This window comes from Leuciscus leuciscus (assembly GCF_965113295.1).
Source record: "Leuciscus leuciscus genome assembly, chromosome: 9".
In the NCBI taxonomy this organism is placed as follows: domain Eukaryota; kingdom Metazoa; phylum Chordata; class Actinopteri; order Cypriniformes; family Leuciscidae; genus Leuciscus; species Leuciscus leuciscus.
Window position 1 is genome coordinate 18950644 of NC_138733.1, and position 108465 is coordinate 19059108.

Genomic DNA, 108465 nt, shown 5'->3' on the forward strand with positions numbered 1-108465 from the left:
TTGAGAGACTACATGAAATAGTTTTACTGTTACAAAATTCATTGGTTGCACTGCAGAACAATGTCAAATAATTAACTATCAAAGGAAAAAATGGTGTTTACAAAATTGTGAAAAACAAAATAAGTGGTGAATTAAATGTACCAAAATGCATTTGAAATGTATTTATGCTAAGTATACTACATATATATGTATATATGTATCTACTTAATATAAATACCCTGCAATTGTATACTAAACTGATATACTTAAAGTCTGCTAAATTGGAACAAATAATTTTTATCTGGAAATAGTGCTGAAGTTCAACTAAAGATATACTTAATATTTGATTGTGCTAAAGTGGAACTATTGCAAGTATACTTTAGTTACACTTTAAATATCTTGTTTTTTAAAGACTGATGTTATACCGAGATCATACTATCCTAATAGTGATATTAAAACACAATTTAGGCTTAATATTAAGAAATGTGCATTATGCAATAAAGTACTCAAAATAAAGTTGAATTATATTTATATCAGTAAGTCTCAAGTGATATGTTAGTAAATATGTTAGTGGGTTTGTAGTTTATTTTGTATGAAGTAAATGTATTTTAAATACATTTTGGTAGTTTTTTTCACTAGTTACAGGACTTTTCACTAATTAATGTTAAAATGTTATAGCACAGTATTGGGAACTTATTTCTATATTTGTATCTACTATTTAAATATAGTATACTATTAAATCTATTTGCATTCATACTGGAAAGTGGCACTTATGTGTCTGAATACTTTTTTGAGGACATTTTGTTTAAGTTTATTTCTTGCCGCAAATTCTAATATTATTGCAAAGACTCAATCTGTCTGTTACATGTGAAAGTTTATGTTAAATTTGACAGGACAATTATCATGTCATGTTTTGCCCATTCAGGTTCAGCAGCTTCCAGAACAAAATATAAATGCAGGCGCTATATCTTGATGACATGGAAGATATTGTCATTCTGTACAAAATCTACTTAAAGTACCTCTGTTATTTTTATGGCTCTGATACAACATTATTCATTTATTGATTTATCCCTAAATAACCTAGATAAAAGGAGTATAACGTCAAAGCTTAGAAGTGCAGGCCACTCTTTACAATTCAAAAGTAGTAAAACATATACAGTGGGATCCAAATGCTTCTATTTTCTTTGTATCTACTTAAGGACTGTTATTTTATTACAAATTATATAATCAGTCTAATGATTTGTGAGGTTTTTGAATATTAAACATTTCATAATGTCACACAATGTTCCTTGTTTTACTTGTTGTTTTTATCCGAAAACTGTTAATTATCAGTTGTAAATTAAAAGTTAACTTTCAGATCTTCATTGAGAACTTTAAGACCCCATTAAATGATGCCCTTTCCTTCTTTTTCCTTTCTCCTCATCACTTTGTCTTTTCTGTGGATTGGCAAACACTGTTAATAAGCATTAGAGTTGCACACACTTTCATACTTAATTACTTAATAAGAGTATTTACGTACAATTGAATTTACCCTCTTTCAGTTCCTGTTGGGAATTTTAAAATATTAAAGGTGCAAACACTAATGGTACTTTCAATTGAGAGCATTTTTCTGTTTGTTTTGAGCTGTTCATTTGTCACCAGCATGACTTCCTTGTTATAGATGTTTATACTCGGATGGAGAGAAACACAAAAAACAAAACATCTCAACATTGAAAAACACAGATGTTTCTCTTCAAATTTCTCATTTAGCCACTACAGTTATATCCTGCTAAATCACCGTGAAAAGCACACAACCATTCTGTCGCTCTGTTTTACCTGAAAGTGTTACAAACTGTTGAACGGAGCTGAACGCTGCTGTGTGTTCGTCGGAGACGGTGATGTCACACTCCCTCATTTAAAGTGAAATGTGGCAGTGTGATTTCATGCATCAAGAAGGAATCTGAATGTGTTTTCTGTGCTTGGCTATAAATAGCAGATTACGGCTGTTTCCAGATCCAGAAATAGGTTCTCTGGAATTGGATTCCAAGCCTAGCAGCACTTTCTTTTTTAACAAGCAAATATGCAGGAGATGCATCACCATGTTGAATTAAGAGTGCCACTTTTAAACAGACTTGGAGCCCTGCCACGTATACAAGATGAATTCATCACTTTACAGTACAACTCCAGATCAGACTTCGTTTTTTCTAGATAACAGAAATGACTATTATTTCCATGCAGATCAGGAAAAATTTGCGATTGACAAAACATTTAAAACCTATAGTTCTTGAGTCTTAGTTATTTTGTACTTGGTCTTTCACTCACAGTTGCAGTTGCTTTTAAAAATGTATTGCAATAATGCCCATTTTATTTTAAATGAATGTTTAAATGATATTCAGTATAATTTAATCAAAAGAACCTTTTTTTCTATTTTGGTGTTGATAAATGGGTATACTTGGTTCTCACTGATTGAATAAAACACTGATATTCAAAATGTTCATGAAATAGCATAGAGAGAGAGAGAGAGACGAATACCAACATTGTATATCTAGCCAATGTGTAAATTATATTTCATAATTGCAAGAATTTAACTCACTTCTCTGTAATTAGGCTATTCAGTGATGTTATCTGTGTTATCATATATCTGTTATTATCACATAACACATATCTGATGTTATGTGGTATTATCTAATAGTTCTGAAACTGTTTATTTGTGAAACTGCATTTCTTGAATATTTCCTTGAACATATTTGTGCCATAACAGACTTTCAAAAAAAATTAAAATCTTTCAAAAGAAAAAATATAGTCCTTGATTTGAATTTTCTGCATCATAAAGCCGTTTTCCTGCTGTTTGTTTCTCTTTAATTATAGATCATATGATCCACAAGGGCAAACAAATGATTTGTTGGGTTTAATTAGTCTGAAATACTTTTTTCTTTCTTTTTTTTTCTTTCAAGTGGGAAGATAATTTTGCAATCGTTTAACTGCTGGGCTAATTTAGTGTTTATTTCAATTTAATTTACTTAAAATTCTTTTTGAAAAGGTTTAATTTAGCCAAAGTCGCATGCAAACAAGGTATTTTTCTTTTCGGGAAATGGATGCTGCCCTCACCTGGGACTGTTCAAGGGCAATAGAGATCTGCCCGAGCCGACTGTATATTCATCCCCACACACACAGAGAGAGAGAGAGAGAGAGAGGGAGAGAGGGGCGATATAGTGGAGCTGTGTGTGGTTCGCGCTGTGCGGCTTTGATCTGTGCATTTCCCTTGTCCTTTGTCAAAAGCAGCCTGAGAGGCAGAGATGTGTGTGTGCTGCAGTACGAGGCTCCATTGAAGTGTTTAGAGTGCACAACTTTCTTCCTCTTTTCTTCCTTCCCTACCGTCCTTTCTCGTATTATAAGAGTCTTTATTATGTGGGCAGAAAGTGAGGGGAAAACGGGAGGGTGTGTGAAAGGGGGAGGGGGCTCTCCTGTTTATTAATATAGGAGGAAACTAAGTTCCCACACACGGAACAATGCGTTAGCCAAGCGAGGCGGCATTGTCGGAGAGTCAGAAACTACACCATGCTGGAAGTCAAAGTCTGGGACTAAACCGAAAAGTGATCGGCATGTGTTTTACAAAACACTCGGCGCGGAATATGTGTGTTTATCTGCGCGTGCGTGCGCGCGCTATTCATCGTATGCAATAGAAAACCTTGTTCTAAACACCATGAGCCACGATGGTGAATGACTCCAAAATACAAGTCCTAATACGGCAGATATACTGATGGAAAGACTAACGCAAAGTCAGAGGAAATTGCAGATGGTATCGGCCAAGTTCAAATGCACTTTCACCCCCCGTCCCTTCTCTTCCCTTCCTGCCATTCTTCTCGCGGCACAAACGGCCGTCAGCTAGGTATGCGTTCATTCATTGTGTGCGGCAGGGGGTCCCTCACTTCAAACCGGCCCGTCTAAAAGAGGGCTGCGAAGTCCCACGGAGTCCCCTGAGCCGTGAGCGGAGCAGACAGGCGTGACTGGACCGGCAGACATCAAAGTGGCTGGAGCCCTGCCCCTCCATCCTGCCCACACCGTGCCCCGCTGCCCTCTCCTCCCGCCGGGACAGCCTTCATTAGGACACCCTTACATGGGTCAGTGACATAGAAGAGGGGAAAAGCCAAGCTCTGTATTCATGCTGGTTTAATGTTTTTGAAAAGCTTTTTATGCCATTTTCAGTTAAATTTTTAACTGTTTTTATTAATTATTCTTTATTAAAAGAACCATTATAGTTACATTTACCTGACAGCTGATATAGCAACAATATATTGACATTAGCATCTTACTAAAGGAAGGAAGGTAGAAAGGAAAAAGTAAATACATACTTCAAGGAATACATTATATTCTGTTATCTGCAGTAATCATGCAGTAAAGTTATTTTCTTTTAAGTAAATATGTTTTGATTGGTGCCCATTTCTGGTTGAAAAATGTCCAAAATCTGCTGCCAAGAATTAATTTTTCTCAAATATATTTTCCTCAAATATATTAATGTAGATTTTTGTGCAGCTTCATCCAGTAATCATCAGCGGCCATTATATATGTATAATGATGGTGATATAAATATTATTAATTATTATTAATTTATAAATATCAAGACATTTACAACCTCAACCATCTTTAAGTTCCTTAAAAGTTCAAATTTTCTGATATTTTAAGCGACTTATTGACCTTGATATACAGTCAGGGGTACTCTTTATGACGTCATTTCCTGATTATACTTAAGGTTTTTTTACGTTTTTTTTTTTTTTCATGAATTGCTTTTTTTTTTTATAGATGTAGAATCTGACTGGTTATGTATGTACTTTTGTTCGCAAAAAAACTAAAAAAACATGAAATGAAAATGCATGGATGATAGAAGTGTAAACCTTAATTACATGGAGCTTTCTAAAAACTTTCCAAATACCACTGTTCCAGCAGGTCGTTGTCTGACATGCGGCCTCTTTGGCCTGATCGAGAGAGTTGTGGAAAGTCCCAGGGTTCACCGGGGGAATGCCATCAGGTGAATAGGCTTGGAAACATCCCCATGGATGAGAGCGTAGTGGGTGGTTCTCCCCCGAGAGGGACGGGAGCGGAGAGCCCCTGCTCTCATTCAGTCCTCTCCGGGTTTGCACACAGCTTCTCAAGTGGCCCATGAAAGCCCATTACCTCCTTGTGGGAGGGCTTAATTGAAGCTGAAATGCATAGAGACAATGGTGCGTAGAAACCTGAGTGAACGTAAGTATAAGCGCAGCACTTCCCCATGGCATTAATGGTGGCATAAATGACAATAACTGCTTTGTAACGCAGTGATATGGCCCTATATATCTGTCATGAGCTGGGCCTGCCTCATTAGAGAGGCCGTACACAAAGAAACCAATCAGTCAGGAGGTACACGGATGACTGCCGTTGTTTGCATCATTAGCCGTCCTACCGATGCCATGCAATACGTTCTAGCGCCTAAGCCACCGGTCATATCATGAAAGAGCTACCGAAGAAGAGCTCAGAAGAAAAAAACTTTGCAGTCGCTGAGAGGCGAAAGATTATTAGTTTATTCACTGTGCAGGTGCTGATATTACACTGCATAGAGGGAGGTGCGATAAAAGGAAACGCCTGAGGACGGCCACCATGCGTCCATAGATGAAGCTTAAAGTGCTCATTCTTTTCGTTTTAAAGCAGTTCTACTTCAAGCTGAGGTGTGTAATTTTTTCGATAGCAAAATACACTCTCGGCTTAATATGCATTGGCGCTCACAAGGTTGATTTCCTTGAAAAGCATGAACTTTGCACTAAAAGCTTTCTTTGTTCCCAACCAATGGGGCGGGACCACCAGTTTGGCCGGCTAATAACAATTGTTTTAGGAAACCTGTTCGAAAACAATCCTTTTTAAAATTCAATGCATTCTTTTGTGAAATACAAGAGAACACTGTACAAAATTAAGTTGTAAATAAGAAGAAAATACAATTTCAGTCTAATTTAGTTTCATTGCCATTTCTTAGTAATTATTTGTGAAATGTAATGAAATGAGTGAAAATAGTTTCTACCCCATTTTTTTCGGTAAAGATATTATTTAGCCAAATGTCTCTGTGCGTTTTGTCCATTCATTGACTTTCATTGTACAAAAAAAGTTAAAACATATTTCAAAAGAACAACTGAACGCAACTGTCTCTGACTCAGGGCATTTGGGCATGATCAGTCGTAAGTATCAAATTACATTCATAATCGGCCTTACAGTCGTTAAGTGTGTCCTCGGCTTTACTGAAGACAAACAATGATTTTCTCAGAGAGACGAACACTAAGCAGCGCTTATGAACCCATAAGAGATTTCTGCCTGTTTGTTAAATGAGGACCGCTGAACAGATATTGTCAGTAACTAAATAACGATTAGATTACAAATTACATACAACATTTTTAAAGTGTACCTTTAAGCCAAAAGACAATGAATAAATAATATATAAATGTATACAATTTATAAATAAAAAAAGGGCAAGCTGGAAGAGGTTTATAATGTAATACAGAAATTAGCTAAATAAACTGTGGGCATGCATATATACATTGATCCAGTTGAACAGAACTGCAACAGTCTTTTGCCGACAGTTTAGTGTGTAATATCACTGCATTACCCAGCTCCCCCTACATCACAGCCTGTTGCCGTGGAGATAAGAACTGTGCCACAGCTGTATGAGCGTCTGAACCAGTTACTGCAGACACAAACACTATGCAATCACACGCACGCCTCAGTGCAGCATTCTGCTTTCACAGGACACTTTCTGGACTTTTATGCAAATTTGTCACCCTTTAATTTTTTTTACTCACGGCATACAGACGTTTTTAATAGAAATGTATATGAAAGAGCGCAATTTATCACAATAGAAAGCAGTGTACTGATTGCTGGTGCTCTGTGTGTAAATCAGTTATGAATCTGGAACAGAGTCAGCCATGGTAACATTCAGTAACTTTCTCCATATGCGTCTTGTTCCATATTATCAAAGCCTCCCATGCTTTCCCATCCCCCCTCTCCTAATCTTCTCCACTCATCGGCCCCCCATTTTCATTATTTTTCCTTCCCAAACTTCCTACTTTGCACACCAGAACTGTTTTCCTTGTATTATATCAGTTCATCTTTGCTATACTCCCTGAACATTCTTATGGGCCAGTTCTATGTTTTCCTGACATTCTTCACATTCATCTTTGAGTTGCCATGGGATAATAAATCTACTGAAAGCCCCCCTCCAGGTCAAATACCCCTCTGTGCACAACATGGACGTACCTTTGCAAAAATGCCAAATTAAATAATACAAATATTGTTTTCTAATGTGTGTTACATTTCTCTGAATTTTTAAAGTTCAAGATGCAAATTTATTAAATGAGTAAATGTGGTAGTAAAAGATAATCAATAAAAACAGCCGGTCACACTTTAGTTTAGGGTCCAATCTTCACTATTAACTAAATATTAACTATGACTTTTGCCTCAATAAACTCCTTATTACTGCTTATTAATAGTTAGTAAGGTAGTTGTTAAGTTTAGGTATTGGGAAGGATTAAGGGATGTAGAATATGGTCATGCAGAATAATGCATTAATATGTGCTTTATAAGTACTAATAAACAGCCAATATCCTAGTAATATGCATGATTATAAGCAAGTTAATATTGAGAATTGGAGCCTAAACTAAAGTGTTACCAAATAGCCACTATTATTGAGTTTTTTTGCAATTTTTATGGGTTTTTTGTACGTTTATGTGCAATATCCACATACAATGACATTCAAAAAGTATACAGTCAAGGCCAAAAGTTTTGGCAGTGACATAAATTTCCATTTAGCAAAGTTTGCTACTTCAGTTGTTCTGGTGTTGATGCACAGTTGTTTCTAAATTACTGTGCAGAGTGATCAGATGTATTTTATATAATCACAAAAAGCTTAATTGGTCCAAAAACAAAATAACTTTATCACAAAAACCCAAATTTCACAGTTTTTTGGCCCTGACACAAAAGGACCGGCTAACATAATTTCACTAATCATACCATCAGTACATGGGAAAGTATTATTAGTCAGGTAAAACTGCTCTATCATTTTAATTTGATAATAAGAGCAGACTGCTATAAATGGAGGGAAGAAGTGCTTCCAATCATGTGTTCTTGTGTTAGAAATGGTTTCCTCCAAAGAAAGATGTGCAGCTTTGCAAAAAAAAAAATGGCCTCACATTTATGGAAATTGCTGAAAAGAATATTGCACCTGAAAGAACCATTTACCGGATCATCAAGGACTCCAAGGAGAGGTTCAACTGCAGTGAAGAACGTTTGATGAAGGACGTCCCAGAGTGTTCATCAAGCGGCAGGACCGTCTGTCCCTGTTTGGGACATCTGGACAATCGATTGATTGACAATCGATTGACAAAAGATAACGCTAACATGAGTCCAGTGTCGTGTCAACATGAAGCATCCTGAGACCATCCATGTGTGGGGTTGCTTTTCCTCCAAGGGTGCTCAAAAACACTGCCATGAATGAAGAATGGTATTAATCTGTCCTGCAAGAGCAACTTCTCCCAATGATCAGGAGCAATTTGATGATGATCAGTGCATTTTCCAGCATGACGGAGCACAATGTCACAAGTGGTTCAGAGATCATTGCATTAAAATCTTTGGATCCATGGACAGACAACTCCCCAGATCTTAATCTCATAGAGAACCTGAGGTCAATCCTCAAAAGACAAGTGGTCTACAGATTGTGATCAACTCTGAGCACTAATAAGGCAAGAATGGATCACCATCAGTCAGGATTTGGCCCAGAAGCAGATATCCAGCATGCATGAGTGAATTGCAGAGGTTATAAAGAAGTGTCAACACTGACTCTTTGCATATATTGAATGTTTTTACCAATTAAAGCCTTTAAAACTTATGAAATGCTCATCATTGTTTTCCAGTATAATCTTGAAAAAGGATAATTTGTAAAATAATCTACAAATACTGAAGCAGCTAACTTTGCGAAACACAAAATTGATGTCACTACTTTTGGCCTTGACTATCCACTTCATTTTTTTTCAGGTAAGACCGAGTGTGGCCAATTGTAATTTTAATGTGTCTGGCTTTCGGTGTCACTCGCTTCCAGTTAATTTTAGCTGTACAAAACAATTTTTAATGTATTTTCTTAATTATAAACAAGCTGGTTTGTAGCGAAAACAGTTTTACAGTTTACTGCACTTTGATACATTTTTCTCGTTATTTCCTATATAGGGTATTTTCATAGTGTGGTTTTGTATGTAGTTTGATATTATCTGAATGTTTTGATATTAATATTTATTTCCCATATGGCAATATTTTATACTGTGAACAAAACATATGATATCCGAACAAAACCAGATGTCAGTTGGCTTTCACTGAAAACACAAGCTTATGTTACTTAAGGTTATCTATAAGACCATGTCAACAGGAAGGTTGTTTAGACATTTTTGTTGCTTAGATTCGAAGCTTCAGACAAACAAGGAACCCTTAAGTTAATCATTAATCTTAGTGAGATCTCAGCAAGCATTGTTTCTGTGTTAGTGATCGCGCACTTGTTCTGCTCAATAAACGCAAGAGGAACACCTGTAACCATGAAAAAATAAGAGTTTCTCACCAGAGTGAGCCTCATCTAGGATGTGTGATTTTACTGTGCGCAGTGAGGCAGTAAAATCTGAAGGCAATTACCATGGAGAGCGCACACTCCTGAACTAGCCAGCCTATACAGGCACGCTGTGTCCCCTAATGAGGTGTGACCAGACTCATGAGTTGCCATGGAAACTCCCACCAAGCCACTGCAACGCCATCAAATCTTCTATATGATAACTCCCCCATCGCCTCTCTGTGGTAATGGCTAAACGCCTGGAGGAAAAGTTACCGGTTGACAGTTTAGCTGTGAAGTCAAATCATATAATATGATGGCTGAAATCCGACTTCATTTTCAATAATGGCACATTTAAAAGAGTGGAAGTCAAACGCATTTAATATATACAAACATGAATGCAAACTAAACATCATCAGTCTAATACAACAATAAGTGAAGAAAACTGTAACAGCTCATTTGGTTTGGCATGAGGCTGAGGGTTTCAGATTCTTGGCAGTTTTGAAGATATTTACTGCTACGTGTCTCCAAATTGCCAGGATAAACTGAGATAAATAAATAGCTTCGTTTTTTGGGCAAGAATATCAGGAACAAATCTCTGATCTTCAGGGCTAGATATAATTTTGTAATTTGGAGTGTTTTACAACTTGCATAAGTTTTTTCTATGCTGACCTCCTCTTTCACCCTTTTTAAGTGTAATTTTCTAGATTACTAATGTGTTAAATTAAAGTCACTCTAGCACTTACTCTAATTCCTACATTTAAGTAAAGCTGTCAAGTCTATGCTGTCATGCATTTAATTGCATAAAAATGATGTGTTAAAGAAAAATTTAGCATAAAAGAAAAGAAAGAATTTTGCTACCAAATGTTCCAACTTTCCTGCAAAAATGGATTGCAGGAAAATTACAGCTCAATGATATAGATATAAAACTTCTAAAGGTATTTTATTTAGGATTCTATACTTTTTACTTAAATTATCTTATTATGATGGCTTTTCTCAGCAAATATTGATATATATATATATCACAAATATGTGATTGTGATTAATTTGATTATTTACTGAAGAATAATCAAAAGACCTTCAGGTCGAAATTATGCATTTTTAATAAATTTCATAAATTAAATTTAGTGACAACCCGATCTCTCGGCAATTCGTACAAATTATACGAGGTGGCTAATTCGTACGAATTCATACGACCTCACAATTTTTGCTAAATCGTACATATTTTACGAGTTGCCCAATTCATATGAATTCGTACGAATGACCTACCCCTGACCCCGCCCCTAAACCTAACCGTCACTGGGGTCTAGACAAATGTACGAATCAGTCACATTTTACTCACTCGTACGAATTTGTACGAATTGGTCGTGAGATAGCGTTGTCAGTGAAGTGCTTTATTTGATTGCGCACCTGCCTTAAGTTCATATTGTGCACATATTACTTTTAATTTGATTATTTAATCATGTAATTATTCTGATGATTTATTTTAAAAGTATTTAAAAAATCCATGGAATAGGCTCCCTTTTCCACATAAACTAAAACAAAATTGGAATTATGTTCTGACAAACACGTCATTACTGAACTGCAAACGACACTTTTGGAACTCTTGAATGAGGCAGAACTCAGAAAGGGAAAATATGTGGGAGGTATTTCATTCAGATTCATTCGCTGGTCATTCAGTTTACTGCATCGGCCTTTGAGAGCAAAACAAAATGTCAGAGTGGCGAGTGACAGGCTGCTACGCAGGTTGCAGGTCCTGAACGGCTTCGTTCTCGAAGCAGCGTCTGCGTGCCCAGCGCTGTCCGGTCACCGCTCAATCGTTTTTGTCCACTAGTGGCACATTCCTTCCTCTTGGCCAGTCTTGTGTTTATTTCCAAGGAGCAGTCTTTTTCCCAGGTCCCTCTTGGCCTCTGAGCGAAGGCTTTTGGCAGAGATCCACGTTGCACAAAAGGCCCGGGCATTCCAGCTGTCTGTCTCTAATCCCTAGTGTCAGCTCATGTTAATGTTGCAGCGTGAAATCTGAAGGCGCAAAGCGGCGTGGAATATTAAAAAACCATCGTCAGAATTCCTCTGGAAAGGCAACTAGTCTGTTGGTGGCATTAGCGAGGGCTGGTGCATTGCCAGTCTTGAAGATGAGGGTTTTTTGAGGCATTGGAAGTGCTTGCTGTAGGTGTTTGAGGTGACGAAGGACAGGAAATAGATGAACACTGTCCTTGGAGACTTGTTCCGGTTCAAGAAGAAAAGGGAAGAAAGTAACTGACGCAGGACTAAAGCAGCATTTCCGTTTTTTTTCTCTCTGCCCCATCAGCCTGGAAAAACAGACAATAGACAAATGACACGGCTCTGCGGACGGCTGATTATCTCACATCCCTTCGCCTCATATCTCCCTCCCCACCCCATTGCTCTCTGAATCCTCCATAACACCTTCTAGAGCGAATCATCCTGCGTGCTGCTCCAATCACAGTGCAGTGTGCTTTATTTACAAACAACTTATTACAAATACATTATTACAAAAGTTAATATAATAATAATAATGTAATGCAATCATTTCTTACAGTTTCTTACAATTTATATTATAGTTTTTATCCAATCTGGCTGCAACCGTGACAAGAATCAGGGCAATTATTGTGGTTACAATTGTGCATGGTAGTCCCGTCCACAGTGAAATCTCATTGGTCTACAATCCCATTCCTCGTAACTGCATATTAAACATCAAAAAGCTTCTGATTGGCTGCATGTCACACAGAATTTGTGCCTTTAGAGTTGACAGACAAATTACTTGTTGCTGGAAACTAAAAACTTTGTGTTAGGACAGTGTTCTACTGTCTAATAATAATATAATAAAACAAAACCAAAATATATGATAAAACTCTACAAACTACAACACTATTATTAGTATTATTAATAATAATCTAAAAGTTACAAGATTACAATAATAATATGATTTGTAATTTATTTATTTATAGTTGTTTTTCTATGCTGAAAAATCCCGTCCCTCTTGTCTCACAGCAGATTGATCACTGGAGTGCAACTAACTTGACATTTTGTGTTTGTCGGCTGTGTTTTGATAGCAGAGCTGTGTGGAGGATGATAAAAGCGGGCTTCTCCGGGTGGTCAGGTGGAGTGGAGCACAGGGGCGTAATGAGGATGACATGCAGGAACAGGGCAGAGAGAGAGAGAGAGAGGTGGAAGAGATGCAGCTGAGCTGCCGCTGACTGCTTTCTGATGACTTGTCAGCTTAGGAAGGACAGGCTGTGTGGTTGGGTGGGTCTCATTATCACATCAGTGTTATCTTTCTCTGTTTTCATGCAGCAGGCAGATCACACCCCTGTGAGAGGATCAGACCTGACACACACTCACAGAGGCTAGTGTGCTGATACATGTATATTTTCTCTTTATTCATTTCCTACGAAATGCTCTTCCTTCCTTGTTAATTTCCTCATTCCTCGTTTATAAGAAGAGTGAGGTAAGATGTGTCACTGTAATAGCACACTGCATAATTTTGTTAAAAGATAAGCAGTTTTTTTCTGTTTTGCAAGTGAATTTTCTGCATAGCGTAATTTGTTGTATCAACAATTTAAATGTTGGTCAACTGTGATGTCAGTTATTTGGCTGAAAATTAGTCACGAAGTAATAAATGAAGCATTTTTCCTAAAAACTGTGGGGTAAGTGTGTCAGATGCTTTGGGGTAAGATGTGCCAGTGCCTCAACTAAAAGTAATAGTAAGCTTTGCTTCAAAATGTATACACTCGTAACAGTTTACTATTATTACAACAAACAACTTCTGAAAAATGTTTCAGTACATTCACATATTTTGAATATTAAACTTTGTACTTGCTAATTTAGGAAAAATAATGGCCTGCAAAAATAAAAAAAATAAAAAAACTTAAAAAAGGATTAATAAATAGTATTAATTTGATAAGATAGTTAGTATCTTATCGTATCGTATTAGTATTTTTTTTTTAAAGCGATGTTTCTATTTTTAATGCGAAATATTAAAAAATACCCCTTGACATGAGCAAGCTATATCATTAGACTTTCTTTTTTTATTTTTTTATTTTTATTCGTATTTCTACGGTCTTGTTTTATAAATGCTTTCTTCTAATTTCAGTTCATAACAGACATCCTGAAATGCATTTGTTTTATCTTGAAATACCTTGCCTAGACTTGCCTTACACACTGTAAAAAAAAAGTTGCTGCCATACATTTTTTAAGTACCATCAACTTGGATATTTAAGTCATTTCAACTTAAATCACATTAAAGCAGCGCTATGCAGTTTTGGCAATTTCTTCGCTGTTTTCTCGCTTTTTGCTCACGGGTTTCTCTATAGAGCTCCCCCTACAGCTTCGGAATAACACTGTCGTCAAAACTCGTTGGCGACTCGCCCCCCTCCCATCTTCTCTCTCCTGTCAAGTGCATTTGTTTTTCAAAGAAGCCGGCGAACGCACAAAGCCATGTCCACTGAGGTATGTATGATACATAGAAGGTTAGCATATAAATGTGTATATAGTGTATGTGTGCAGTGGCGTAAAGCAATTTGTTACATCGCGAGACCTGATATCACGTGATACTTCCTGACGCTGAGCCGGCCCAAAGTTGCAAGGGTGTTTTTTCTGCTCAAAGGCGCTATGGGGTGCAAGAAGGCCACCATTCAACCCGAAAACAGTCATATAACCATTCCAATGACTCCGAAGCTGTTCAGTTAAGGTAAAAAAAACCCTGCATAGTTCACCTTTAAACTGACTTAAAAATTTGTTGAATCTTGTATAACTTAATAAATATGAATAACAAGTAAAAAATTGCTTGACTTATTTTGATGAGTTAAAGCAACGTAAAAACATATGTTGTCATAACTTACTGATCATATTTTTTTTTTACAATGCCGTAAGTACTGTAATGCATGGCACAATTTACCCCACTCTCCCCTGTGATTTGACCTAGACATGGTCAAACTGTAAGAGTGTCATCATGTATGTTTCAAACACAATCCTTTCAGTCGTTCTTGTCTCATGATGGTGAAGACAGTCAAATGAACAAAAGTCAGCTTTTCCTTTGGAAGGGGTTTCAGAAATGGGATGTGTGCCAACTTTGAGACTTGGAGGTGCATTCACAGCAGGTAAACATACGCGGACAGATGTCCGTTGGAGCGAGACTTCCCAGCAGTCTCAGACAGGCGGGGCAGGGGGCGTCTCTGATCGGTCTGCTCCGCGCACGGCTTTATCATGTTTCCCTCCGGCTCCAGGTCTTTGTGTGGGATGTTAAGAGCCTAAGTCTAGAATGCCAAACTGTGTTCTTTACAGTCAGCTATCTGTCTCTCTCATCTCTGGCCTAGATGAGAGGACCATTACTACCTGTTCGAAAACAAGAAGAAAAGAGGGGGGGGGGGGGGGGAGCGAGGCAGAGCGCAAGGACAAAGCTGGGAGCGGAGCAGCAGAACACAGTGTCTGTTGTATATGGGTGCAGGCTTGGCACAAACAGTGGCTTTTCTGTAAAACTATCCCACTCCTCCCAGGCCTCTGACTGGGCTCTCAATACTGCCTTTGTCCTTTCACATCACCAGTGACATTGAGAAGCCAAATCTAGCAACACCTGGCCCCTCGCAGCCTCTCTAGCGCACGCAGTCCAACACGCAGCCCGGTTTCACGTCGAAAAAGACGTTTATTTTGTTAACCAGTTGAAATATTGTAATGGGATCGAGCTCTGAAAAGTTATTTCTTTCCCCTCTGAAAATCTTGTTTTCCTTATGCTAACTTTGCTATCTCATCTTAAAGGCAGGATATGCTGCATAATTGATGAGCGACTTTCTTTAAATCTATTTAAATATAAGATTCCAGTATTTCTAGGGAGTCCCAGTCCAAATCAAATATTCGTTGCCATCATAAGGTTGGCCGCTGAGGCACTTTCCAGGTCGGCTGAAAGTACATTTGCATATTGAATGTCTTGTGTCCTTCACGCTATGTCATATGTCATATGATTTATTTTTTTTTTAAGTCGCAGAAGAGCAAGGACGAACAAAATTTAATTAGGCCTACATTTTTATCAGAGTGCCGCTTTTCACTACAGATATTGTAAAACGTTTGATCAGAGTGCCAAGAATGGGTACAACACCAAGGCCAAGAACTTGAATTATTTTCCAAGGTTGCTTAGAAGAAATAATAATAATAATAAAAATCTACTTTTTGTACAGCGACGAAAGGCTCAAGGCGATACAGATACCTTCATTTAGAAGAGTTGTTTTTACAACAAAAAAAAACCCCGGAGGAAATTCAATGGAATGTGGTGCAATGCCAGATGTTCAGCATTCCTGAAACCGTTGCATCAGTCTCATGTAACATATTTAGGGAATGCCTGTACTTTTGATCATAATTGATGGCATACTGGAACAACTGGAACACAGCCTGAATATTTCTTGGAATAAAACTGTGTTTTCCCTGATTAACAAGGTAATTTGGTCCTGTAGCTTATAATAAATTGGAACGGCTGTAGTGCGAATGCAAAGAACTTTTGTAGGAAAATAAAATGATTCAAAAAACACTTGAACAATTACTTCAAAAGAGTTTTTTCCCCCCTCGTCTGGTTAGAACGGCTGCAGGAAGAAAGGGGGAGAGTTAACCGCAGTTTTTTCTGTGCAATCCGATCTGTTGAACACGGAGGGGAGGAAAGATAAAAGGAAACAGAAGCGCTGTTAGAGTCTGTCTACAGGAAGAGCCTGATTAGAGGTGAGTCTGCAGCAGTCACATTGGCTGAGGAAACAGCCAATCACGAGGGCAGAAGCCGCTCTGCCTGTGGCCAACCATCTCCCTGCGTGTCACTTCACTCAGAAACACAATGTGTCTGCTATCAACTGTATTCTTAATCACAGTACGAATTTACTTCATGTGATTCATGTCACATGTGTTTTTTTCTACATTTCAGGTCACGTACTCTCAGTGCATGTATTATTAATGGATTTAATAGCTCACTGGTGTTTCTTGCAATATGCATGCTCATGAACATTAATAAAGCAAACACACGTGTTTGGGAGTGTTCTTCATTGAACTGTGAAGGAATTAATGACACAAGAGTCCCTGTATATCACAGAGTTTTGACAGGACTCGCAGGCATTATAATTACGTAGTTATGAGTGTTTCTTCACTTACATCTCCCAAGGGCTTTTTTTTCTTGCTTAAAGATCACATTAAAATAGTTTTGGAAACTTTTTACTATGCCGTCATTGCTTATTTTTGTTGCCTTTTATGTATAAAATATAAAAATACATCATAAAAGTATTAATTATTACCTTTTAATTTGATTAAAATTATACTATTTTATAATTATATATAGGCTATTTTAAGTATGATCATCTAAAACAGTGAAATGATCATGAATATGAAATACAAATTATTCATTTAAATTATGAGTAATTGTGAAAATAATAATACAGTCACTCAGTTTTGTAAAATTGTAATTACATTTAAAGCAGTAACTAAATAAAATTTTAAATAATCTTAAAACTATTGTAACATTTATTTGAAAATTAAATATATATATAATTATGAAAATACAGTCAATCAGTTATAGCATAATTTCCATCCCAACAAACAATTTCTCTCCTCCAAACACTAGAACATTTAGAATACATAAAATGTTAACTATGAAATTAATCTTTGCGGAAGCTTTTATTCAAAACAGTCTTTAAAATTGTAAGTTCCACCACTGAAATGTGATGGAAATTACACTGTGATGGAAACTAGGAACTGCAGAAAGTGCTTCAAGAGAGTTTGTTTTCATAAAAGTGCCCATAGTTTGAAGAAACGATCTTACAGTTTAATGGTTTCTGAAAATAGCAAACGTCTGCGTGAACAGTTAAACAACATGTCACATGGAAAATACTTTTCTGGTCTGGGAGGATATTTTTGTCAATCCTTTCTTAGAGTTACATAATCCCTCTTTCACTTATTGTGTATAATGTTGTTCAATGGCCCACTCTGCTTTGCCAAGAGGCCATCGAAAAGTGTTCCCTTCCAGCTTTGCCATGTCAAAGTGGGAGCTTTGCTTAGGGCCACAGTACACCCATTCATGTGGCAACCGAAAGTCTAGCCAGCAGACTGTGTCGGCCTGTATCACAATGCCGGAGTGAGCACACATGTCAGCTATCAGTCTCCTCTCTCTCAGGCTCAGAGTTGGCAGTGCTGAGCGAAAGGGTCAATTTGCTGCATTAATGCCATCGGAAGCTGGCGCACACTCATATGGCACAGATTCCAGCCCCACTCGCTCCCGAACACTGTGCGGGCTCAATCCCCCCCCCCCCCCCCCCCCACCCAGACGTGGCCTGCTCACTGCTTCAGTAAGTCGCTGGAATTAGGGGATCAGGGGAGGCAATTTGGTGTTTTCCTAAAACTCGGAAGTTGGCAGCAAGAGCTGATAAAGGGAGTGCCGGAGATATTAGCGAGAAGCAGAGGCCTCAGACGCAGGTGTTGTTGGAATAGATACACGCTCCTGCTCACCTTACAGATGACAGCCAAGGACACTGGTGGAAATGGACGGTTATATAAACATTATGACTGCGATTTTATCCACAGCTCATTCGGAATCGCATGACCCCCTCTGGACACCAGCACAAGGCTGCAGTTTGATCTGTGGGTCAGTGGCATTGTGATGTTTTTCTCTGATCTATTATTATGTTTATTTTGTTTAAAACATTAAAAATGTCATTCTTACATATGTGAGATGAATACACTATTATGTGTATTAATTGCAAAAAAATTTTTTTTTTTTTTTTTTTTTTTGATTTAAAAAACTGTCAAGGTGATCCAATATCATAATGAAGACTAAAGCCTCACTAAAAAAATAAAAAATAATTCAGGGCAGAAAAAACTTATTGCATAGTTTGGCATAAATATTTACAATATTTGGAAAAAAAGGTCCACAAGTACATGCAAACATGCCAGACAAAAACAACAACAGGAAACAAGTGTCATACAGATGACCCCATCAGACCCTCATAATCATCAAGGTCAATAAGTCTTCTCAAATATCAGATAATGTGACATTTTTAAGACAAAGCAATGTGTCATCTGGTGCGACTCTCTGAAAATGTATGAATTAATAATTCACAATATTTGTAAAAAATAAAGTACTTTGAAGAAACATTTTTGAAAACAATCATGACCAATAATCAATTACTTGTTGGTTAGACCACAATTTTAGAGTCATTAAAATTGAAAAATGGAATAAACTGTATGAACCCAGCATGAACACAAAAAGTACATTTCATGTTCTTCATGGCACATAAACAACATTTTTGAATGATTTATTTTTCTTTTTTCTGTATCATGGATGACCCCCTGTACCAGCCCTGGGCTGACCCTGTTGAAAAGACCCCTTTAAACCATTTGGTTTAGCTGGTGAACCAGCACAACCATCAATAAAATGGTTAAATGGCTTGCTGGTTAAGCTAGTTACCAGCATACCTCCACCTGATGATACTGCTTTCTCACAGCAGATAATATTTATAAATCACTCTTGCACTGCACACTATTCCCACTATCATATTCATAAAAACTGAGATGTTTCCAATGACTCTCGCCTTTATTTGTTCTCCTTCACCTGCTCAATGCAAAAGCCTTTGTGTTGCAAAGAATCAGAAAATTGCAACGGAAATGCTACGCTGACCACAGAACAATAGCAGACCACACCATGAGGGTTACAACAAATGTGTCTTTTATGAAGTGAGGGTGTCATTTGCTACAGTAGGGTGGGGGAGACGGAGCTCAGGCAGTGAGGAAATGACAATATCTACACTGTCCCGGCAGCGGCAGCAGGGCCGAACCAGGCGCCGCCACGGCTGAGCACCAAAGGAGCGACTCATAGGAAACATCCATCAACACATTCGCTGAGAAGGGGAAATAATCATGTTTCCTATGTGTTCCTCATAACAATTTGTCGAAAGATGGAGGAAGTTAGGCTACATCCACAATCATCCGGATATATTTGTTTCGGTAGACTCTATGTCCACACCAGCATTTTCTACTTTTTCCAAAAATTGCTTGTTCACACCGAAACATCTGAAAATGCTTAAGTCATCTTACTGCTCTTGTGTAAAATCTGATAAAGCTCACTGAGAGTGATGCAGTTATGACATCAGAACCCGGAAGTCTATTTCTCCGCTGGTTACTTCAAGATTTTCCTATGCAGTTTTATAATGGGGGTTTTCCATTTATGAGTAAAATAAAGCCTGTGATAAACATAACTTGACGATACTTTGACGTTTTGTTCTACAGCGTACACTGCACACACTCACACCCTTAAACTGTCCAATCAAGTGAACATAACTGTAAAAAATTCACGTTTACACTATGGGCGTGTGTAATAAAACCCCATAGAAAAATCTTTAAGGAACCAGCAGCTAAATAGACTTCTGGGTTCTGGCGTCTTTCCTGCACCACTCTATTCTTTTGGTATTTTATTAGCAAAATATCCCACCACTTACTTAAAATGTCATCATGTTTTGACGCAGGGCAGCAATTACAAGTAAATATTCTGTCAACTTAGCAGAAATGTAATAAGAAGATTGAAACATTTGTCTTTTAGCAAACACTATGAAAATGAATAACCAAACAATGGAGGTACAACCATAGATATATGGGTACCATATGCGCCATCGTTTTCAAATACCTATTTTCACAGTTACAATGCGAAAGCAGCATTTTCAAATGTCTCCACTTGGGGTAGCGTCTTCAAAAAGCTCAGTTTTCGTTGGACAAAAATGCAGTCTCAGTGCGGACAAAAGGCCAAAACGTAGAGAAAAAGTCTGCAAAAAGGTCCCGCGTGTCCTCAAACACTTTGATCCACATCACAAATATGTCTGTATGCATCAATGTGTCGCACATTCTGGAAGAGAAATACAATGTGCCAAAAACAGACAGTAGGCCTAAGTGTTGATTTTTGTTCAACATAATGTGCTATAAGAGGCTGAAAGTGGCTGGGGGTATTTTTGGCACCACATTACATCCTCATACTGCGTGTTAAAGAGGTGCTAACTATACCTCCATTTGCCAGAAGTCCTCTGTAAATATTTACAATTAATAATAAAAAAAGAAGATGAAGAAATCTGCAGCCAGCCCAATAAACACAAGATGCCTAATACATGGGAAAAGCTTACAGAAGATTAATGTGCTTTTGAAAAAGTGTAAATAGCAAAGAGACGGCTGTTTGTTTGAGAAGTCATGCCAACGGTCCAGAAAAGAGGATGGAGCTGGTATCAGGAGAACAGGCTCTTGTTTGTCTTTCTCACGCTCGTCTGCGAGCTAGCAATGTCCCGAATGTCTGGACTCATTTGGCTGAACCTAAAAGGGACAAATAATGCTTGAAACGAAGCACTCGCCAGTGTTATTTCTGGAAAGTAGCAGGTACGGCACACAGGCATAATGGTGTCCGCGGTACCTCTCTGCACTTCAGACGGGATGTCGGGATGTCGGGATGCCACGGTCTGAACCCGCAGCTGGGCTGGAGGTGGTAAGCCAGCTCAACTGTGCCCAATGTTTGTGGAGATTTGGCCGGTGCTGATGGAGACTAGGTGACACCTCTCCCAAGCTAAACATAGCAACCTGAGCGGGGCCACGTGTAACAGGAGACAGAGCAGCCCTGTGTGCGCTTCAAAGCTTCGCCATATGTCGGAGAGGCCCGAAGAGGGAGAATTTACAATTTGTACGTCAACTAACCTGTTCATCGACAGTAGATGAATCAAAACTGATTTTGCCCCAGCGTCTGTTCCGATACAGCTGCTTTCCATGTTGCTTAGCTTTGTCCTGGGAAGCATTCACTAAATCGACAGGGAAGATGGGATTGAAAAGAGAAGGAGAATTAAAGGGGGGGTTGCAGTAACTACATTGTTTGGGAGTGTTAAGTTCTTTTTATTTTGTGATGTAGTTGTCCGTAAGCTCACAGTTTGCACTACTAAGGAGTCCTGTTGCTAGGAGAGGAACAGCACCGTTCACTTCCATTGGCTGCGAGGAGCTGCGCGATTGTCCAATAAAAATCACTACTAGACTTGGACCGTGTTGGCTATCCAGGCACAATTATGTGTAAAAATAAGACTTTAGGGCAGATTTGAACAGGGAAAACCATGTTTTGTTTTGTTTTTTTCATTCACTGGTCAATTTTGAGATTTTGGTTTATTTTGCTTCCCAAGTCTTCTTTCAGACAAGTGGAAAGAAAACATCCAAAATACACATTTGACTGTTTATTTGATTACATTGATTTACATATCTTTAAAAAAAAACTCCACCTCATTAGCACTTACACCAACTTTACAGTTTTATTTCTATCCATTTTCTGAAGGTTTTTACTGAAGGGTTTGTTCATTTATCATTTGCCTCGTTTATAATGTTTTCCTAAAGATATGTTTTTTTAATGGTGGTATTTTCTGATTTATGAAGCGATAAAAAAAGAGATATCCAAACTTCCCTCTGTAAAAGCATTTAACTCGGATTTAATCAGATGAAGCCACATTTATTTAAACATAACGTTTCAGAAAACTCTTATAGATGGTCAAAATTGTATATGAAATGGGGAAGGAAATCTGGTGATATAAAATGTCGGATGTTTCAAAGCAAACCCTTGGAAAAGCGTTTTCTCCATCTCTTATACTCCCAAACCCAATGCCAAATCCTTTCAGACTTGCACTTAATGCCCCTTATTTGGTGTTGTGACAGCAGAGCTCCCAATCACAAGAATTTATATGAAAGGGTCAAGGAAGTTATATCGCTCTTGAGCCGAGAACAACCGCCTCCAGCACTAGGCACAGAGGGAAGTCATGGCCCGTGAGACGAAGGGCCAAATTCCTGTCAGAAACACTAAAAGTAATTTATATTTAGATTTGAAAATGTAAAAGAAAAAAACCTTCTTCCAGAACCACTTAAACTGACATAACACAGAAGGTCTCCTACAAATTAGCCCTATACAACTTACTTGTAACTTCTTGTGCCAGACCTGCCCTTGACCTTCTTCTGCCACCTGGCTGGTGACCTTTCACCTCTAGGAGCATGCGGTTCAAGAGGCTCCTGGTGTTTTATGGAAGGACTGGATGCTGAGCACACAAACACAGGACACATACAGGCACACAGGGACCATCAGACCTGTGGAAAGAGCTCTGGTAAAAGACCAACCATCAGTAAATCTGAACAGGTGCTTCAATTCTGCAATATCATTTCTGCATTTCTTTTTTCCAATTTTGAACATTAAAATAAAATATTTTATATAAAAGTACATTCAAATGTTTTATGAAAAATAATTGAAATAGTGTGCAAAAATGATGAACTTTGAGTAATAACTGCTGTCAATAATGAGCATTTTAAAATGTGTAATAATTTTATTATTCTATCATATCATTTTTTTTTTTTTTTTTTTTACAAAATTTGATAAAACCACAAACAGCTGGTCTGGTAATAAACTTATAACTTAAGAAAAATTAAATGTCATAACAATTATTATTATTATTTTATGTTGGTAGAGGTATAACAGATAAACAACAGTAAATAATATAATAATCATTATTATTCATTTTTAAATTCTCTTTACATTAAAAGATGTGACCCTGGATCACAAAACCAGTCATAAGTTGCACAGGTATATTTGTGGCAATAGCCAAAAATATGTTGTATGGGTCAAAATTATAGATTTTTCTTTTTATGTCAAAAATCATTAGGATATTAAGTAAAGATCATGTTCCTTGAAGATATTTTGTAAATTTCCTACCGTAAATATATAAAACATTTATTTTTGTGAGTGAATGCAGCACAATCGTGAACATAAATGGACAACTTTAAAGGTGATTTTCCCAATGTTTCTCTTTTGTTGCACCCTCAGATTCCAGATTTTCAAATAGTTGTCCTATCCTAACAAACCATACATCAATAGAAAGCTTATTTATTCTGCTTTCAGATGATGTATAAATCTCAATTTCAAAAAATTGACCCATGTGACTGGTTTTGTGGTCCAGGGTCACATATCATTAAAATGGTTTGCAACTTTTTACAACATTTAAGCCCCCAAAAAAAGTAAATAATAATTTATTAATTCAATAAATTCAATTAAACTCCATTAAAAATAAATCATACAATATTCAAGATTTAGTGCAAAGGTTACATCTCTCAAATCCTAAAAATATCTTACATCTGTCATAAATAGATACTTTTTTGTTGTTAATTTTTTTAGTTGTGGCATTGTTTAGTCTCAGATCAAAAACATATTAAACAGTATCTCTAATGAAATGATGAAAGCTGAAGTCTTGAAACACGATCTGCACTCTAAGAGTCGAAAAGTGACCAAACAAGCAAAGGAAAAAAGGAAAACAGCGTTTTGTGCCGGTGCACCCACTGCTGGTGTTTCCTTTTAAATGTAATGTCTAGACATCTTTATGATCCTTCTGCCCTGATTTTTGTTCATAATCATATAGTTATTTTTAAAAGCATTTATATAATTATTTCTGAAAACAAAAACAATGCACAGTAAAATCATTTAACATTTTAAAGGGATAGTTCATCCTCATGTCGTTCCAAACCCGTAAGATTGCAGTTCATCTTCATAACACAAACGAAGATATTTTTAATGAAATCTGAGAGCTTTCTGTCCCTCCATTGACAGCTACGCAACTACCAATTTCAAGGCCCAGAAAGGTAGTAAAGACATCATAAAAATAATCCATGTGATTCCAGTGGTTTAACCTCAATTTTATGAAGCGACGCGAGTGCTTTGTTTGCGCAAAAAAACTATACCTTACAGGGTTGGAATGGCATGAGGGTGAGTAATTAATGACAGAATTTTCATTTTTGGGTGAACTATCCCTTTAAGTGTCAACATTTAAGCAGAAACAGAAAACAAGACAGAGTCATTTCCACTTTTTCAGAGGATCTATTTTTAGACGTGGACCTTTCTGTCTGACCTTTTCTCTAAAGACACAGATCCATTACCACATTGACCTCATGTAATTGTTTGTCCCACTGCAGCTTTGGCATTGTAAAACTTAACGGTCCTTATCTGTACACACTAGACAGCTCACATCAATTACCTTCCCGTTACAAACATCAAAGAAGCCACTACATTACGCTGACAGTGTAGCATCAGTGGAAATCTGCTCAAAAATCGTCAGCTTAGAAACATTTCAAGAGTTTGAGCTTTCTAATAAAAGAGATCACAGAAAGCAAACAGCTTGTCAAGCTAATAAACCTTAAAAAAAATTTAAGAAATATTAAATGTCAAATCAGGATTTAAGAAATGTCTTCTGTTTACTGTTGGTAAAGGTATTATACAGGTAAATATTAATAATACTACATTTAAATATTATTATACATTTTTAAACTCTGGATGCATTTAATAACAGCTGAAACTTAAGATAAAAAATGTTAGTCATTTGCAAATTTGGTTGAAATATAGAAAAATATGCATATCTTTGCAAATGTTCATAGATGAAGATGTTATGCTTTCTCTCTTTTTTTCATGTTGTCTCTGTTTGATTGTCTATGAATAATTCTGTATTTTGTGATTTGAATAAACAGAATAGAACAGATTGGTTCACACAAAGCACCAAAGTTCATACTCCTATGGAAACAGTTAACTATATGTCTTCTTTTGGTATACCAGTAGATGTTCTCACCAAACAGAAGGAATAACAGTATAGTAAGTACGTACAGCACATATTAGAGTGAAGGTGAAAAAGTAAACTGAGACATGAGAGACATCTGCTGGTGGATAAGGGAAGCTGCAGCATTATTATTTAGACTTTTTTTCAGGCCCAATTTGATAACATTTCATGTCATTTGCTTTTTTTATTGTTACACTGTCATTGTCACATGCTAAACTCATTCTAGAACCCAAATCAGCTGTCTGAATGCCTGAAGGGCTGTATTTAAAACAATAAATAAATAAATAAATAAATACACAGCCTTATTTAGCATTTTGTTTTAAAATAAATCTTAATTTTGAACCAAAAAAAAAAAAAGAACTCAAAAACATTTAATGCAAAAAAAGATAGAAATATTTCTATATTATCTAATTACTGAATTAGACAGAACATAATTGTAGTAGGTTATGTATACTGGTTTAAGCTATATAGCTACACAACGCTGGCAAAAATGGCCCTCATGATCCACAATCAGAGTCACTATTTTAGCGCATGCATGTTTAATTACTCAGAGATGAATTGTTCTGACAAATACAGGTTAAAGAGAGCAGCTCATTGAGCAAACGAAACGCTCTCTGAAGCGTTCAGCTGTGAAACCGCGAGCTTGCGCGCTCACCGTGACGTCACGAACGCAACATCTGTGCTGGAGGAGTTTGATGTGAGGATAAATAAAGGGTGACAAGTTCAAATAAACAGAGACAGGAACATGCCTTGCATAAAGACATCCCACCTCTATAAACATGTCTAATTGTGGTTCAAATAAAGCCCACACATCAATAAACACCGGGCAAAAGGGCCAGAGGGAAATGAAGCAAACTGTTTTCTTTAGGTTTACTTATTTACAGAAATGACTTTTATTTCATATAATGTGTCACCAAGAATAAATAAGTTGATTTGAGTCGATTTTTCGGGAGATTCCTAATTATTCCTTAATTACAGCGTTTACTTATTCACACATGCACGTTAAAGTCGGCATTAAAAGGCAATAATCTTTTCTTGATATTTTTCCATTGGTAATTAATTGGATGGTTGGATCGTTGTGGTTTGCTATTGAGAGGTGCAGGTGTGATGTATTTTTGTAGGCCAACCCGGAAGTTAGTATCACCCTGGTTCCCTCGACAAAAACCCAATAGGATTTTTCCATTGGATTTAGGATTTTTGCAGAAATAAAGTCTGTGACTAACAAAAGCTTATGATTCTTACACGTTTTGTTCATCATAATAATCTTCACAAACGAACACAACCACAAATTTTGAAGCGTAAACCAGCAGAAGTCTAAGCTAAACGGCTATAAACGAACCAAACACCAGTCGCATGACTTCAACGTCACCATCCTAAGCTTTTCGACAACAATTTCAGTCTTTGTATGTATGCATACAAAGACTGAAATTGTTGTCGAAAAGCTTAGGATGGTGACGTTGAAGTCATGCGACTGGTGTTTGGTTCGTTTATGCAAATGCAAATACAAAAAATGTATATATATATATGTATGTATACATTTTATAAACCTAAACATATATATACATTGTATATATATGTTTAGGTTTATAAAATGTATACATACATATATATATACACACACATTATATATACATTTTCCCTGAGTTCGAATCATATTAGTTTGCAAAAGCGTGATTATAAACACATTGAGTTACACAAAGCAAGAGAAGTCAGATTTAACATTTTCCACATTTATTTCAGCATAAGTGGTTCATAAAACATCTCATACTGTACCACTTAAAATATGCTTATCTTTAAAACCCTCAGTAGGCAGGCAAGATTAAATATTTAAACATGGCGGTGTCCAAAGTCACTGCTATGTAAAAATGTTTAGATCTTATTGACCAAAAAACAAACAAATGGGTTTCAAACTGGGCATGAAAAATATCGCCACAAATGGTTGCGAGTAAAGAATACAAACAAGACAAAATAAAAATGGTGGCTCAGGATTCACACAAGTGCTGCACTGGAACTTTTAAAACATTATACAGTGGGAATTCACAATATGTCGATACACACATTTCCTATCGCACTATTCCTGTCTTTATACAATTTAAAATTTTCTGTGAGCGTGTACATGTGTGATCACATTGACATACTGCTACATACTTTACTCAGTGTGTTGTAATAAGGCAATGTGGTACTGAAAGAAACACAGTTTTACTAAAAACAGCCGCATCTACCAACTGAACAGTTTTGTTTAATGCCAATTAACAATGGGAGAGAGTATCATTAATAATGACCACAAGCATTTAATGTAAACTGGCCATAAACCTCATTTAAAATCCTTGAACACAAATAAGCAGGGGGTAGACCGTAACCATTTTCCTTTTTTCTGGTCACCTCAATACAAGATACAAAAAAAAAGAAAAAAAAAAAAAGAAGAAAAAAATACATTCATAAACAAGTCTTTAAGCAACACCCACAATTCAGTTAAAATGAAACATGGATTTAACACATGTACCTCTTCACAACTGTTCGGGAAGGCAAGACGTCTGCGCTACCCTCTGCTTTTCTTAAGCTTGGCACAAGAGACTAAGATGAAGCCTTCTGGTTCGCTCAGACAAGAGCTGCACAGGCTTCACTGCAATATGGAACTACTGTACAGCACAATAGTCTCCGAATTAAACACACTGCGCTGCCTGTGGCAGTGTGACTGATATCGCTGGTACATCTACATTAACCCAGTTCCCTGAGAACACTAAAGGACTAAAACCATGGCAGCACACAGGATATGCAATAATATTCTTTGCTAGATAAAATGCGTAGGATAGATCAAAGGAAAAAAGCAGACAGTGAACATAAGCGATTTTTATGGACTGAGCATATGACAATGTGAACTACACTAATAACCTATATTGTCTTCATTTTGGTCATTCTTTTCTGAAAATAGCTGATAAAACAACCAAAATAGGTAACAATTTTCACATTTTCAAAAAGCAGGGAGAATTTTAAACCTATTGCTGAGAAAGGAAATTAACAATGGATACAAAGTGTAAACAAGGTACCATGGACAAATGCAGGCCTACTGACAAAGTGACACAAATCGAGCATACGGTATGCAACAAAAAAAATCGGATCCTGTGCAATTTACTGTCAAGAGCCTACGTACCGCCTTCCCTTTTTATCAGCATTCATTGGTCCATTTTCATCTGTATACATATGAGGTTTGCTTTCTAGTTTTTTCTTGTGTGAATTTTTGCACTGATGTACCCATATCTAGATACTTGTTTTGGCTTAAAGCAAATGTAATGCTCGTGTGAGAGTTTGTACAATAAGGGTCTTTTCCCTGTTTAGTAAGTCTGCTGATCAGCTGACAAACTCCTTCACAGTTTGCTTCAGTAAATGCCTACAAAGTCCAATACCCACATATATTATATATAAAAAATAAGTTATTGCGCATCCGAAAAAAGTGCATCTTATATTTAAAAATATCTCTTTCGCTCCATGCTTTCTTTTCTTCCTCGGGGTCCAGAAACATAAATCCAGCGTTTTTCTAAGTGACGGGGAGAAGTCAAGAGGAAGGGAGCTCTGCAGCTTGAAGGTGTGCCGGATGGGCACGTAAGAAAACATGATGAGGATGAGGAAGTGGAGTGGGAAGTGAAGGAGGAGGAGAGAAAGAGTTGTCCAGCTATGCAATCACCATGGGAACGTCATCTGAAAAGCCACTGATCATAGGAGCGTCTTCATCATCGTCACCTTCAGAAATAGAGGGAACAAAGAAACATTAGCAGCTCATTTTCATAGTGTGGAAAAGTTTGTGCGCTTAATAAAGTGAGCAGAAGTGAACATAATTCATGTGACCTGAACTTAAACTGAATTGAAATCAAGTAAATGCTATGGAACTAAACTGAATTGAAGTGATCAGAACTCTTATTGAATTCAGCTAAGTTTTAGCATGTAAAACTTTGTGCTTAATAAAGTGAGCTGAAGTGAAATAAACATTAGTCATGTGACCTGAACCTAATTAAAAGGGACCAGAACTGAATTGATTTGAAAAAAGTTTATGCAACTGAACTAAACTAATTTGAAGTGAACAGAACTGAACTGATTTCAGTTGAACAAAGTGCTTAAGTGAACTAAATGGAAATTAAATTACATATAAGTGATCTCAAATAAAGTAAACTGAATTGAAACGACAGAATTTAACTGAACTGAAGTGAAATTAAAACTAATTTAAATGAAATTAACTCAAGTAAACCAAACTGAAATAAACTCAATTCAAGTAAACTGAATTAAAATTAAGTGAACTAAAATGAGGGCAACTGAGCTAAACTGAATTATAGTGAACTGAACAAAAATGAAGAGACTAAAAGTCAACTGAGCTAAACACAAGTGTACTAAACTAAACACAACTGAACTGCAGTGAACTGAACTGCAGTGAACTGAACTAAAATAAAGTCAACCGATTTAAACACAAGTGAACTTAAGTGGAACTGAACTGAAATGGAACGAAGTGAACTTGAAGTTAACTGAGCTAAACTGAACTGAAACAAAATGGTCAACTGATCTAAACACAAGAAAACAGAAAAACAACTGAGCTAAACTGAATTAAAATGGAGTGTAGTGACAGGGTGTCTACAGATATAAACAAGTTAAATTTAAGACTTTTTTTAAGACCTTTTTAATGCCACTTTGAATGAAATTTAAGACCAAACCTGTGATGGAAATACACATTATATTACATGCGTATATGTAATATTTAACCTAAGTAATTTAAATAATTTAATATTCACTCAGGGCCTGAATTTCATTTTGGAAAACGGGGGGGGGGGGGGGGGGGAAATCCCCCCTTAGGTGATTCTTATGGGGGGGAATTTTTAATTTGAGGGGGGAGTTTAGACTTTTTTTTTTTATTACATGTATCTCACCTAAATGTATGCTCACTCATTGCATTTTTACAATGGGGTAATTTTGGTCTTAAGAATTTACACAACACATGGAAGCTTGATTTCAATCTTTGAATTAAATTGAAAAAAGTAGCAAAAATAAATACAATAGAATAAAGATACCAATAAATAAATAAAGTGTTTGCTTAGGTCTACCACTAGTATTCAGAAAAACTACAGAGACTGAATAAAGTAATCAAATGTAAAATAACACTGGGTAGTATTTTAGTCCGGACTAAATTAAATACATAGGCTATTAATCCTGATTCCTTAAAATGAAAGCTATGGTTTGTTGTTTTGACAACCAAATTAATGACAGACACATATGGCTGCTGTCCCTTTAAGAGCGAGTGCACGGATTCTGTGTTCATTATACGGTCACGTGCGATTTATGCAGACATAGCCGACTGTGTTTAGAGGATACTCACCAAGACCGAAATTGACATCATTTTCGCATGTTTTTGACTGTTAAAGCGATAAAATCCACGAAAAATAACTTTTGTCACCCGCGAGCTGTTTGTGAGGCGGCGAAAAAAAAACCATCTCTCAGACGCAAGTAACGTTACTGAATAGTTTCAAATCGCGTGAATGTTTAAACTGGTAAAACTTTAAAAGACGTGCAAATGGTAAACTTTAGTTACTCATGATGCAATGCTGGCCCGATTATGCAAGTGACAATTCCGTCTATCCCGACTCCCGAAACGCGAGAGTGTACTACTATCGCCCCCTGCAGCGCTTAACGAGCTGATAAGACGCAGCACCGCTGAATCACTCACGCTGTTTGTGAAATTGCGTCTCGCAGACAGTTTTAAAATGACTGATTTGATTTTATAATCTGTGTGGATTAATTTACCAATACAACCTACATGCTAAAGTGAATCAATGTTTGCAGGAATTTCCCACATTATAAGTGGGAGAGCTGCGGGAATGATTAAAATGATGTGCAATCCCGCGCCGAAATTCGAGCCCTGTCACTACTTGTTTATTGAACTAAAATCAATGTAACATTTGCAATCGTGAGAATATTCAGCAAAATAGCTCCCGTCATGTTATGTTACTTAACTATATCACATGTTATAAATAAAAAAAAACTCAACATTTAGAATTTTTACCTCAGTATGTTTCTTCTGGGAGTTTTTTTTATGTTTGCCGTTATGCTCATTTGTTTTGATTTCTTCCTATAAAATCTATCACAGAGACAAGCAGCGCGAGCCTCAACAGCGTTACCAGAAAAGGCCTACATCATCATCAATAGCTGTTTATGTAATAAAATCTGAATCATTCTCGCGATTCGATGCTTCACTGGTTATTTGACGGACATTAGGTCCGTCAGACTGGAGAAATTTTAGCGGTAACGTGACCAGAAATATTTAAGACCTATCGAATCTGAATTTAAGACATTTTAAGACTTTTTAAGGACCCGCGGCCACCCTGAGTGAACTGAAGTGAACTGCATTGAAGCTAACTGAACTAAACGGAAGAGAAGTTAACTACAGTAAATTACACTTCTCTGAAGTACACTGAAGCAAAATACAGACTTCATGAAAGGTAGGACTCAAGCTGGTCTTACCCAGCTCATCTCCTGAGGAGAAAATGGCAGAGCCCAGGCGAGAGTTGTAGTGGCTGTTAGCGAAGGCGGTGAAGTTGTGCTGTAGCCGACGGTGTCTGAGATAAAGCACCACCAGGCCTCCACACACACCCACCAACAGCAGGAACAACACTGGAACAACCACCACCGCCATGTCTTCAGATTTACCCGACTGAGATTTGGCATCATTCGGCCCTGAACAATGACAAATGTGTGTCAGGATCAACGTCTGGCCAAACAAATAGCCACAGATATATAGGCAAAAATGTTTAGTGTGTAAAAGCTCATGCCTGCTACTTTGCCCAGTTCGTCATATAACAGCACAGCCGCCTCTCCACACAGCTGGTTGTTGAGCAGGCAGCGCGCCCGCACTGAGAACGTGTAGTTATGGCCCACCAACAAGCTGTTGATCCTGAAGAACGTCTCCGTTGTGTTACCCAGACACATAGTGGAGTTGGTGACACTGTCATGCACATACACCTCATAGCCCTGAAGAGTTCAAGAGATCATTAGCGAAACCAACAAAAACAAGGAAATAGAAAAAGCCAAATAGGAAAGATGTTTTCTTTGGGATAATGTGCACCAATAAATCATGCACAATAAAACCAGAAATGTTAATTGAGTATATAGTCAATGTGGATTTTATGTGGACTTTAGAGGTGGTCTCTAACCCTGCTTTCATTGAAGGTTCGGTCCTTCACAGCCAGGCTCTTCCAGAAGAGGAACACATGATCCTGTTCTTCTAAGATTTTGAGGGCCTCAGGTGCAGGCAGAGAAACTGTGTGGAACGGATAAATATAGGTTTAGAGCAAAACAACAACAACAACAACAACAACAAAAAACACCATGAAATAACACATTTTTTACTTATAGCATAAATACACTGCCATTTAAAAGTTTGTGGTCAGTAATTAATTTTTTTTTTTTTTTTAAAGAAATTCATACTTTTATTTAGCAAGTATGCATTAAACTGATCAAAAGTGACAGTAAATACATTTATAATGTTACAAAAGATTTATATTTCAAATAAATACTGTTCTTATTAACTTTCTAATCACAAAAGAATAAATATATTAAGCAGCACAACTGTTTTCAACATTGATAATAAGAAATGTTTCTTGAGCAGCCAATCAGCATATTAGAATGATTTCTGAAGGTTCATGTGACACTGAAGACTGGAGTAATAATGCTGAAAATGCAGCTGTCATCACAGAAATAAATTACAATTTAAAATATATTTAAACAGAAAACAGCAAATTCTAATAATATTTCACAATATTACTGTTTTTACTGTATTTTGATCAAATAAATGCAGCCATGGTGAGCAGAAAAGGCATCTGTCAAAAACAAGAAAAAAATTACCGACCTTAAACTTCTGAATGTTTGTGTAGTGATGGGAATGGAGGATTTGTTTTTAAAAAAGTTAATGAAAATGTGTGCCCTTAATATTTTTATAATGAAGAAATTGTGTTATAAACGCAGGCTCTGCTACATCGTGGGCTGAAGAGGTTGCAGGCACTTCACTGTGTGCCACATTATATGATTGCCTCTCATACCGTAAATTACATAATAAAGTGTAAGTACTATACAACTAATAATAACATATTAAACACATTTAGTGTTTAACTTTTTTCAGTGGTGTCTGCAGCTGTAATATGAGCGTTCCGACTGACCTAGGAAAGGTCCTGACCTTTTTTTTGTCTTTCTGTGAATTGGCCAAATGCGTTTGCATTTGTTTTTGCTAAAAAACTCCCCCTCTGTGTGTACCGACAGATGAAATCCTTCAGGCACCCGTGACCTTTTAGATGATACAATGTTTGGCAAGAAAAGAGATGACTCTACCCGTGTTGAGTGTGTAGCTGGCCTCTTTGCTCATGTTGAGCAGCCTGATGGTGATGCTGTAGCGTCCTCCAGGCTCCAGACCCTTCAGCGTGTACTCCACCGTGTTGTTCTGAGTGTTCACCTTATAGTCCTGCTCCGTTTTACGAACCGTATCTCTCACGTGCACTGCATACGTCTGACATGTACACAAAGATGCTTGAAACACCCCCATCCGACATAACTAAATCATGGAAACATTTAAATTGACTTTGTTTTCATACCAAAGGACTGCTGGGAGAATCGAATGGCGGCTGCCACTTCAGAGTGGCCTGCGTCTTATCCACTCGCACTTTGTGCAGGTTTCGAGGTGGAAGTCGCTCGTTGGGGATCATCTTCACTACAGCAAAGTCTGATGGAGGACCCATGTATGGAGAGATCACCCTCACCTGAACAACACACACAGTCACTTCATCTGGACATCATGGTGCCAAAACGGATCTTCAAAGTGAGGGTGGATACTAACCAGGAAGAGGTATTGCTCGTCGCTGTCAACGATCACAGTCAGACTGGTGGAGGTGGTATTCACCCTGTGAGGTCTGCGGTACAGATCCAGGAAGGAGGTGGCGTAGAACACTCCATACACCTGCGAAATCAGGAGATGGTGTCTCACTAGCCTCTTTTCAGGTCACATTAGCGAAATTTTTGCAAAAAAGGTCCATTATCTATTGCCAATAATGAAGCAATGTATGAAGCAAAAGCGCACACAGAAGCCACTTTCAAACCAAGCAGCTTTCTATTAGTCAACGCTGCGAATTTGCGTGACTAAACCCTACGCAAAATCTGCTTGAGGAAATCTTTCTTCCTCAAGTGATAATTTAAATCTTAGTACATACTAGTTAGACACTTAGTGTGACCAATGAGTGCTTTACTTGATCTCATATCTTACAGTATTTATAGTTTTCTTTTCTTTTCATACTTTTAAATACACAAAGTAGAGCTGCACGATTAATCGTTGAAAGACGATCTCGATTCAAACCACGCAATCTTATTCCTAAATGACAATGATTCGACTATGTCCATTAAACCTTGGAGAACACAGAAGAGACTTTTCAACCACATAACACAGTAACATTATTTCTGTTACAATAATTCAATTGATCACATTAGTACTGGGATAAAAGTTTATAGTTCGGATAATAAACACTGATGTCTCAATATAGAGTAAATCACCTTTTGAACGTAACTTGACACTTTACAAAGATTGTATTAACTACATTACACCACTAGGTGGCGATAAGTGAATGTTACAAATGTATTTGTCATTGGATCGTTCATTCATTCAAGAAATTTGTTCAAAATCGCTGATTCATCCAGTAATGAAACAAGTGAAGTCTTTATGATTGAATCATTCATTCAAACTGAATTTTTTTTTTTATTCAAATTGATTAAAAAATTTTAATAGACTGCAACAATTAATATTTTGTCAGAACCTCTAGTAATTTACGTTATTTTGTTTGTCTATTCAGAATCGTGGGAAAATCGTGATCTTTATTTTAAACAAAAAATCGACTCTCAATTTATCCAGAATCGTGCAGCTCTAACACAGAGCTTGTATGAATTTGGAGCTAATCCGTGTAAAAGTCTTATTTTTTAATTAAAAGTGAGCAACTCAATAGTCAGAGTTCATATGACCACCTTGAACATGAGCGAAATCTACAGTGAACTTTTTCACCCTAACGCGAAACTCCCGAACGCACAAATTCCTATTGAAATTAGTGGATTTCGGCCTTTAAAGGGATAGTTCACTTTGAAATTAAATTTTGGTATGTTTTAGCTTACCTCAAGGGCATCCAAGATGTAGGTGTCTTTTTTTCCCGCAGTAGTTTCAATTTTGATATTTTTAAGTCAAAACGTTCTTGTCTGTCAGTCATATAATGCAGGTCTATGGTCACCACCTCAAAGAGTATGCACAGAGAAGTCCAAATTAAACAATTCCCCATCGTAAGTACACATTGATGGCCTAAGACACGAAACGAGCGGTTTGTGTGAGAAAACGAACAGTATTTATATCGTTTTTACCTCTTATACACAGAGGTATCATAGATATAGATATATACACTAGATGTCACCTTAAAGACATTCGTTCCAATGAACTGCCGTAGACAAGGCGACATCTAGTGTATATATCTATGCACCAGTCTGCGCACACGTCACACACCAGGATGCGCGCGCGCCCTCAGATCACTTGGACAGATCACTGTGTTCAAGAGGTAAAAACGATATAAATACTGTTCGTTTTCTCACACAAACCGCTCGTTTCGTGTCTTAGGCCATCAATGTGTACTTACGATGGGGAATTGTTTAATTTGGACTTCTCTGTGCATACTCTTTGAGGTGGTGACCATAGACCTGCATTATATGACTGACAGACAAGAACGGTTTGACTTAAAAATATCAAAATTGAAACTACTGCGGAAAAAAAGACACCTACATCTTGGATGCCCTTGAGGTAAGCTAAAACATACCAAAATTTAAATTCAAAGTGAACTATCCCTTTAAGTTTCACCTATAAATGTGACCGCACACTTGTATGAGTGTTTATTAAGTGTTTATGAGTTAGTCTCACCTCAGCTTGAGGGCCGGTCCAGTTGCAATCTACAGCGGTCTGGTTGAGCGCTCTGGCCTTCAGTGACGGCCCGGGAGGTCTTGTGCCTTTGGTCTGCTGGCGGGACAGAGCAGTAGGACTGTCTCCATCATCCGTGTGAGCCCACACCGCCACCTCATACTCTATCCCTGCTGTCAGGTTAGTGGCTATACAGAAAAGAGCACACACATTGTATCTTCTTCCAGAAACACTGACAGGATGTTTGATGACTGTGAAGTGTTTTACCTTTCAATGTTCCTGAGACAGTGTAATTCCAGCTCTCCTTCACATGTTCATCAAATACCCACGAAATAACGACAATGTAGTGCTTCACGTAACAGAGAGAGAAAGAGAGAGATCAATATTATATTTACATTCGAAGGAGGTCATAACATAAATCCTGCACAGAGAAAAAAACAAAACAATCTAACCAACCTGGACCTTATAATCATTGGTGATTGACAAAGTCATCGAATCTTCTGTGACGCTGGTGATCGCGACATTAGGAGGAGAGAGAGCTGAAAGACACATTAAAGAGTCATGAAACACTACAGCATTTTTTTGTCAAAACATTAAGATAGATACAACTAGATATTTTTGCAATATATAAAACATTTGAGGGTAATATTTCCAGTAAAATATCTGTATCGAAATACATAGTCACCAGTCTACTCTGACAAGATCATTGAGATATAGTGATATAATGTGAAAAGATTTTGGAGGATAAGTCTTTGATCATACCACCAATCCTTATTAACAGATATGCTACCATTTAAAGGTTTGGTTCAGTATGTTTTTTTTTCTCCTATTCAGCAAGGATGCATCAAATTGATCAGTAATCACTGAAAGTGACAGTAAAGACATTCATAATGACTCAAAGATTTCTATTTAAAATTAATTATGTTCTTTCAATTCATTCTATTCAATCATTCTAAAAATCCTTATCAACATTGATAATAATAAGAAATGTTTCTTGAGCAGCAAATCAGCATATTAGAATGATTTCTAAAGGATCATGTGACACTGAAGACTGAAGTAATGATGCTAAAAAGTCAGTGTTAATCTGAAAATATCATGTTAAAATCCTTTATTTTTAATTAAATGTTAGTATCTGTTATTTGGAATGCCTCAATCATTTATGAGACTGTATGGTCTTATCCTTTGAGAAAGCCCTTTCTCATTATTATTCATGATATCACATGACATTTCCAGTGATATTAAATTACAGATACATATTGACCTGTTTATATTTATGCTGAAATGGGAGTTTACATGACACTCAATCTGTTCCAACCATCCTAGTCTCGCAGCGGATTTATCCTTTGCATTTCCAGTTATATTAGCATATTTTCCGAACTGATAATGCAACATTAAACCTATGAAAATGACTTTAAAAAGCACATGGCTTAATAGTGCCATCACTTTACAGTGTCGCAATGACCGTCTTTTGTCAGTGCCTCACCCGTCAAAGTTTAATGAGTGCGTAGATGACATGAATCTACATTGAAACAGATGGGCGCTCATATCTCCCGATAAGTGAAGTTCGGGTTGGTTTTGTCCTCAAAATGATGAGCACGCACATAACTTTTATTGGGAGTATTTTAACTTAAGTGCTTCAAGCCATGGTCGTTTTCTCATGTCAGTCTTTGGCATAAAATGCAAGGCATATGGCGCCGTATAGGGACATTCTTTTCAGATTTGAAAATAACTACTTTCCAAGAACTACTTCAGTCTATTGCTGATGTTGTGGCAGTCAACAACAGCACAGCTTGCAACCCTGCACTCATTTTAATTTCGAGTAATGTTCAAAAAGTTTCACTTGAATTAATTCTGTTTTTTTACCCCGTTTTAACAACAAGTTAACTTCCTATGGAGACTGGAACAGGACAGCATACAAACAGTTAGAACAAGAAGTTAGAATCCATCATGTGCTCATCTTTTGCTCAGGAAAAAGGTGGATGAGATAAAACATGTCCAGCAGGGGGAGTCAGCACTCTTCTGTGAAGATTGCTTTTATATAGTTTCCTTACCTTTTTGAGGAACAATGGATTTAATTTCTGTCCAGTTTCCTACGCCTCTGCTTGTGACGGCAGCCACCTGAGAAACAACAGATGAACACAGGTTAGACGAAGCGATCTAGATGATCTTGTATCATCAACAGAAGTTCACATAAAAATACTTTATGCAAGATTTAACTCGAGTGTCTCACCCTAAATCTGTAGAGCGAGCTGGGCTGCAGGTTCTTCACTTCTGCACTGGTGCTGGTGCTACGCTGGGAAAACCACTCAGCGCTGTCCTTTTCACTGTACTCCACCTGCACAACACACACAGCCAGTTAGATGCAAGTAGGTGTTGATAAATGCTACAAAGAACTGAAGACATCTTCCTCACAATATACTCCCTGACGAGTCCATGTGTTTTATCAGGAGGGTTCCAGGAACACCGTACTGTCCCGTCCTCAGCATTGTCACAGCTCAGCTGCAGACCCTGAGGAGGGTCCGGCACTGCCATACAAACACAGACGTCAGACACGATGAAGCAACGGAAGACAAAACATATCCCTTCCATGTAAATCTGAGTTGTTCTATGAGTGATTTTAGTGACTGTGCTGCTATTGTAGACTTACATCCTTCTGGTGTGCGTAGTGTGAGAATTTCATTGGTCCTGTGCTGTTTGCTGAGACACTGAGTCTGAACCTTCACCTGGTAGGTGGTGTCCGGCATCAACACGGTCAAAATGGCACTGCCCTTATTGCTGTTCGTGTCCATAGACGTCCACTGCTGGACACCGACCTGCCTAGAAAATAAAATAAATACAACCTTTGTTATTGACCCATGTGGACCCTAGGTCTGTTCTAGCACGGCACACACGCACGTCCGTGTTTCGCATATTTGATGTCTACGTTTGTTGATTGATTTTAATGTAACTTAAAGTTAAAAGTGATTTTAACTTTAATATACTTAAAGTGTGCAAATAGCACTAAGAGAATACAAGTATTGGATCAGGACTCTGTGTCTGCAGATATTCAATATTAAGTGACTCGGATCGGGGGCACAAAAAACTTAATTGGGACATCACAAAACAAAACAAAACAAAACAAAACAAAACAAAACAAAACAAAACAAAACAAAACAAATAAAGGTTAAGTAGTCTGTGATATTTGGTTCACAGTTGAAATGGTCCACCACCTGCAAAAGCTTAATAACCACAGGTGTAGATAAAAGCTAAATTTACCTGAAGTAGATGATAAAAGAGCAGGATGTTGTAGGCATATTTTTGGGTCTTGACCAGGTGAGCATCACAGCACCGGAGAAGTTGGCGCTCCACTGTAGATTCTGAATCTTGTACACCAACATATCCACTGAGAAGGGTAAATCAGCATGAAGAGTCAGGCTGTCTTACTGTCGTACAATGCAGTCAGCAGATACAACATGAACGTCTCTCAGTGTCTTACCAGTGCAGTTATTCTCGTCACTTTTGTCAGAACAGTCTATGAAGCCATCACACCTCTCACTGTTCAGCACGCAGGCCTCGCCATCCGCACAGAGAGTACCGTTCACACAGAGCAACGGACCATGAGTGGCTGAAATATAACGGAGAGTTAAGAAAGAAAAGGTTGCAGGTAGAAGACATTTTGGTTGAGGCTAAGCAGTGTAACAGTGTTTGTGTTATTTCAGATTTAAAGACTTTATTTTTATTCCAAAATGAGCAAAACGGTAGTAAAGAGTGAGTAGGTGTGTCAAAATGTTACGACACTTACGGCAGTTGGTCTCATCAGATCCATCCTGGCAGTGAGGGTGTCCGTCACAGCGCTTCCAATCAGCGATACAGGTCGCAGGCTTCAGGCACAGGAACTGGTCTTTAGAGCAGCGGCCCGATGGAGGAACAGTTGCCACTGGAGTCACAGAGCCTTTGACTAAGCAATAGACAGAAACAAGACACCAATATAATAAGCCATGAAAAGAGGCAAGGGTTAAACTTATTTTACATTTAAATGTCTCCCTGTGTGAACTTTTTTTCCCCATTCAATAAATCTCATTCTCTGCACTGAATAAGTATTAAAATACTAGCTTTTCTAATACTTATTCACTTGAGATCTGGTATTAAGAATTATTTTATTTAAAATTGAGAACTTTGAGAGCACCAAATTAATAAAAAACCATCCTGTTTTCTATCATGTGCCGTGCAATTATTATATTAATATTCACTTATTTATTAATATGTTTCTAGGGACAGTATTATTGAGTGACAACACTTAATATAGTATTATATATATATATAGTTTATAAGTGAACTGTATAAGCTCTGGGAAAATTAAATGTGGCGCTCTGGGACTGTCCTATCACCCACTGAACCAGTTTGAGCGGAAGAGCGTGAATTTGCATGTATGAACATGAGTGCCGTATGTCACATTATTTAAAAAAAGAGTTTAATTAAACTAAGCTTAATTTATTTATGCAAGCTAAAACATGTGATTGATGCAAGCTGACACATTATCGGTAGAAGCTAAAAAAAGATATTACAAATATATAAAACCAATGTATTAAATGAACATGTCTTTCTGAAATAAAAGAGCAGAGAAGAAGGCACCTGTAGGACAGCCCACTTCATCGCTGCCATCAGGACAATCAGCGTAGCCGTCACACACCCAGGTGTTCACAATACACGCGCCAGAACCACAGCGGAAACGATTAGGAGCACAGGTAGCTGGACCTGGCGCAGGTGTGTGAGGAGATCCGCCACCTGTACACGGACACAACATAATTCATCGTTATTAATCCACTGAGCACGAGTCTTTTGTTGCTACTTTACAAACAAGTTTAATAGAACACACTATACAGGTCAGAATTATGTACCTGAACATTGAGATTCATCAGACCAGTCACCGCAGTCATTTTCCCCATCACACTTCCACCAGGCAGGCACACAGCGGCCGTTCTTGCACTCGAACTGAAAGTAACGTGAACAGCCTGGCTCCTCGGTTGGGGAAGCTGAAACAGAAAGCACACAAACTCATTAGAAAACAAGCACAGAAACTAGGTGAACAGTACTGTTTGAAACTAGTCCCAGGTGTGACTGGATTGGACCTACTGATTTATTTTACTCTCTGACTGGAAGTCTGTAGCCTTCCATAGCCAAAATTCTGTCTAACAGCATGAAGTCAATGTGCAGCGTGACGCATATAAATGACTTTTGGCCTCTTGATCAGTGTGGGAGTTATTGCTCACCACAGTTGGCCTCGTCCGAGTAGTCGCCACAGTCGTCCATGCCGTCACACTTCCACTCGAGGGTCACACACATACCATTGGAACACTGGAAGTTGTAGCTGTCACATGTTTTCTCAAACTCAGGGTTAGTTGCTGTGGAAGAGAAGAGAACAAATCAACTCATTACAAAACACTGCATTGGCGTTCTATCCAAAGTCCACGTTTAGGACTGTCAATCGATTAAAAAATGGAATCATATTACGAACGAAAGTACGTACATATTCTTGCTGAGATATTATGAATAAATTACGATAATAAGTTAAGACAATAAATTGTGGCAGACGAGAAAAAAGCAATAGACATTGCAAAAAGTGGCATAAGTAGTAGGTTGATTGCTTTATTTGTATACACAATTCATAAAAAAAATTATGATTAATTTATTAATAATAATATATACACTCAACCGTTCAAAAGTTTGGAGTCGGTAAGATTTTGCATATGATGCAAATTGTTCAAAAGACTTTTATACTGTTAAAAAGATTTATATTTCAAATAAATGCTGTTCTTTTTAACTAACCATCAAAGCATCCCTGTTTCCACAAAAATATTAAGTGGAACAAATGTTTTAAACATTGATAATAATAAGGATCATGTGACACTGAAGAGTAATGGCTTTGCCATCACAGGAATAAATGACATTTTAAAATATATTAAAATAGGAAACAGTTATTTTAAATTGCAATAATAGGAATATCTTAAGGTATTTACACTTGGAGCATGATTAAATACGTACATTATGAAATGTTTATTTATTAATATAATTAATTTAACTTTACATGTTAAATGTAGAGTCTCAGATAGAACACATAAAGGACCTTTAGCTAATTCCTCTAGTGAACGGTTTATAATAATCACATTTCAGTTAGCAAATTGTTGGACTCACGGCAGCCAGCGTATGCTGCGTCCTCATCAGATCCATCAGCACAGTGACGTGTACCGTCACACACCAGAGACTGGAACAGACACTGCGCTCGGTTTCTGCACACAAACTCCATATAGTGCGCACAGAGGGGACCTGCAGAAACAAACCCTTATTATTACCTTTATCTAGTTTCAATGACAACACAACATAAAAAAACAATTGCAATTAAACAAATAAGGAAGCACATACCGCAGTTTTGCTCATCAGCGCCCCCTGGACAGTCCTCCACACCATTGCAGTGAGCACTAGCGGGCAGGCAGGTGCCGTTAGCGCACAAGAACCCGCTGCACTTCTCACGCCCTGCCGGACAAAACCAATAGATGTCAAATTACACAGAATCATACATGAGACTTTACATGATACATGAGACTGTACGGACACTTATGTTATTTTTGGAGTTTGACAGAACATTTGATGTTCAAAAATGCATTGTCTTCCAAAAAAGAGAAAGAAAATCATATAGTTTACAATGAAACAAGGGAGGTGAGTACGGCAGTGTTTGTGACTGACCACACTGGGTAGGGTCCTCGTCTGAGCCGTCCTGGCAGTCATCATCTCCGTCACACACCCAGCGCTGAGGAATGCAGTGACCCGTGTGGCACTGGAAGCTACTGCTCTCGCATGTGTGGTGACCCACTTTGAGACAGAAAGAGGAAAAGAAAAAAAACTTTAAGGATGTAGACGTGACATATTTCACTGCATATTTTATGCACCTGTGAGTAAATGAGTCTCTCTCACCAGTACAGTTGGCCTCATCTGACCAGTCCCTGCAGTCGTTGTCCCCATCACAGCGCCATGCGTCCCGAATACACACGCCTCTTGCACAGGTGAACTCTCCTGGTCCACACTGGTGAGACTCTAAAAAGAAAGCAGATCAAATTTGAGCTCTCCATCCAAGTTATTTTAACTGAACAAGATAAAACATACATATACAATATAGCTAAAAAAAAAAGTCTCTCGATGATGTTTAGCATTGCAATGATTTTCAAGATATTATTAATATTGATGTATTTGCTCTGGAAATGTGTTGAGATTTATTTATTTTTATCCGAGGAAGTCATATAAAACTACGGAAGCCCTGAACCGCAATGTAAAAAAAAAAAAAAAAAATCTCAAAATATTTCTACTTTATTTTGGAAATGCTCTATTTATTTTTATTAATTAACAGAAGAATGATATTTTAATAATTTGTATTTATATTAATATAACAATTTATACTCATGAACAGCAATTTTATTAAAATTTAAAAAAAAAAAAATTCCAATGAACATACACCACATATGTGTACTTCAAGTGTTCACAAATTAATCTTTTAATCAGATTTATTATTTCACTGAAACAAACAGTTGACAAATAAATTACACTAAAACAATTTTTGATACTGAAGTTAAATTCATTTATTTATATATTATATTATTTATATACTATTAGAGTAAATATACATTTTTTGAATTAGCTTTTGTTTTTATATTTTCAGTTTTCATTTTAATTACGGTTTATGTATTAGTCATTTTGTTTTTAGAAAAATATTTATATTTATTTTACATTTTTCTGTTTCAGTTTCAACTAAAAACATATTTCATTTCAATTGAAACATTTCTATTTTTTATTAATAAAAATCGATTACGTATATTATATTTTATTTCAGCTTTTTAAAGTTTTAGTTGACAAAAACAACAATGAATCTGAGACACTATAAATTTTTTTTATATCATAACGTTTTCATATTTGCAAGATGGGGCGTGATCTCTAAACTGGTCTGTAATGCGCTGTTAAGGAACTTAACTTAATGATCAATTACAAAGTGCAATAAAATATCGTTATACCACTTAATTTTATACCAACAGCAAAATCCTCGTAGATATATCTTGAATATTGGATACATCACCAAGCTCTAAACACACGCATACCACAATGCTCCTCGTCGCTGTTATCACCACAGTCATCCTCATGGTCGCACTTGAAGGCCAGTGGAATGCAGGAACCTGAGGCCACACAGCGGAACTGAACCGCAGGGTCACAGGAAGTGGAGGCTACAGAGAGAGAAAGACATGAAACTCAACATTCGTACATTAGTGTTGTTTTATATGAGACAGAGGTGGCGGGGCTGATGATGTCACTCACGGCACCCCTGCTCATCACTCATGTCGCCGCAGTCGTTGTCACTGTCACACTTCCAGATGCTGCTGATGCACTTCCCATTAGCGCAGCGGTGCTGGTTCGGCAAGCAGGTGTGCTCTGATGGGCAGCAGACAGAAAAACATCAATAAAATCAAACTTACTTCATAAAAATGATTTATAACTTAGAGGTATTGATATCTGACACTTTTGTTTCTGTCAGACCTGTCTTAACGCATGTATTATTGTGGAGCTCGTATCCACTGGGACACTGACACTGAGGCTCTCCTGAGGGCAGGATGGTGCTGGAAACTCCGTCGGGACAAACACAGTGATGCTTGTTTCCAGGCTGGGGAAGACACAGAAGACTGCATGGCTGATCCACACAAGCATTCTGACCTACAGGGGAGAAACATTTCTTTTTAAAAACTATTTTTATATTTTATGTCAAAACAGAGTTCTGTGGCTTAGGTTTAAGGCCATCAAAGTTATAGTTTACTCCTAAAAATACTCCTGATATAGGATGCCATGGTTAATAATAATAATTTGTTACATTTATATAGCGCTTTACATAGAAGGGGGGGAATCTCCTCAACCACCACCAATGTGCAGCATCCACCTGGATAGTTGCATTGTTTCTGCTGCATATTAGTTCATTTAGTTTTAGTTATTTTTGTACTTAAACTAAATTAAAATATAAATATTGTCTTAATAAAATATGTTTTAAATATATGGTTTTTTTATATATATTTTATTGAAATTTAGGTTTATTTCATTTTAATTGATGAAAACTTTTAAATGGTTTTGGTTTTAGTTAACGATAATAACCCTGTTTTCTTGTCCACTAAAATGCAAAAACTACAATAAAAATCCCCCCGCCCAATTATAACTATCACTAAGGAATTTACTGGAATTTAAATATTCAAAATTAAAAAATGTTTTTATTTAGCATTCATCAACAATACAAGCTGACAAGTGTGGTTTTGTGTAGCTGTTATAGAAATGAAAGGCTACTGGCTATTGCTGTTATAGAAATGAAAGGCTACTGGCTATTACCCTTTCATGCCGTAATAATTAACATATTTTTCCATATGACACGACTGTGTCTCCTTAAGAACTGACCTTTGTTCTTTCCCTTGTAGAAGATCTTGAGATCCATCACTCCTGTCAGTCTGCCCACTATCATCTCACTGTCTGGTGAGCCTGATTTAGGTGCTTTGAAGATTCCCATTCTAGACCAGTCATCCCAGTACAGGTCATTCTACACCAACAAAGACCAGTTCAACAATGAGTTTATGATTATCAAAGAAAGTTTGATAGAATACCAGTTGCAACATTCCCAGAAAGTGATAAGACTGGGCCTACCTTAAAAACAGCAATGGCATAAGGATGAGGCAGGCCCTCCATTACCACAGTGCGGTGGCCTCCATTAAAGTCTGCTCTTTCAATGCGGTCTCCATATGCCTCCGTCCAGTACAGCCATGATTCATCTGCCGTTATGCCATTGGGCCAGCGAACTCCCTCGGACACGATGCAGGAGATGTTGGATCCGTCCATCCAGCTGCGGTAGACGCCCGCCGCACGATCACCCCAGTCCGTCCAAAACATCAGGCTAAGAGGGACAGCACATGCAGCTTAGTACTCAGGGAGCAAAAGGTCTGCTAAGGAAAACAAAGGGGATTATGGGAACACCGTACCTCTCTCCTGGCATGAGAGTCAGGGCTCGAGGCTGTTCCACCACTGAAGAGTTGACCAGAGTGCGTCTCAGGTCTCCATCAGAGTTGGACACCTGGACAAGAGACAGTGTGAGGACGACTACATGAACGAATGTCTGTAACTGATGTTGCTGTAGTTGTTTTAACATTTGATTACCTCGATTTTTTGAGCACCGGCATCCACCCAATACAGCAACCGGCTGATGGGGTCAAATGACAGCGCCTCCACGTTTTGTAGGTCCTTTTTGACAATCACTTCTTGTCCAGAGCTTCCATTCAAACACAATCTCTACACAAAAAAATACAAAATGCATATAAATTGCTTTTAATTTATATATTTATATATAATTAAGTAAAATATATATATATATATTGTAAAAAATTGGGGAAAATATTTTAAAAAGCTGATAATTATTTGTTATGGACAACGACTGAAATGTTAATATTTTGAATTATTTTGTATTTCATAATACAACATTACAATTTTAAACTATTTTGTCTTAATACATTAAAAAATAAGACACTAAGTAAACAAATTTTTAAATGCTTTAAATATTTTTGCTTTAGGCATCACAAAGTTATAATGCACAGCATGAAAAATTTATAATCATTTTGAGATCTGCTATTTTAGAGTTTAAAGGCATTAAAGTGTCAAAAAATGATAAGTGTTATTAAAGATTTAAGCAAAGGTCATCTAAATATAACAAATAGGGGAAATAGATGTGAACAACTGAACACCAATTAAATATACAATACCAGCCAACACAATAAATAACCAAATCTCCAATATCAGTCAATAATAACCAATATATGGCACCGATATATTGTGCATCCCTAAAAAGATGTTTATTCACCTGAATGGTGTCCAGCGAAATATCAGCCCAGTATAGGCAGTTCTTCTCATAATCAAAGTCCAGCGCCACCGCCTCATGGAGACCCGAGAGGGGGAGCGGCTGGTCTGTGCCTGTGGCCAGATCAAAGCGGTGGATGGAGTTCCTCACCGCATACAGGATAAACTCATTACTCTCTAAAAGAAGAAGAAGAAGAAGAAGGCAACAAGAGGGTCCAGTTAAGAGATTTCGTTGAGCATTTCATCTTAAAACTACTGGCACTAAAATTGAGTTGTTCCTTGCTAACAGCCTCCTCTCATCTGGGAAGACTTTCCATTTTCTATTTCATTGATAATCTTAAAAGAAATCTGATGGCCCAGTCAGTCACATCACTTTCTTCTCCCACTGCTTCAGATCTGAGCTTTCTGAAAGGGCCCCTTATTTATTCCCAGCATCCTCTAGTCTGAGAGGCAAGCCAATCAACACGGCCACTGAAGCGTGGTCAAGTGGCTGAGCACCACAATGCCAGAGAAAAGAGGCCGTCTAGACAGTGACGGCTCTTGAACAGCTCGGTGGGAAGATGGGCTTTTGATTACACTACAAACAATCCTAATTCGATTTTTAAATCCCATCTTTAGGACTGACAGTCCACATTACTGTATGCAATGTGTTAACGGGATAGTTCACCCAAAAATGTTGTTTTCATTTACTAACCCTCATGCTGTTCCAAACCTGTATGAGTTTCTTTCTTCTGCTGAACACAAAAGAAGGTAACGTTGGTAACTAGACAGTTAACGGCTGTCTTCCATAGTATTTTTTTTTCCTATTATGGAAGTCAATGCCGTCAAATTTTTGGTTACCAACGTTCTTTAAAATATCTTCCATTTTAAAAATATCAAAAATTTCCATTTTGGGGTGAACTATCGCTTTAAATCTATGAGGTGCCAGAGTAATATCTAGGCATCATCTTGTACAACAACAGAGTAGCTTTCAATGCATCTGTCCATCATGACATCTCACTGCATCATTACACATTTATGCATTTATTATGGACACACATTCAGGTACAGTTGCAGATATTACTGTGATTTGTATATGAAATGTCACATTGTGTGCTTACAGTGAAATACATTTTCCAATGTATTTTTTATGTGTTTTTTGCTACCAAACAACTAAACGGAATTATTATGAAAAATTAGATCAAGAGAAAAAGCGAAGGTCTAACATTATTCTATATCTTGCATCTGGTTACTATGTCATAAGTGAAAACAAACGACTACATAACACAGCATTTCGAAAAAGTCCACCAGTGAAAAACAAGATGTTTTAACTGCAAGATTGAAAAATCAAGATAAAGATATAAATCTCATTTAAAATTTGGTCAGTTTTGAGGTTTTGGTTATTGCTGTGGTTGATACAAGTTAACAAAAACTAACAATGAAAACTACTTCTAAAACTTATAGTTAAGTCTTGTCTTACCACGTATTTATGGAAACGGTGATAAAAATAATAATTCTGAGTTCTTTGATGAATAGAAAGTTCAAAACAACAGCATTTATTTGAAACAGAAATCTTCGGTAACATTATAAATGTCTTTACTGTTGCTTTTGATCAATTGAATGCATCCTTGCCTAATACAAACTTTTAAAAGAAATCTTACAGACCATAAACTACTCATTTATTTATTCATTTACAATTTCATTTCTCTGACTTGAGGTTTTTCTGTGAAGTTATTTTTTATAAGTTTGAGGCCATGTTATGAACTGTGACTCTAGAACTTCCTGTTGCATCCCATAGGACTGTGTGGTGTTCCATAAAAAGAGCTCAGATAAGATGATTGTGTAAGCTGAGGAGGAGGTTCTTACTGTACCTCCCACAGGACAGGGCAGCATTTCTCCATCCAGCCGAGCTTCAACATCTCCCCCGCTGCAGCTGTCTCCAGAAACCTTCCTGTACCTAAAGCATCAGATCACACAACCTGACATCAGTGGAAATCTTCTTCGAAATTTAAAATGTCTCTTCTTGAAGAATTTAGTTCAAAAAGTTGACACTAGGTGATGCTGCAATTACACATCAATGAATTTCCTTGCTTCCATATAAATTCACCTCTTGCTGTCCTGATGTTTAGGTAAACATTTTGAGAAGTACCAATGTTCCAAGCTTATTTGAAAATGCTAATTCTTGTTTTTCCATGATTTTAACTGTTGGAAATTAAATAAATAACCACATAAATAGCAGTACTGATGGATTTTTGTGTGCATAAGAATCATTAAATATCTTTATCAGCACAGATCTATGTTTTCATAAACATGCCCTTAAAGGGCAAGCGATATTTTTAGAGTGGTCTCAAATGTGTTAAATCTCAGTAGTAATTTTTCGATATCCCTTTAAATAGATCTAGATTAAGTTCCATAGTGAAATACAAAAGATAAATAGCATAAACTGTCCTAAATGTTAAATAACAAAAATGGCTGAAAACAGATACAGTCATAATATATTTGAGCGTCCCAAAATAATCGTAATTAACATTACTTCCCCATTTTCCCAGGAATCATTTTTAATAGTAATTAACCTCCTCCAGCTCACATCTCAACTGACTGAGCAAGAGATCTAAACTCATCCAGCTAAATTCGGTTCATGTCCATGTTCTAAATAAATCCTCTCCTCTCGACTGCAGATAATGAGAGGAGAGATGCATGGTGACACAGCAGTGGCAGATCTAATAACGCTCCCGGGCTGCTGCTGATGGTGGTGGCGGCGGCTAACAATCCGTATCCAGAAGGACACAGAGCCTATAATGAGGATTCACCCCTTTGGACTCTCTTTTGTTTCGCTGTTTTACAGCACTGAATCACAACAGATGTGATTTGGCTTTATAGAGAGAAAAATACTCTTTAAAGTGACCTCTACAATCTAATAATAATAATAATAGTAAGCTCAAAAAATATATATATTTTGTAAGTATCCACCTAATTTAATATAACAAAACTACTGTTGATAATCAGCCAACTCATTTCAGAAGTTACATAAATACATATAATAAAATTTTCTGAAAAAAAACCCCCAACCTTGTAAAAGTCTTATTTTGACGAACATTTATCTGTGACAAAGCATATTAGTGACAAGGTGGAAAAAACGAATTAAATTCGCTCTGGTTCAGTATTGTAAGATAATACAACATGAAAAGAGGTGAATATTTTTTAATTGGTAATACACTAACGTTCAAAAGTTTGGGGTCAGTAAGATATTTTAATGTTTTAGAAAGAAGTCCCTTATGCTTACCAAGGCTACAATTGACAAATTACAATTGAAAAGAACTGTTTTCTGTTTTAATGTATTTTAAAATGTAATTTATTCTTGTAATGGCAAAGCTGAATTTTCAGCATCATTACTCCAGTCTTCAGTGTCACATGATCCTTCAGAAGTCATTCTAATATGCTGATATTTCTTATTATTATCAATGTTGTGCAGCTTAATATTTTTGTGAAAACTGTAATATATTTATAAGAATTCTTTGAGGAATAAAAAGTTGAAAAGTACAGCATTTATTTGAAATAGAGATCTTTTGTAACATTATAATTGTCTAAACTAACTTTTGGTTAATTTAATGCATCCTTGCAGAATAAAATTGTTAATAAATAAAAAAATCCTACTGACACCCAACTTATGAACGGTAGAGTACATAATCATAATGGTTGTTAGCAAGGATGGATAACCACATTCTCACCCTTTGCTGCGGCGGTAAGTTGTGCCCACCGGACAGGGAACTGGTGGGGCATACAGGTTTCCAGAAAACTCAGGATCAGGTACGCACACCTCGAGGGACAGATCCTCGCTCAGCTTAAACCCGTAGTCACTGGGAACAGAGAGAGATGAGCCAATAAAACAGAGAAAATTGATTGCGTATTCAGGTGAAGACAATGGCAACATGAGATAAACGTAGACAGAGGGGGTCTCAGCTCATACCACTCATAATCCTGACGAGTGCAGGAGCAGTTGGACAGTGTGACGGGCCTGTCGAAGTCCTCGCCGTTGAAGCAGGTGGCGTGAGGAGAGCGGCGCTTGTACACCATCTCTCTGCCGAGCAGACAGCCATTTCCTCTCTCGTCAGAGGGAGACCACCGTTTATAGTCGCCCTCTGAGCACGGCACACCTAAGCACACATAACATCACATGTAGAACCACAAAAAGGAGTTTTGCCAAAACAAACTTTGAATGTTGGCTTGACAACCATTGACTGAAAATATAAAAAGACTTCAATTTGAAGGTTATTTACTCTTGATACATTTGAAACACTTTAGGATCTATTCAGTGTTAAGTGTTGGATAATACTGTATATACAACATCGCAAGTGTGGTTGATTGGATGTTAGGCAGTTGCTAGGGCATTCTGGGTGGTTGCAGGGGAGTTGCCCACTGCCCACTGTTTTTGCTAAACAATTGTTTTGTGGTTGCTATACTGATGTAATGGTGTTCAGAGTGGCTCCTTAAAGGGATAGTTCACTTAAAAATAATTTACTTCATTTACTCACCCTCAAGTTGTTCCAAACCTGTATGAATTTCTTTCACAACTCGAGGGTGAGTAAATTATGACAGAATTTTCATTTTGGGGTGAACTAACCCTTTAAAAATTAAGTCATAATTTACTCACCCTGTTTTTGGTATGATGCTGTATGCCATACTTTCTTTTATGGACCACAAAAGGATTTTTTTAATGGATCTTTCTGTGATACTTTTTTTAAAAGCTTGATGCTGGTCACTATTCACTGCCATTATATGGACGAGCACAAGCGGGACAAGGGTTTTAAAAACCCTTCTTTTGTGGTCCATTAAAGAAAGAAGGGCATTCGGCATTAGAACAACAACAGGGTGAATAAATGATGACTTCATTCTTTAAGAATTTTACTGTTTTTATAGAGTATTCAGGTTGGCTGATAGGGATTTTGCTAGATGTTGTGGGTAGTTACAAAGTGGTTGCTAGGGTGCTTTGTATGGTGTACCAGTTATGAGTGCATTGTTCTCTTACCAAGCACATCACTAGCGTTGACCTGCACAATGAGCCAGCTGTGTTTCTGGTCTGCATAAGAGCCGAAGACAGTGAAGATGGTGCTCTTCTCACCCGGTTCAGTCAGCAGTTGGTACACATATACATCCTGCTCGGAAAAATGGAACTCCTTCCAGGTTTCCCCCTCATTAGTACTGAATCTGAGCCAGCAAAAGACAAGACACAGCTATCAGTAACATCCTAAAGCCGGATAATACTCAGATTTAACTAAAAGAACAGCGACATTAGATCCTTAAATGCTAACTGACTTGAGTGTTCTGGTGGAGCCGCCCTGCGCGATAGCCATCAGGATCCCTCCGTGATCTCCCCAGGTGTAGAAATGAGGACCAGTCAGGGCCTAAAGAACACACATATCTGTTACATGGAACAACACACGCTGCAATGCTTTTCAAAAAAGTCTGGGAATATAATAAGTGCTATTGTACTGGGCAGCAGCATTGAAATTTTTTTTTATGGGGGAACCAATGGAATTCTGGCTCAAATGGTGCCCTAGGTAAGATAATACATGACAGAAAAAGTCCTTAATATAAGATAGGATAGTCTAGAGAAAGGGGAAATGGGTTCAAACACTGACTTAACATTTAAAAGAAACAAAAGTTAAACCAAAGTGTTGCAATATTAAAAGTAATTAAAAATAAAATAAAAAAAGAGGAAAAACCTCAAAGAGGAGAAATGAAAGGAAAATATATATATATATATATATATATATATATATATATATATATAAAAAAAATTTAATAAAAGCAAAAATACTGTCAAATCAGAGAAATGAAAGTAGAATATCTAAAACAAATCATTTATTACTTGAATTATTTAATCAATTGGATAATACTCAGACAGATTTTGGAAGTATCACGGAGAAAGGCCCTAGTGTGTTATAAAACTAGTTCTCACCTCTCTCCATCTGACCCCTGCGCTGCTGGATACATACACATTGGGTTTATTGGCCAGATTCTTTCCCACAGATCCTGTACAGAAAAAAAAAGTAGAGAGGAAAAAAAGATGACAGTCAATATTTACACAGCATCTGGTGTCATATCTCACAGGCCCCAATTACAAATGATATCAGGTGACCAGCGGACAAAAGAACAGCGTTAAATACAAATGTAAATGAGGTATTTATGTGCTGTGATGTAAACCGAATGAGAAATGGTCACAAGCGCATCTGACCACACCATAATTGTGGTGTAGATGCTAATGCGTCCCTGTAAACAGTGAAAGACAGCCTACTCAAGATTCAGATCAAAATAGCAGGACATTAGCACAAACAAAGAGAAACAAACCCAGCAAAAAACAAGAAAGTGTTTCTGTCAGATGCTTCAGTCTTGCCACTGTGACAAGACGCCCAGACACGGATACTGTCTGTCACCTTCTCTCTTTTCGCAGCCCTGGAATCAGAACCCTAGTTGTCCTTTTCTCGAAGACATTGTCATTAATTAATTTGGGGTGTAATATACTTCATTTACATTCATCTACTTAAGAGATATGCAGCACTTAACTTTTTTTTTGTGCAATGAGAACAATGTTGAGGTGGCGAGGCCGCTCTCGGCTGGCTAAGACGGAGGAGTGCGAGGGTGTGTTTGTATGTGATAATTAGCCAGTGGGTGAAGTACAAATAATTATCACATCTGCGCTGGAGCGATAGCAGCCGAAACGGGCAGACATTTTCACAAGCCTCCTGTGCCTCTCATCTTCATGCATGCACATTATCTAATAATCATTTAATTAAAGGTCTGGCAGTGGCTGGCAGAAGGAGACAGAGGGATACAAGAGGGAGGAAGTGCCTTCCAAACTGTGCAAAGAGGGCAAAAATCAATGTTTTCTGCCAGGCATGAACTCAAGAAGTCGGGTTTCATGCACTTGCTCCCTATCATTACAATGTGTACCGCATTCTCTGAAGGGACCTATATGCACTCGGTTAATAAGAGCAGAGCAGAGCAGCAAGAACAGAGACACTGTGGTACTAGTATTTCCTCTTTCTTGCACATACGAGAGGTGTTTAGCCACAAAGCAGAGAGGCGGTCATGTGGCCCACCTGTTGCCATGATGAGGCCAGGTGCAGACTCTTTAGACAGAATAGGGATCCTGCGCAGCTGAATATTCAGCAGCTGACTCCACCGCTGGGCCAAGTGCAGGGAACAGCCATTGTCCAACTGAGAGATGGAGAGAGATGGAGAGGGGGGAGAGAGAGAAATAGTGAGTGTGGTAATGCTAAAGATAAACAGATAAAAAGAGCACAAACAGCTCACCACAAGCATTGAATTCTACTTCCTGCTGCAAATGAAAAACTTGCTACTCCAACTTACTTTAAGCAAACACAAAACCACAGTGTCATAAACATGCTTGGCGTCGCGTATACAAACAGCTTGCAAAAAGAGGACATGGTGGGGAGCGCAATTTAAAGGGTTTTATTTTAATTAATTTGTATTCAATTGTTTGTTTTGTTTTTTGACGAAAGAACACATATACATATATATGTGTATATGTATGTATATATATATATATATATATATATATATATATATATATATATATATATATATATATATATATATATATGTATGTATGTATGTATGTATGTATGTATGTATATATGTATATATATATATATATATATATATATATGGTGAGTGGTGTGTGTGTATATATATATATATATATATGTATATGTGTGTGTGTGTGTATATATATATATATATATATATGAAGAGTTCAGATGCAAAAGCCTCTAAGTGCCATCTGAAATTTTCTTCTAGAATGATCATTTTTATAAAGCTTGTATATTTAAGTTATTTCACTTAAATGACAATTAATAGGTCATTTGCATTTCCATTTAAGTGAAATTATTTAACTTAAATATACGAGCTTGATAAAAATGATCATTCTAGAAGAAAATTTCAGATGGCACTTAGAGGCTTTTGCATCTGAACTCTTCATATATATATATATATATATATATATATATATATATATATATATGACAAATTAATATATATATACAAAATAACCAAAAATTTAAATGACTATATCAACCAGATATTTAATATCTCTGCATTCCTAGTAAAACACATATGCTTTGATCACACAATGATCAATCATAAATACATGAATATTTGTAACGGTGGCATTTTGGGTAGTGAATGGTCTGAATGGTTAGAGGGAAATCACAACTTGTGCTGAAGAGCAAATAGTGAGTTTCAGGAGCAAATCTGTATAGAAAGAGCGTCCACATAGGATGTGCTCTGATGTGTAGCCGAATGGGAGCTAAATTAAATGGATCAAACCACAGGGGTCACAAGGATCACACTTTTATATGTTGGACCATTATTAATAAATGAGAAAGCCGCAAAACAGTGAAATCCTCCTTGCTCTTGAGTACTTGGCTGATTTATCTAGTACCAAAGTGGCCAAAATGACCAACATCCCTAATACCTGGCAGTCTATGGTTCCTCCCAGGCTGTCGGCCTCAGGCGGCTGCAGAAGTTCCCAGGTTCCTCCTTTATCAAACGTGATGACTGATCGCATGTTGTCCTCGGTGACTGATCCATTTATCAGAGTGGCCACAAACACACCCCTAAGCCCCTCGACCCGGTGGAGATCTGCAAACGGCTCGTTGGCGAAGTACCTTTCAAATACACAAAAACAAAAATTGAATGTGCCATGCCATTCATATCTGCCAAGAGAGGCGCTCTTTGAAAATGCCAATGGCACGCGAGCCAAGCGCATCTCATCTGCATTCCGCACTGCAGTAATTGCGTCTCTGCTCTCAGGCGGCCGTGCTGAGCTCAGTGGTTTGGCTGTGGGTGAGATCCCACTCTGCCGCAGAGTAAAACAATAGCATGTCCTTGGGAAGCCGTGTAGGAATGATGGATTGCTTTTCTACTGACAGTGTGAGTGGAGGGACCGGTGGGCGAAGACATAGTTCTTGCATTATAGAGACGAGACCTCACTAACCTGCTTATGGGTTAAGATGTGCGGAGCCAAAAACAGATTTACAGCACCGAAGAGGGGCCGTCACTAAACCGAGAAGGGTTCAAGTAAAGGTGACGAGACCAAGAGCTGCGTAAGACTGGGGCTTAATGCGAATTAATGAACTGGAATGTGTTCCTGGCTCAACATGGTTGTTGACTCTCAGGCCCTGTTTACACCTGATATTAAGATGCATTTTGGTCGATCGGATCACAAGTAGACGAGGTAGACACATACCCGTTTACACCTGGTGTTTTAATCTGTCTCTTTTGTCCACTATCGATCACTTCTGTCCTGATTACTTCTAGGGGAGGGTCTATGGGCGGGTAAAAGTATGTGGGTTTTTTTCAGATCTTTTGATCTAATGGACAAATTAAGCTTGCGCAATTTACATATGAACGTGCCAGGAGAAGACAGAAAAACACATGGAGAACAGCAGCTTTCGTTTCAGCTCTGAAAGCCGCACGACTACATCGAACGTGATGAATACGTGTTAGAAATCGGGAATGGTTAGAGAACATTGTGCTTGGTACATTTTTCGCCTTCAAACCAAACTTGGGTCTCCAGCCAATAAAGTTTAAATCCTGTCTGGCTAGCGTGCTTCCCATAAAATGTACACATTAAGTCAGTAGGCGGAGAGTATGCGTTCTTTTGTGGCTGTTCGAACGCATTTAGCCACTACAGTCCATAGTCAGATTGTACGGTTAGAGTGAAGTCAGTTGGTCTTTTTTCTTTTCTTTTTTTTGCAGTGACACTAAAAGTAGAAAAACTTTAATTTAGCTGAAAGTCTTCAATATTAGCTATTTTGTTAAAAGTTTTAATTGTAATTATTTAGTATTTTCATTTAAAATTTACTCTACCGTTCAAAACTGTGGGTCAGAATGAAGGAATTATTACTTTTAATTAGAAAGGATACATTAAATTGATTAAAAGTGACAGTATTTTTTTTTAATAATGTTACATACATTTCAAATAAATGCTATTCTTTTGATCTTACTACTCGTCAAAAATATTAAGCAGCAGATTTGTTTTTTTACCCCTGCAGCAAATCAGCATGTTTTAATTATTTCGGAAGGATCATGTGACACTGAAGATTAAAGTAATGATGCTGAAAATTCGGCTTTGCCATCAAAGGAATAAACTACATTTTAAAAAATATTAACATGGAAAACAGTTATTTTAAATTCTAATGATTTTTCACAATACCTTTTTTACTGTAATTATGATCAAATAAATGCAGCCTTGTTGAGCATAAGGAAGACTTCGAACACATTTTTAAAAATGAGATCAAAACCATTGACCTCTAAGGGCAAGGCAATACAAAGCATTTAGCATTTAGGAGTAGGGTTAGGGATATGACTGTTTAACAGAAATAATGTTCCAGGACCAACAAACAAATGTCCATCTTGGGTCAGTCACATTAATGGTCACCGTGTTTGTGGACAAGCAGTGTTTAGCAGCTCAAACAAATGCACACACACTGTGATGTTCAACTGTACCTGATAAGCGTGTTGCTCCCAGAGCCATCAGGGCTGAAGTACAACACATTCTCTAGGGACAGAGAGAAGGACAGGCCCTGTGTGTCGGAGATGTACAGGTGCGTAACACTATTATTGTGGTTCACACACACGAACACCTGGTCCTCAGAAGCATCTGCTATGTAGTACTCCTGGCAGAGAGTGGAGAGCAGGGAATCGCATAAGACAGGTAAACAACATGAAGCTTTAAAAGTCATGGCCACAAATCTCCCAGAGACTAAACAAAGCTGACGGCACTCACCGTGATAGGGTGGCGGGTGTTAAACTGAGCTGCTCTCATTGGCTGCCGGTTGTAAGAAACCCACAGCTGGACAGACTGAGACTCATGGCTCCCAAACAACGTCTGTGGAAACATATTAACAATGAGATTAACCATCCCAAATAAAGATCACATATTACAATTCGTCAAATCAGAGATTGATCAATAATATATTTTATGGCCTATACTGAAACAGTTTATTTTAACATTTATATGTAATTTTGATATCTAATGACACTAACTATATGATCAATAAACTACAAAATAAGCATTTTTTATATTTTATTATTAATTTAATAACATTAACATACATTTTACTGAATAATTTTTTTTTTTTTTTTTATATTCTCTATATTTATTCTAAATGTAATAATTGCTGTTTATAGCATTATACTTATGCAGAGATGTTTTGGTAACTGAATGTTAATGTTTTAAATACATTTTAAAATGTATTATTTAAAATGTATAATTTTAATATTTAACATTTAAAATGTAATATATAAAACTTAATATTAAATACAATTATTTAAGTTTTTTTTAATTAAGATTTAATCATTAGAATGATTAAATAAAATAAAATAAAATAAACTCCCATCTATTCATATAAATCTATGAATATCATTAATAAGTCGAGTAGAAAAGTGTGAATATCTGCATGTTAAAAATTTGTTTTGGGTTAAACAGATTATTATATATCTAGTTCAAATGCAGAAACAAGGTGGTTTGTTTTCCAATGCTACACAAAACGGGGACATGTTGCAATACAATTGATTAAAATTAAACAGCAGAGAGTCATAAATATTTTATAAGGTAATCTAACACCATCAGTTACCATAAACCATGGCATATATTCACTATAAACGAGGTCTGAATGGCAGACAATATTAGCATGGAGGGATATGCCCCATCAGCACTGTATTCACTAGGGTCCTGTACCTGATATCAGTTAATAAGGACTACTGGGGATTTGTCAGTCATTCATTTGTACTTCTAAAACTGCTGGTTTTCCAAAGATAAAAGAGATGGAAAGCTGGTGCTAGCAGCACTAGTCTAGTCAGTGTCCCAGCAACCTAGATACGTCTCTGTCTAGCACTGTCTTAAATGAGCAATGCGTCATGAAGGGACGAGTACGATCACTCGTTCTTCCCATCTTGAAGTCTTTTCTTTCGCTTTCTCCCCTCAGGAAATCAAAGCTTCAATCAATTTTGAAGTTCAGGCTGCTCAATCAGTCTTTCCCTTGTACTGTCACTGTAATCAAGCCATTAAGTTACTTACATCAGCCCCACAAACACAGAAAAATAAGCTGTAAATTACAGTCTCTATAATAAACAGATTACATACAATCAAACAAAAGCTGTGAGACAAAAGATATGTCTGAAACTACTTAGTCAAAACCCCTCATTCAATATTCACCACATAGTGAATGAGTGAATTCAAATGACAAAAAACTACTTGAAATCTGATCAGGCCATTCAGACTGAAACGCAATTTCAAAAGCTGCTTCTTTAAAATTACCAGATTTCAAAGCAATTGTTTTCTTGCAATGTAGACAAGAAGTAAAGAAGTAAACAAAGACACCATTAGAGGAGATAAAGGCAGTAATCAGAATAAAAGCAAATTATATTGATTATATTGCAGCAGGGCCAAAATTGATCGCAAGATGGAAGCAGTAACAGGTAAACACAGGGCCAGGGATTTACTGGGTCAGTGTAAGAACAACAGGATGTCAGATAAAAGTGTATTTATAAGCACCATCATCCTGAATAACAAGTTTAACCACTTCCTTGTTTAAATGCACAAAAGCTCAGTGTTTTCCTTCTCAGCTCTCCGCACTGCCTCGTTTTTAGTCACACCATTCATGGTATTGATTTATCTCGCTGTTAACGGCTGTCTCCAGGAACAGACTGCAGTGTTGTGGAAGGAGCCAAAACACAATCTGGCATTAGAGAGCAAAGGCGAGGGAGATCTCTCGAAAACAGACGTGTTGCCGGGAGAGCTTAAGAGAGCAAAGTGTGTGATAACAACAATCAAATCACAAAGCTGCAACAACCAGATCCCAATATGCCAGATGCCAATACTTGGAGACAGTACCATAATACCATAATAATACCATGTTATAGTGTAACCAATACATTACATACATACTGGTAAAAAAAAAAAAATTGATTAGCTTATAAATTACTGATTATTTTATATAAAAAGATTTAAACAAACATGAAATAATAAAAATGATATGTAGTATACTTGGGCTATATATGAAAATACATGCTATACAATTTATTATATATTTAAAAATTCTAGCTAATTAAATATTTAAAAAATATTTCAGTAAAAATATACAATTATATTTGCCATTAAAATTTTAACTTCCATTTCCATTGGTCTTCAACTTTGAAAGTCTGGAAATCACACATTTAAAACTATCTGAATCTTATTATTATACTTATATAAAATATTATGGTATTTTTAGGAAAACATTGTAAATAAGACATGGAAATTTTATCGGTAATTATAATTTTGTCTAGTTTTACTCACCTCTATAAATATATAATATAATATAATAAATTCATAAAAAAAAAAAAAAAACACCACATCATACTGCCACAATTTAAGCAAATTATATGCAAATAATGCAAATAAATTGTATTTCGATAGCATCATAACTGCCACCTTCCAGGAAGGTGCAGAGTTGCTACACAGGTGGATGCACAGTGTTTTTGTGTGATTGAGCTGTTAACCAATCCTGTCAGGTGGTCAGAGGTCAGAAATTTTCCCTCAAATTTCCATTTGCATCTGACACTTAGATCCAACCTCCAATTTTAGCTCTTACAGAATCATTAGGCATTTACAGGCAGTTATCCACAAACAGCTCCTCTGAGAAAACTGTCATCTCTCATTCTGCTGCCATGCCATCCAAGTGTCCCTGACTACAAACTTGACAGCAAAAATTTGCCTATAAAAGCCTTCTATTCTTACATGGCAACATGAATGGAATAGTTTCTGGCACATCCGGCCCAATGAATATTTGGCTTTGGAGTCACTTTGCCTTCTTTGTGGAGAAAGCATTTATCTCTGGAACAACAGCCGTACTGTGCTGGCAGTCCCTCTCATCGCTTAGTCTGGAAGAGAGATCAGACTTTCAAGCATGAGTGAGAATGTTTAGATGCAGCAATGTTGAAGAACACAGTGTGGGAAGTTCTGCATTCTATAGTGTCACAGCAAAAAGTAAACAATATTTTGTCCAAGTTGTGAGTCTGCAGTCTGCAATTAAAAGATAATCTAAACAATAAAACTTGCTATTACGTTGTATTTGCTGGCGGCATGTAAAAACAGATAGGCAGTGCAAAGAATAAATTACTATTTTGAGTCAGTCAAACCAACTTACAAGCTTTGGGTTTGGCTGTTTAGCATAGCTAAATTTAACCCATCCTGTATTACAGCATTAGTCCTCATTTGAAGCAGTCTAATTGAACCCATCAGAACGGTTATCAAACTGACATCTGATTCACTTACTGACAGGATGTTTATGGAAACGTGTGGTTAAAGATCTACATTCATAAGAGTTTTGTTATGAATGGTATTTTAATTAAACACATTAAACGGAGACCACTTTAATGCCTACTGACACGCCAAGATCGCGTTTAAAATCACTTCCCATCCTTCTCCCATGAGCATCTTCCTTTATCAAAGTTCAGATTACACCCTGAAACCAGGTTATCGCTAAAGCAGCTTGCAGGGCTAAAGGGAGGTGAGGATGTGAGAAGAGAAAAGACTTAATTATTATTAAAGATTTCTATGACATTATGGATAAATCCCTCAGATGAGAGGACCTTGGTTTCCACGGCTTTAATTAGTCTTAGAAGCTTCTCACTGCCAAAGGCTCTTGTGATATTCATTATGGTAATCCTATTAGCCGAGCTGCAGATAGAGGGACTCAACACAATGAGAGCAAAAGAGTGAGTCAGAAAGAGACACAGTGATGGAAAGAGAAGAGGGTAAAAGACTGAAAAAAAGAAAGAAAAAGACTGACATAAATGTTGTCCGACTGGCAAGACTGGATATGGTCCAAAACCTAGTGAACGGCCTCACTGCCTACTATCTACATAAACAGCATCCTAACTAACATTGCATCTCAAATTACTAATTTAGAACGTTACACAAGCAGCAACTCACAATTGATTCAAATAGAGTTTAGTGTTAGCATGTCGCTAAGCTAACAAAATTATAATCTAATTCGATACAAAAAATATACATACAACACACAAACATTGGGTAAAAGAATCAGTTTTTAACTATATCAATCTTTATCAACACTTGAATGATGATTGAATATATATAAACATTTCTTCCTCTTCTTCTGCCAGAGATTTTTTTCATCTTAAAGGGACAGTTCACCCAAAAATTAAAATTCTGTCATTAATTACTCATCCTCATGTCTTTCCAAACCCGTAAGACTTTAATTCATCATCGGAACACAAATGAAGATTTTTTGACCGCTATGCAACTGAAACTTTGACGCTTCAAAAAGTTCATAAAGAGATTGTAAAACTAATCCATATGAATTGAGCGGTTTAGTCCAAATTTTCTGACGAGACCAGAGGTGGACGAAGTACACAACTTCCTTACTTGAGTGAAAGTACAGATACTACTGGTCAAATATTACTCCGTTACAAGTAAAAGTTGTAAAGACCTATTTTTACTTAAGTAAAAGTACATAAGTACTCGTTTTTAAAAATACTTAAGTATCAAAAGTAAAAAGTAAATGTCAATGCATTGTTTTATTATTGTTGCATTGTTGTAGGCTATGTAATGCTTAAAGTACCGTATGCCTCTGAATCTATGCCTGCATACCCTCATATCAATATCACATTTATTTCTAGAACTCAGTTCCAGTAGTGGGATTGAATGTGAGATTGAATAAGTGCACTCAATAACATCCACAATGGTTTCAGACACCCAAATGGCTGTTCCCTCAAATATTGCCCTATTTAAAGTTTTTTGGCTTTTAGTATGAATATGTTCGCCTTACTGTTATCTATAAGCTAGTGTGCTCCAAAAAAGTGACAAAATTCGCATTTAGAAAACTAAACCCAACGTTGAAAATGAAAATCAGGTTTATGTCAGAATCCAATGTAAGATTGACGTTGATCTCCAACGTTGGACATATGTTGTATTGTGGTTGAAAATGAAAATCGTGTTGACGTCAGAAACCAACATCAGTCGGGTTCTGACGTCAACCCTACTTTTATTTTCAATCAATATCCAACGTCAATCTGACGTCGGGTTCTGATATCAATCAGATGCAGGGTTCTGACGTCAACTCGACTTTCATTTCCAACCAAAATGCAACCCCTGCAACCAAAATCATCCACTGACTGATGTTACTTTCTACTCAAGGACCTTGACAGAATTGTAGTGGAGTAAAAAGTACGATATTTGTCTTTCAAATATAGTGAAGTTAAAGTAAAAAGTTTCCAGAAAAAATAATACTCAAGTAAAGTACAGATACTCAAAAAGTGTACTTAAGTACAGTACTCAAGTAAATGTACTTTGTTACTGTCCACCTCTGGACGAGACTTGATCGCTTTATATGATGAACAGACTGAATTTAGTCTTTTATTCACATATAAACATTCATCAACTCACAAATGGAAATGGAAGCTCAAACACGTTCGCTTGATGTGAGAGAACCAATGAGGTTCATTCTCTTGTGTTATGCAGCACGTTTGAGCTTGTGCAAGAACCAATGAGGTTCAGAAAATGTGGACTAAACCGCTCAATTCATATGGATTAGTTTTACATGAACTTTTCGAAGTGTCAAAGTTTGTAGCATAGCTGTATATGGGGGAAGAGAAAGCTCTCAGATTTCATCAAAAAGATATTAAAGTCTTACGGTTTTGGAAAGACATGAGGGTGAGTAATTAATGACAGCATTTTCATTTTTGGGTGAACTAACCCTTTAAACCAATTAGACCCAACAAACCGGCTTAGACTAATTTAAGCAGTTTTTTTCCAGCAGGGGCAGCTTGTGATGTCTTAAAATGCTGTCTCTGCAGGCAGACCCTCTAAGTATTGAAAGAAAGTGTTTGTTCTGTAAGTGAGCGAGCGAGAGACTGAAAGAGAGAGGGGGTTGCTCTAGGGGTACGTCTGGCCAGCAGGGTCAGGGCCAGGCCACACACAGGCATCAACAAGCCTGTCACTTTCTCTCTCCTCAAGAGTAGAGATATTTACAACTTGCCCAGCCAGACAAATTCCAAAGAGCTGTTGCTCTGGCCTATTTACTATTTGTCTGTCTTGTCATAAACCTCCTTAGGATAATTTTGTTTAATGCGCTATGTGGACAACCAACGAGCACTGCAAAGAGTTGAATGGTCTGACCATGAAAACCACTAATTATCCTGTTGTAAATCCATCCACTCAGCAAGTGAAATATCCAAATCCGTTAAAATATTAAACTGAAATGTGGCTCACCAAAACACAGGGAGCAAACTTCCCACAGCCCTTTGTGGAAAATTCTGAAGAAAAAAAATCACTCAGAAAGCGAGTGCATATTGCTCCTTTCGTATTTTCGTCTCGCGTCAGATGGCCTTTGGACAGTTTAGCCTAAAATTTTAATTCTGTCAATTTACTCACCATCATGCTGTTCCAAACCAAACTTTTATACTTTATACTTTGGACAAAAACAGTTTATATCTTCTTCTGTGTTCCAAAGCAGAAAGAAAGTCATATAGTTTAGATTCAAGATGAATGGCGTGCTCAATTCCTTTTGAGTTTGATTTGGGTGCTCTTCGGTCCAAGGTAGAACATCTAAGAGGCAGTGTAGAGAAAGAATTCTCTGATAACCGAGGCACTCCTTAATTAAAATGTCTTTATTACAAAATTGACATGTCCTAACTGGACAACAACAGTGCCTCGGTTATCAGAGAATTCTTTCTCTACACTGCCTCTAAGAAAGTCATATAGGTTTGGAAGGACATGAAGGTAGGTAAATGATGACAGAATTTTCATTGATGCATTTGACATCCCTTTACTTCAACAAAACAAGAACAATGGGAGCAATTATAAAACTCTTTCGGTGCCGTTAGTATGGCACCGTGTTGAAGACGGGACCATATGGCGGCACTGGGCAGCAAAACGCATACAAGTGGTGCATGAGTGGTTAGAAGCACCCGAGGGAAACCTAGCCACAACTTCATTAACAGAACATAGATCAGATCTGTCAGGCAGGCACGCCGTCCAGGGCCGCGGTTGTGCCATCCGCGCAGCAATGCTCATAAACAGCCCTTAAAACTCCCACGGAGTCTCTGGCTTTCTGAGGCCGCAGATAAATTACACATTTCTTTCCAATTTAATGGGTGACTTGGGTCTGCTTCTGCTTTACGCAACCTGGCAGTGCCATGTGTGACCTGACAGATGCCTCATCCAGTTCTGGGCAGTCAGACGTTTGCTGTGGGATGAGGTTAGTGAGATGCCAGCTGATGTGGGGTGGAAATGATTAACCACTGAATATACTCAAGGGTGAGCGCTACACTGAAATATAACACTAGCTGCGGTCAGCATAGACATGAGGTCTAGACAGTCATTGTTTCAGAAACCAGGAACTATGCAAAACTTTATGGAGGCATATTAACTGAAAACAAATACTTTAAGCTGTATCGTGTTCCTATCTTGGATGTGATGCTAATAAGAGTTTGACAGATACAGCTTTTACACTATTTAGTGTTTCTATGACTGATGACCTGTGTTGCAGGGCTGGACTTACAATACAAAAAAACCATCACATGACAAATTCTGAAATAATGCTAGTTTACCTTAACTAAATGACAAAAATAAATAAATAGTCCAGAGAGAGTGAATCTGCAGGATTCACATTTTCAGAGTTTCTGCTTGTTGAGATGACTTATAGAAGGAATTATATAAACGCACAAATAACAATGAAACAAGGTACATGGTTTTAAAGTTCCAATGAATAGAGTGTTGCAGGGATGATGTATTTTTGTAGGAATTCCTAGAAGTTACTGTAGCATCACCCTAGGTTCCTTCGGCAAAAAGCCAATAGGATTTTTCCGTTGACCACTGGACTATTGCAGAAAATAATATTTTTTACCAACAAAAGTTTATGATTCTAACATGGTTTGTTCATAAAGATAATCTTCACAATTAAAGAAAGTTTTTATGAATTTTGAAGTCTAACAATAGGAAGAAGTGAAAAGATAAAGATATATACAATCTACACCATGGTTACATGACTTCAACGTCACCACCTTTACTTTTCCCACTACTTTATAATCTTTAAATTAGAAGGTCTGAGTTAGAATAGTTTACAAGAGTGCAGTTATAAACACAATGAGGCTGTAAAAGTGGATTAGCGAGCAGAAGAGTGATGACGTTTAATGTCCCTGACAACCTCAATAGTCCCATTTAGCCACTTGTTAGCAACTGCCTTTTCAAGACATAGTATAAAACATGAAAATATCTTGATCTTATGTTAACCACAGACACTAATTTTCAATCTGAGTGATTTAAAAACCAATAAAAAATAAAAAAAACATGGATTTCAGGACAAAGGAACTGAAAGAGCAAAAAAAGCTTAAGGTTTTAGGACTCATTCCTGTACCACTCTATATACACCTTAAGAAAATCAGAACTGCAAAATATGATTGCAGTTTGACGTTACCATGCTGCTAATAGAAGCATAAAATATATAGCGCATGCAACTTAATCCCTTTTTAATTACACTGAACTATTTAGTGTATATATATAAACTATTTAGATTATATATAAAATCAACATTTCCCTTGTCAGCCTTGTATTTATTCTTTCATTGAGCTTGTCGTGACGCATTCTGGGTTCGCTCTCTCTGTGATGGACACAAACAATGTTGGCTTACAATCTGGCTGAAATTTGGCCTCTTAGGAGGAAGCATAACTAAACCGCCTACCTTCTGGAACAGTCTATGTACAACTGCTGTTCACAGACACATAATCAGCAGATGCTTTGTTTCAAAACAACTTGCAGTACATGTATTACAGGTTGTGCCTCCTAGGGCAATTATTATGTTTGAGGGCACAATGACCCAGTGGGAATCAAACCAGTAACCTTTTGGTTACCAGCCCAGATTAATAACTAGAGAGTCACCTGTCTGAATTACCCTTCTGTCATATAGGGCAGAAGTTCAGTGTTGGCTAAACACACCAGGAATCCTCCTTATCCGATTCCATGGCTTTAAATAAGCCTGTTATCACTGCCTGTTCATCTTGAGCGGGATCGTTCCTCCAGCTCTTCAGAGGAGTGTTTACTCACACTCACAGGAGAGGCATTCAGTTGGAGTTGGCACGGATCTGACTCTCGGCACTCTTCACATTTCCAGTTTTTGAACTCTAGCTCAGCGCTGCTTATTCTACCCTTCTTTTGCTATATAAAAATCTGAAGCTACAAATTATCCTCCGAACGTTTCCGGCTCTGTTCTGGTCGGAATGTACCCTTACCCTGGTTGTGGTGGCAAACATGTACTTGTCCCGTAACTGGAAGCTGTCCACCTTCTCTAGGATAACTTGACGGTTTTGCTCGAAGAAGTCCGTGCTGCTGAGGATGATGGAGTCTCCCTGGGGCTCGTGGCGCTGGACAAACACTGTGGTGGGGTTGTCGTGTGGCTCTACACCCCTAGGGGATTAGAAAGACATACTTAGACATTCATATTTTGGACATATATTAACACAATGTTTTTGTTTTGTTAAACATACATTTATGTTCCATTTTATGTTTAAATGGTTTCAGAGAGCAACCAATTCCATATTAATGTGTCTTAATATAAAACACTACACTTTCTTGAACACCAAATCAGTATATTAGAATGAATTCTGAAGGATCATGTGACACTGAAGACTGGAGTAATGACTGCTGGAAAATAAGATTTGTCATCACAGGAATAAATAATATTTAAAAAATATATTAGCATAGAAAACAATTAAATTACTGTTTTTAATAACATTAAAGACTTCTTTCAAAAGCACTTAAATAATCTTACTGACTGCAAACATTTGAACATTGCTTCAAAAATAATATACAATATTACAATAATAAAGTAACATGTTTTGTATTGTATTTCCTAATGACATGCAATGTGCTACAATGCAAAATCTGTACAGGGCATATGCAGCTACATTTATCATACGTGATCAATAGGTACTTCCACTTGCCAAGCCAATTCAAGCAAACTTCAGACCTAACAACTTACACTGAACCAATTTTCCTTGTCTGTTTTCTGCACAATGTTACTGATAAATTATTCAGGGTGAGTGTGGGAGATCAAGACTACAGACGAAGGAATGGGCAGCAGTTTCAGATAAATGGATGAGAGAATCTCTCTCCACTCTTGACCAACAGCTTGACTTCCCTTCCTCTTTGAAAACACAGAGGGGTGCTGATTGTTGAGACTGGCTCTTAAATCACCAAGCTAGAGGATAAAGGGATTATCTCGCAGGGGAACACAAACACAAACCTCGCCGCTTGCTTTCTATTTCACAACTGGGAGTTTAGCACGTCGAGCAGCGGAGTGAGAGACGGATAAAAACAGGGGCTTACAGCTCTTTTAACCAGCCCTGCAGCTCCGCCTTTGGTTTGTCTAGATTAAAACTGAAAGCCAATTTAGAACTCAGAGAATACAGTCAACAAACAACACAATTCACACCCAGAAAAACACAAACACACACTGAACTGAAGGTCTGTTTGCTGACCTTTAAAACAGTAGTTAAGCTGTTTGGCAGGACTTCCTTATTCCTTCTGACTGCTACAAAGCTAGAAATGTATTCGTTTAATTATGATGCAGCAATATTACAATTCTGGCCGACACCAATAAACCAACAATTATTAGGCTAATAACTGACACAAAACACAAGCCTTCAAAAGATTGGAGTTGACGAGATTTGAAAGAAGTCTCTAATGCTCAAGGGTGCATTAGTTTGATCCAAAATACAGTAAAACTGTAATAGTGAAAAATTATTATAATTTAAAATGACTGGTTTCTATTTTAATCTAATAAAAATGTAATTTAGTCCTGTGATGGTAAAGCTGAATTTTCTGAATCATTCCTCCAGTGTTCAGCGTCACAAGATCCTTCAGAAATTATGATATGCTGATTTGCTGTTAAAGAAACATTTCTTCTTTTTATTAATGTTAAAAACAGTTGAAAAACAAGAAAAGTTCAAAGTAACAGATTCATTTAAAATAATGTGTCATTGCTGAAAAAAGTATTAATTGGTAACACTTCACAATAAGGTTCATTAGTTAATGTATTAACTAACATGAACTAACAATGAGCAATACATTTGTTACAGTATTTATTAATCTTTGTTAATGTTAGTTAATAAAAATACAGCTGTTCATTGTTTGTTCATGTTAGTTCACAGCACATTAACTAATGTTAACAAATACAACCTTTGATTTTAATAACGTATTAGTAAATGTTGAAATTAATATTAACTAAGATTAACAATTGCTGAAGAAATGTTGTTCATTCTTAGTTCATGTTAACTAAGGTAATTAACTAATGTTAACTAATGAACCTTATTGTAAAGTGTTACCTTTTAATTTATTTCCTTTTTAAAAAAAACCAACCTCACTTAACCCAAACTTTTTAATGGTACTGTAATTTAGTACAGTATGTTTTAAAAAAGAATTGACTTTAAATGCTACAATTGAATTTAGGCATCACAGCATTATAATGTGCCGTGTAAAAACTGGATATTCATTTTGAGATTTGCTAAAGATTACATTTATCAGTGTACATTTTAGTGCTTTTAAAGATGAATATAACCAAGTAAACTAACTGTTAAAAAAATTTACATGAGCAAGAACAATTACATTTAAAAAAAAAAAATCCTATTATCAGGTGATAACCGATATGGAACTGATATATCATGCATCCCTAAAAGACATCCTACATCTGACGCAGGTTTGACTCGCAACACTCCCTGATCACCCTCTCTAAAGACCCTCTCTTGAGGAAAAGAAAACATCTGTCAAACCATAAAAAGGGAAGCTGTTTGAAATGTGACAATCCTAAGCGGGGCACAGTCTGAGAGAGCTCTCAGAGCAAAGAACAGAAGGGTTATCGCTGCAGTGATGGTGCAGTCGGTCTCTGAGCTCTCGAGTCATTTGTGTAGGGCCATCGCAGAGGGTCGCTGATGTTGTCTCCACAGTCACTGACTGCCACTCCAGCAGATGAAATGGGTCACGGCTGGTAGACACGATCAATTATTCATAAGGCCGCAGTCTGAGCCTCATCAGAGAAACATCCACAGCCGACTATTTCGCAATCAAGCAGTCTGTCTGGACGGCAGCCCACATGCTTGAAAACACTGACCACTTCCTTATATATCTTCGACTGTCCTGTTGCAATAATGTGCAAAACAAATTTGTTCTGGCAGAGACACTTACAGACATATTTTGAGCTAAAGTAAAAAAGAAAAAAACGATAATCCCGCCTGTGATGAATTGGAGTCGTAACATTCTAATTAGCTCCGGTCTTCCGATCGGATCATATCCTATGGCATAATGTTTACGGAACAGGATAGCAATAAGAGCCACTCTGTTATTTCTATTTGCTGCTTGCTTTCGATGCCAGCGCCTGATTGTGCAAACACTGAGTGCTGGCTGCAATCCAAAGCAAGAGTTTCACATTCCTACATAAACCTGTAAATTGAGTGAGGCAGCACAGAGCATTCAAACCCTCTTCAAATTACAAACACTGTTGCAAAATTCCTGTATGGAAGAATGCGGAAAGCAAGAACTGGATTTGCCATTTCGATTGCTTAGGATATCAACGAGCTGCAAACTCACACCCTGTTCTTTTAGATAGCAATCAAAAACACAGTAATGAGCCATGTATGAAATGCTATCTGTGCAGTGGGTTGGAATATCTCACAGACAAAAGGGGAATCAAAGCAGATCACACGTGCATGTAGAGAACCGTATGTACAGTATGTCAATCCACAAGCTGCTCATAAACGAAAGTATCATTACTCAAAGGCCATTACTCCAGGTTTCAGTGTCATTCAGTAATCAGTGTATACTTAAGCTGCTACTTGAAAAAGGATACCAATAATAAGTGATCACACTTTAGATTAGGGTCTGATTCTCACTATTAACTAACTATTAATTACGACTTTTCCTCAAACTCCTTATTACTGCTTATTAATAGTTAGTAGTTGTTACATTTAGGTATTGGGTAGGAATTGGTTAGGATTAGGGATGTAGAGCAAGGTCATGCAGAATAAGGCATTAATATGTGCTTTATAAGTACTAATAAACAGCCAATATCCTAGTAATATACATGTTAATAAGCAAACTAGTTAATAGTGAGAATTGGACCCTAAACTGAAGTGTTTCCTAATAAGTAGATAACTGCATTTAAGCTATTCACAGCATTCAATTCAAACTAAATATCAAATATATATATATATCTGTATGTATGTATGTCTATGTATGTATGCATGTATGTATGTATGTGTGTATATACACAGAAGTCAAGAATTGAAGTGGATCAAAAAAGTTAATCAAAGTTGTCCTAAGACAAGAACGTGTTTAACTTCATGTATAACTTTGACTTCAAATGTTGACTACTGTGTATATATATATATATATATATATATATATATATATATATATATATATATATATATATATATATATATATATATATATGTGTAGTCTGTCTGTATATACAAAATTATAGGATAATATATATATATATATATATATATATATATATATGAAACAGCATTTGAAAAAATATATTTTTTTTAAATTATTGTAATATTGTATCATATCATTTTGTATATCACTACAATCATGGTGGAATAAAAGAGTGTATATTGTTTTTTTAAACTGGTTTGTTAAAAATGAATGAATTGTTGAACTAACCATTTTGTTAAAATGAATCGAAATTCAAGGCAAGCATGATTAACCATGATTATTTCCTTAATTTGATGTGACAAAAAACTAATTACTAAAACGTAGTTAAATTAGTAGCATGACTTTCTTTTTTTTTTTTGGCAAATGTTGGCACACACATCACACCCAAAAACAGATTTTGTGACGGACACATTCAGAACACCCTCAACGTGTCTGATCTTACCAGAAGTAGAACTTCACATGCTCCTGAATCAACACCCACGTCTCACCAAAGTCATCTGATTTCCACAGCTGCCCAGTGAAAATTAAAAAAAGAAAACAGAAAGAAAGAGAAGTCCTTATTCCTTAAGAGTCAGCAGTTTCTGTTATAACATTTAACATCTTTAAACATTTCTCATGAACCAGCTTCTCACATGACAATTATGGCTGATTTCCTCAGAACAAAATATGCTGATTAGTGCAAAATTCAAAAGGACAATCTTCACAAATAGCTGAAGGCTTAAACGGCAGTGCCATTCATCTTATTAAAACTGGACACAAGATATACAAAATAGCACAGTACAGAAGGAAAGTATCGCTGATCATACCTGTTTATTGGGGTGAGAACCGTCATAACCAAGGACCAGGTTAGGCCTCTTACTGTGCAGCAGTAAGTCTGTGGGCTTGAACAGGATGGAGAAACCCTGAACACTTTTACAAAAGTCAAAGGTGTTCCACAGGTAACCGTTCGTGGAGTCAGTAAATAGGTACTGCAAGGGAAAAATCAGAAAAGACATTTAAAAAAAGAAAAGTAAATTCAGCAAAAACAAAACAATTAAGTCATAGTTCATCCAAAATAAAAAATACTGTCATCATATACTCAACCTAGGACTCCGGACATTTAGTAGCTTTTATAAACATGCCTTAGAAAAAAACATTACTGGTGTGCATCTTGAGACAAAACAATGGAACTGGCATATTTTAAGATATGTCAGTGCAAGTTGTTTTCAGTTAAAACAGCCTTGTCTGTGAAACCAGGGGATTATGTTACAAAAACCATTTTATTGTCTTAAAAGAGATGCATGGCATCTATTTTCCATACAATGAAAGTAGATGATGGTTTATAATGGCAAGCTCCAAAAAGCACAATAAAAGTAGTCCATTTGACTCAATGTAAAAAATGTGCAATGTAAAATGACCAGAACATGGGCCTGCATGTCTTAAAGTAAACAAAATATATAGACGGTTTTTATGACGCGTTTTTTGTCCTTTTATAACTTGGCATTATAAAAATCACCACCCACATTCATTGTGTGAAAAAGAGCAGCCTCTACATTCTGCTAAATGTCTTCTTTTGCTTTCCATATCATACAGGTTGGGAACATTAGGGTGGTGTTTAACCTCTGTAGTGGTTGATGACACAACAGAAGATCTATAATTTATAGATATTTATTTCAGGCAACTGGCACCACGAGAACATCAAAGCATTTTAAATATAGTAAAAAACATATTTTTTACATTATGAATTATTCCGATTATGTACTTCTGCCATTCTAAGCTCCCTCCCTTCTCTTTGATCTTTCATTTAAGAGCCTTCCCTATAAACTTTGTCCTCTCCGTGGCCTGGTTACGGAAGCAGGGCACTTTCTCTCTCCAGATTCAGAGGCAATGAGGACTGGGACTGAAACAGTAACACTCGACTTAAAAAGAAACCTAATGCTGTACAGAAATATGAAAGAAAAGGTGGAAAAAGAAGAAAGAGAAAGTAGAGCATATGGATCTCCAGCATTAACCGTGACCATCATCAGACTATAAGTGACACAATGCCAGAGTGTACCGAGTGGTTGCTTAGCACAAGGCCAAGTCAATACAGCTTAGAGAAGTAATAACACACCTCTTCTCAACAAGCCAAACGATAAATAATAATTCATAATTATATTCAATATTATAATAAGTTAAAAAGTAAAAACAGAAATAAAGTTAGTGTTAATTATTAATATCATTATATAATAATAGTTACTAAAATAAAGTGAATACTATATTAATTGAGCCAATATTCATGTTATAATAATAAGTCAATAGTGAATCATTAGAAAATCTAATCACACTTGCAAGTCAAAGCCACTATAAAGAGATCAATCAAACAAACAGGTCCAGTATGTCTTCAAGGACTATCAGCTCATTATTTACAGTTATTCACATGAGATTTTACGTCAGGATTATTACTTTAAATACATTAAAATATTCCACAACAAACAGTACAAGCACCTAGCCAATATCTCTTAATAATCTCATCGAGACTCAAGAGTTATTTTCTACAGTGGACAGACGGTGCAAGTTACTCTGATCACTCAAAATGTAATTAAACAGCCCTGTTTTGCTACTAAGAAGTTGTAAGCTTTGCAAATTACACTAGTAATGCTTTAGCTTCAATCCAATCCAATGCAGCAGGAGCAAGCGGCAGCTGCAGTGCCAGCCACATCATTGACTCCAGATGAATGGTCACCGTCTGCTGCCGTCAGCCCCTGCAAAGACGCAATGCAGAGTCCCACAGCGGTTCTACCACATCTGCAGCTCCCCACTCCAACTCCCATGAGCCTTTGCACCCCCGTAAAGTCTCAATGGAGCAGTCAGTTACGGTAGGTGGCAAGGGCAAAGACTAAAGACGCAGCTCGTATTTTTACCCAGCCCTTGAAGTTGCTCTGTTGGATAACAGCATCTGTGGGTGTATATGCGATTGGAGTGGTGGAAGGTCACAGCTGCAGATGGCCAGGAAGCGGTTTGTGTCACAGCGGTCTTGTATGACCTCAGCTTAAACTCACAAAGACAAGACAACTCAAGTATGTCACGCTGATAGTCCAGCTAATGTCTCTCACACACTTACTCGTTTGTTGTCAGCAGGGCTGTGGTAAAACTGTGAGATGACCTGTTTCTTGCCCTCCTGGTCCCCAGACATTTGAAATTTCTCTGATACGTCGGTGAAGGTGGTTCCATAGTCATAGGACACGTACACCTGTTAAATAAACAATATCAAATTTTAACCACATACACTGCAGAAATTGTAGCTCTGGTCCACAACCTAGGAAGCTGCCTTGTTGTTTACTGTCTGTTTACATAGGCTGCTGCCTTCTAAGTCAACATGGCAATTGAAATGAAACCTTTTCATATGAAACTAATTTGGTACTTACTTAGAAAGCAACTTCTCATGTCACAAAAATATCGCTTTATAAGTTAGCTACAAATGAGAGACTGTTTACAACTGAATCCAATAGTTTGATGTTAGCATGTTGCTAAGCTAAAAATATCAATTTAAAAAAATAAAAAATCTCCTTTCATCACAAAAATAATGCTCCTTAATTTAGTACTGAATCCAAGTTTGATATTAGAATGTTGCTAAGCTAATAGCTTGATTTTCAAATAAATAACCATTCATATGGCTCAAAAATAATGTTCTTTGTGTGAAATGTGAGACTCTGCTTACAATTGATTCCAGTTCAGTTTGATAGTGTTGCTGAGCCCACAGTTTGATAATAAAAATTTTCTTGGGCACAATAATCCACTTTAATTTGATTCAACTATGTTTATCAATATTTGTCAGTATTGGTTGTTGTTTCTTCATAATCAACATTTCTTTCGTCGCTTTTTTCACATGTTAGTTACATTTTGATTGTTATAATTATATTGTGAGATGGTTTAGCTGGCATTATTGTTCTTTTACGCATTTACAATTGGCAGGGGAATGTACGTTTTATGAGTCCAGGACAAATTTCCCTCCGAGGACAATAAAGTGAATATCATTTCATTTTATTTCATTCATGTCAACCACCTTGGATGAAAAATTTCACAGATTGCATTGCAGTGCATTCTGGGATTGTATTCTCCAAAAGAGGATATGAATCTGCTAGAATTTGGCTCAAAGAATGTAGCAGTTAATCTTTTAAAAATAAACCATCATCTCAGTTCATACAAGAAACTCATTTGCATTTGGAGTTCTTTTTGCTTTAATTTTCTTTGTCTTGTTTTTCACAAAGAACACCTGTAAAGCACTTCAGAGATGAGCAGATAACAGCTCCAGCACCCCATAAAGTATAACCGCATCACTTTTGTTCTCGCATTTCCATTAGATAACACTTTACATAAAAGCTTTGCAATTATTGAAAACTCTGCAATTATTGCCATGCAGATTGAAAAATACCATTCAAGGTCACAAAAACAGTCTTTCTAGGCTGTGAGTTACATCAGCAGGATTTAAGATTATAATAAAAGTGCAGGGAACTGAAGAACAGAGGGAGACCTTTCATCTGTATGGCTCTTGTAGATATTCTTGGTACCTTACTTGCAGCATATAGTATATATATAGTGCCTTGCGGAAGTATTCAAACCCCTTAATTTTCATCAGACCAGAGAATATTGTTTCTCACAGTCTGAGAGAGTCCTTAAGGGAACACTTCCCATAAATCCTGATGTACTTGTTACATCATAAGAAGGATGGCGTCTACGCTAATATTAGTCTCTATGTTTATCCCGAGGTTTACTCCAGTCCGCCGGATCCAGATCTGATGAAGGACCTGCGCCTGGACACGACGACAACGCAGTCCTGAAGTGTCAACTAGACTCTCCCTGTGAAGGCCTCCTTCCCTTCCCTTTACCTCTGTACAGATAAAACGTTGTCGGGATAATTCCGGTTCACGTGGCCACGCAGAAGCGATAATTAATTATTTATTATACATTTTTAAGGCCAGACAAGTAGTTTGTTGAGGGTTGGTTTGTAAAGAAGGACTACACGCCTGCGCACATATATATTCGAACGCGCATACCTATAAACTAAACATGCTTTTTGAGGTTTGCACAGATAACCTTTTTATTAAAAAAAATTCAAGGCTTGCACCTTGGAATCTATTTCAGGGTTTGCATTCTTGAGCCACCAGGCACTGTTTTGTGCGGATGAGCGGGCCGGAGCACGTTGAGTTTTTTTCTGTTATAACGGTGTCGTGTTAGCGACCCCTAAGTTAATAACTAATGATCTTTGCAACGGAAGTGAATCAATCAATCAAAACTAACTTTAGCTGGACAATAACTTTATTCCAGAGCTGCTGTAAAGCCAAAACAATCTCTGTTACTGTAATTTCCTATTATCACTGTAAAGCTGCTTTGAAACAATCTATATTGTTAAAAGCGCTATATAAATGAAGGTGACTTGACTTGACGTGCTTTTTTGCAAATTCCAAGTGGGTTTTCATGTGTCTTCACTGAGGCTTGAGTCTGGGCACTCAAAGCCCAGATCGGTGGAGTGTTGCAGTGATGTTTGTCCTTCTGTAAATTACTCCCATCTCCATATATGATCATGAAGCTCAACCAGAGAATCATCAGCATCATGGTCACTAGGGATGTATGATATTTCGGCCAATATATACATATCGGCCAATATTTTTTCATTTTTAATGTATTTCAAAATGGCTATTTCAATGTAAGGGGACCCACAGTGTATGTAGATAGAAATGGCTCATTTTAAGGTAATACAAACATAACGGTTCATTATGTAAGGTCTTTATACACCACTGAAAACATAGTTATGTATATGATATTACATTTCTGTCAACAGATCCTCCTAAATATTACACAACGCACCTTTAATGGTGAGACTTTTGTTTTTGTAATCAGTCTCTAAAAATAAGAATTTACATTTATCGGCCAATATATCGACATTCAAAATAAAGAATCATCAGTATCGGCCAAAATATTCATATCGGTTCATCCCAAATGGTCACCACTCTAACCAAGGCCCTTCTCCATCAATTGCTCAGTTTGGCAAGGAGGCCAGCTTTAGGAAAAGTCCTGGATGTTCCAAACTACTCCCATTAAGGATTATGAAGGCTACGTGCTTCTGTGAACCTTCAATGCAGCAGATTTTTATTTTCATAGTCTTCCCTAGATCGGTGTCTTTATACAATCCTGTCTCTGAACTCTAGGCGCAGTTCCTTTGACCTCATGGCTTTTGTTCTGATATGCATTTTCAGCTGTAAGACCTTTTATTGAGAGGTGCGTGCCTTTCCAAATCATACCCATTGAATTGAATTTCCCACAGGTTAACTCCACTCAAAGTGTAGTAACATCTACAAGCAAAATTGAAATGCTCTCGAGCGAAATATGTCCCAGAAAAGGGTATGAATACTTATGCAATATTATTATTTCAGCTTTTTATTTTTAATACATTTGCAAAGTAATCACAAATCTGTTTTTTGCTTTGCATTATGGTGTATGGAGTGTAGATTAATGTGAAAAAAGGTAAAGTAGTTTAACATAAGGCAGCAGCAACATAAAACAAAATGTGAAAAAAACTAAGAGGTTTGAATACTTCGCAAGCCAATGTATATGTATAGTAAAAAAATAAAAATAAACATTTGATAAGAAACTTTTCGAAATGATCTAGGATCAAATTGGTATACTCACGGAGCTGGTCTTGGGATCGGTGGCACCAACGCTGTCTCTGGCTAACGCTACTATGACGTTGCTCTTCTCCCCAGCCCAGTGGACGACCATCTGATTATGAGAATCGTTCAGGTTGGCCTGTGAATGCAAAATATGATGAACAACTAATCGAAATGTAGCTGACTAGCTTTAAGTGGAATTTATTTTGCTGTGGTCAGACAAGCATCCAGGTTTCCACAGTACAAATCAAGCTGTCAAGGCATAACACATCACAACTCACTCAAAGCTGATTTTCAAAGACGTGTACCAGTTTCTGGTTCTCTCACTGGGTAATTTTCCACCAGAGTCATACTGCATTTGTAATATCAGCTAAAATGAATCTGTATTTGACAACCTTGAGTTTGTTGTGTATACTGTTAGAAAACCCTGCAGGTGTGTCTCTGGCACTTAAGGCTTACAGCCTTTGAGAAAACAAACACAACCTCAAATACAAAAAAAAAAACAGAGTTGAAGCGAGCTGAGCTAGACCACAGCGGCAGGAAAACTGAAACTATTGGCTGCGGTGTCCCAATCTGATCTGCTGAACAAAGAAACGTCTCTCATCTTTTCATGTCCATCCCCCTCTTCTCTTTCCACTAAGAACAGAACTCATCTTTAATTCAAACTTCTGCATGAGGACTATGGCATCCTCAAATGGGTTCTACTCCAATACCTCCTGTCAGACATAAAAGAGAAGCTGCAAAAGGTTGTTTGTGTAAAGGAACAAAAAGCTCTAACACCACTTATTTTCCTGTCTGAGGAACAAGTTGTGGATCACTGGCAAACAACAAGTTTACTTAACATTATAGACAGGTCACATTACAGACAACCAAAAGCAGAAGACATTCAACATAAGAAAAATACTTCCATATGCTATAGCATTTTTTTTTTAAATACACATCATAGGCAAAAGAGGCATACTGATATTCATTTGGGAATGGTTGTTTTTGTAACGTACAAACACTGATTCCTCAAAAGACCTCACCTTGAATGTACAGTCATATTTTTATTCACCATGACAAGGCAGTAAATCTCCCCGTCTTTTAGGCCTGCTTGGCAAGCAGCATGTTAGTACAACTGAGAGACTTTAGGAGACTGACAGAGCTGTTACGAAATCTTACAGCAGTGGTTTTACATATAGCCTCAAAGCACTAGTTTTATTTTACCTCTATTCGTGAAATATGACAGCTGTATAATCCATATTTTTCCAAAAAGGATTTACATTTAATTTAACTCGCATTATAAAGTATGTTACTTTCAAAATGTGATGCGTAACAACATCTTTCAACAATGTGCCAGTTTATTAACCTGTCCAACATATTTATTTTAAACTCTTCAAAGTAGAGGTATATTTAATCACATTCTATCTGCCACCAGTCAAACAACCAGTTTGCCCAGTTGTTTGATATAGTTGTCCGAAACTCGTACCATTGCTGTAAATGTTACAGTTTCATTTCTGCTTAAACAAACAGAACAATGTTTAGATGATACAGTTTGGGAGTTTATGGAGTGCTAGAAGCTGCACTTAAAAATAAAAAGGAGGAATCGATGATCAATTTATTATTCAAAAAACGTTTTGCACATTGAAAATTAAAAAGCTTTTAAACATTTCAATTTAAACATTTAAAATGAATTAAATCTAACAATAAAATAATACATTGATAACTCATTTTAATGCAACCTTTAAAGTGCAATTTTTTTTTATCATTGGCTTTCATCATCATTTTCCAACTCTTTTCTTTTTTTAAATGACCTGTGTGCAAATGTTTTTTATTCATTAATTTGTTAATCAATTTTTTTTAAATGTCATTAAACAGTTCATTGAACACCCATGGGAAAAACCAATGAACTTGTGACCAAACTAGCGTGGAGAAAATGTCAATTTGTACTTCGAATGGTTTATGGTTGACACTTGGTTTTATAACAGCTGATTAATCTCTACAAACAGTTTCGTTTTCATCTCATCAGTACGTGTAGAAGAGCTTTTCCCACCACTTTGCCAACAAACACTGTAAAAGAGCAAATGGTTGCAACCTGATCCATTTCAGCCTGGCAAATTCTTGGGTCTGCTTATTCAAAGAGAGTTAAATGCCTGTCTGCAACTTCTGGTTATCTTGCAAATGGACTTTCTGCTAATCTAACAGGGCCCTCTTTTATACTGACACCGTAATATCCTTAAAGCATCAACAGTAAGACAAGTGCAAATAACTTAATGTTCCTTCTTGCTAGATGAAAAAGCAATGAGAGGCAGAAAAAAATTAAATCATTTCATTTTTTCCAGTTTCTTATGTATTATTCAGCAGGGAAACAGAAGGAAAGGAGGCAGAACGAGAGAGTGGAAGCACTAGAGCACCTTGGCCCATCGCTTCAAGCAACGCACAGCTTGAAACCATGACATCATCTCTGCAGCACTAACGTTTGGGCCAACAGTTCAACAACTTGCCTACCGGTTCCCTTCTGGCAACCAACCATACGAGTTTCACTTTGAATATGGGTGAACCACACATTTAATAACACTGTGGCCGTAACCAAAGGAAAACCGAGGAGTCATTATCCTGTTAAAGGCTTAAAGTACAGTTAAAGGACAGTTTCATTATTGCAGTATGGTTAAGTTATGGGGCCATTACAGTGATGTGTTATGCTAATGAATCAACATACTAAATCCATTCGCACATATTAAATATACTGAAAAGAAAACTTTTCATACTCCTTTGATATTCACATAAAACGTTAATAATAAGTCATCTTAAACCAATAATTGCTGACAAGAAATTATATTAGGTTCATCTATAATTTTCTTGTTATGTTTATGTTGTGTTTTAGGTTGTGTTCACACTTGCCAGGTTTGGTTTGACTAAAACAAACTCTGGTGCGATTGCTCTGTTAGTGCGGTTCATTTGAATAAGTGTGAACGCTGCCTTCCTAAAAAAAAGGTGGGTCTCGGTCCGCTTCAAAACGACCTCTACTGTGGAAAGACTGAAATATGAACGCAACACGGACCAAATACATTTTAACGAACCAAAAACAGGACATGATGTCACAACATGTGACCATAAAATGGACAGAATGCTCAAGCATAGGTTTTTTTTTTTTTTTTTTTTTTTCAGTTCTGTAATCGGTACAGTTCAGTAATCGGTAGAGGTAACGAAAACGCTGTCTCCTTGCAGCAGATCTTTGTTTGTGTGCGCACAACGGACTCATCTGTGTCAATTTGGTTTCACCTCGAGTTTAATGCAAGAAGACAACTTCAGGAAAACCGAAAGTAAACCAGCAGGCTGTTCAGACAAGTTCCAGTAATGCTCCACTAATTATAAACATATCCACCGCCCTCCATCTTACTTCCCTAGGGTTTTAAACTTTCTTATCACAGAAAACAAAACTAAAATACTCTGCAAGTAAGGCTGCTTAAATGTCGTACGTGTTTGAACAGGAATACTAATGTAATCCAAGTTGAATTAGGGTCATTTGCATCATTAAATTACATCAGGAAGGCACATTAGGCAAATACAAAAAAATATATTATATTGTTTCACCATAACTGGCATACTGTCAAAAAAAATATTACCAAATAAGATTAAATACTGACTTTACATGACTCATGAAGTAAGTCAAGGCTTATCCTGCGAAAGGTGAGGGAATGTCAAGTCTCATTTAGATTCTGCGTAGTACTCTATGGTAATGATTCTGCATTATACTTTACACATATTAGAACAAAATTGCATTTGCTTGCCAGCAGTTTACTTAACGTGGCTTATACGAGGGAACAGAATGGATCAAGATCCAAGGCCCATGAAAAGAATTACAATTCCTGGAAATCTTGTTTTGAATGTATAACATTCTTCTAAGAACAATTATTGACTAATCAGGGCTGCTGGGTCAAGATTTTGAAATATTTCCCATTAAATTATGAAAGAAGAAAGTCTCCAAAAGCAATAAATGTATAACCAAATGTGTCAAACAGTAAAAATAAATAAAAAATAGATTGGATTGTCTGGATTAAAGGCTTTTATTTACGCAATAAAAACACCCATTGCTACAAAGTTTGCCAAAGGTCAACTCTTGGGGTCTGGCACTAAACTGCATATTTTTGATAATGATTCTGTCATAATTCTCTAAACTTGGTGAGTAATTGTCTGTCACAACAGGTCTGCAAAAATAACAACAAAAAGACCCTTTAAGACAGAGTATATCCTTTTCTTGGCAGAGCATGGGGACTTTTTCTAGGTTACTTGAATAGACTAAAAGAGTGGATTGATGTCTGTTACTTCTTACCTAACACTGCTTTTCCCTATGTGCCAAAAACAACACATAAACCAAAAGGTCTGAAAGAGAGAAGGAAGGAAGGGGGGGCACAGATGGGAGATCTTAATTGGAACATCTGAAGGGGTAATTCACCTCATATCAACTGCTATGGACTACATCCAGGACACTAATAACACTTCATAGAGGATTTCCTGTACACGCTACAGGGTGAAAAGGGGAAAAGTCACAAATCTTAATGGTCGCCCACTGCTTCGACTGCATAAGCATTAGAGAAGAATTATAAAACAGTGTAATACCCTCCTGAGAGTTTGACTTTTTGAACATCATACCTCTACTTTAGATTGTATCGCCACAAGTGAGTCAAAACACCTCATACCTTGGATAATAACATCACAGGCTGTGGTAGATAAGTGTGTTCTGAGGTCATGATCTGAAGTCAGCGAGCTCTTGCAAAAACCCAATACCTATATTTACGCTACCAACCACAATCCTGTTCTGTAGACAACGACTGTTTTTCAGACAAAATTCAGTGGTTTGACCCATTCAAGGTCTCAAAAGGCAAAACTAGGAGTTGTTGCATGGCTGACTTAACAAACATCTCGAAGCAAAACGCTTGAGGGGGTGAAATGTTTGGTTGGGAAATTTCCCAGCAAGACTGTGTAACCAGTTATGCCTCTCCGGTTGCTTGCGTAATAAAGCTGCATCCTGACGGTAAACAAACAAAGAAACACTGTGTCATACATTTAATAGGAACACAGATTTGTGGAGTCCGTTTCTAATTCCCAAGACACTGACATTAAGGATAAACACTTCAGTGTAAAAACAAACAACATTAGTTAGTTGTCAAAAAACACTTACCATTTTGTTTGGGGTTTCAATATCATTTTACCATCGAAATGTTGCCCAAAAAAACTACAATATGCTGTATAGTGCAGGCTAGGTTGTACCAACGTAGCCCACATAACGTGACAATGTGTTCATGTATTTTCAATTTATTTATTTTTTTCTAGTCATGACTGTGAATGAATGTTCACAGGCTTTTTAGGAAAGATTTTAGTGTTAGTGTAACAAACCTACCCTGAGAAACATTCACTGGAGGGAAAAAAACGTAATAGCTAGCCTCGGTCTCCATTATATCACGCAATATTTAAATATATAAAAACAAATCTCAATCATTATTAGATGTCAACTGAATGTTTTCTTATTATTATTCTATAAGGAACATCCGCAATTAGCATCACCAAAAAACAAAAAAACAAAAAAAAAAACAAGGGAAAATGGTACTGTATGTTTTATGACAATCATAAACAAAACTTCAAATCATTGACGTGTGATTCAAAATACTGCATTCAAATTCACGTCTCGTTGACCCCACTGTTCAGCAAAATATAACATCTCTTCTTATAAGCGTATTTGTTCATTTTTGTCATAATGACAAATTATTTGTAGAATATAAAATGTAAAAGATTTCGTTTTTATATAGCCTAGTACATAAAAAAAAAAAAAATAGATATCAGGTAAAGCACGTTAACGTTACTCAGGCTCATCGGAGAAGTAATATTTTATATTTCAACCATGAATGGGCATGCGAGAACCCTTCATCTGACAAACAGGTCAATTACACTTCTAGGTGACTGCGTGCAAACCAAAGGTGAATGGTGCACAACAATTGTGAATACTGAATTCAATATTTTATGAGGTTATGCAAAAGCTATGTTTTGCCATTATTGCCTACATGCAATCACACCTAATGAATGCAAACCTCGCTTACCGTTCCATAAACCGTTGGCTCGGGTGATCCAGCAGCATTTCGCCGAACGCGAAGCTGGTGCGCGGCTGAAGCCTCCGTGACTTCTCGCTCCAGACGCACGACGCGACTTTCTGCATGTTCCAGGTGTGCACTCACTCGGGAGAAACCCCTGTCCTGCGGTAGCATGAATCTCTGGTCATGGTGAAGACGAAGCGTGGAGGAGATCGCGCCAGGAACGAGTAATAATAACAGATACATGGCACAGCGACTGAGCGGCAGCATCTTGCGTGTCTGCCCTGACGCCATGTTTGTGTATGACTGTGTTCAACAGTGTGTGTGTTGTGTGTGTGTGACAGGGCGCCTCTAGCGGTCAACCACATTCACACTCATTACCATGGATACAGATCATGGCACATGATGTTTTGTTTTTGCTGGTTTACATAAACTGTAGATTGGCAAGACCAAAAAAAAAAAGAAAAGAAAAGGGGATTGATTTGGGCGGGGACGGTTTCACAAAAGGAACATTTTACATCAACATCATCCCCTAAAATCGGGGTAAAATGTGTTTGGGTAAATTAATTCATTAATTATTTTTATTATTAATGATAAAGGGTTCTTCTAAGTAAAAAACTAGGGGAAAAAACATATTTTATTGTGTTTTATTGTGAAAAGGGTCACAATGTCCCAATGCCAATAATACGCTGTGATATTTATAGCACAGATTCTTTACCTAAAATTAGTTTATTAAACCATACTGACATGAGTTCAGAAAAACATTTTGGGCATTACTTAAGCTTTAAATTAAATAAGATGATGTCCTACTGTATTCATAACGATCACGAGAGCCCCCTCATCACCTATTTCGCAGGATCTTTTTATCACCTCGAGAGATCCGTTTTGAGTTCGTTTGTGTAAGTTAGGCTATATTTGTCCAACACCCCCATCTGCTGGTCAGAATCTGTAAAGACATGATATATTTATATAACATATATCTAATTTTGCGACTAATAATTGCATAGGTTGTAAGAGGCGTGCACTTATTACGGGAAAGGTTAGAGTACTGTACATACAATCCAGTTATGTCCAGTAGAAGCTTGCACGTACACAGTGAGACGTACACAGACTGTGATGACGATGTGTTTTACCGGTCATCAGCATCAAAAACCCTGCAACGTTTTTATATTTTAATTTTATGCATGTATATTTATAGCACTATACTTTGTAATATATTACCTTTGCATCAAATTACAACAACAAAAAATTGTTAACGCTGCTGTGAGGGTGTTTATATTTTTTCCTCTTTTTGAAAGTTGTGAAAACACTACTGTGGAGTTTTTCTTTTGTTAATTGAGCAAATGGGAACACACACACAATATATATATATATTGTATTCTCTCTTTGTATACGTTTTATGACGACATCTGCTTTGAGAAACCCGAATACCGGTATGTGGAAAAAGGTCAGTTGCGCGCGATTATTGCCCGTTCAAAAGCAGTGGCGGTTGGGATGTGATGTGAGATCTGAACTGTGGCGACCGAGTTTATCGAAGGTAACGTTAATTTATTTTCTTGTATTTATTTTAGCTCTCCAACAACTGGTATTCCATCATTAACTAACAATTGTCTTTAATCAGATTTATTGATATTATGTAAGTAAGATTTATCGCTTGGTTTAATTAAAAAAGTTGAGCAGGTCAACTCTTGTTTTGTGTATGTAACAAACTTGTGGCGACTCAGGACTCAAGTTACAGATGAAATGTACACAGATGTTTGTCGTAATATTGATGATGGTTAAGAAGGCTGTGATGAGAATATTATCTTGACAGACTTTCTTCTTCGGCCACAGGAAACTAATGACACAACGCGGTCTCGAGAGCACCAAAGAGGAATCTATGGCGGTCAGAGGAACAGAAATGAAAAGGTGTCAAGCTAAAATACGCGAGGTGAGGATTTCGAGGTCATCAGGAAATTAACTGATGTGACTGATTCAGTTTTCTTGCTGAGTAATTTTCCTGACTTCTAGCTTTTTACTAATGCTCACAAATATACATGAAGGTTGAAAATGCACCATTTGCTGAGACATCTCCAGCAAAAAAGATGAAGACACAGCATTTCAGATCAGCAGCTGGAGACATGGCTTATGGTTTTGAAACAGCATTGGCAGGCAAGTCCTGGTTTTTCTCTCTCATGCTGTCAAATGAAAGAACTCTCTGTAATATTTTACATATGTTAGATTGTGTAACATAATATATCATGACAGCTATTTTAGTTACCTCACACAACTATTATCTTTCACAAGGATTCTTGTAGACATATTAAACTTGTGAGGCACCTTACTTCTTTTTCTGTATGTCTTTTCATTTTAGAGGCTAACCGAGAGGTCAATGGCATTTTTTCTAAGTACTCTGAGGTCTTGAGGTAACTGGATGGATTTGTTCTTCCACCCCTCATCTGCAGTGTATCTATAAAGTTTATACTCCAGCATTCATTTTACATGGTATCTTCTAAGGGAAAGAGCTGCTGTGGATGCGTCTCAGCTTGGAGAACTGGAAGATATACTTACTGAAGCCAGGAGTTTGGAATCTCATCTCAAAGAGAAGAAGGAACACCTGAGACGATCTTTGGCTTTGATCTCTGACAAACTACAAGGATAGGTGTAGATCTTTGATGTTATGTGATTTATATAATGCCTTTATTTTGCTCTACAAGCATCAATCCATAATACATTGATTATACATGTTCATATTATACTTTAATGATTAATAATTATACATTATAAAATGTGAAAAATACTTTAGGTGTTATGCTGAAATAAAGCTACTATGTGGTGAATATTCTAAAAAACATATGCAGATTTGTTTGAATAAATTCTTATAGCAGACACTATTATTCAAAGTGACTGACAATTTATATAATACCAGTTCAAGTGTTTAATTCAAGGGAGAAAACAATACTAGTAAAAAAGTTTAATAAGAGACTGCATGATCATCTTCCAAAGTGTCTTTTAGCTTCCATTTTGGAAAGTTCCATGGAATCCATATGGAATGTTGATAGGTACTTCAGCGCGGCCCAATTCTTCGAATGTTTTTCCATCCAGCACTAGAAGGAAGGTTCTCTTGTCCTGGAGGGACACTTACTCATTAGTCCAGAAATATATTTTCTCTCATTTTTAAAAAAGATAACAAGCCATTTTTGATACCACTGAGGAACATGGCGTGTTATACCTGATTAGGGGTGATGACCACAGACAGAATGACTCCATCATCCTCTTCTACAGCACCAGGTGAAGGGACAAAGATTGGTTCTGAGGGATACATGTCTGCGTGTTTCCACACCTGTCATAACATAAGTTGAAATATTAATTCAAAAGACTAAACATTAAAAGTCACTGACAATTTCTGCGTACATAAATCTACTAATCCTAACTAACCGTCATTTGTTTGCCTTGAAGATCCATTTTAATAAGGGAGTCTCCAACCAGGTGTCTGAAGCCACATCCGTAGAAATAACGGTAGGGGTGGGAATTGCACATTGAATAGTTGATGTGTGGGAATTCCAGACCTCCATATTCGTGGAGATCATCCCCATGGAGATCTTCATGTGTGCAAAACACCTGCATAAATACACATGGAAAATAATTTACAATACATTATTTGGATAGCATGCAGATAAATTAGAAAAAGAAAGAAAATAAGTTAACCACATAAACCAACCTTGTTCTTATCTGTCTTGATGGCTGTCGCGGTGCTATTTAAGCGTGTGTTGAGATTTTGCCCACAGGGTATGTCACTGGCCATGTTCAATGGCAGGACAAAGCGGCGAGGGTACACTCTACACATTGTGTTGTATATCTAGAAAAAAAAACAAGTAGTTATGTTGACGAACAAGGGTGTGTTTACACAGATAGAATTTACTTGTAGAAGTAAAGTTTTACCTCATCTAGAGCATTTCCAGACTTTTTTAGATTCTGAATCATGTAGTTGTTAATTGCTTGGCCATCATCAGAACAGCACATGTCCATGATCAGGAAACCATTTTCTTCATAACAGTTTATCTGATGGAATGTTGAGAGTGGCTTTGCGTTATATTTGACGAGGCTCAGCTAAAACAAAATAAAGAACAATCATTCAGGAGCCAAAGCAGGAGCATTTTAAAATGAGTTGTATTTAAAAAAAATTGAAAGAAAATGTGAACATGCTTTGAATTTATTAGCAGTATTTACCTTTCCTGTGTGCTTATTGATCACATGGAAAACTGTGTTTCGTTTGGGGTCCCAGTATACACCTTCACTAATCCCCTTTCCACGCAGTTTGCTTGTCACAATCTTCAAGAGATCCATTTTGATTGGCTGCTCGATGAATACTATGAAGTTCTCAGACATGGCTGCAATAAAATAATTAAACATTTCAACCAAAATTGATGTAAAAAGTCACTTGTTTTATAAATATTATACTCACAATTATAAATATATACACACAACAATTTAAAGATCTGAGGTCTGTAAGACTTGATTTAGAAAGAACATTTTGAAAACTGTATATAATAATAAATAATTTTATCATTTTTATTCAGTACAGATGCATTATATTAAGTCACAGTAAAAACATGTATAATGTTACAAAAGATTTCTATTTAAAAAAAGAATCGTCATTAAAGACTTTGAAAAAAATATGCATCACTGTTCCACAAAAATATGACGCAGCACAATATTAATAATGAAATGTGTCTTGAGCACTAAAGCATATTATAATGTTTATGTGACTGAAAACTGGCATAATAAAAACATCTTAAATTGTATTTCACACTGTTGCTGTTTTACTGTATTTTACAGTGAACATAAGAGACTTCTTTAAAAAAAAATGTATCTTATCAACACCAAATTTTATACTATATATATATATATATATATATATATACACTATAAGTATTTATTTACTTATTTATTAGCAAATATGTTTGTAAATAAAAAAATGCCAATAAGAGATTGTAGGTAATGCTCTCTTACCGAAGCTGTGATAGTATGATGGTTTGGACTTGTCCTCTGAGGGGATTGAGCACACAACTGTGGCTCCTTCCAAGGTATCCTTTTGGTTCACCTTCTTTGACGGCACCATTATTATATTATAGAAGGCACCTAAGAATAAAATTGAAGAGGAATACTAATCTTTAGACATTTCTGAAAATCAATCAGTGTTTTTTTGTTTTTTTAAGTTACGTTTCTGACTAACCTTTTGGAGTGTAAGAATTGCCCATGTTGTATGTAGTTCCATCAGGATCCACATGGGGGTGAGCAGTGGCCCCATTAACCGCAATGAATTTACTCCAGTCCACCTGAGCACAATGATTTCCACATTTCAGCTTGTTCTCCATACAAACATATTTTATACATTAAAAAAACAAAAAAAACATAATTAGTATGTACTTTTTCTTTTGTTTCAAGTGTCTCTGGGTCAATTTTGTGCATGAAGTTAGTCTCTGTGCTGACATAGTAGTCTCCTTTATACTGAACAAAGCTTACATTTGCATTGTCAGTTGGCTCTGTGGGAAGAGAGAGTGACAAGTTCGCATAGACAAAACATAATTTAGACCACTTCAATCAGAACCAAAGACATCACACTCACTCGGCAGCTCAAAGCGTGAGAGGAAGCGCTGGAAGAAGTTCTTGCATGGATCTGGCATGGCAACGGTGCCGAATTCAGACATTATAATGCGGTTATGCTCAAGGTTCGCTGTGTAGCAATCACTGTTGAGGAAGCGGCTCATGTATGTCACCTTTCCATTCTCAATGTGGAATTGGTGCAGAAGCGCCATCCCATCAAACCAATGGTTGAAACTGAGGAGCAAATACAGCTCATTTACTTTCCAGTGATGATTGTGATCTGTTCAGTTCTCAAGGAACCCAAATGATACTCACCTGCTTCTTCCGATCTCAAACTTTCCAGGTCCATTCCTGAGGAAATTGCCTTTGATCCAGGAGGGAATGTTACCTGTAACTGTGGTTGTGATGGGCTCTGGGGTTTCATCTACAGAACAAACCAGATTCTCAATGCACGGCAGACCATGAACATCGGTGAAGTGTTGATCTTTATTCTTTGACCTGGTCTTCTTCCAGCCTGTTGGGAAAAGAAGAATTTCAGATATGAAGTTTTGTGCACTGCGTACTTCAGATTAGAACGGAATCTTAACCTACCAGTGCTACTGTTAAGACGGTTCATAGAAGACATGCTGGTCTGCTTGCTGAGTTGAAGATGTTTTAAGAGCTGTCTTTGAGAGACTCCCTTGTCTTCCTCTGCTGCCTGGACTTATAAATAGATCTTTTAGGGTCACATGGTGCTTATGCAATACCAAATCACATACCATACCAACTGAAGGTGTTTTGCCTAAATCAGCTTATTGTTACATTGATATGCATGGTGTTTGGATTCAGCTCAGGGTTACTATTAACTAATTCATTACTTCGAGTGCTCCAATCCAATACATTTTTTAAATGAATACCTAAATTGAACACCCAGTCACATTTTATTAGCAAAATTAATCTTATGAACATCCTATGAAATCGATTTAATCGGTCTGGGAAATTCCCAAGTCAGCAGCAAATGATGTAACTATCTCCTCACTATAACCTCAAACTAAAGAAGGGAAAAAAAGACTCTGAAATCTTTCTGTTATGTAAGAAAATGTATTTAAATGAATTAAAACCATCAAATCTAATACTGTGAACCACAGACGTCCATTGAAATTAGAGAAATGATGAGGACAAAGAACATTTTAGCTCATTTTGGCATAGCATATGTTAGTTCTTGACTTGAAAAAAATGAAAACCATCAAAAAATTTTTTATTAAAAGCAAAGACTCTGAAGCAAATTGCAATGAAATGGTTTAGGTCAGGTCAACTCTAGAACTTTCATGAATAGATTGTTAGATTGAATAGACAGTGTTGTTATATGTTGCTATAAAAAAAATTCAACATTAGTTCGTCCCATTTTAGATTAACCAAAGACACAGTCCATTAAAATAGATTTTGCATGGGGTGAAAATGTGTAACTCAAACAAAAAAGGTTATAAAAGTTTATAGGAAATAGCACAAATCCTTAAAAGAAATCTGGATTAAATTTCATCCCAAGAAAAAAAGAAAGAATTGAAAATTAATTGAAAATTTCTTGACAATTAAACATATTTCCTCCAGTTAATGTAATATGTGAAAAATGTGATTAGTAATGAAGGGGGTGGATTGGAATCGGTGGATTGAGTAATAATTAATCAAATTAATTCCTTAAAAGTTAACCATTTAAAATGAGTAAAATTTACAACAATTTTTTTTTTTTTTTTTTTGCCAAGATTGAAGACACCTGATGTTAACAAGCAGAATCACTGAAGGAGAAAACCGTAATTTTTGTTTGTTTTAGTTGGGCTCTTGACCTTAAATCATTGACTTTAGATTTTGTTTGGCTGGTGTACTTGAGTTATAACAGCCTGATGAACAACGAGAAAAGGTGATCTGATGGTGTTGGTTATGTTTTAACATAATCATTATTTCACAATCATTTGACCTGAATCTCTGAACTCATATAGATCCCAATTTACTTGGGAACCTAATTTACCAATTTAGGTTTTTAATTATAGCAGCACTGTTCTTACACAGCATAATATTTTGAACTTTTACAATGTTATCCAAAGATTTCTTAAACATGTCTCATATACAAAAAATAATCAGCCTGTGAATCTCAACAATGGTGACAATTATAAAGCATGTTGCAGTGCATTCTGGGTGCCACCAATCAAAACTCATTCATGACTCCCATCATACATTGCTGCATGAATAAATAATGAGCTTATGATCAGAGGTGATCTGTTTGTCACCATTGCTGAGATTCATATGCCTGTGCCTACATAAAAAAAAAAAAAAAAAAAGAAGTTTTTTTTTTTAATTGATAGTAAACCTAACTCAGTTGGGCTCAATTTGGGCTCTATATGAGTTCGGTGATTCAGTTTAAATGATTGTGAAATAATGATTATGTTAAAACACAACCAACACCATCAGATCACCTTTTCTCATTGTTCATCAGGCTGTTATAACTCAAGTACAGCAGTCAAACAAAATCTAAAGTCAATGATTTAAGGTCAAGAGCCCAACTAAAACAAACACTAATCACCATAATGGTGACTTAAACTACAGTTTTCTCCTTCAGTGATTCTGCTTGTTAACATCAGGTGTCTTCAATGTTAGCAATAAAACTTTATTTACTCATTTTAAATGGTTAACTTTTAAGGAATTAATTTGATTAATTATTACTCAATTCTAATTTGTTAAATTTAATTAATAATATTGCTTGTAATCTGTTGCCACAATTTTATTGATTAGATATAGCGTGTTCATTTTTACAGTGTATGTAATGAGTGATTATAATCAAGGTATTAATCAATATTTTTCCTTCTAAATATCAAAGGAGTTGAATGACTTCTCTGGAGATTTTACTTTGTTATAGAAGTTACCAGTGTGATTACTGAAATGTTCTTTTCATGTATTCTTTAATGTCTGTATTTGATATCTGAATGCAGTTCTCAAAAAATAAATAAAACTGTCTGCACACTTGAATCCTTTCAGCAAATTTAATAGCCAAGCTTTCATATCTGAATGCAGTAAAAGTGCTTGCTTATTTAGCCCGGCTTCCATAAATGAAATAAGGACATGATTTGTGTTTGAGAAAGGTCTTCAACGTGTTAAAACATATAGGGGTCATTGAAGTCAATAGTTTAAGGGACCATTTCTTTGTTAAAGCCTTACTTTCCAGTTAGACTAAAGTGTAGCTCTCCTTGAGAAAGAACGCATTATCTTGATGTTTTGAGACAAGACTCCTGTTTATAGTTAGAGCCTGGCCAAATCCAACCTTGGAAAAGCTGTGTGTCGGTGTGTGTGTTAAGCCTGTTTTATGCTTCTGCGTCGAATCGACGGCGTACCCCCGCGGACCCCTCTGCGTCGACGCGAACCTCGACGCGACCCCTCCGCCGTAGCTTGACGTGCACCTCCAAAAAATTGTAACTACGCGTCGCGGTGACGCAGACCGCAGGGGCTGTGATTGGTCAGATTATACATCATTTCCGGAGTAAAATATATTAAAATAGAAAACAGTCATTTTAAATTGTCATAAAATATGTTTTGTTTTATTGTTTTTTATATACTAAACACAGCCTTGGTGAGCAGAAGAGACTTCTTTTAAAAACATTAAAAATCTTACCGATCTAAAACTTTTGACCGGTAGTGTATATGTATATATTTATATATATTCTTTTCTTTTTTTGTTGTTGCTAGAAATAAACTTCAATCAATCAAATCAATGTTTGTTTTGAAAAAAAGTTTGTTGTTTATTTACAATACAATGTTCACGGGTACATCATGGATATCAAGTAATTAACCAAGTCTGCCACGGGACACTACATTATCCTGCCATGGCACCGTGGTCGAACCCATTTTGTAGCCCAACCCGGTGATCTTTGCACCCGAAGATAAAATCTTTAAAGTCACTGCCAGTCTCTGAGCGAGGTCAATAGGCATACTGTGTGTAGTCTGATGCTGTATTAACGGCTTTAAACGATGAACAAGATCGTCAAATCGACCTTTCGACATCCGAAAATACTTAAAGTGCATTTCTTCGTCCAAGTCCCTCAGCGGTCGAACAACCGTAACAAATTCGCCAATCCTTCCCCTGTCTTCGTGCACTGGTCGTACAGACCACCTTCGCTGACGTCTTTTTCTTCTACGATTAAACATTTGCAATAAAATCATTTGTTGTTCAACGTTGATTAGCTCCAGCTGCAACAACACTCTCTCTCTTTCGCTCGCCATTGTCGGAAATGAAAAAGCGGAACCGGCGCATGGAACCAAAACAAACTAGGAAAGAGATTCGCGAACCACACCACCCCCCTAGCGTTCTGGCGGTGAAATGCACCGCGATGCAACGCAACCCGACGCAGAACCATAAAACGGTCACGACGCCGTTGGAGTGACGGCGTAGCTACGCCGTGGAGTTGACGCAGAAGCATAATGAGGGCTTAAGTCTTCTTGGTTTCAGGTTAAGGAACCACTGGCATTATTGGAGATTGACTGAGTTGTTGTTCGGGACATGCTGGTGCTCAGCAACCCAAATCTGCGACCTGGAAGGTCACGACGTGCCTAACTTCAGAGTCCGAGTTTCAGCTGCATAATCTATGGAAGATATGCTTCAGTCAGTCTGTATACGTGTGGAAAATTACTATGTTTATCTATTTCTTAGCCAATGAGAATCATTCAACCTGTAAGCAATGACTTAGCTTAGACCTTGGAACTGCTGTGATCTTTGTAACTGTAAGCGGGGCAGCCTACGAACTCCTGTGTGAGTCTTGAAGCTGACTTCTGCTGATGAAACTGCAAACTATCTTCAGTAAAACTTTTCTTCAATTTATTATAATTCTGACTCTGGGTCTTCTTTCAAACATCTGGTCCTTGGGTCCTAAACTGTTAACCACTAACAGTAATGGTGGTGTCTGAATGGAAGAGATTGTGAAGGAGAGCGGATGAGCTCCACTCCGACGAGGAGAGGGAAGATTAATGATACTTTAGAGAATAAGAAGTCGCTGATAGCTTCGTTTAAGGTTAACGACAGCAGACAGCGCAAGTGAAGTGTAGGCTGTGGGGGCCCCGCTGGGAATTGTTGGTGTGGCAGCACCCCAGCAGAGTACGTCCCTGGATTGTAGGTCCAGTGCGCCGCAAACCTGCGCCATCTTAGATAGGGGATCCCCGAATTTAGTGAATCAGGCAGTTAGGGATACTAACAAAAATAGGGTTGTTTGCCAGGGATGCATCAGGAACGATCCCGAGAGAAACAAATAGTGAGACAGAAGAGAGCAAACGCTGTAAGCAGCTGTGCTCTGAAGCTCTGACTTCAAAGAAATGTGGAGAAATTATTAAAGGGATAGTTCACTTTGAAATAAATTTTTGGTATGTTTTAGCTTACCTCAAGGGCATCCAAGATGTAGGTGTCTTTTTTTCCGCAGTAGTTTCAATTTTTATATTTTTAGGTCAAACCGTTCTTGTCTGTCAGTCATATAATCGCCAGCAGCCAGTCACGCCAGCAGCCATATCACCCTGTAGCCCAAGACCGGTTGCCCACTGAAGCTAAGCAGGGCTAAGCCTGGTTAGTACCTGGATGGGAGACCTCCTGAGAAAACCAGGTTGCTGCTGGAAGAGGTGTTAGAGAGGCCATTAGGGGGCGCTCACCCTGTGGTCTGTGTGGGTCCTAATGCCCCAGTATAGTGACGGGGACACTATACTGCCAAAAGAGCACCGTCCTTCGGATGAGACGTAAAACCGAGGTCCTGACTATCTGTGGTCATTAAAAATCCCAGGATGTCCTTCGAAAAAGAGTAGGGGTGTAACCCCGGCATCCTGTCCAAATTTGCCCCTTGGCCTCTGTCCATCATGGCCTCCTAATCATCCCCATATACTGATTGGCTTCATCACTGTCTCCTCTCCACCAGTAAGCTGGTGTGTGGTGGGCGTTCTGGCGCAGTATGGCTGCCGTCGCATCATCCAAGTGGATGCTGCACATTGGTGGTGGTTGAGGAGATTCCCCCCTTCTATGTAAAGCGCTTTGAGGTCTCAGAGAAAGCGCTATATAAATGTAACGAATTATTATAATGCAGGTCTATGGTCATTATCTTAAAACACAAGCACAGAGTCCAAATTAAAACAATTCCCCGTCGTCCAAATTAAACAATTCCCCATCGTAAGTACACATTGATGGCCTAAGACACGAAACGAGCGGTTTGTGTGAGAAAACGAACAGTATTTATATTGTTTTTACCACTTATACACAGCCATGTCCGAGTGATCTGATCTGACGTGTGCGCAGACTGGTGCATAGATATATACACTAGATGTCCCCTTGTCTACGGCAGTTCATTTGAACGAATGTTTTTAAGGCGACATCTAGTGTGTATATATCTATGTACCCGTCTGCGTACACGTCAGATCAGATCACTTCGACATGGCTGCGTATAAGAGGTAAAAACGATATAAATACTGTTCATTTTCTCACACAAACCGCTCGTTTCGTGTCTTAGGCCATCAGTGTGTACTTACGATGGGGAATTGTTTAATTTGGACGACGGGGAATTGTTTTAATTTGGACTCTGTGCTTGTGTTTTGAGATAATGACCATAGACCTGCATTATATGACTGACAGACAAGAACGGTTTGACCAAAAAATATAAAAATTGAAACTACTGCAGAAAAAAAGACACCTACATCTTGGATGCCCTTGAGGTAAGCTAAAACATACCAAAAATTAATTTCAAAGTGAACTATCCCTTTAAGAAAATGGGTAGTCAGGGTTTTGATTCTGTTTGGAAATTTAAACAACAACTTGACTGGCTACAAACAAAGAAAGAAACTGAAAAATGTAAAGTTTTAGCCTCGTATTGCTTACGATGATTACAAAAAGCAAGTAAATGTAATTATGGGTCGGGGATCATTTCCTTGGACAAATGTGATTCAAATTAAACAGAAACATTGTGAAAACCCCTTAGAATATGCTGAGTGATTTTCTGCTCAGCTTATGAAAATGAATGTGCTGCCAATGATAATGATGAAGATTATGATTCAGCTATTGTAATTGAATCCGCATCTGGTGGACTGTTAAAGAATACAGAGAACTGCTTATCAGTGGCTCTGTTTACATTCTGATTGGGACAGACTGCTTCAAGGGTGTGCAGTAAGTTGGAGCCGTTTGCAAGCTAAATGATCAAACTATAGGCAAGGTGTCTGTTGCTGTAGTTGAGGCTGACACATGAACCCACCAGATGACAAAGAGGGTTTTAATCATGGTCAGCAGGGCCATTTAGCCCGTAATTGTAAATGTCCACTCAGAAGGTGAGAAAATGTGAAAGAAACAGACATTTCTGTTATTAATGTGGGTTTGAAAGTAGATCAATGTTTAAATGACGATATCAAAGTTTTCGTCTGAGAAAGAATAAGAGATAAAAACAAGGTCAAAAGACTGAAGTCTTAAGGGAATCCTTTTGAAGGAAAGATAATAATATTTTTAATAAGTGAATTGATGAATATAGGTCGACGTAAAATTAATGACTCAAAAAATGTGAGTGCAAAAATATCTAAAAATTATGTTTACTTGAAAGCGCATGTAACGCATGTCATTTCTGGCAAAGATGCCTTAAGCTGGGCTAGAGTTAAAAGATATAAAGTTTGATTTTAGAAGTTTATGAGAGTGCAGTGTATGGTCCTGAATGCCTCATAGTCTCTCTCATTCAATGTCAGCTAAAAGCTGTTATATGAGCCTGTGTCATAAGTGATAATAAGCTATTTATAGTAAGGCACAGAGTTTCAGTTGAAAACCATAGACATGGAGATATTAAAATAAATCATGCTACAGACAGTTCAGATTTCATACATTTAAAGGGTAATTTGTAAATGTTTTAACAGCACACTGAATGGACGTTGTGATAACTAAATTCACTGAGTATAATCTCAATATTGCGATTTTGCTGATTTGAAGATGTTTAAAAGATTTAAGTGATTAAATACTGTTGCTATTAACCTGTCTCCCTGTGTTAACACTATTAGGCAACCTGATGGCTTTGGTAACTCTTGAGTGCGCCTTCCCTAAACTCCAGAAAACAACTGATTATGTTGAAGATAACAATAATATACTGGTTAGATGAGTCAGAGCGAAAAGAAAGGAAAATGATGTAGAAGGAACTGGCATGTAGGGAAATAGGGAAAGATGAGAAGAAATATAGTAGAAAATGTTATATTATAAAAATACAATTTCTTAGCCTGGCAAGCCAGACCTACATCATCAAGATGTTAGGTCTGGCAACTCTCCATAGACACGGCTCAGTCCGAGGGGCGGGATAAAAGGCTGTCTTTCAAATTCCCTCTGCACGCAATAGGACAGCGCTTCAACCAACCAGAGCGTTTTCCCAACAGCGGAGCTAACGTTAGTTGAAAGATTCAACTTTTGAATTTGGCCGGCAAAACTACGAACACATCTTCCTTTTTTAAGAATGACTTAAGTGCCGTTCTTTGCTCTTTTCTCAAAGAAAAACTTAACTCCAAGTCCTCCAGAGTCGCGGCCAAAGCCGATTCGAAAGACTGTTCACCAGCAGCAGCCGCCATTTTTTGTTTTCAAGTAGCAGGGAACCGTCGCAACTCTGTCGTCATTATGTTAAGCCCGCCCCGCCTACTCTAAACACGATGTGATTGGCCTGACCCAATTTAGGTTTTTACAGCTCTGAAAGTCAACGGAGAGTTGCTAGACTACCCTGGCTGCAAAATACATTTTGCTGCCGCTAGGGTGCGTCTAAATTTCTAGGCTAAAACTTTCTGATAGAATTTATGGAACTATTTATGAACGCCTGTTAAGTCAAATTAAAGGAACACTCCACCGTTTTTGAAATAGGGCTTATTCACCTTCTTTCCTACATTTAGATAGGTGGGCAAATGCATTTTTGTCTCAGTGCATGCATTGTTTTAGTTTGACAGGGTCGGCGCGAGCTTAGCTTAGCTTAATGAATGGAATCCTTTGTTGCCAGCTAGCATGTCCTGAGTAAAAGTGATACATTTAAAAAATATATATATAATTACTTCTTGTGGCCTGCGTATTCACAACGAGTACAAATAGCGATGCAGATTAACACTAGGCGATTTCCTAGGCAGATATTGACTTGGGACTATATTAGGGCGAAGCACTGCTACTTGGGCGCAGAGATATCACGCAACACATGAAATCCCACGACTTCCGTCAACATACCGGCGCGAATAGTAGCTGGCTATTTTTCCTACAGTACATGAATGGCGATGAACACGGCTGATTTTGTGAGAGACGAAGAGGGTGACTTCTCAGACAGTCAAGATCCAGAACCATACCTCTATGAACCAGAGTTTTCAGAAGATGAGCTGCGTGCTTTGGAAATAGAACGACAGGAGGAGGAGGTTGCGATTGCTCAACAGCCTGAGGACGTGAGGATGAGAGCCAACATGAACTGGTGGTGTGAATGTGGGGGAATATGCCGAATGAAATAGAGTGTCTGTGCTGTGGCGAGTGGGACAAGTTACTGCCATCGATGACCAGGCTCAAACGCGTCAGATCAAGTGGCAGTTGTGTCACAGCTACCGAGGATTTCATGTGTTGCGTGATATCTCTGCGCCCAAGTGGCAGTGCTTCACCTGTGCTTCCCCCTAATATAGTCCCAAGTCAGTATCTGCCTAGGAAATCGCCGTGTTAATCTGCATTGCTATTTGTACTCGTTGTGAATACGCAGGCCACAAGAAGTAATTAGGTGTTGTTGTTTTTTTCACTTTTACTCAGGACATGCTAGCTGGCAACAAAGGATTCCATTCATTAAGCTAAGCTCGCGCCGACCCTTTCGACCCCGAAATTAAAACAATGCATGCACTGAGACAAAAATGCATTTGCCCACCTATCTAAATGTAGGAAAGAAGGTGAATAAGCCCTATTTCAAAAAACGGTGGAGTGTTCCTTTAAGTTGAAATGATATAAAAAGTGAGTTTTAGATAAAAAATAATAAGGCATTGAGTATGATTTACAGGGATTAACGTGATGTAAAGATAAGGAATGAACAAAAGTTAAGAGCCTGGCCAAATCCAACCTTGGAAAAGCTGTGTGTCGGTGTGTGTGTTAGTCTTCTTGGTTTCAGGTTAAGGAACCATTGGCATTATTGGAGATTGACTGAGTTGTTGTTTGGGACATGCTGGCACTCAGCAACTCAAATCTGTGACCTGGGAGGTCACGATGTGCCTAACTTCAGTGTCCGAGTTGCAGCTGCATAATCTATGGAGATATGCTTCAGTCTGTCTGTGTGGAAAATTACTATGTTTATCTATTTCTGTTTCGAACTCCTGTGTGAGTCTTGAAGCTGACTTCTGCTGATGAAACTGCAAACTATCTTCAGTAAAACTTTTCTTCAATTTATTATAATTCTGACTCCGGGTCTTCTTTCAAACATCTGGTCCTTGGGTCCTAAACTGTTAACCCCTAACAGTAATGAATGCATAAAATATAGGCAAGAAATCTTAATGGTCCAAGACTTTTTCTTTATGCAGAATATAACCTCTTATTTTTCTCTTTTGAGTTTGTGAAACCCTTTATTCGAACACACTGAGTTGAATACAAATGATTAAGTACAACTTAAGTCTTGGGATTTTTTTTAAATAGCAAAATCTCTCCACTAATATAAATGTTATGTTTTAACTAAAATTAAAATATGGTTGTTCTATTATGGCAAAAATATATATATGATCTAATATATCACATTTAAATTTATTCAGCTTTTTGTTAGATTTTTGAACTTCGATGCTATCTGGAAATTTGCGATCTGCAATCTGCGATGCTATCTAGCTTGCCTAATGTTCTCACTATTAGTGTTTTATTGCTTTATCATCTACTGAGCTGGTCCAGATAGAGTTTGTTCCAAATATTGGTAATCAGTCCAGCATCTACCTTGTAAACTATGGTGAGATTACCTTTGTCGGGATAAGTTCCCCTCAAATCACTGACACTACTTATGTACCTAAAAACCTCCACCAATGGCTTGGAACAGAGCAATCCTGTGACCTCTGCGGGACCATCAATGCCTCACTCCAGCATATTCTGTCGGGCTGTAAAACAGCACCAACACAGGGTCAGCTCAGAAGGCGGCACGACCAAGTGATAAGGAAGCTGGCAGAGGTGCTGGAGTAGAGTCGGTAGGAGGCAAACAAGGCAACAAAAACAAGTCCATCAGAGAGCCGATGCAGGATCCACTTCATCAGGCAGGGGGAACCAGCAATGTATACCAGCAAGAGACCACCAGCCAAGCTATTAACACTAGGAGCGGTGTGGAAGATGGAAGTAGACAGGTAAGGCAGCTCCAGTTCCCACAGGAGATATGCAGCACCACCTTAAGACCAGACGTGGTGCTGTGGTCTTCAGCTGTGAAGTCAGCAATACTGATTGAGCTGACAGTGCCACTACTGGACTGCTTTAACTTAAAACAACTTGTTGGTGTCCCCACACACACCAGGGGGCATACCTTGGACCTGGTCATTACTAACTCTTCCCCTCTCACCAACCTGCAGGTGTATGACCTAGGTGTGTCTGATCACAAGGTCATTTCTATGGATTTGCCATCCCCATTCAGCCTCTCCAAGCCTAAGCGGAATATCTGTTTCAGAAACCTAAAAAACATAAACCCAGAACTCTTGGCAGCAGACTTTCAGCATCTTTCCACACACTTTTCATCAGCCGACGAAGCAGTGGACTACTACAACAGCCATTTGAGCAGCCTCCTGGACCTCCATGCCCCTGTTAAAACAAGAACAGTCACCTTCACCCGCTCAGCACCCTGGTTCACAGATGGGCTTCGTAAGATGAAGGCAGCAGGGCGGGTCCTTGAGCGGCGTTTCAGAGCCTCTGGCCTCACTGTTCACAAACAAATCTACCAGGAGCAACAACAAAAAATATGCATAGTCCCTCAAAGAGGCAAGGTCACAGTTTTACTCCAATGCTATCAGAAACAGCCCAGGAAATTCCAAGCAGCTTTTTTCCACTATAAACCACCTTCTCAAACCACAATCTCCCCCACTTACTGCCACTACAGAAGAGCAGTGCAATAAATTCATGGATTTCTTCACGTCAAAAATTGCACATATTCGCTCTGTCCTTTCTGGTCCTCCCACCCAAACTGTTCCCCCAACATATACCTCCCAGCTTGGCTCGCGACATACCTCCCAACATATGTCTCCCAACCCCCTAACTGCTTTCCTGAGGTTTCATCAGAAGAGGTGCAGAACATCATCAGGAATCCTCCACCTGTCCCCTGGACCCTCTCCCAACCTCCCTTGTAAAAACTCATATCACTGTCCTACGTCCCCTGATCACCGCTGTTATAAATCATTCCCTCAAAACTGGTCACGTTCCCCCTGTTTTAAAAAATGCCATTATCACACCACTGCTCAAAAAACCCACTCTTGATCCGAAAGTCCTATCCAACTATAGGCCCATCTCCAATCTCCCCTTCATATCAAAAGTACTTGAGAAAGCAGTTGCCACCCACCTTCAGGACCACCTCAAACATAATAACCTCTTTGAAAAATTCCAGTCAGGTTTCCACTCTGCTCACAGCACAGAGACTGCCATCGTTAGAGTCACAAACGACCTCCTCATATCATCTGATGCTGGCTCTCCCTCCCTCCTCATCCTCCTGGACCTTTCTGCTGCATTAGATACTGTCGACCATGGAATTCTTTTAAATCGGCTCCACCTCACAACTGGACTAAATGACACTGCCCTCAGTTGGTTCAGATCATACCTCACAAACCGGACAGAATACATCTCCGTGGGCCACTCCAAATCAAATCCACACACAGTTACTTGTGGTGTCCCCCAGGGGTCAGTCCTTGGCCCCATCCTCTTCATTCTCTACCTCACCCCCCTTGGCCAAATCATCAGCCATCACAAAATCTCATTCCACTGCTATGTCGATGACATCCAGCTCTATGTACATGCCACAGCTGAAACCACACCCTCACAGTCATCCCCATCAAAACTCAGCACCTGTCTGGAAGAGATAAAGGTATGGATGGAGCACAACTTCCTTCAACTCAATAGCTCCAAAACCGAAGCCATCCTGGTTGGCACTCCTCACCAGATCAAATCATCATCCATAACCAGCATCACCTTTTCTGGCACCAACATTCCCCTCTCATCAACAGTCACTAATCTTGGTGTAAAAATGGACTCTCAACTCACTTTTGAAGCTCATGTAAATCACCTATGCAAGACCTCTTTCTACCACCTCCGTAACATCTCCAAACTCCGCCCCATTCTCACCCTCTCAGATGCCAAAAAGCTGGTTCATGCCTTTGTCTCCTCCAGACTGGACTACTGCAACGCACTTCTCATTTGGATTCCTAAAAAGAGTCTGCCGAGGCTTCAGTACATCCAAAACTCTGCAGCTAGGATCCTGATGAGAGTGCGGAAACATGAGCACATTACCCCCTTTCTTCACTCACTCCACTGGCTTCCCATCTCCACCAGGATTGAGTACAAGGTTTCCCTCCTCACACATCAGTGCATCCATGGACATGACCCCCCCACCTCAAAGAACTTATCAACCCACAAAACACAACCCGTTCCCACCGTTCCACTCACTCAAACCTTCTCCACATACCCAGAACCAGACTCAGGACAATGGGAGATAGGGCCTTTTGTAGTGCTGCCCCACATCTGTGGAATGCCCTCCCTGACTCCTTGAGGGCACCTCAATCCACTGACTGTTTTAAAAAAGGCCTTAAGACATTTATTTTTAGCAAAGCTTTTGGTCCCCTTTAGATGTCTTTTTTGTTTTTAACCTGTAGCACTTTGAGATCTCTGATGAAAAGTGCGTTATAAATAAAATGTATTATTATCATTATTACAGTGCCATGGGAGGAGGGACTGGAAGCTGCCTACGAGAGAAAGAAGGGGAAGTATGCAGACCTGGTCGGGGAGTGCAGAGAATGTGGATGGAGTGTGAGGCTGTACCCGGTAGAGGTGGGAGCCAGAGGCTTTGTGCCAGATCAATATCACGTCTGCTCAAGGACCTGGGACTACGGGGAGCCACACTGAGCAGATCAACCAAAGATGTCTCTGAGGAAGCTGAGAAAGCAAGCCACTGGCTCTGGCTGAAATGACGAGACAAGGCTTGGGGAGTAACATCTAATTAGGTTTTGCTGCAAGGGGGTGTCAGTGAGACGTCCCTGTTCACTGCCCCACCACCAGGAGACGTTCTGGGTTAAGGGGTGAAACATCAATGACCGATGGTCCCCAGCTGAAGACCCTGCAGAAAAACCGTGCAGTATGCGGTCAGGTTTAGGCCTGCCTCAGGGAAGAGGATGCCCCTGCCATGCATAGTCCACCACAGGCACCGTTGGAGATGCTACAGGCCTAAGGCCCAGCAGAAAGACCATCTCGCTGTAATGAATAATGCATTTCTGGAGACAGTGGCTACTGTGAATAGAGCAGTTGGAGTCCAGGGAAGACTGGATGACAACCAGGAGAGACTGGTGGCAGCAGGATAGACTGCACCAGGAGAGGCGGGCCAGTAACCCTACCCTCTAATTTTCCAAGAGGAAGACACCCAAAGCCTACTACAAAGAAAAAACAAAGAAAACAACCCAAAGGCCCTGCGAGAGGCAGGATGAAAGAAGGGCCAACAAGGACGGACCACACGGCAACGAACGCAAGGATATCGGCAAAAGAGAAGATTCCAAGGAAGTGTGGGTGTGGCTGGGAAAAAACCAACAACTTTGAGGGGACTTCACATCCACCATGGAAAGAATAAGTGTGGTGGTGGTAGCCTGATGCAACCTTGCACTGCCCCGGTAAGGGTAGGTCAGACAAATGGGATCCAAGGCCGGGTTGACAACCACAGTGCCAATGGGCCCAATGTTGCAGAGGTAGAGCAGGGGGAAAGGAAGGAGGAGGAAGAAAGGGATGTTGATGGACCCCAAAAAGGGAACCCAGTAGCACCCCCAAGTGACTCAAGAATGGAGTCTAGCCAAAGGGCCAGGAACCTGAAGAACCCACTCCGAAGGAACAAGATCAAGTGGCCAAAGGCCAATGAAGCTGAGGAGGGGAGAAAGTTGGATGAACATCTGAGCGGGCTGCTGCAAAAAGCTCTATGCAGGTCAGTGGTAGCCAAGCTAAATCTGTTCGGGCGAAATTCTGTATGAAGAATGCAGCAAGAGGTATGGCGAGGTGACCATCAGAGAAGCCGCAATAAGATCAAAGTGCAGGAGGGAGAAAGAGATCGATGACCTGGTGGAAAGCAGAAGGCAGCTTCGCAAGCGTTGGAGGAAGGCAGGGGAGTCTGAGAAGGAGGGCCTGAAAGCTCTCTGGGATGAGATCAGAAGACACCTTGCTAACTTCCAGAGGGCAGAACGCATTAGAAGACGGAGAAAAAGGAAGGAGAAGGAAAGATCAAGCTTCTTCAGGAATCCATTTCGGCATGCACGCGGGCTCCTTGAGGAGAAGACAAGTGGAACCCTGGATATCTCCAAAGAAGAACTAAAGGAGCACATCCGCACTCAGTACAGTGACCCAGCAAGGAACAACCCCCCTTGGCTTGCCAGGGTATGTGCCAAGACCCTCAGAACCATCAGCCCTGTTTGACTATCACCACCCAAACTAAGCGAGGTCAGGCAGGTGATCCAGTGGGCAAGATCTGCTTCAGCACCAGGCCCAAACTGAATACCATACAAGCTGTATAAGAACTGCCCAGGAGTGCTGAAGCTGCTATGGACCCTGATGATAATCACCTAGACTAAGCAAACCATACCATCTGAGTGGCAGAGGGCAGTGGCAGTCTCTATTCCCAAATAACAGAACACCAAGGCCTTTGAGCAGTTCAGGAGCATAGCTCTACTGAATGTGGAGGGGAAAATCTTCTTCTCTGTGATGGCAAGAAGAATGTCCACCTACTTCACGGAGAACAACTACATCAATACCAGCTGCCAGAAAGCTGGGATTCCAGGTTTCCCTGGCTGTGTAGAGCATGCTTCCATGATTTGGGAACAGACCCAGACCACTAAGAGGGAGAAGAAAGATCTGCACGTCATATGGCTAGACCTAGCCAATGCTTATGGGTCAGTGCCACACCTGCTCATAGCCTACGTTTTAGAATTCTTCTACATCCCAGACAACATCAGGACCACGATCATGAACTACTTCCAGGACATGCACATGTGCTTTGCACTGAAGAAGTTCACCACTGGCTGGCAACAACTGGAAGTAGGGATTGCAATGGGATGCTCCATTTCCCCCATCCTCTTCGTGGCAGCGCTTGAGGTCATCCTGATCGGGGCAAGGCAGGTTGTGGGTGGGGTCCGGCTGCCTGCAGGCCAGAGGAGCTATAAGGAGCAATATGGATGACATCACCGGCCTGCTACGAACCGCCCCATGCACATTCAGGCTGCTTAAGAGGCTGGATGAGCTGATCACCTGGGCCAGGATGAAGTTCATGCCGCAGTCAAGGAGCCTCTCATTGCGTAAGGGGGAGAGAAATGACACAGTCACCTTCACCATCAGCGGGGAAGACATCCCCCGCATCGTGGATCAGCCCATCCGAAGCCTGGGACTCTCAGACATGGATATGGGGAATATCATCCTTCTGCAGCTGTCAGAAGGCCTGTCCAAGATTGACGCAAGCCAGCTACCTGGAAAGTACAAGGTGTGGTGTTATCACTTCACCCTGTACGCAAGGGTGATGTGGCCTCTGAAGCTGTGCGAAGTCACCTCATCAGCCGTAAGCCGGATGGAGGCAAAAGCCAACTCCTTTATCCGCAAATGTCTAGGCCTACCACGGTGCTTCTCAGCTGCTGGCCTGTATGGATGGAACTCACTCCAGCTACCCCTGAAATCCATCACCCTGGGCTATAGGCAGGAGAAGGCAAGGCTGGTGATGGAATTAAGGGACTCCTCCGACAGGGCAGTGGCTGATGCAAATGCCAGAGTTGAGACTGGAAGGAAATGGAGGGCCAAGGAGGAGGTGCAGAAGGTGATGGGAAGACTGCAACATCAACAAGTCATGGGCATGGTCCAGACAGGGCGGGCAGGCATCGGACTGAGCAAGTCACCCATCCCATGGTCCAAGGCAAGCAGTAAGGAGAGGAAGGACCTTTTTGTTGCAGAGGTCACCAGGATTGAGCAGGAGGAGATCAGAGTGAGGTCTGTGGTACAGGGGCGGTGGACAACTTGGGAGGGTGTCGCGAGCCAAGCAATCAGCTGGGCAGAGTTCTGGAAACTGCCACAGGCTCGGCTCAGTTTCCTCATTAGGGCAACATAATACACCCTCCCGAGCCCTAAAAACCTCCACCAATGGCTTGGAACAGAGCAATCTTGTGACCTCTGCGAGACCATCAATGCCTCACTCCAGCATATTCTGTCGGGCTGTAAAACAGCACTGACACAGGGTCAGCTCAGATGGCGGCACGACCAAGTGCTCAGGAAGCTGGCAGAGGTGCTGGAGAAAAGTCAGCAGGAGGCTTCATCAGGCAGGGGGAACCCGCAATGCATACCAGCAAGAGACCACCCACCAAGCTATTAACACTAGGGGCGGTGTGGAAGATGGACGGTGCCATGGGAGGAGGGACTGGAAGCTGCCTACGAGAGAAAGAAGGCGAAGTATGCAGACCTGGTCGGGGAGTGCAGAGAATGTGGATGGAGTGTGAGGCTGTACCCAGTGGAGGTGGGAGCCAGAGGCTTTGTGGGCAGATCAATATCCCGTCTGCTCAAGGACCTGGGACTACGGGGAGCCACACTGAGCAGATCTACCAGAGAGCTCTCTGAGGAAGCTGAGAAGGCAAGCCACTGGCTCTGGCTGAAACGACGAGACAAGGCTTGGGGAGTAACATCTAATTAGGTTTTGCTGCAGGGGGTGTCAGGGAGACGTCCCTGTTCACTGCCCCGCCACCAGGAGACGGGTTAAGGTGCGAAACGTCAATGAGCGGTGGTCCCCAGCTGAAGACGCTGCAGAAAATGTGGTATGTGGTCAGGTTTAGGCCTGCCTCAGGGAAGAGGACGGCCTTGCCATGCATAGTCCACCACAGGCACCGTTGGAGGTGCGACAGGCCTAAGGCCCAGCAGAAAGACCATCTTGCTGTAATGAATAAAGTAATATTGTCCAAAAATAACTTTTTATCATGCATCTGATCTCTGTAACATCAAGTCCTTGCTTTTGTAGAAAAACAGTATGTTCTTGAAGCTGAAATGAATAAATGGACTAGTATAACAGTATGAAAAATGTATTGACCTTCACAACAAAAGCATGTATTTACTTCTGTGCCTGGGAAATTCCAGGAAAGTAATAATAATTTTCCCCATGAGGCATTTGCTACTATGACTGAATACATGAGCTCTGAATACATCAGTGCAGGGAGCTGGCATAAAATTGGATCTCCCCCGAAGACACATCCATGGTTATTAAAGACTATTTGGCGTGCCGGTTTTGACTGTCTCTTTTACATGCATGTAGCCTATTTAAATCGCATGTTAAGATGCGGCTTAGAACCGGAAACCTTAATAACTCAACTAATAATTAAATAAATTAAATTATCTCATAGAGACAAGTGACACTTTTATATATATATATATATATATATATAGAGAGAGAGAGAGAGAGAGAGAGAGAGAGAGAGAGAGAGAGAGAGAGA

General features: G+C 38.1%; 2 protein-coding genes and 2 long non-coding RNA genes across 4 annotated transcripts; 2 read left to right on the forward strand and 2 right to left on the reverse strand.

Moving 5' to 3' along the window:
• Positions 1–26896: 26896 nt before the first annotated feature.
• On the reverse strand, positions 26897–84543 carry sorl1 (sortilin-related receptor, L(DLR class) A repeats containing). The gene is made up of 48 exons (XM_082178859.1): positions 84241–84543; positions 78189–78305; positions 74623–74751; positions 72347–72508; positions 71983–72050; positions 67334–67508; positions 57828–57929; positions 57548–57717; positions 55512–55704; positions 54115–54232; positions 52974–53047; positions 52328–52416; positions 52041–52219; positions 50982–51168; positions 50743–50871; positions 48886–48971; positions 47040–47212; positions 46343–46474; positions 46168–46259; positions 45836–46082; positions 45593–45731; positions 44696–44869; positions 44477–44590; positions 44263–44385; positions 43091–43210; positions 42863–42988; positions 42542–42652; positions 42314–42445; positions 41392–41523; positions 41020–41154; positions 40754–40906; positions 39924–40079; positions 39618–39746; positions 39398–39524; positions 38790–38959; positions 38555–38667; positions 38373–38477; positions 38194–38260; positions 36599–36681; positions 36410–36491; positions 36146–36330; positions 34043–34162; positions 33801–33965; positions 33541–33715; positions 32370–32476; positions 31989–32187; positions 31681–31893; positions 26897–28920 (listed from the first exon to the last, which is right to left on the reverse strand). The coding sequence occupies exons 1-48, from the start codon at positions 84523–84525 to the stop codon at positions 28853–28855; spliced, it is 6630 nt and encodes a 2209-aa protein (XP_082034985.1). The 5' UTR covers positions 84526–84543; the 3' UTR covers positions 26897–28852.
• Positions 44876–45733, forward strand: LOC309505487. Its single transcript, XR_014208458.1, has 2 exons — positions 44876–45479; positions 45512–45733. It is a non-coding gene; the product is annotated as an uncharacterized lncRNA (long non-coding RNA).
• A 1128-nt stretch (positions 84544–85671) lies between the features above and the next one.
• On the forward strand, positions 85672–86382 carry LOC309505382. The gene is made up of 3 exons (XR_014208415.1): positions 85672–85768; positions 86065–86161; positions 86274–86382. It is a non-coding gene; the product is annotated as an uncharacterized lncRNA (long non-coding RNA).
• A 787-nt stretch (positions 86383–87169) lies between these two features.
• Positions 87170–90577, reverse strand: bco2b (beta-carotene oxygenase 2b). Its single transcript, XM_082178860.1, has 12 exons — positions 90409–90577; positions 90133–90331; positions 89840–90051; positions 89641–89756; positions 89447–89549; positions 89224–89352; positions 88441–88601; positions 88153–88320; positions 87932–88069; positions 87649–87831; positions 87443–87553; positions 87170–87339 (listed from the first exon to the last, which is right to left on the reverse strand). The coding sequence occupies exons 1-12, from the start codon at positions 90440–90442 to the stop codon at positions 87223–87225; spliced, it is 1671 nt and encodes a 556-aa protein (XP_082034986.1). The 5' UTR covers positions 90443–90577; the 3' UTR covers positions 87170–87222.
• Positions 90578–108465: the final 17888 nt, after the last annotated feature.

Coding starts and splice junctions, on each gene's coding strand:
- sorl1 (XM_082178859.1), bottom strand. CDS start 84,525: ATGGCGTCAGGGCAGACACGCAAGATGCTGCCGCTCAGTCGCTGTGCC. Junction 50,872..50,981: donor ACTCGTCAGGATTATGAGTG/GTATGAGCTGAG, acceptor CTCTGTTCCCAG/TGACTACGGGTTTAAGCTGA. Junction 46,475..47,039: donor TTTCGCTGGACACCATTCAG/GTGAATAAACAT, acceptor TTTTTTGTGTAG/AGATTGTGTTTGAATGGAAG.
- bco2b (XM_082178860.1), bottom strand. CDS start 90,442: ATGTCTTCTATGAACCGTCTTAACAGTAGCACTG. Junction 89,550..89,640: donor CACTTGAAACAAAAGAAAAA/GTACATACTAAT, acceptor CATTGTGCTCAG/GTGGACTGGAGTAAATTCAT. Junction 89,353..89,446: donor CAATTCTTACACTCCAAAAG/GTTAGTCAGAAA, acceptor TTTTATTCTTAG/GTGCCTTCTATAATATAATA.